Source organism: Lutjanus erythropterus, chromosome 9, assembly GCF_056507025.1.
Source record: "Lutjanus erythropterus isolate fLutEry1 chromosome 9, fLutEry1.hap2, whole genome shotgun sequence".
Classification (NCBI taxonomy): domain Eukaryota; kingdom Metazoa; phylum Chordata; class Actinopteri; order Lutjaniformes; family Lutjanidae; genus Lutjanus; species Lutjanus erythropterus.
Window position 1 is genome coordinate 26,170,827 of NC_139325.1, and position 129,733 is coordinate 26,300,559.

Consider the following 129,733-nt stretch of genomic DNA (forward strand, 5'->3'; position numbering starts at 1 on the left):
TGTCATCATTTCATTATTGTCTCATTATCTCAACATTGAATAGAAAATAATCACAAGCAAATCACATAGTTAATGTGCTATTTTTATTTTTATATGGTCCATTTGGCATATTTCCCACCAGACATTTTGGCTGTTGATATTTTCACCTGCCAGACAGCTACACATGATACCAGCAAAAATACGGCTAACGTAACTCTGATAGGTGGCATAGTTTCTAAAGCTGCTGCTTGTTTCTTAGACTTGACACAGTAATTGACATATCTATCAATGTCTATATGTGTTTCTTCAGGGCTTGGTGGGGCAGTGGGCTACATGCTGGGTGGTCTAGACTGGACAAACACAGCTCTGGGCCGAGCATTTAAATCGCAGGAACAGGTCCTCTTCCTGTTTGCAGCCATCATCTTCATTATCTCCATCATACTGCACATGCTCAGTATCCCCGAGCAACCCTTCACTCCATCCAAACAGCTTAAAGTCACAGGGAGTGATGAGTCTACCAGCCACTTGTCGTTCAGGCCTGTTGGCCACACGCCACCTTTACTTGATGTGATTGCAGAGGAGGATGCCTTACCCCCCCTGTCCCGGGAGGACAACGAATCAGATCCTGAGGAAGGGGAAATGGACTTCCTTGCTGTGGAGCGAGTGCGGAGCAAAAGCGATTCAGTCTTAGCCATGCCAGATGCCACGATTGAGTTGGATCCTGACCTCGACCCAGATGCACAACTGTTCCTGCCAGAGGCGCATCACTTTCTACAGGAGAAGCAGGGAGAGCTAGAAGATGTATTCAAGCCATTGGACCACAGTATCGGGTCCTCGTCTCCCTCTGGTGGACCACCCGACCCTACTGATGGGATGGTAGTCTTGGAACCAAAACATCAAACAAAGGGTTCTCTTTATCTACTGATCAGTTCTGCTTCAAATGACTCACATCTGGAAACACAGGTGAAATCATCTGTTACAATGGCGCATGTTATTTTTATTGGCTTAAAATTACACACAGAACAGTGTCATTGTCAACAAGTTATTTTATATGTGATTAATGGGAATGTGGAATGGAGAAGCTCTGTACTATGTTTCAGCTATGTTGTCCCCTGTCTTCAGTTTCCCATTTTCATCCCAGCAGGCAAAGGCTGTCAATGGCATCACTTCTGGCCAGTCTTCTTCTGACCACGCCAGTGTAATGAAAGGCCATGCCTCCAATAGGCTGTCAAACCGTGCCTCCAACACCTCAGTTTCATCACGGCCACATCGACACACCTTCTACAGACAAGTACAATTGCAGTTACCATTTTTAAAATATTTTTCTGTAAAAGTCTGTTAAGACCATAGCTAATTTTGCAAAAAGCTGATGTTGATCTTTTTGCCCATCTCCAGCCCTCCTTTACTTTCTCCTACTACGGACGAGTGGGACCACAGCGCTATCGACTTCGACGGGCAACACCTTCGAGCCCTCGGCCAATCACCTCCTCCCGCAGTCTGAATGATCTAAGTGACCTCCAGCGGTGTGCAGACAGGCGGGAGTTACAGCTGTCAGCCAGCAGTCTGTCATCTGAAGGCTCCAGCAGTGAGGGAGGACCAGACAGGGGTACAACTGTTCGACTGCTCTGGTTATCCATGTTGAGGGTGAAGTAAATTAGAAATACCTTTAAAATTGATGTTTTTTTCTCCTGTTGTACTATTGCACTACTATTGAAAGTGTCTGTTGTTACAGATTAACAAACCACGTGTTTTTTTTGTGAAATTCCTTCTTCATGTTCGCCCAGTAGTGACACCTTCATTCTTGTCTGTCCTCAATAGATGCCAAGGCAGCTCTGGAGACTGTGTATCTGTCACCTCCTCACATGGTTCTCTATAATCGCTGAAGCTGTGTTTTATACCGATTTCATGGGGCAAGTCATCTACCACGGAGACCCAACGGTACACACACATGCGCAGTCACTCACACACATCATCTTGCCCTTGTGTGTCTTATTCATTTGTGCTAAGTGACATCGTTTGGCAATTTGTATATGGTGGAGACCACACAATACAGCAGGGTTAACTTCAGTAGCAATGGGAAAATCACTGGGGGTTTGTGGGCTACACAGAATACATTATCAATCAAGTGCTACACATAACTATTGCAGTATAATATTAAACAGTATATTCCTTTCAAGCTCTCAGGGAAACAAGCCATGATTTGACATGTCATATTCACTAATCACAACTATAAATCAGTCTTTTGTATACTACGGTACGGTAACATTAAAATTATTCTAATTTTTTCAGGCACCAGCAAATTCCACAGAGTTACAAAACTACAACAGAGGAGTACAGATGGGTTGCTGGGGACTGGTGGTCTATGCTGCTACTGCTGCTGTCTGCTCTGGTAAAATACAAACACTGTTTACATCTTAAGATTCGAATTTAATTAATTTTTTAATTAATTTAACTTTTCCCTTCCTTCTAACCCGTTTCCCCACTCTGTCTTCAGCTATTGATATCTCTGTGTCTCCCTCTTTCTATTCAGCAATCCTTCAGAAGTACCTGGATAATTTCGATCTGAGCATTAAGGTTGTCTACATTGTTGGGACTCTGGGATTCTCAATAGGTAAGTTACCATGGTAGCATAAACAGCTGGTATTAACAGAGTGAAGTACAGTGGATTTGGGAGCAGTCGCATAATGTCTAAATGGGTGTGCAGAATAAAGGGAAATGTCATGTATTTATCCCTTCTCAACCTTAGGTACCGCTGTCATGGCGATCTTCCCAAATGTATATGTTGCCATGGTGATGATCAGTGGCATGGGCATCATCTCCATGAGTATCTCCTACTGTCCGTATGCATTACTCGGGCAGTACCATGAAATCAAAGAGGTATGTACACAAACATACAAACGACAGTACACATACATATACATGCATACTGTCCTAATAAAACTTGAGATAGGAGATAGATTTTTGTGTGTGTCATTTTGTTTTGATGCTTCAGAAGAGGCTTTGTTACAAAACTATGAAATGTGCAGACATTTCAGGTACTTCAGTCGGTCGTTAAGAGTACACACACACTGTCGCAAACTGTTGTAGTATTTTCTTTGTATCGATCTGCTTCATGAATACCTACACACTGACAATACAAGGGATATGTGATTAAAGTGACACTCTCTCCTCTACTGTTTCTCTCCCATTATAGTATATTCACCACAGTCCAGCAAACACTAGAAGAGGTTTTGGTATTGACTGCGCTATCTTATCCTGCCAGGTGAGCATTCATACTTTTCATATAATGAATAATCAAAATTGGAGTGCGCTTCCCACTCTAAATGTGGTGACAAGAGTCTGTGACAAGCACAAGCGTCATTACAGTGTATACTCCTGTGTTGATTATCATGATGATCATTGTATTTTGTTTGATTTCCAGGTCTATATCAGCCAGATTTTGGTTGCATCAGCCCTTGGAGCTGTGGTGGAGGCAGTTGGCACTGTGCGTGTCATTCCTGCAGTGGCCTCTGGGGGCTCCTTCCTCGGCTTTCTTACTGCATGTTTCCTCGTCATCTATCCTGACATGGAGCCCAGCAGCTCAGAGCAGGACCAGGGCTTGGAGGATTTCCCCGGAGATTCAGAATCAAAAGGAGAAGGGACCAGCGAGCAGAGGTTGGCTCTGCTGAAGCTCGCAAGTGAAGATGGTGTGAAGGAGACAGAGAGTCTCTCTGTTGCCTGAACATTAACGTGTAAAGAGCTGTTCAGGTTTATCCTTGCTGAGCACAAGCCACAGTATGTGAGGATTATACCAAATGATTTACTAATTTGACTGTCTGTGCCTTTCTGAAGGAGGAAAGTTGAAGAAAGAGGGAATACCTGAGAGATAGTTGACGTTCCATCTACAGAAATCTGGGTGGGATAGCTTTGAAAAGATAATCTGCTGCGATGGAGGACTAACAAGAAGAAATGATCTGTCTTGGGCTGTTCTCCTTGTCTTGTTTCTACCTCAAGCCTAAAACAAATACATGTTTGGATGGTAAGATGGAGAGAAGTAAGCCATTGAAACACAAAGAGCCACGTCAAAGTGATTTGGACTATTGAATCTACCTTAGCTCAGACTACTGAAACAAATGTAAGCCTTTATAAAAAAAAAAAATCAGAAGCACACAGAGCACTTTCTGTCTCACTTCTGAACTGTGTTGTCACACAACGATGCTGCAGAATAACAAAATGTGTGACCTTTTACTTCGTAGAAGCTGCTCTGTAACTGAATGGACAATCACAATGTTGTCAAGGTGTTACTTTGTGCATTACTTTGAGACTGAATACAGATGTAAATATTTGTTCCAGTCAGTTAAAACTTGATATTATATTGTTATTTTATAAGTGCCACAAAGTTTCCAAACAACACCTAAAGCCTTCTGCATTTGTTGTAGACATTATAAAACACTTTGTTTAGTTTCATACATTTTTTTTTATTCCCATTGATGTTGGAACCTGTTACATAGCAAGCTAGTGTGCCATTAGAAGTGCCCTTTTATGGTGATTTGTTGCCTGTATAGAAACACTAGGGTTCTGAATGCCATGTTCTCCTTTCATGGCAGAAGTTATACTGTAAATGGTAATGGCCTCACAAATTTGACCTCAGGTGGTTTTGAATTCCAGTGTGATTTGTATAGTAGGGTGGCATTCGTTTAGCTTTCTGTTGAATAAAATTGTACTGAAATATACATTCCAAATACAGTTAGAAAAAATGTTGCAAAACATTTGTCACACCCAGACATAAAAAATGATAGAAATGTTCTGTCATTGGTAAAAGGATGCAGTTTATGTTTGCTTTGTTTTGGAAAGCAAAATTACTCTCGCCGACATCAGTTTACTGTGTCATTCTGATCATTTTAAAGCTGTAAAACTTTGTCCTCCTGTACAAAAGGACACATAAGATGAATAGCTCCAATACTGCCACGTTTGAAGTTTACCTTCAAATAACAAACATGAGAGGTAGCAGAGAGTCTGTGGAGGATTATTGTGACCATTGAGTCTAAAGCTATTACTTTGATGGCCAAAACATAATCTTAGGTGTCAAAATTATCATCTCACATGCCCCCTGGCTACGCAGAGGTGGAGGCGAGGAATCCAAGCTGGAATAGCCTGTAGTAACAACAGATTTTTCAGCAGGAGAGCTTGGCATTCTTATTCAATATAACACACACTTGAACAAGTTATTGTTCAATTTACTTCATTTGCTATCAACACTGATCGAACATCTGCATGTTCGGTTTAATGTGACACGATCTAAAACTGTTCCAGAAATCTGTAATGCTGCATATTGAATGGTAGACAGGACCACTTCTATGCAAGGCTGAGGTCTGAACTATGCAAAGTTCTCTTTCCCCTCAACGGATTGTTCTACTCAGAGGAAACAATGTCACAAGTGCACAGAACAAAAGGTCTACTTTTATGACCTGACTGAGGGCAAGAAATCTATTGTCACTGCCCCCCTGAGAGATTTCTTTACTCTGTTTATGAGTATCTGGGCAATGCCAACAGTATTTGTTTGGACCTTGCACCCTGGTAGCTATGCCTTTGCTTTGCCTGTTGTGACAGAACAGTGTCGTCTAGAGTTTGATGTCATGAGGACTTAGGGCCTCAAGATTTACAGAGCCTGATTTACAAGCACCACAAAGGGAACATCGTGATCGTGTGGATGTTGGCATTAGATATTAAAGGGAAAGTGTTAAAATTCTATGATAACTAATTTCCCTGTAAATAATGCACAGGTTAATATGCTTCTGTGTGAAATAGGGTGTGTGCCATTGTGTTCTTTTGAAATTGTTCTGAGCCTGTTTTTTTAAAAGCACCTTTTGGCAAGAGGTGAAAGTTAATAATTTTGTTAGTTTTAGGAGTTCATTTTTGCTAATATTTTGTTTTCCAAACAATATAAGGCACTTTTGCATTGTAACAAGTTCAGTAAATAGAACAGCAGTGTTCCTTTATGGTATCTGTAGACATATTAAACTTTGTTTTTCAGTTTTTTGTCAGAGGATCAGAAGGCAGGTCGACCAAAGCCTCAGTTTTCTTTACAGCTTCCATTTCTCCTGTATTAATTTAGTTGCTCTAGTTGGGCTCAGTGAGTACTTTAATTTCAGCTGGTATAAATGTTTCAGATATGTTTTCACCTCATATAGCAGCTTTTCTGGGGGAAATGCTCCTTTTTTTAATGCCAATCTACAGTGCTGAATAAGACTTTTTTTTGGAATAGGCACTCGGCTTAAAGATGATTATGTGTTTTGGTTTGGAAGTCAATTACAGGTGTGTTTTTGGTTCTTCTTGCTGCTGTATAGACTTTTATACAATGAAAACAAGGTATTTTTGTACCAATTTTTTTGAAAAAGGGCAATGATTGCACCTTCACTTGTGTCTGTGTCTTTATTGATCATCCCTCTCACATGATATGTCATGCAGTCTTCGTTAACTTGTTCCTTTCCATTCTTATATGAATATTTGTGATTTTGTAATGATTGTAAAAGTAATAATGGAAATGAAAACCCACAACTGAAACAATCAGCCTCTTGAAATTGATTATTGATTTGGACTATGAGGTGAGAATAGTTGTATTTTTCAGTCCATTTGACCCAGGAGTGAATTCCAACTGTAAGAACAAAGCCAGATGTTAGCAAGTGTTAGTGGATTTTTTTTTTGTCCAGGGTGAAAGGGGCTGTAGTTAGAAGTAACATAGCATCATCTCTGACCTTTGACCGACAACTTTGTGTTAAGAAATTCACTGAATTATTCTCAGGTTAATATTTTGACCAGTGTTGATGTGACAAAGAACAAAATATTCATATTTTTAGGTCATCAGATATTTAAGCAGATGTCATTACAGCCTGCTAACGATACAAAATCCAAGATCTGTGGTATCTGCAAATGCTGCAAATCCCCAGAAGCTCCCCAGTGCACAGTGTTACCAATGAGTACTTAATAGCACCGAGTACATGAGATAAAATTGATTCTCAAGCTCATGATACAATTTGACAAACTTGTTTCAATAGACTGTGCAGTTACTTTAACAAAACCTGACAGCATGAAAATAATCCGCCTGCAAAAACTGATGTTGAGAATTACACAATGTAAACTACAATACAATAAAGAAGATGAAATGATAATGTTTTATCCGTTTTCAAAACATCAGTACATGTCAGTATCTTGTTATGGAATTTTATTTATGGTCTGTTTGTCTGGTTAAGATGAGACAATGATACCACAAGATGGTGCTAACCTGTAGACAAGAATGTTTTGTCTTTTTTGTTTTTTGGGGTGTTTTTTTGTATTGCAACATAGCCTTTTCCACAGCCCATATATCCTGTCTGTGGCTGATAATTTTATTCTTTATAATTTCTGAATCTAATCTTACTCATATTTATTTGATAGAAACTGAAAATGCGCAGAAACAAACCCTCTCAATTAAGGTTTAAATACTTCATATAGTTTTTAGAGTGCTGTCTGACTGTATGAACACTCACTCAGTCAACTACCACCACCTTCAGGCCAGTGTGGGTTACTACAGCAGGAGTGAGCCAACACTATAAAGAATTTACTGAAGTTATTTTTTCTTTAAAGTTAGTATCTATTCACTTCTCATACCGGTGTCATCTTAAGCTGGGAATCCAATCAGAGACTTTAGACTTAAATTGATGTTTTATGGAAGACATTGTAGAGCTTAATTATGATAATTACTATCCAATATCCTGGAGGCTGCAGGGTCTTCTATCAGTTATATGCATGATGTGATACTGCAGCGTGCTTCCTCAAGTCACCAGTGCGCATGTTTGTAGTTCCACAGAGAAACAGGAAGCCTGTCAGTCAGTAAACATGGGATGAGCTCAGTCAGTAGAGAGTTTGCTGCAGAGCTGGAGAGACTCGGCTGTCATGAACGAGGAGGAGGATGAATGAGGAGCTGCACGGTCGTCTGTGAGGGGGTTAGTGACCTGAAAGACAAGTCTTAACTTTAAATGACGAGTTATTTATTGACGTTTACGTGTTTGTTGGTCGCACTATAACAGTATAACGGGCATCATCTCACCTGCAGAGCTTGTGACTTGGCATCACGTGTCACAGCTGCAATAAAACTTTTAGCTAATTTTCACACTTGAACTTGCTAAATGCTAACGTCTCTGCTAAAATTTGTCCTGTTCAGACGCTGTTGTTTTGGCAGAAATATGACTACAAAGTGATATTTTGTAACATTAATATGCAAACTTTGTTTGTTTGGTTCATAGCAGTGTGACAGTGACCTTACATTGACACATTAGATCTTAAATGTGTAAAGTAGCTTAAGTCAGTTTACAGGTTAGATTCAGATTAGCTGTATTTTTAGCTACATATAATTGTTGAAAGAAGGGGGAAAGTGAAAGAAAGTATGGTTGCTTTGCTTCATGTTTCATTCTTCATGAAAACTGTTAAAGTACCCTGTTTGATAAAATTATGTGGATTTGATTTGCATGGGAGCAGATCAAAGCAGTGACATGTCAAGCTGGAGACATCAGACAGTATCAGCTGCTCTGAACTTAACTTCAAGGCTGTGATTAAAGCCCACTGTTTATTTCCATCTAATTGATTCTGCAGGAAGGTCAGATACTTTTCTCATCTGCTCATGTTTGTGTAAATGCTTGTCTGTATTAGTTTTCTCCACTCGGCTCTGTCCTGTCACACTACTTTTCTGTGTTTAAAGGCACATTTGATTCAGACTTTGCAGAATTTTGTGTCTCTTAGCAAACTTGACCAGCTCAGGACTGGAAGACATGCATATCAGACTGTTGATTGTTGTTTGGATGTTGCCGACTGTCCTGTGATATTTTCAGAAGATGTAACGCTATTTTGTAAAGACTGTGTTTTTGTTTTCATGTGGAATTTGCCCTATTTTTCAGGGATCATATGATTCCACTGTATAATGTGGCGATCATGTCACAGACTTGATGAAGGGACTGCTGCAGCAGGTCATGTGGTGTGCTCCTTTAATGGGATATCACTTCAGTTATGGTGGACATTCCTGCTGCTGAGGATTTCTACACTGTTGCAGTGGTTGTTGCAATAGTCAAACTTTTTTTTCAGAAGTCTTTAACAGTAAAATATAGAATAGGATTTTAAAAGTTAACATTTAAGCATTCTGTATAACATCGGCAGATTTTTGCATCTCAGCTTCTGCCACAAAAGTGCAATTCTTTCCGTGTTTGTTTGTTTTTTTTGGTTTTGCAGGTTAATATAGTAAAATATCCTTCCATTTTCTTTCAAAAGCAACATAGCTGCATAAAAAAGAACACACAGAATATACGGTATTTGGAGTATTTTATACACATTCAGTGAAGTTACAGCATTGGACTTCCATAATTGTAAAATGGTTTTTTTTAGCCAATTCATTACCCAGATACACTGGCCATTTGTCACTACCAGAGTTCATCTACAGCTGTTTTAAAGTGGATTTGTGTTACCATCTAATCCTTGCATTGATCTTGCATTAATTTAATCCTTCCACGTCCATCCATACAGCCCACTAATTGTGGCCCTGTTACAGGTAATTTTCTCCACATTTTTGTGTGAATGTGTCCACCCTGCACTCTACACACACATGAACCTAATTTTCCAGGAAGAAAGAGACGAGGCTAAGAAGGAGGGAAAATGTGATTTTAAAATCATTTGCCCCTCACTGTGGTGACTCAGATGTACAAGAAATAGAAGCAGACCATTGAAGGAAAATAAACTGTGAGGATGCATAGTAGAAAAAATGTGTCTGTCCTTTATCTCAAAATACTAATGAAATGATGAGTGACATCATGTTTCCTGCCTCACACAGCTTGAATCAGTTTAATTTAATTGTCTCCTTAAGTCATCATATGAATTTCTAAGAACACTTCATGGGTCACTGGAACTAAAACATTACTGATAATCAGCTGGCAAATATATTTCGTTCAACAGACTGAATCACACAGAATACAACAGACTCTTGGATGCATAATTGTAGACATTGCACATTAAAGTCATCAAATACATTAAAGTGTCCTGTCTAGGCTGTCCACACTGATCTTTTTAAGAAATGTTGTTATTGTTCTCCTTCAGATTATAGCAACTGTATTTGGACAGCACATGTTGCAAAAACTGATGGAATAATTAAGTGATTAATAAACATAATACCTCTAAATCATCAATTATGACCCGCTAAAAGTGTATCTGCACGGACCCTGCCTGTATTTTCTTATTTTCTCATGTTTTGCTTTACTCTGGAGGCTAGCCTGTTTGACAGTGGTGTGTAGCCCCCAGCTAATAACAGTGCACAGATTTTGAGGTCAGAACTCTACAAAAACACAGCGACCAACAGTCACATCACATTCAGCTGTCTGTGTGTGAGAGCTGCAGAAAGAATTTTATACACGTACACACACACACACACACACACACGCACACACACACACACATAGGCAGAGCAAACGGAGTCCAGTGTATGTGGTCATGCTTGTTTGTGCTTTAGATTATAACCACTGTGAAAAAAATATATTTTATTACTGTGATTCACTGATTGACAGTAAATATTTCTCTCCTCTCTTTTGTTAAGCCAGGGAGTTTTGGCCAACTTTGAATGGTGAATTTCCAAACACTTCTGCATATTTTACCTACAATGAATTTTATTATAAGCATTGTAGTGAAACATTTGCACTGTCAAAGAGATGTCTTTTGCTTCAGACAATTTTAATTGTCCTCTCTCCATACAGAGGAGATTGTGTGCATTGGGGCTACAGAGATGACAGAGGTCTCTGTTAAATAAACAACTATTGCCGGCCATGCCTGTGGTAGCTGCTTGTGTTTATTTTCACGATTAATTGATTAATTGTTTAGTCTGTATGTCCAAAAAATGTGACACATGCTCATCATAATTTTTCCAGAGCCTTCAGATTGCATCTTTTGTCCATGTTTTGTTTATTTACTGTCATAAATGTCAAAGAAAAGCAGTAAATCCGTACATTTTAGAGCTGGGTACTGTAAGGTGATTTAATTAAATGTGTCTGCCTTGGTTCACATAGAAGAACCACACCAGATTCACACAGGTAATGCTATTTTAGGAATTATTTTGATGATGATTTTCAGGAAGGGAAAGAGCTAGATATTTAATGGTGATTTTGACACCTCATGACCAAACAACTGCATAACTGAATAATTCTGTGGTGGAAAAATGTCTGACTGGGTGTTTAGTAGAAGTTGTTGTTGATGAGAACAGCAGCAGTGATAATGAGCTGGAACAACCACTCTGTCATGTGGTGACTTTATTTAGCTGTTAGATGTTGTTTTCATGCAGAAAGACGATGATGAGAGAATCTCTTCATGTTTACCATTGTCTTTCTCTGGCTTCTTTTCCCTCCTCTCTCTCACTGACCTCTCTGTTTCCTCTCTGCTGCTTTTAGTGGTTTTGATCCAGCAGGTCGGAGTTGGATCTTGGCCCAGTTCTGCTGGTCCAACTGGGTCCCTGGGCTGGCGTCAGTGATGGCGGACCATCTGCCTCCTGTTCTGCTGGAAGCCTGTGTGGTGGTGGGAGCATCTAACGACAAACTCCGGGAAGTCTACCAGGTATACATGGTGAATGCCATGTTTTATTACCTTTATCTTTTTATTAGGCTGGTTCCGCTGAGATTAAGGATTTTTCAAGGAAGATGTAGCCAAGAAAGCAGCATTAATACAAACTTGCATGCAGATGGCATATCAAAACAGCCAAGTTAATGCTTGAATTAAGAAAACTAAAATATATGGCCATCCTGGTGGCTTAGTAGTTTAAGAGGCAGACCATATGGTTGCAACAGCACAGGTTCAGTTCTGGCTAGGCAAGTGAAACGTCTCTCTACCACATTTCCTATCTGCGTCTCAACTTTCTGTGCCCAAACAAATCTTTAAAAAGAAATTCAAAATATTCTTCTTCTTATTCTTCTTCCAAGCAAGCAGTATTTTTTTTTTTTTTTTTAACTCTTTCAGTCCTTGTGCATTACAATAACAGGATAAAACAGATAAATGCACAGGGATAACATTTCAGTGCAGAATTATAAATACGCTGAATTAAATATATTTTTATGTTAGTTGTCACACTTGTTAAAATAAGTGTGCACTGGTGGTTAACTGATGACAGAGGGTTGGTAAACAAGTTTTTTTAGTTGTGTCCATTGTATTAGGAGCAATGCAACAACAAATCATTGCAACCTAATTCACAAGAGGCCTTATTTATAAATCTTGGGAAGAGTTAATGTGTGCATAAATGAATGTTCCTGACCATTTTCAGTGCCATTTCTGCATCGCCTAATATGATCTTGATGTGTTATTGCAAACATATACACATTTAGTACTTTATGTATGAGAAATAACTGCATTTAGGCTGAGTTAACAGGCCATCCCATTGTGTTTATATCCTCTCATCAGGAACAATATAGGACATTATAGCCTAAATCATGAATGAGACAAAATAAGGCAGAATTAAGAGGCTCTTGTCATTTTTCCTTCCGTCACTCAAACAGTATACACATTTTAAATGCGTTATAAAATGTGTACTGCAGCTATAAATCTACGGTTTGCAGTATTTCTTCCAAAGTCTTTTCTTTTTATTGGGCTACCCAAATAAAATCTCCTGTGACCCATAAGCAGGGCCCGTAACCAGTGACCCTAACTTGTTTGCTTGTTTTTGCCACCGACAGGCTCACATTCTTATTAAAAGTGTCTGATGTTGTTATGGAAGGGATCGCTACAGTGAGAGACCTTTTTTAAAGAGTAAGATGCATTTTGTTTTGCCAGAAACTGCTGTTTTATTGCTCTCGCCATTTGTGAAACTGTAATTTTAACATTGTCAACATTGTCATTTGTTTTTCCACTGTTTCAACAATCACCAACTCTGGTTTGGTCGAAATAAACTCTTTAGTCAAGGCGTGAAGGAGCGTGGAGCATGCAGGGCAAGTAACACGCTGTAGAGGATGACAGCGTTGTGTCAGTCCGGCCTGAAACTGTGAAAAATGCTATTACATTACTACTGTACAACTGCAGTTTATTGTAGTAGTAGCAGTATGGTAGTGAGCCACAGAAATTCATGTGGAACATACAGAATGTGTAATGTAGATAATATCACATGTATCAAGACTAATTATGATAAGAATAGAGATGTCTTTAATCTCCCACTCAGTCCATTAACAATAATGGAACTCCAGAGCACCTCCTGTTGGAGCCTGAGGTACTGCATGTCCTGGCGCCTCCCTTCGTTAGCAGACAGCAAGCTGAGAGCGAAACAGTGAGGTCACATGGGAAGAGGCGGCGCTCCTTTCTCAGGAAGAAGAGGGAAAAACCTCCCTCAGCAGCAGCAACTCCCAGCCAAGGTCTGGTACTACTGTCCACATGACATGTCCACCTCTGTGGAGCCACAGACATAATGTTTCCCTCAAGGTTCCTGATTTGTCTCTAATTCTACCCATGTTTTCATTATTGATTTTATATTGTTCTACATTATTTTGGCCTGTCATATTTTTGCAGGTGGAGGGGCAGACGGAAGAGGAAATGAAGATGTCATTGTTCCTAAAGACATTGACCTCATGGCTTTACCTCAGCTCTGCTTCCCGGGTATTTGATATTCCCTGGCACACACACACACACACACACACACACACACACACACGATGCAAGCTAAACATCGCAATATGACAAGTCTCCATTGAGACATGGATTCAGTCTTGGCAAAACACTATTATGTACAGCAGGTACATTATGGAGCTGAAATATAAAGCATTGTAATATTGATATTGTGACATGAAACTTTATATTGTCTGTGATTTTTGTTATTGTGATAAATCTCACGTTGTCTTTTCTTCTTGTCTTAAATGTTGGGGTATAGTGAAGCGTTAAGTTTTTTTTGTTTTTTTTTTCACAGTATAAGGTGATGTTGTCATTCAAAGATGTTAATGTAATGCATTTATTCAGATGTCATAGACCTTACATTAACCCTCTATGGGAAACATTATGATCCCAGTTGATCAAAAATATTTTAACTTTTTTGTTATAAAATAGACCAAATAAACATAGTTTAAAGCATATTTTTTTAGGGTAAACCTCAGGATGTGCTACCTTAAAGCTACACTGTAGCATAATGGTTTACCTCACCAGTTTAAAATTAATGCCATCTGAATTAAAAAAACACTGAAAATGAGTGTGTTGCAACCATATGTTGTGTTGCTGCCATCTTTGGCTCACTGCTTATGGTTTAAAATAAAATAAAATACAGTATTAATTAATGCATTTTAAACCCTGTTTTATAATGGTTGAATAGTATGTAAACCAAAATACTCAATACCCAAAATGTCATGGTTTTAATTCATAATGGCCTGGTGATACTTAAAGGCAACATCTACAATTAAACAGCTTTCTACCACTTAATTATCAGATACAGTACAATTAAAATTAAACTTTACTCATCTATTAATGTGAATCCATTTTTTTCCAGATTATAAAATGAAAGAAAAAGAGATTTTCAGATCATTTTTGTGGCAAGAGAGGATGGAGCTGAACCATGAGAGGAAGTTCGCAAAAAAGGGATCCATGAACTCCAGAGAGTCATGTGACAAATGAAAACACTACTGGTAGTTACTTTTTTAAAGTATTACACCATAATAGAGGATGTATTGTGTGAGTATAAAAGACCAAAAATAGATATGTTACCTAGAGGCAGCACTGTACCACAGAGAGTGAATGTAATGTGTACTAAATTACACCTTTTTGTTAATGTGTCTTTTACCAGGTGGGCTCCAAGTAACCAAGGAACAGAAAGATGAACAGTTCCACTTCCTGGTTTTCACCGATGTCTTCGGCAACAAGACCCATGGAGTTGTAATGCAGTGTTACCGTCCGATACTGGTACACAGTACTACGCTGCACTCTTCACACTCTTTACTGCTACAACCAGATCCCTAACCCTAATGCACATCCAAGCTTATTCAAAAAACAGTGGCCTTAATGGTCTGCAACTTAACCATTTAGCATGTTTTAGTAAATATCTCGTCCACACTTAAAACTTACCTTAGTGCTCCACCATCTTTCCTGTTTCTACAGGAAGGGACGTCTTTCTTCCAGATCGGAGCTGGATGCTATAAGTTTTCGAAACTTTTCTCTGCCTACGGTTTCTGTGTCATATCCAAGTATCCTTACTTCACTGCACTCAAAGACTGTCTGTCATGGTGAGAAACACTGTACGAAACCAATTAAATCGCTTTTCCATTATCATATAAAATGATGTATGTGTATGTCTGATTACCTTTTTTACTCACAACATTGCTTAATCTTTATTTCAAGTCTTGCAGAAAAAAAAAAGTTTATCTGGTAACTTAATCACAAGTTTTGCAGGCATTGTTGCAACTGTGTGCAATTGTTTGCACTAATGAATGAGAAAATTCTCTTCATCTCTCGCTCAGTCTCTCTGTGTCTTTCTGTTTCTTTGTCAGTCTGTTAATCCAGCTGAGAACTTGTTGTTTATCAGACATGGAGGACAGGGTGAAGGAGTTTGCAGCTAAACTGGCACTGGTGCCTATCCCCCCTCCTGGACAGCTACATTTGGTGTGTGCGTGTTTGTTTGTGTATGTGTTTCTTTTTAAAATCACACTGTACTTGTGCAGCCAAACTGCAATTATATGAGGTTACATACACTCTGTTGGTACTGCTCCTAAAATGTTTACATTCATAATATGAAGCAGGAGTTATCGGATTCCTATTGCTGATGTAACAAATTACTATAGATAATGGTAACATACTTGTGTATGCATGTACATTTGTTCATTTTCACCGCATCTCTTGACCGTGATGACAGAAGATGGAACAACACAACCTATAACACTGTACTGTGTGTTTTGCAGATGTTCATCTTGCATCCTCTGATCATTGTATTACCATCCAAAGAAGACAAAGACCAACCAGCTGTAGATTTAGACCTCCATCTGCCTTTCTTCTGCTTCAGGCCGCAGCAACTACTGCAGGTATTACAAACACTTGCTGTGTTAGTGTTACTGGATCAGGCGGAGGCTCGGATTAACATTTGTCCTTTTTCCTGTCCGTGTCTCCGTAGGTGCTCTCTTGCCTCCTGCAGGAACAGCGGGTGGTCTTATTTTCTGCTGATTGGGCCAGACTCACGCTGGTGGCAGAGAGCTTGTTGCTGTTTCTGCAGGTCAGCTGAAAATATTTGCAAAATACTTGATTAAAAAAAAAAAGAAAGAAATTAACTGTGATATCAGGAGTGCTTTTATGTAATAAAGTTAAAATTTCCCTGCTGTTTTATTTAAATAAGGGCAGGGCTACAGTCAAAAGCTTTGGAATTGAGACCTCCTGTGATATTCATGAAAATTAAAGCTCCTTTTGCATAAATGTGTATTATGTAAGGATGCTGAAATCGGATGCAAATTGTGAAAAAACAGTACAGCACAATGCAGAAAATGTTATAATGATGCTATAATGAAAATATAATGAAAATTTAAGCCATTGCATTCACTTTGAAATATTACCTCTTGCGTGGAAAACCTAATTTAAACAGTTAAACCATCCACCTTTTAATCTTGTGATCTACTAATTCGGGGGTCAGCAACCTGTGGCTCTGGAGCCTCATGCAGTTCTTTTGTCTGGCTCCAGTGGTTCCCTGTGGCTTTGACAAAAAAATCAGTGTAATGAATAACAGACAATAACAGTCGACAAAGGATGTCAAATCTAAAAAAAAAAAAAAAAGAATTTTTTAAGGTTGTGGGTCTGTCGATGGTAATGGCTGCTGAATGCTGTGCTAATTTGTCCATCCATGACTCTCTGATCTTGTTTCCAGCCTCTGTCATGGCAGCATCCTTATGTTCCTGTCCTGGCCAGAGGCATGCTGGACTTTCTCATGGCTCCTACTGCGTTCCTCATGGGCTGCCATCTCAGCCATTACGAAGAGGTTGCTGCTGTAAGTATACAACCTTCCAACTTTGTTAAAATGTCCAACACAGGTTAATTTTTTTGCATTATACAGAGTGAATACTTTGCAATATGTTGTTCATGTCCACCAGTGTTCACTAAAATCTTAGATTGTCGTAGATCTGTTTACATTTGGAACTTATCAGTTGGCGCACATACACAGAGGACCGATTTATTTTCTTCTTGATCTTCCTCCATTCAGGAGACGGATGATCTGATCCTCATCAACATTGATAACGGAAGTGTCTCTACTTCTTGTTCTGACACCGTTGACCTGCCAGAGATCCCCACTACTGCTGCAGACTGCTTCACACAGAGGTACTCACTATAATACCAAGAATAATTTCTAATAGCACCATACAGAAATACAAATGAACTAAAAATAGGATGTGGATTCCCATATTTTAACTGATCTAGAACCTTGATATGAATAAGTTTTTGTTTGTTTATAAAGCATTAATATGTTTTTGCAGGTGTCAGTCCCTGAAGATACATTTTGACCTGTATCAGTGCCAACATTCAAGCAGCACTGACATCAATGAGCAGCGGGCACGGAGAAGAACGTGGCAACACAATCTCAACCACGACATCCAGAGGATCACACTGGAGCTGATTGTCAACATATTCAGGTTGTGTGTATGTTCTTTGTGTATGGAAATCTAATAATATAATTCTCCTGAAGTATATATTTTCTTAATATATACATATATGCATGTAACAGGGATGTTGGCAGTCATCTGAACTACGAACATCGAGTGTTTAACAGTGAAGAGTTCCTGAAAACCAGAGAGCCAGCTGAGCAGCTTTTTTATAAGAAGGTAAATATTAACCTGATAAAATGTGATATTTTTCAATTTTGTCACTTTGACACAAATTATCTGACATCTCTCAGCAGACGTGAGATTCTGGTCCAGTTGCTCATCTTCAGATTAACGTGTCTGTGTTTCAGGTGTTGGAGACACACATTTTCCATTCCTTTCTAAAGGATCGTCTTAACAGGAAAATGGACAACTTTGCTCGAATGGAACTCGGGACTCGTTCTGAGATGCACAAGTGAGTTATTAAACCTATTTAAAAAGCCTCAAACCAAATGATAATATTCAAAAAGTTCACCTCTTGTTCTGTGTTTTCTGTCATTGATCTAAATGGTGTCAAAAAAAAAAAACTTGTGGTGGTATGGTATAGCACTACAAAGTTTAATCAACATCTCCTGAAAACAGTTACAACAACACAACCTGAACATTATAAATATGGCTGCAAAAAGCGATTCGTTTCATTATTGATTTATCTGTTGATGATGTCCTCAAATGTCTTTATTTGTCCACAACCCAAAAACTTTGAGTTTATTGTCATGCAGGACTAAAGAAACAAGAAAATATTCATATTTTCCATATTTTTGGAGCTAAAATCAGGGAATTTGGATACTCTTTTCTAGAAAAATGACTGAAAACAAGTATTGAATTATGTAAATAGTTGGCAATTAATTTAATATCTGACAACTAATCGACTAATTGTTGCAGCTCTAATTATAAGCCGAATAAAAGCTGGATTTATTGCAGGGCTGTTGTATTAGCTTGCATTATTTTTAGCTAGGCCACGTTCAGAAGTAGTCAGGGACGTGTGAATATAAATACCTGATCACATTGCAGGTTCGGCCACTAACTGAGTTTACTGGGCCAGTCAAACATTTTATATGTTAATCCCAAACAACTGACAACATTTGTAAGTCTGCAGCTGAGGCAAACTATCAGATACCCTCTCTAATCTCTTTCTAACTGTATGGCAAAATGCAAATGTGTATTTGTTTTTCATCTCCTTTGTGTGTGTTTAAAGTGCCAGGAATGAATTGTTTCTATAATGTGTCCTTTAGGATGAAGGCTATGGTGGAAGTCCCACGCAGACCCACCATGCAGGAGATTCAAGCCCGGAGAAAGAGCTCATATACAGAGAACAAGCTGAGTAAGAGGCTGGGGATGAGTCTCCCAAACCTCGACCAAACCATCAACTTCCAAAGAAACACGCTGCTCACCAGGATCATCGTGTCCGACACCGGTGAGATTTAAGAAGAAGTTTAAGCACCACAGAGGCACAAACTGTCAGGATAGAGACAAACATAAAAAAAAACTGTTTCCTGTTTCTTTCCCCTTCTTTCTGCTTCCTATCTCATTGTCTTCTAGCTCTGAGAACTACTCCTAAGCCGGTGAAGGTGTTTAAGCTCCCAGATTTCCCATTCTCTCTGTCCATCCACTCTGTACAAAATTATTACAGTGAGCTGATCCAGCAGCTCGGAAAGGCCATCTTCTCTGTCCAAAATGAGAACCCTACTCTGCTGGCCAGGTATTCTGATTTTATCACTCCTTTTCCAAACACCTCATCCCATCCTTTGACAGTCACATCCCTATATTTGTTAGTGCTGGTGTTGACTCAATACTAACTCTTTGGGCTTGAGTATAACAGTTTTCCCTTTGCAGATTCTACTTTTTGCGTGGTTTCATCAACACGCTGTGTTCGCGGCGGCTGGACGCCCTGGGTGATTTCCAGAACCTCTACAAGACAGACACTGCCATCTTCCCCGCACAGCTGGTCACATGGCTCGTGGATTCGCTGCACAGAGACGAGAGACAGCAAGCTGACAGACGACCTGAACTCAAGAGACTCATCCTGAAGGTAAATCAGAAGTGGCGGTTGGAGGGCGAAGTCAGTTTTGATGGGGATTATGTCTGGTGATGAGGCATGTCTAAATTGTGATGCAGGACTTTTTTTTAATCCATTAGGTGAAGACCGAGCTCGAGAAGCCGCTGGTGCGGCCTGATGACCACGTCAAGAAGTTTCAACTTCCCCGAAAGCATCTGCATCAGGAAGAGTTTGTGCGTTGTGTCCAGGAGTGCGGGATTGTTAAGGATATAGCAACCATACACCGTTTATTTGACGCTCTCACTGACGGTAAGTGAGGATAGGAAGGCTGATGTGTGCAGTCGAGAGATCACTTTTTATTTTAACGAATTATATAGAACTTCGCAATGTCGAACCTCAAACATACAAAATGTTTTGTAGATAAGATGTGCTCTGAGCTGATGTTGTGGTTAAAGAATTGAGTATACAGTGATTATTTTCTCCAGTAGCAATACATGAAAGAAATTTGAATCGATTTCATCACTTGTTGTTGACATGGTGGAATCAACCATCAGAGAATTTGTTACACTCTTTTCACACTCTGTAAGCATGAAGTACAGTCTGTACAGCACACTCCCTCCCTCACACACATTAATGAACACACACACATCAATGCAAAAGCAGTGACCAACTGTTGTTATGCATAAATTATATAGAAAAATACAGTGTATTACATTTTTACCCACTGATCAGACAAACACTATAAAATCTAAGCTCAATTACTGCTTTGGTTGGAATCTGTGTTGGAAAAACTAATAATTTCTTTAAGTAAATAACAAAATCTTTGCCTCAGAATGGCCGTGTTAACTGTGTGTCACTGACAGACACAGTTAGCTACTAGCTGGAGAACAGTGGAGCATTTAGAAAAGGTCAGATATTTCCCTCAGGAGGTCTTGGAGACCAAAAACGTGCAGAAAAGTAAATGAATATTGGACTTGCGTTTATTAGGTGGCCAGAAATCCAAATCCAAATGATTACTAAGGTGGTTCCTTATCTGCTGGATGTGTAAATAAGTTACACTGATTATGATCAACTTTCAGATGTGTGTGTGTGTGGGGGGGGGGGGTCACAGCGCAGTCGCCCGGGGAGGGCTGCAGCTCTTACACAGAGTGCTGCCCTCAACCTTCGCCTACTATGCCGCATGGGGGAGGGAGGGGGTGAAGGGCCAAGGAAGGCATTGAGTTAAGGGTAAGGGTGAATGTCCCAGAAGGAGGTGGGGGTCGGAGCATCTTGTCTGCAGAAACATCCAGGAGAGTGGAGAGATAAGCGTCCTTGAGAAGGCCGTTATGTCTGGGAGCCAATGGAGATGACAGTTTGTTTTGGGACGGGCCGACACTGGAATTTTCCTGTCTGCCCTTGAGTCTCTCTGAGTCTCCCGGTGGCTTGCTTCAATATGTCTGAATTGGTGGCCAGATTCAGCCGAGCCGAGCTGACAACTTCTCCAAGTTGGTACCCATCTGGCGAAGGAGCTCAGGAAACGCATCCAGTTTGCGATTGAGCTCACAAATCGCTTGAGTCTGAGTGCTGGCAGCCCTGCACATTCCCTCGTTCAAGTCGAGCAGCTTGTCAATTGCCGCCTGCGTCTTCCTATATTTGCAATAAGTCAGGAAGCTAAAAACAGATTTGTGGGAACATTTCCTTCAGAAAAGCAACAAAGTCAAACATAAATTCTGTGAATCTACTCTTCAGATTGGTAGTAGTGCTAGCACTATGCTAAGAACAAGCACTTGGCTGCCATGTCCGAGGATGGCTTGCAGCAAAAGGCCATGTTGCTGCGTTGTGGTAGAGGATGAGGGATTCAAAGAGCTAGTTTGTGACCTTGAGACTGTGTATGTTGCGCCATTGAGAGCTGATGGATGAGCTAAAAGTCAAGCCAGCCAGAGCAGACAAGCTAATTCTGACCCCCAACAGCTGGGCAGCTCTCACAGACAAAAGCTTGCACTATTCTGAGATATCTGAGGCTAAATGTGGAACTGATTTAATCTTATTTGTGTCACTGAGTTTATGCACACATTCTCAGCTTGTATTTGCACATTTTTTGTCTGTGTGCACTTGGCTGTATATCTCTCAGTCTCTGTTCCCGGCGAGACGAAGCAGGTGGACCCTGACCTCTTCAGAGTCTTCTACACCTTCTGGAAGGAGACGGAGGCCGAGGCACAAGACGTCAACTTGCCCACTGAGGTCATAGACCATCTTGACAATAATGAGTGTGTCTACAAGTTGTCGTCATGTGTCAAGACCTCCCACGGTGTTGGTAAAATCGCCATGACGCAGAAACGTCTGTTCTTGCTGACGGAGGGACGACCGGGCTTTGTGGAAATCACAAAGTTCAGAGACATACAGGTCAAGTTTTTTTTTTAAATCCCTTTTGTCTGAATCATGTTTTATTTGAAATATTCACTCATAACCCTGCACTTTAATTAAATAACTCCCACATCTCTGTGCAGGAGGTGAAGATTGCCTCAGCTCCCTTCCTACTTGTTCGTATTCCTTCCCTTCGTATCCAGACCTCCAGCAGGCCTGAGGTCTTTGAGGCCAACCTGAAGACAGAGACTGAACTCTGGAACCTTGTGGTGAAAGAGATGTGGGCGGGACGCAAGATGGCTGACCAACACAAGGTACAACGTAGGCTCAGACCCAGTACAGCCGCTACACACTCCCCCTACCCACTCTCACTTCATTTGCTCATTCATATGGAGGGTCCACCACATATGTTGTCCCAAACTGTTCAGCCTGAAGGGCAAGTGGGTTATAAAGCCCTCCAACAGCAAGTCTGCATCAAAACAGGCTCACAAAACACACTCCTCTGAGGTGCAGCACATCTTTTGTGTCCGAGATGGAAGAAATGCCACAAAAGTTCATTCCATGTGAGGTGCGGTTATTTCCAAGGATCAGTGATAAGTTGATTTAATTTGCTCAAACAGATATTTGATATTTGACATTCTTTGTGCACACATGATGGAATGACATGATGAAAAAATGTTCAACCAAACAAGTGTGGCCAAAGAAGCATGGGACTGAGTTTTTATTTAATTAATTAATTAATTAATTATTTTTCCTTTCACAAGCTTAATATGCCATGAGCCTGTAATGAATGGTGATAGACAGATGGCTCATCCAAACAACTGCCAAGTCTTTTTTTTTTTATATCTGGCCTTTACCAAATGTTTTCCAAGGATGATTTACTTTCAGTCCATCTCCAAAATATTGAGCATCACAATAGTAAACTGTACATTGTCTTGGACAATGAAGCTGCAGTTTGTAATGCGTACACGTAAAATGACACAGAACGTGTTGATGGAACACCACTAGAATAAAATCACTGTTTCGATTGGCTTACTGTGCAGATTCATATTAGAACAGTGTTGAAGTATGTCGGTTACATGGGTTCCAGTTACGGTGAATGACCGACTGAGAGATTATTTGCAGACTGGTTTAAGTGTGGCCTGTGGTGCAAATTGGCAGAAATTTTTGACGACATAAATCAGTTTTCAATGTGTTTGTTATTTTGCATATCCCCTTGTGTAAGTGATAGTGTACTATAGTACCATTTCCTTCATATATGGTTTATTTATTTGTCTCTTTAGGATCCTCAGTACATGACTCAGGCTCTGACCAACGTCCTGTTGATGGATGCTGTCATGGGCTGCCTGCAGACCCAGAGGTCCATCAGTGCTGCCTCAAGGCTGGCCTACATTGACAAGATCAAACATGAAGGTCTGGGGTCACTCTTATGCTGCTTTTTCTGCTTCCTGTTCTTGTTTTCCTTTCCCACAAATGAAATTTGCTTGTAGCCATTCTGATTCAATATCTGAGTCACCGTTACTCATTATAGACCTGCAACTAATCTAACTAATGACTAATGATTTTTTTAATCATGAATCAGAATATTATCTAAAGAGCACTTGATTAATCATTAGGTCTACAAACTGGCAGAAAATAGTGCAGAAAATTACATCTACAAGCTCAAGGTTTATTCCCTTCTCCATTCACTTGTCTTTCATGTTCATTCACTGTCTTTGTCTGTCATCAGTTCCCATGATGGTGCCTAAAACTACCTCAGAGACTTTAAAACACAAGATCAACCCATCAGTGGACTTGGCTGAACCTCTGACTGTACATGTGCTGCTATACACACCAGGTACTGTGTGAAGGAATTTAAAGAGTGTGTGAGTATTTGTTCATGATTGTTCATGATTTTTAATGCCCTAGTTTCACACAGTACACAGTACACACAGTCTCTCTGTTGTCCTCCTGATGAAATTAACTGTCCTTTGCAGTTCAGAGCATGAAAGAAGTTATTGTGGGTCTGTGTAATCAGTTTATACATTTATTGGCAATCAGTGTTCTAACACTGAAGCCCTGTCTGAATAGAGAGGTTGTCATGTGTCTCAAATTTTCTCTCAGCGTTATTCTCTCTGTTTAAATGACTGTCCATAGCTGTAAGTGTGCTTTACAATGGTTTAAGTCATAGGACACCCAGCGTCAAATGGTGCTGAAGGTGTAATATGCAGGATATGCCTGTTGCCATTTGTAAACACACCAGTCAAATTTGGCCCCTCCTCTCCAGTTCAACAAACGAAACAGGGAAGGAGATGGTGGTAGTGGTCAAGTGTGCTGGAAACTGCATGTTAGTGAGAACAAAGCAGTGAATCACAGAAATAAAATGTTATTTTCTGATTGTTTACATTCTAAAGCACAAATAAATATGCCCACACCTCCAAACACCCCACAGATTCAAAGGGATTAAATCTGTATGAATCTAAAGATTGTTTTTTTTTTGTTTTGTTTTTTAGGAAAATCTTGCATATTATACCTTTCATTCATCTGTAATGGGTACTCTGCTCAGACAGGACAAGAAGGAAAGATATTTTCACAGACATTTTTATCATCTGTTCCTGCAGCCATGAATATACAACTAGGAGCTGCTTCCATGATCCAATCACCCAATAAGAGGACAACCAAGATTGGTTTGACTGATGATCATGTGAAACTGATAAATAGATGAGAGCAGCCCATCTAAGTACTTTGCTCCTGCATCATGCTCCCGACCCTTTGAGGATGAAAACAACCGCTCTAATTTGACTGGTTGTCAATACAAATTCCAAAGTCTTTGCCAGTTTAAATGTATGTAATAAGAGCTATTAGGAGCCCAAATCCTCTGGCCAGTCAAGTGAACAATCATGCTATGTCTTTGCCAATCACCGATTGTTTGATGCTGGCACTTTAACAGCGCTTGTTCTCACCCAAAATGCGGCATGGTCAAGGGAGGTGACATGGCTTCTCATCCTTTCGTTATCTGTCAGATATTCAAAAGATACAAAATAGTTTACACTGGTTTAGGTTTGCGTGTGTCAGCATGAGGACCGAATATTTAAATGCTTCTATGCACCAGAATATTGGAAATGTCTGGTAATGAATGTTTCAGTGAAAACTGTCCACATAACCTGATTAGTCTTGTGCTGTGTGTTAGCAGGCAGGAAAATAGTTATCCTGTTTGTCACAGTGTAGACTAATAAGAGACAGACAGCAGGCTGCTGATCTGGTTTGAAGAAATTATTGAGTTCAAAGAACTAAATACAGAAGACTAACAAGATTTTAAAAGTGATGGAGGTTACAGGCAGCATGTTGTGATACAGAGTTTGTATTTATTCGTCCCTGCCTATAACCATTGTATTTTATTCTTTAGATTAGATTTTACATATTCATTACCATCGCCACCGAAGACATACGAATTCTGGCGTCCTGTCTGTGGGGTGGCTCTCATTTCCATCCTAAACCACCCTGCTGTGTATTATGTTTCTTACTACTACAGTCAGCACTCACAGTTCACTGGTTCACTGCTCTACTGCTCTCTCAGCATTTGTCTCTTTCTCGCCGTCTCCAGGTCAGTTGAGTTGCAAAGACTCAGAGGGTGAGATGAACCCGAAGCTCTGGGTGGCTCTCAGTGGGGGCAAAGTGGTCGTGTTTGATGCAGCTAGCTGGTCCATGCTGCAGGACTGCATCCAGGTCGGAGAGTCACAGCTGGTGAGGAGGAACACACATTATTTACAGAGGCACTCCACCAATTTTATACATCAAAGTTTGTTTAAATGTCTTGGCGAGGACTAGTGCACATGTGGGGGAAAAAAGTAGTATTTTATGGCTCCAGAAGGAGTAAAATGCAAAGTTTGCCTCAAGTGATGTCACTTATGACTAAAGACAAGTCTGAAATATGAAGAAAAGCTGGGGGTGTGGAGAGAAGCGAGTTTACCAGATATTTGAAGCCCGCTCCTTATCTCTGGTTGAAGGTAGCAGCTTGTGGCTACATTAGCTGCCATTAGTATAAAAAGTCGAATCTCCGACTGAACTGTCAGCAGTCAAGTAGTATTGTGGGTAATGTAGGCACCAGGTTTTTTTTTTTTGACAAGAAAAAAAGACTGCATTTGATAAGAAAGATGATATCTCTGATTCTGCTGCATTGTTTTTAATACTTTTTGTTTTAAAATGTCGGTGAAAAGTCTGGTTTACTCTTTTAAACATAGTCTTCAAAATTGAACAAGTTTTTGATTGTAGAAGAAAAGAGACAAATCTTTAATCTTCTTGGATCAAATCTACCATATTGTCTTTTTAAAATGAAATCAAAAATCTGCACAGTAGCTGTAATAAAGTTTCATTACATTTCATTAACATCCATAGATAGTGTATTTACATAAGTATATATATGTACATAATACTATAATTATACTTTTTTTGGCGTCTGTTAGCCTACCATTATGTAAAGGAAGTGAAACTGGGATCCACTGTCACATCTTCTCCTCTGTAGAACTGCATGGTGGGATTGATCCAGGAGCAGGTGTGGATTGGCTCTCAGGACTCTGTAATCTACATCATTGACACTCACAGCATGTCCTGCAACAAACAGCTGACTGAACACCGACATGAAGTGACTGGACTCACAGTGGACACCAGAGATCAGCACAGCAGGTAGAGACGTGACTATATCTGGTTTAAGTGTCAGTCTTATCAGGTAAAACATTAAAGGCAGTCATATAAAGGTGAGTCTAAATGCTGCAGCACTGTAAAAATGTGCACTTAATCAGTCTCTTCAAACTGTCTGTCCCAGTCAGCAGACATATTCCTGCAGCTGTGATGGGACGATTCTGCAGTGGGACTCAGCCGGTCTCAAGGTGAAGCGGCAGTTCTACCTCAGCTGTGACCGTCTCTGCTCCATACAGATCCATGATGGTACACTGTGGTGCTGTAAGTGCACACAAATCCCTTCACTTTCTACTCTTAAACCAGGAGTGTCAAACTTAATTTCATCTCGGGCCACGTACCTCACCACAAATCTATCACAGTTATACTCATTTTAATTGTAGGACCTACAGTATATTCCTCTCTGAACATGCCTGAACTCGACCTATAGAGTCTGCGCATTAAATGAACCTGATAATGATTTGTTGAACAGAACTGTGTGTGTGTGTGTGTGTGTGCGAGCAGGTTGTGGTGACAGCATTGTGGAACTGAAGAAGAGTGGGACACCACAGAGGCGGATGGTACTTCCTGATGACTTACGGAGCATGCCCAGTAGCTTCAGCAGCTTCATTGTCATTCCAGAGGTGACTTTGCCATCCACAGATAATGTCTGTCAATGAAGCAAGTTAGCAGCAATTTCATGATTTAGCGACACAACATCAGAGAAAATACTCTGATGAGTTCTGCATCTAGACAGTTATAATATTAATGGAACAAGTGATGAAACTGAGAGATTCAGTTATTAACTGACAGCTTTTTCCTACACTTGGATATGTAGATATATTCACATTATACTTTCTGTGGCTTAGCCCAGTTTTGTGTGTGTTTGTTCCAGCGAGGTCAGTTGTGGACGGGCTGTGCAGACTCAGGGGAGCTGTGTCTCTGGCACACTAACAACCACAGACGTCCATCCAAGAGAATCCCTCTGCCGAGCAGTTCAGGAGTCACCTGTATGATTCGAGTCAAGGACCAGGTGAGCTATGACACATGAGTGCATGTGGTTCAAGTGAACACAAAGGAGCACATGTAGGATCAAGTCATTGTTTTGCAAGTCACAAGTAAGTCTCAAGTCTTTACACTCAAGACCCAAGTCAACACTGACAAGTCTGTGTCTTACACTTATAATGCATTCTTCACCAAGCGGAATGGCACTTGACTTACTGTTCTTTTTGCAACTTAAACAAATTTGAAAGTGTTTTCAACCTGCAAGTTCTCAGACTGCAATTTACGTCTTGTTGACCACCGCATAGTTTTTGTATGCAAACTAAGTTAACTTTGGCATCATTTTTCAATTCATTCTTTTCTTTAATGGCCTCTCCTCCCCTCAGATCTGGGTGGGCTGTCGTGGATGGAGCGGAATCGGAGGTCTTTGTGACGGTCAGCTGAGAAGTCAGGTGTTGGTGATGGACCCAGAGAGTCACACTGTGTTAAAGGAGCTGCAGGCCCATTCAGACAGCATCCAGACACTCTGCTCTACTGAGGATCGCTACGTCCTGAGTGGCTCTGCGCGGCGTGATGGCAAGATCGCCATATGGAAAGTTGAGTAGTTGAGTAGTGCAAGTGAAGTAAAAGAGGAGCATTTGGAGAGAAGTTTGCCTTTTGGGTATTTCACTGTGACTAAAAGATCATCTTGTGGGAGGTGAAGCAGAGCAGGGTGGGGACAGGTGGACAAAATGGTGAAGTGTGTGAAAAATTTGGACTATGAAGAGCAGCTCTTCTTGGAAACAAACCTACGCACATGAGATGTGAAAAAGTCTGTGCCTTCTGTATGTTATGTTTTAAAAACTTAAATAAGTCTGGATGTCAGCAGCAATTAGTTTGGAATACCACAATATAATTTCCATTCATGTTTTGTTATCAAGCATTTACAATAAATTAAATTTTCAGGTATTATCTTGTAATGTTTGTTTATTGTTTATGTACTGTCTTGTTCTAGGCTGTTTACTTTTTGTCACCTCTAGACAGATGCAGCCACCTTGTTTTCAAAAACGATGAACTAACTATTGCTGAACGATCATCATATAATTAAAATAAGATTTAAAAAGTTAGGTTCAGTTAAAAACATTCAATTTACACGTTTGTTTGAAATATTAGTACAGTCGACTGTCCATCTGCTGCATAATGTTGCTGTATTTGGCTTGAAATTATGATTCTTCGAGCAATGCCCTGGTTATTATTGTCAAATTGCTCTTTTTGCCTACACTGTACCAGATCAATTAAGAAACTTCTAGCCTTAACCATTAAACTAGATAACCCATTTTTCATGAGTAAATCACAGCACAGCACAAAACAATTCAGAGTATAGATACAACCTTCAACAAAACACACAAGGAGCAATACAGAATGCAAAAAGTGCAACTTTTGTTATTATTTTGTTATTGTTTTCTTTATTAGTACAAATACAATGCAGCCACAGTCAAAGAGCAGGAACTCAAATCTTTGTGAATTATTCATTGATGACTTTGAGTAATGGCCTTTTCTAGTTTGTTAAAAGGATTTCTAGGCAACCTCTTGACATTAAAAGACAGTTTAAGCTATAAATACATAGATCACAAAGTAATATAGATGAATGATAACTGAATAAGGTCCTCTGGGTTTGCAGCATTCTGAGTAATGCTTTCATGCATATGCATGCATGAATGGACGGATGGATGAACAGATGGATGGGTGGATGAATGAAAGAGCCTCTCTGAGCTCAGTAGTATAATTCCTGATCCCACCAACCTGAGATTACAAACCATAGATTAATGAATACTGAAATTATATAGAGATGTTAAAGATGGTTGAGCAATGAACGTTTAATGGTTGGAAGGAATGATTTAAAAAAAACTTACTTCCTGGATATCTTCTGACTCCTAACTTCCTGATCTCATCATAGACAAAGATTAAAATACCATATGGAAGAGGAACAAACCACCACTGGACCCTGGAGAGAAAACACAACATGTAACATTAGACCTCCGGCTACAGCTCTTTTTAAGTCTCATGCATGTAAAAAGCTATTTTTGTGGTGGAAAAACTTTCTACCTGCGGGTTCCACAACGTAAGTATGTTTTAATTACATCATCAAGATCACTTTTTCCTTTTAATCCAGTCCAGTGAATGAGGCTCTGTGTGTTTTTACCTGATAGGCATGAAATTGAAGATATTGGGCATTCCAGGACAGTAGCAAAGCAGATTACCCAGGCAGAGCTGGAAGACGATGGCAGTAACCAGGACACGGTTCCTGCACACAAAAATAACAAAATACTCACCTGAAATCATGTTACAATGGAAAGCAGACAACCTGCTCATGAAAAGGGATTATGCCAGTTTGTATCTGGCTCTGCTTATTCAGTAGCAGCAGTAGCAACAGACGTAACCTTGGTGGAATAATAGGAATTTTTCCTGTTCTTCAGATTCTGCTGATAACTGAATGCCAGATAAGCCCTTGAGGTGTAAAGGGACACGTTTCCTCTTACCTATGGTGCTATTTATGCAATTTATCCACCACACAGAAAAAAGAATGCATCTCCTCATGGGGGCTCATGCTTATGACAGTGACAACACTGAAGGTGTCCTCCTCGGCCAAGCTGTAACCTCGTGTCCATGAGTAGATGCACGCTTCCTTCTATGCAGTGATATGGTTTGTAGGTGTAGCTCAGTAAAAAGAAGCTACATGAAACTGCTCACAACAAGGTCTGTGGATTATCTTGAATAACCAGGTCATGAGAGACATTACTACTGAGTTTTTCAAATGTATATTTTTAGCACTTTGAATGCCACAAGCTATAAAATTCAGCAAATCACACTAAAATAATCCAGATGCAGAGACAGCACTACAGGTAAAATGATACATATATATAGTTTGAGTGAATTTTCCCATTAATGTTAACATGGTACATAAAATCAACCCTGCAAATGTTGATAAAATGCTGAAAAAAAAAAGGGTGATTCATTATAGTGTTGGGTCTTTACTGACCTGAAGAAGCCTTGCTGGAACACAGAGAGACGTCGAGTTTTCCTGATCAGCACATCAGAGATCTGACAGATCTCAATACTGACGAAAAATACAGTGTAGCATGTGTACTCCTGGTACAACCTCTGACTGAAGGTCTGCAAGCGGAGGAGAGGACGTAAGGAAGGAGCTGATACAGACAATAAATACAACTATTCCCTTCAGCCTGGAGACAAAAACGACCCATTTGTTTCCACAGTTTGGAAAAAGGCCCAAAAAGTAGGATCTCAAGTCTACACTAACCCATTCTTGTCCATAGCTGTCCTGTAAGTCTTGGAGATGAACATCCTCCCACTGAGAGCGCAGGCCAACACACAAGAGTGGAAACCAGCCCTCCTGAGCCATGGCTGTGAAATAATCAGTAAAACCTGCAAAAGACTGGATGGCTCCTAAAACACAGAAAGAAGACATGAAGATACTGTTACAGAGCCCAGGTCATACAACTGGATATTTATTCTGGTAACTTTAATGTTTGTTTATTTTGTGCCCGTGTGAAGTATTCAGTCTAATTTAACTGAGTAGTAATATACAGTCTGCATGTTTTGTCTCACCGATCTGGAAGTATGAGTACACAGCCAGGGCTTCGTTTACCAGACGATCACGACGAGGGTTTCTGGGCTTCAGGTGCATGATGTCACTCTCTGCTTTCTCATAAGCCAGAGACACAGAGGGGAACTACAGCAGATACAAGAATAAACAAACAACATATCACGGGAGGCAAGAAGATAACAATGAAGCTAATTTACTATTAATGTCACCAAATCACCCTCCTGTACTGTAGAAGATGAGGCTGGTGTGTAGTGATTCAAAATTAAAGCATACGTGCCACGAAGTGCAAGAAAAATCATCATAATTCTCTTTCTCGCTGAACTGGTACTGATGATGTAATAACTCACAATGTCAGTGGCCAGTTCGATGAAGAGGATGGTGATGCAGCCGAGAGGAAGAGGCACGCTGACGGTGATGTAGATCAGATATGGGGTCAGCTCAGGAATGTTCTTGGTTAACGTGTAAGCAATAGACTTCTTCAGGTTGTCAAAGATAAGACGGCCTTCGCAAACACACACACACACACACACAAATACACACGTTACTTGTGTTATTTCGGAAACATTACGTAGCCTTACATTTTCTGGAGACTATTCGTAACCCCTACTTGTCTAATGCAAAACCTCAACATACACTGACCCAAATCTTGACCAGGGACCCAAAAATCTGCGCTTTTCCAACTGGGGACATGGTTTTGTCCCCATGATGGGGGCGAAACTTTTTAAAAATGACAGGAGGTGAGGGGCCAGTTAATAAACAAACATGAATGCTATTTATAAGTCAAAATAAATCTTTGAAATTCAAACTAACTGACAATTAATTTAAGTTATTAACTAAATTAACATTGACATTGGGCCTATATGAATGACAGATAAATCAGATATTTTACTACTTTTAATAGCTGCGTCTACATTTTAGTTGTAAATGTTTAGATTTAATTTGAAAGAGTTAAACAAAATTTAGAGCCCCAGTGATACTGGATTTTTTAGGTTGATGCCGATGGTAAGCAGTAAAAAATTCCACTATCTATATATTGCCTGATATTCTTTATTTATATAAAACAGAAACAGCAAACCTTCACTGGAACTTCTAATAATTCTAAATACAAACATAAACATAACTTTAATACAGAAAAAAGATCAAATGCTGCCTATAAAAATAAAAGGAATCTGCATTATTTTCAGAGACATCTTGAACAGAGAGGGAGATAATGATCCCCCCCCCCAGTACGACTAGCTGTATCCTCCTAACTCTCACCCTGCTCCACTCCAGTGACAATCGAAGCAAAGTTGTCATCCAGCAGGATCATGTCTGCAGCGTTCTTGGCAGCATCTGATCCTGCGATCCCCATGGCGACACCAATATCAGCCTTCTTCAGAGCTGGAGAGTCGTTCACACCGTCACCTGTTACAGCGACGATAGAGCCCTGTGGAGGTGGGAGGGGGGTGAAAGATGAAAACGTGACAGCAGCCTGAAAATGTAGTCTGATCATACCCACTATATATGAATACATGCAAATCAGTCTCTTCCACCACTGCTTTAAATAAGATACTAGCTTGGTTCTATCTTAGATACTTTTTAAATTATGTTATCAGGAAACTTCCTCTTTTTTTTTAATTAAATCACTCAATCATCACAGGATTAAGAGAGCACAGGTATTAAAGTATGTGTGTATGTTTGTTTGTGTATTTACCAGACGCTGACAGCTCTCCACGATGATCAGTTTCTGCTGAGGGGATGTTCTTGCAAACACCATCTCAGGATGGTTCCGTAGTGCTTCGTCTAACTCGTCGTTGCTCATCTCTTTCAGCTGACCACCGCTGATCACACAGGCACGGGCGTCCCTGCACACAGACAACGCAGACCGAGTTACAGTAATAAGTAGACAAACAGCAGTCCGGTGAATAAACATTATACTGCGGCGGACAGACAGTCAGGTCCTTGATGTATCACAGAGGTAAGGAGGAGTAATGTGATAACCTCTTGTTGACTTGTTCAACAGGTATGCGTTTCCTCTGGGCGATATCCTCCACTGTTTCGCTGCCCTCTGAGATGATGCCGACGTTTGCTGCAATCGCCCTTGCTGTGATTGGATGGTCTCCTGTCACCATGACAACCTGAAGTTCGAAGATACAAAATAGTTATGAGACCAATTACATGTAACAGGATTACATAATTTGGATAAAATTATTATTATTATTATTCTAAACAATTTCTTCATATTTTATATTGATTTAATCCAAAAGTAACTCACTACTGCTTACATTTCTTTAATTTTGTGATATTTGAATTAGGTTATTGACGACATTTTTTTAACAGGCAATTATCAGAATCGGAATAAATTTTTAAAGTAACTCTCCCGACCCTGTTGGTAGGCTGTAAACTAACCCTATAAACACTATAAAACAACAGCCGTACTATATATATGTATATAACGTTGAATGTGAACACACCCTGATACCAGCAGTACGACATTTCATCACTGCGTCTGGTACAGTGGCTCTTGGGGGGTCAATCATTGAAATGAGGCCAGCGAAGCACAATCCTGACGTGGTGAAATTCATCTCATCAGGGTCAAACTGATATCCACGAGGAAACTCTTTCTCATTCAGGTAGATGTGGCAGAAACCTGGGAGGGGAAGTTGCAATATACTGTAAGCAAAAGGGAAGTGACAGTTTTGGGGAAATGATTTTTTGTATAATGAGCTGCTCAGGTCACTTAAGATCACTAACCCAGTACTCTCTCTCCCAGTCCTCCCAGGTCCATATAGGCTGTCTGAAAGGCTTCCCTCCACTGCTCGTCCAGAGGCAACTCCTGGCCTTTGATCAGAATGGTGGAGCAGCGCTCTAAGATACGCTCTGGCGCCCCCTTCATCACCAACAGGTAGCGCAGGTCCAGAGGATCTTCCAGTTCATGGATAGACAGCTGGAGAAAGAGAGAGGGATGGTTGACAGAAGAAGAGAAAAAAACCACTCTTTTGTCCTCCATGATACAAAGCTTTCTGCTCTCACCTGGAACTTGTTGGTGGAGTTAAAGGGCACCTCCACCACTTTCTTGAAGCGGTTACGGTAGTCCATGATGTTCCCTATGGTAAGCTCAGTGAACTTCAGCAGAGCTGTCTCTGATGCATCTCCCACCACAATCCTCTGTGAGAGAGAGTTAAAGAGAAGATACAAAAAGACAAAATGAATGATGAACAACTATTTTTATCATAATCATTTGACAAAGGGGAAAACTGGCATCTTTTAATCACAAATAATATAATGTAGGTAAAGAAAATTAAGAGTAAGGTGCAACACTTTGTCATCTCAGTGTGTGACATCACATGGATATCAACTACAAATGTCTTAAACTTGCACCTTAGGAATGGGCACGCCCTCCTGGCCAGGTTTGAATGTAGCTCTGTTACACAGGGAGGCCACTCTTGCCAGTGAACGCCATGTTTCTGATGACTGGTCAAAACTCTGGCCTGGAAAACCACACAATCACAAGATAACTAAAAGATTACTGGAATGTAAAAAACATTAATCCACTGCTCACAACACCAGTATGGACTGACTGCAAAAAGGAAGAGCTTTAAACAGGCTTTTATTCCTGTATTTACCTGACTGATCTTCAGTGGTATCAGCAGCGTGGATCTGGTTGTCGAACCAAAGGTGAGCTACAGTCATCCTGTTCTGGGTCAGTGTTCCCGTCTTATCAGAACAGATGACTGATGTAGAGCCTAAACACACACAGTGGACACCAAACCTCTCAAATCAAAGCTTTATAAGAAATACTTTCATATTAAATGAGTGTCATTATGCTGCATGAGGCGTGGAGTTAGGAGTGTAAGAAGAAAACAAAGATGGTGTCACTTCTCTCTGGATTGCAACTAAAAATAATGTTAACAGAAATAAAAAGATCACCTTCAGCTTTTCCAGGTCATATAAAAGACTGTCCCTGAACTCAACAAACTGTCAGGGCCACTTCTGTTTGACAAAAGCCTCGAACACATGGGAGAATTTAGCCTTCAGGCAGAAATCTTCCTGTCAGAAAGCCCAGAGAGCTTTCTGCCAGAAGGGCTTTAGGAAGTCAGTTGACATAGAGTGACAAAGTCCTCGACAGGATGATGCTGTGATAGCTCAGTAGGTTAAACACAGAACTTCCACTCAGGATACTGGGGTGGGCTCTTTTGTGAAGACTATAGTGAACTTATTTTTAAACTTAGCTGATGCAGTTTGGTTGGGTTTTCTGGCAAGACCGTCAATGGCTGGGTGGGTGGCTGGGCGGGTGTGGTTTCATCGAAAGTACGTTGGGAAAATGTCAGATGTTATGAACAGGATGTATCTGGTGTTCTGGGATATTAACCTAATGTCTCCACGGCCTCCAAGTTCTTCACGACACAGTTCTTCCTGGCAAGTCGTTTAGCAGTCAGAGACAGACAGACCTGTTAACAGAGACAGGTTATTATAGTGCAGTGTTTTTTCCAAGCCTTTTCCCAAGATTTTTATCAAGCCAGCTGCCTAAAGATCGTATGATGATTTACTAATACACGGGACAAGATTTTGCATTCCTTCAATTTGGTTCAAATAATAAAAGACATAATGAAAACTAGACACCATAAACAACGGTATCATAGAAATTCGCGTTTGATGCAGCCACTTACAGTAACAGTAGCAAGCAGCCCCTCTGGCACATAAGCCACCACGATAGCCATGAAGAAGATCATGGCTTCCAGGAAGGCATATCCGATGAACATGGCAACCACGAAGAAGGTGAACCCAAAAAAGATCGCAAGACCAGCAATGATGTCGACAAAATGCTCGATTTCGATGGCGATGGGCGTCTTTTCGTTGCCGACGCCACTGGCCAAGCTAGCAATCCGACCAATGATGGTGCGGTCGCCTGTGTTGATGATCACGCCGGTAGCAACACCTGGAGAGGAGAGGAGAGTTACTGTCAGGGGGGCCCATGAGTAAGTCCATCCATGTAAAGCTACAGTAGAGGAATTTAAACATATAAATACTTAAATACATGATTTAGTAAATAATATCTAGGTCAGGATATGTACTGTATGTACAGTATGTACTGTACACTGTACCTTCCAGACAGGTTGTAGAGAAGAAAGCAATGTTTCTGGTCTCCAGTGGATTCTCATGAGTACATTCTGGGCTCCTGGTTTGCGGTTCAGACTCCCCTGTCAAGGATGAGTTGTCCACCTGGCACAAAAAAAAAGGATATTCAGGTCCATATGATAAAATGTGGTAGGGAGGGACATCTGCCCCTCAAATATGACACAATTTGACACAACAAAAAGGTATGATGAGGTAAAAGGTCACAGCTTTTTAAATTGAAAACGATATTTCAGTAAATTGCAGACACTGTGATGGGGAAACACACTGATTTTTTGTGGACCTAATGATAGAACTTTTTTAAAAAATCTAGTCTTGCATAGCCAGACCGCTCTCCACAGCACTCAGTGCTGCAGAAAGGTCTGGCTCCATGAATACAGATTCTGCCCTGCCTTGTTTGCATTTCGTTAAACCAATCACAAACGTCTTGGAGCTAAGCCCAGGATGCAGCAATGGTGCTGCTGCAAAACAGTGTCAAACAAGAATTTGTTCTGGTGGAATATTTGCATATTATGACATGGCTGATCATCAACAGACTATGTACTGTATCTGTTTTTGCTTTTCTGTGTGTATCGATACAGCGTATATATGTGTGATGTACCTTGCAGCCCTGACCAGTGATGACACGAATGTCAGCGGGGACTCTGTCTCCTCCTTTGATCTCAACCAAGTCCCCCACCACCAGTTCGTTGGCGTTGATCTGGTTTTTCTGGCCATCACGGATCACGACGGCTTGCTGTTTTGGGAGATTGGGAGTAATATGAGAAAAGATGAAAGGAAATGAACAGACAAAGAGACACAGAGTGAGAGAGGGAAACAAAAAGATAGATGTTTCATTTCTAATGTGCAACTCACCTGTGGCACCAGATTCTTGAAGCTGGCAATGATGTTGGTACTCTTGAATTCTTGGTAGTAACCAAAGCAACCAGTTACCACGACGACAGCAATTAGGGTGATAGCCAAGTACAGCTGGAGAGAGAAAGAAGATGTAACCATTAAAACACAGTCCACAGTGAAATAAAGGAGAAACACTGTACATGGAAATGTAACTCACATCATCAAAGCTGGTGAGGTTTCCTCTAGCAAGTTCAATTCCAAAGGCGATGAAGCAGATGACAGCCGCGACCCACATCAGACACTGCAGCCCTCCTGCAAGCTGCCTGGCAAACTTCACGTACTCTGGAGTTCCCTTAGGGGGCTTCAATTCGTTGGGGCCATCTCTTTCCAAGATCTGACCGGCAAAGGTGGTGGTCAAACCCTGTGGACGAAGACGAGATTAAATAAGTGAGAGAGGTTGGAAAAATATGCAGGAAAAGCAAGTGGGTCAAGGATGTGGGTCAAGAGAGAAGTAAATACATGAATAAAATTAATCTATAAGATGAATGAAGTGAAAAAAAAACAGTACACTAACAAAATAAAGGGATTGAATAAAGAAAGTCATTATGGAATAAATGTCTTACCTTAGTGACACTGGTGTTGTACCTCATTTCTAGTTCTTCAAGTGTAATCTCATGGTCGTCCTGCAGGAGGAGACAGATCACCACATTGATTTAGAGCAAGTGAATCAAGGTCATTTATTCATAGCTGCTTGGTTTTAACTCAGCTCTTTGCTCCTTCTCACTAACTAAAGTTACATATTCTCACTATTGTGCAGCCCTGAGGCTTCTGTAGTATCACCTGTAAATGACAGGTACATCTTTCCAGCACAAAACTCCATGAATGATCCATGAATTTAAAGAAATGTCAAACATTACTTGTCTCATAACCCACCAAAACTATCTCTACCTATGCTAGTATTAGTTGCCAAATATGTCTTTACTTACGATGTCCATTTCTTTCTTCATGCCCTCCAGTTTCTCCTTCTTCTTCATCTTCTTCTTCTTCTTCTTGTCCATGTCGCCGTCCATCTCAAACATGTCGTATGACTCCTAAATCCAAACAGCAGCTGGTAAAATACTCATGCATAGATTTATGGAAGAAATCTATTCAGCCAGTGGCTTGACATTCTTGATTTGTTTTATTTTATTGTTTATTTAGCAGAGACAATGCATGATACATGTATTGAACCAGATAACTGAAAGCTAATTTTCATCTGTAGTCCCAGCGCAGAGGCCACCTGAGTAAATTAAAACCTTACGCTTTGTAAAACAGACAAAAAAATTACAGGACCTACTAAACATCTGTAATAAAAACAAAATAACTGAACTATTTAATCATTTAAAAGAATGTAGAGGACTAATTTTAACATATAGGGCAGACTTTATGGCAATGGAGTGCATTTTTCACTGAAAGGGCACCCTAGAGGGCACGTTATCATGTTTTATTACAGTGATGATATGGATATCATTTTTTTTTCCAACCTGCTGCATGCTCTTGAAAGGCACTGTGCATTATATGACCACTCAAACAGCTAATGAAATACAATACATTTGCACACCAGTTTGGTTTGAAGTAAATAAATCTTAAAAAAATTTAAAGTACTTTATGTCCATGCTGGTCAAAGAAAACAAATGCATTCTGAAAAAACTTGATCAGATGGCAAAACTTAAAAACTCAAGGCACATGACCATTATTTTGTTTGACTTTACTTGTATGTATTGACACCTTGACAAAGTGGAAGTCTGTTCCCTAAAGTGGATATTTATGCCATTCCAACTAGATATTAGTTGAAATACATTTAAGACACTTGTGACATATCGATTAATATGAGCTCATTTAATGGAAAAACTATATTTACTGAGTGAGTCACTGACATTTACTGATTGACCTTCAGTGACTGACTGAAAGTATGATCATTTCTGTTACAAAAATAAAGACAAACAAGTAGGTTTTTAAAAAATTACAGTAATGCAAAGTCGAGGGTTGTGTAAAAATGAAAAAGGTACTACCTGAAAGGACTTTAAGGGGCTTTAACGTTCAGTGATATTTCCTGAGCCTAAAACAGTTTCATCTTTTAAATCATTCAGAACTTCACAGACCAAAAACAAGGGTAAGATTTTTTTGTTGAGTAATTTTTATAGTCGTGTATCTGTGCAGTGCAGAACAGCTTGAAGCCTGATTTATCTGGCCTGATTTAATCTTTCTTTTTGTTCCTGTTCCCAAATTTTCTTATGCAACACTCATAAAAGTGCATGTTCTTCAGTGTTCGTCAGCTGATCTGCTGGGTCTCCTACCTGTTTACTCATGGTTGCAGGTGTAATGGGGGACTGCTCTCCCAAATCAATGGAGGTCCAGACCACTCGGTCCTTCTTCGCCCCCGAAATCTTGGCTGTCGGTTAGGGTCCAGTCCCAAACACACACCCTGTTTGTCCCACACTCACTCGCACACACACAATGGTCAGAAACAGGACAAACTTTCTGGAAAAGCCTTTTATACATGACAACTCCCCTTTTTATATGCACATGCGCACAAACGCAAATTTAAACACGCACTTTAATACGACTGCTTACGTAAAATGGTACCTCAAGCAGCAACAATGTCACCCCTAGCCAGGACACACACATACATACAAATACAGTCATATCATAAGCTTCTGTATGCGTAGGCCGGTGTTTCTCTCGTATCACTTATCTCCCCTCAGCACGTTTCTTATCCTGATAAACTGATTGGCGTAAAGAGCAGAGGAACAGTGAAGGTTATAACACATCAATGTCATTCCTGCCAACCTGCCTGACATTGCACTGCATCAACTTACACCAAATGCTTCACTACACAACTACAGCAGCCATCGAGTCATTCTCGAGGGTGAAATGGGATCGATTGTCTTGATAGAGTGAGCATTAACTGAGAATCACAAGAAGAGAAAGAACTCAAACACGAGCGTCCACAGGCTGGCGGCAGTGCCACCAGGCCAGAAAGAGAGCGAGGCCCTGCAGCTCCACACAAAGACAAACACAAAGGGAGAGGGCATGAGGGAGAAAATTGCCTGCAGCTGGAGTTAATCAGCAATCACACCTGATGCCAATCCCAACTCATCAGCAGGGCTGTAACAGGTAGCATCAACCACAGAGCAAAGTTAATGGTGTCAGCATGTCTACTGTGGATGTTTTTCCTTCTGCAGGCTAAATGAAACACTGACTGGTTCTGGCAACTGCACACTCCTTTTGTCTACACCCGTCCCCTCCTCTGTCTGCTGTTTCTATTCCACACAACCACAATATCTGATTAATACACTCCTCAGGTGTACGCACCTCATTTGTCATTTTATCTGGTTGTGATGCCAAGCTTGTATTTCCACCATCACAACTCTAAAAACAAAATTCACATTTTTCTCCTATGAACTTGAACCATACCCAGAAGCCATTTTATTATGTGGTTACAGTATAAATTCATTTTGAACTTGATGTGTTGAAACAAACTGTAATAGCAGTAGCAACACAGATTATAACCTTGGGAAGGGTTTATGGGTTGTGGCTGTGGCTTGGGGAGTAACGGATTACATGTAACGAAAGTACGTAGTTAGGATGATAAAAAATGGCAAATGTATTCCATTTCAGTTACAAAAACATAAGACGTAATTAGATTACAGTTACATGTTGTAAAAATGTAATTAATCTGTTAGCTAATGCTAGGAAACACTAGCTAGCTAGTCTATATCAATCATGAGCTTGCCAGTTAGCTAGCATATTGCTAATATTAACTAACTTAAAATGTGTCTATATATGTCATTTTTATAGGTCCCCTAACAACATATTTTAACCACCGTCAAAATTTTCTTTTCATCAAAGACAAGTGCAGCACGTAGCAAGTACAGGAATCAGGAAAGGATAAAACTGACCGAGGACCGCCGGGTACCAAGCTGACTCAACTGTTATTGGAGCACAGAGCAAAAAGGGCGGGCTTAGCTTAGCTTATAAACAAAGAACTAAATTCAACTGCATCTTATCTTATTAGGGCCCATATTACATTGAGTACACAGCCCCTTTAAAGAACTAAACTGGGGGGGCAAAACACTAATTTCAAATGAATTATTATGGTGTCTTTCTTGTGGCATTTTCAAAGTGAACAACTATTCCTGCAGCTTTTCAGTGGGAAATTTGAGGCTCTGTTATTGACATGAACCATTAAGCTCTATGTGACAAAAAATGATAATTAAATAACAGCAACTTCACACAGAGGCTTTGGTTTGGGGGACCAGGGGCCTGGACCCAGCTGGCCTGTTGGTAATCCACCCATGAACACTGGTCTATTATCTACTTATTTTAACTTCCTTATTGAAATAAGTATGCAACCCTAGTAACCATTTAATAAATTGTCTGAGCACCTTCTACTCTCTTCTGATCAGTTAAAAATAGTGAAACTGGGACACTGTTTTTATTGATTTGCTTTTTATCTGCAAAAAATACTGATGATGAGCAATTTGAAGACTGAAAACACAAATGACTTATATTTGGTTTAGTTTATTATTTGTGTATTAACAGACCGTATTACAGACTATACTGAATTTGAACGTTAGTTTTGCTAACGTTGTTTTCATATTACAGATAGTGCTTTTAATGGAACAAAATTCATAAACCACATAGTGCTTTATTGAGACTAATAATTAAAAAGCTTTATCTCAAATAGCAAGAACTCAACTGCTGAGTGACATTCAAGTCTGGCACTAACCTGTGCTAAGCTGTTGAGGGTCATTATATCAGATATGCGTCAGCAGCCCTCTCTACCACGCTCTACATATCAAGAACTTATGGAAAAACACCATTACACTTGTAGAGGTTAAAAAAGTTACACTATTATAAATACAACTGCAGGCAGTGTTTATATCATAAAATATAGTTAATCAGTAATATTTTCTATGAGAAAAATCCCATCCAATCACAAATATACAGACCTCTACTTTGACTACTAGGCAAAAGGAGGAATTATTCCACAATATAAACATAACATCCCATGACATAACATATTTTCAATTTTAAAAAGCATTATTTTGAATCCTATAATATCTCATTATGCTGTATTGATGTGAAGTAAGTAAAAATGGAGCTAAGGTCACATTGTCCCTTCAGTGTTCCTGCCCAGAACATGTTGAATGCTGGGTAAAAGGTAAGATAAGTTGTGTTTGAGAGAGTCAATATTTTACTGTAGAGTGACAGTGGCTTTGTAATCAAAGTAATGTTATCAAGCCGATTTTATCAGCTCTAATTACATGTTACTGGGGGGACAGGTGAGGAAGGAGAGAATAGAGGGGTGATGGGGTAACAACAGAGTGAGAGACAGAGGCAGATAGAGGAACCAGCAAAGATGTCTAAACACATACTGCCTGCCCTTTGTAGCTAAATTAAAGAGTCAGTTCACCCAAATTACAAAAGAATAAAAAGCCAAGTGTGTGTTATCACGGGTAAAATGGGCAGTCTATAGAAAGCAGTTGTTGAATTATTGGTCAGTGCTATAATCACCACAAAATAAATCTTAAGAAAGTTCTGAGGGAAGACCTTAAGAAGCTGCATCATGGGAAATGTATAATCCAGATTTTCTGGAGTTTGACCCATAAAAGGGAGAAAAAGTCAGGATACCTCTGCTGAGACCTTTTTTTAAAATAAATTTTATATTACCTTGTGGTCATGCGATCTTAAATAAATCTGTTTCATCAAATTTAAGACAAATAGTAAATTTATTCTTGAGGCAACAATTGGACGTTAAAGATATTTTAGCTACCAAAATGAAACAAAATTATCTGGTTGAAGCAAGAATTTGTTCTTTTTTGCCAACCTGAAGCTAGCTACCTGCATTACCTCCCAGCGCTGAAGCTAACTCTTGCAAACACTGCAGCACTGCAGTGTAGCTAGCTAATGTCAGGTTGGCCATTTACAGTCATTTCTCTTAGAAGCTGCAGTTTGTGGTCTTCTTGAATTATTTTTAGAGGTGTTTCTATTATTGCTATACTGCTCACCACATCTATACCAGTTGAGGCTGATGTAGTATTGGAAACAGCATTACTGTTATTAATCATTAGACATAAGTTTGAGCAATATTTGTTTGACCCCGACACTTCAAGATTAGTTATCACTGTAGACTGAGCTATAGCTATACTTGCCCAACCTGAGCATCTATCGCAAAATAACATTTTACTACCATCTTTTCTTAGCTGTAGTCAATTGTGGAATGTACCTAAGTACATTTACTCATTGGAGGTAGCTGTACTTTACTTGAGTATTCTCATTTTATGCAATTTTATACTTCAGATATTGTACTTTTTACTCCAGCACATTTGTTTGACAACTTAAGTTACTGGTCACTTTTCAGTTTCCCCAGGAAACCATGTAGTTAAAATATGTAAAATGCAACATACACATGGATGCAGCGGTAGGCTAATATTCATCCAAAACCATCATATCGTAAAAGACATATCTTTTGCTAAAATACTTACATGCACACATGATTTCTAATGGAGTATTTTTACAGTGTGGCATTGGTACTTTAAGTAAGGGATCTGAGTACTTCTTCTACGTTTCCTTTTTCCTCCTCCATTGGTTGAGCATTTCTAGCCAATTACAGCTGCGTCCGCGGGTCACATGATACCGTTCTTCGACGTCATTTTCCAGCGACTCTGCCTGACAGCTCCCTCCATGTGAACCGTTTTCACCAAACTTATCGTTAATAATTGGTAAGTTTTATTTAAACATAATAGCTGGTGGTGTTGTGAGTTCTGTCTGCGTTCTGCTGTTGCAAATAAAACTTAAGACAGGAGAAACTCTTCCGGTCAGCGGCGTTTAAGAGCGTCTCTTTCTTTACGCGACAAGGTCAGGATTTAACGTTACATGACAGGAGAAAAATTCACTCTCTGGCTGGCAGATCTGTTCACATAACCTTTACAGTACGAGAGGTGTCGTTTCAACCAAAGTTACAACAACATTTATATCGCTCATCGTAGCCTAGCATCATTAGTGTCATTGTGTAGCTCACAGAAGTGTCTGCGTTTTGTGTTACACAAGTATTCAATCGTTGGTTGGCATGACGGTGAATATTTGATAGTATAGAGTATTTTAGTATCTTCCCTACATTCAGAGCACAAGTCGATATAAAGCATAGAACAAAGTCAATACAAAATACAATTTAGTGATGCCTCTAACTAAATATAGATCTACCATTGTGAAGTATCCTGTTTTGAGGTTGTTTTTCCTCACACATTTCATTTTCTCTTCACACGTTGTGGCAAAATGTGTGAAGAGAAAATGTCCAAGTACCAGTTGTAGGTACTGCAGATTTCTTTCAGTTAAAAGCAAGCATTCATTTTAGTATGCAGTATAGTGATCAAGAAATGCTTATTCTTTGGTTGTCAAATTGAGAACTGTTGGATACAGGTCTAGCAGTATCATTTTGGAGTCTAATGGGATATTCACAGACAAAATGATCATATTTCTTTGAAAGCCTTCATCTAGAATGTCTTCATTTTTATGACATTCCCAGATACAATGTATAAGTCAGGTATATTGCTGTTATAATTCAATTTGACAGGGGTTACGTAGGGCTGCAGCAATTCAGCTCATTATTGAGATGTTTCTTTAACCTGTTCACCTTTATTTTTAACCTCACTCCTCACTGAATTCTCCGCTGCCTTCTTAGGTTGGCTGCGGGATGGTTACACCGGCTGCTGAATTGTGAGAAACTTTTTCTCTCCTTGTCTACCTGTGGTGACTGTCTTGTCTTTGAGACTCAATGGCCTGCCGTCTGTTGGGCAGATATGGCCGTCTGCTCTGCAGGGCCTCCTCCCAGACTCCAGCTGCTGCTGCTGTTGCCCGCCTGCCTCCACCTGTGGTTAGGCCTGCAGAGGGGATGAGGGCTCAGGGATGGCCATGGTCCACAGAGAGGTTAATGTGTGAGTGGAGGACAATTGCCAAGCAGGAAGACCCCTATTCAAGCATGCCCACACGCACCCAGCTGGATGAGTGTTTGGATAAGGCAGCAGTGCCAGAGGACATCCTGCTGGCCTGGGCAGAGCATGGAGGAAGTGGTAATCAAGCAGCTAATGCCTTGATTAAGTGGACTCTGTTGGTGCAAAAGATGAAGGGCACATTTAAGCAACAACAACCCACACCGCTGAGGGATTCGAGGCTACAGGATGTAATGGATACCGTATCTCGGGAGGTAAGGAATTCAGACACAGAGATGGAGTGGCACTGTCATCTTAACCAAGCCCTAGAGCTTACCTTTTAAGATTAATTACTCATTTTTTGTTTGGGGTTTTTTATTCACCCAGGTGTCTTTAGTGTGGAACAGCTCTCTAGTGACCGTCTTGCGAGCTCTCTGGATTATGGGCGTGCCCTCAACCGATTCAGTACTCAGTTCAGTCCAGACTGAGGTCCTTTGGCGAGTCCGCAGGCTGAGCTACAAGCAGCTGGGATACCTGGTGGATTGGGGAGCAGGCAGGAAAAGACAGCAGGACGTGGCAATAGTGAATGCTGCATTGAAACAGCTGGAACTGCGCTGGACTGAGATTGCTGATGCTAAAACTGTCAGTACACTGATATCCAGAGGAAAAAGCATGTCGCCTTCCTTGATGGACAGACTTGAAGACAAGGTATCAGAGTGAAAAACATCCATTAAATACATAGGTAGTGTCTCAGATAAACATGTTGCCATAACTTCATTGTATAGGCAGGTAATAAGATTTTAATGTCATAAGATTATTGAAAGGAGAAATCTCATATGTGTTTATTGGTGTAAAATCTTAGTATGTAGTTAAACACAATGATGACAATGACTAATGAGTATGCAGGCTAGAATATATCTTAAGTCTGTCTTGAACATGAACAAGTTAAAACATTGCACATTTAGGAACAATGTATCATAAATTCGAACCATAGTGTAATATCCTTCTATCTTTCTTTATTGCAGGCTTTGGAGCTTGCAGAGGGCTTTACAGCAGAAGAGATCCGCAGAGTCTGTAAATCTTTGGCAGCTCAGAGCCGCAGATCTGTCCCGCTGCTCAGAGCTTTGTCCTACCACCTTCTCCAGAAGCCGTCGTCCGACTTCACCACTCCACTGATACTGGACATGGCTTTTGCATATGGTAAAAATAACACTGATCCTCCTAAGATACTCCACAGGTGCGCTTAAACCAAATTAATATAGTGTATATCCATGGCTTAATTGCTCCATGTATCATATTGTTTTTTGCTTCTATCTTGCCTTGGTTTAAAAATATTTTAAAGCTTTAAAGAGATGGTTCAGATTCTTTAAATGGGGTTGTATCAGGCACTTAGCCACAGTCAGTTTGTTATCTACAGGAGATGGCAGTTGGCATGCCTCCAGTTAGAAGAAGCAGCAGGAGTAGCTGTGTAAGACAGTAGACAATGGACCATGGTAGACAGAGTCAGCAGTTAAATGTATTTTAGCCACTAGACAGCCTTTTCAGACAGGGAAACCACCATTATATCAGCCGAATATTGCTCTCTCCAGACTCCACTGGTGCGTGGGTGGGGGGCTTGCCTCCCGCAATCTGCTGTAGGTAATACACTGACTATGGATATGTACCTAATACAACCCCACTTTAAATAGTCTGTCTAAACTAAACTATCCCTTTAATGTAACTACAACAGTTTTTTCTTCTTTTTCTATCAGTAATCTTTTCATTTATACATTTTTAAGCAGGATTTGCTAAACTTGAATATTACATTTTGAGTTCTCATGGGTGAACTTAATCTCTACTGAGTCAGAACAGATTACAGTTTTTCACAGTTGCTAAGATACATTTCTTGAAACCTTCCACCCTTTCCTCAAAACTGTAAACACAAAACCAAGTATTCAGACTACATTCACAAAACCTCTGGCTTTTCAGACACTGCATTGAAAAATGGAAAAGTCTTCAGAGCATGTAGCTAGAGAATCTTTTTTGTGTGTTAAGACACATATGGAATTTTCAGAAATATATATGAAAATGTATATTCATAGCTGAGCACAGAAAATATTGTATAATGGAAGTACTAGAAGTAATACAGTAATACTGATGACAGATTCATTCTGCCTCAGCATTGTATCTCTGTACTGGGTTAGGCCATTGTCTGCATCACAAGCAATATTCTCCCTTGCCAGGCGATGGGGAGTGTGCCGCTCTAGTCTTGACACAACGCCAAGCCTATCACTGTAGGCCAAGTCACCTGAAACCTTTTGTCTGGTACAGAGGTTTGAGTCGTAGACCATGCAGGCATTTATGTGTGGATTGCTGGTTGATGTTGAACCACTCACTTATCTGGGTTTTACTCTAGTTGATTGGTTATTGTGAGCTACTAGTGTTATCCCTGTGGTATTACCTCTGTGAGGAGTGGGTGTTGCCAATTAGTAAATTACAATAAGCTTGGCATTATGATTGGCATCACTTTAATGAACATGAAATTTTACTGTTATTTTTAATGTTGTGCCTATGTAGAGAACTGTGTGTAGTATTTTGCAAAAAAGAAAACAATGTGCTTGCATTGTTGCAGGCTTGGTTTAGGGATTCGGACTTTCAGGTTTCAGTGATTGCATTTCAAGTTCCAATTTTAGAGTGTAACAAGAATACAGTTATTCACATCATTAGAAACAAGTGTGAACCATTTGGAGTCATTTACAATTTTGTGACAGAAGTGCATCACAGTGCAAAATGATTCTGGAGAGAAAGAATGTGTTCAGAGTTTTGCAGAGTGAGTGAATGATTTGATGATTGGGTTTAGGGCACTGATCATTTGTCTCGCTGGCTGCTCAGTAACATCCTGTATGATGCTAACAGTAACAACTTTGTTCTTTGTCTTTGTCCTTCTACAGGGAAGTTGAATTTCCACCATTCTCAGGTATTTCAGCGAATGGCCTCAGAGTTGTTACCCAGAGTTCCTGAGCTCATCTCTGCAGACGTCACACGCTGCGCTAAATCACTGGGCTTCCTCAAATGGCTCCACATCCCCCTCTTTGAGGCCTTTGCTGAGGTCAGTCACACCTAAGACTAATTCAATTAATTTTGAAAGGTGCTTAATCACTAATCTCAAATTAAGTAATAACTTGAATTTCTTCACTGACTGTCTAACTCTCTCTTTACATTTTTTCACCAGCACTACGCAGCAAACAGTCAGGACTACAGTACTCCTCAGCTCTGTAATCTGCTCATGACTTTTGCCAGAGTGAACTTCCATCCCAGCAAAGGAGAAGACTTCTATAGCAAGGTACTGATGACATTAAAAGCTGTCTGTTGACTGGACGTGTCTGCTTCTACTTCCTGCTGTAAATGTCTTCTCTACACGTGTCATGTTGTGTGAAGGTTCACCCTGTGCTGGAGGCTGCTCTCTCAGGCCTGGAGCCCATCCTGCAGACCGACGTGGTTTGGTCTCTGTGTGTGCTACAGCAGGCCAAGCCCCACTACCTTATCCCCCTCATACAACAGAGTCACGTTACCAAACTGTCAGGTAAGACACATCGCTGTGGCCGTTCATTCTTGTTTTGTAGTGCTTTTGATAAATGGTGAATTTATAAATATGCGGCTACACACTTTCTTTTAGTTAAGTTAAGCTCACACGCACATATTGCTGCATACATCACTGTCAGCTGCTCGGGGAGGCTTGGAGTAAAGCACCTGCTCCTCTAAACTAGGAGAAACTGGTGAAAGTGGTTCAGGCACCTGGTAAAAATGCCGCCCTCCCGGAGCAACTCGAACTTTTCTTGGGACAGAAATAACAGAGAACAACAGCAGAGCACTTAATCAGGTTATGGCAACATTGTCCACAGGAAAATTTAACATTAATCAATATGTTACCAAGCACTTGAAAGAATAACATGGTTCATATGGGTGCTGGAAATATTTGAAAACACCTTAAAAATTATATATATTTTTTACAAATTTTAATGTTAAAGGTTTGAAATGTGCTTGGATTTTGGATAAACTCTGATCTTTCTATAGAATGCTCTCACAAAACATAATTTTGGTTTATAGAACAATAACATCTGATTTAATGCGATTAAGTGAAATAATCATTTTGAGTATGTATAAAGTATGTCCATTTATAAATATGTAATTTACCACAAGCTATAAGCCTATATGCACCTTGAAAATGCTTGAATTTGATTTTGGAAAAGGGGTACAAACCCCTAATAATTTATTAATCAGTTAATAAATCAACTGTCATCATTTATTGTCATTTATTAAGCAAAAATGTCAAATAATTACTGGTTCCACCATCACAAATTTAGGGATTTGCAGCTTTTGTCTGTCTGTGATTTGACTAAAAATAATGACCATATTAATGCAAAATGAAAATATTCTTAAGTTGTTGCTCAAGAATATGTAACATATTCTATACATGCGCCTCCTGAAATAATTTACAGACAACAAATGACAGATTATAATTAAATAAAATACATGAGGAATAATAAGACTGTCCACATTTGAAGTTGTTTTAACTTGACATTTTCATTGCTGTAACATATGCCACTTTTCTCACCAAGCCCACAGTGACATTAGAGTTTAAATCAGCTTGGTTGAATTAGCCAATACTTCTGTCCCCCATTCTGATGCTATTGTGAGCCCAAAGAATGTGTAATATTTTGTTTAAGACTGAACAAATGAAAGAACTTCTTCAGAGATTTTTTTAACATCCTGCTTCTGGCTCTGGGAGCTCACTGCCAAGATACCATTCTGGTTCAGCAGATGGCAGTGCAGCACCAACAGATTTCTGGTTATACATGCACATTAATCCCATTTTCCCACAGATACGATGCATAACATAGATCACTAAAACATTCTTGAGGTGTTTTTGAAAATCACTAATACCAGTGGCTTGTTAGCACTCCTTCTTTATGTTATCTTTGTTTGTCTGTAGAGTGCAGTCCAGTTCGAGCGGAGAGCTATCAGCTGAAGCTCCTCCACATTGCTGCTACTCTGCAGTTGGAGCATCCAGGCTCCTCAGATATTCAACCCTCCCAGAGTGCCCTGACTGTCCCGGCCAGCAGCTCCACAGTCACCCCCCTGCAGAGCAGTCTCAGGGAGACTTTACACAGTTTGGTGGGTGGGAAGACAGAGGCCCTTCACACTGGGGTTGACACCATGTATGGATGGACTATTGGTAAGAGGGCCAAGATCACCCATACATATACTATGAGATCACACACATCATGCTGTCCGTTTCTTTTATTTCTGGAGTTGTAGAACATTTGTCTCATCTCTGTGTAAACTTAAAGGTGAGTTTCTGTTGAGTCAGAGAGCTTGTTTTCAGCTGACATGCCCTTCTCTTAATCAGACGGTGAGCTGGTAGTGGATTGTGACAACAAACCAATTGACATGTCAGTGTTGAGAGCCCCTCATCTACCCAGCGGAGGAGGAGATCAGGCTTTACCTGCAGGGGCACACCGGTGAGTCATGCAGGAGAATCATGTGGGCTTGGGTTGTTTAAAGATTTATCTTTGCTTTGAATGTTGCATCTGTTTCTCTTTTCCTCTAGCTGTCTGAAGTTATTTTGTTTTCTGTTTAACTCACCTCCATCTGTTTTTAGGCTTGCTTTTGTGGCCTGGGAATTTCCAAACTTTGGCTCAAAGAGTAAAGACCTTCTGGGACGGTTTGCCATGATGAAGCGGCATCTCCAGTTGGCTGGCTTAATCATAGTGGAGGTACAGGCAGGCAGGAGTTGGGATAACCCATCTTTGTAGCAGTGTTTGTGACTGTGGTTTAGTTACTTCAAAGTAAAAGTGTTTTTTAACAGTGATCAAGTCCTTTTCTTTATCCCTGCACATACAGTGAACTGAGCTATTCTTTAGATCAGTTTTTCATTACACACTCACTAAAGCCAATTGCAAAGGGAATTTTCTGGTGTGTTTTGTTTGCTATGATAGTGAGTCATATTTCAGTGAACAGAAGCAGAGAAGCAGCACTGCTGCTGCTGTATCTGACAGCCTATGCAAACAATGGACCTAATACTTTGGTAGAGCTGAGAGTCAGGTGGGTCCCGCTGCAGTCTGTGGTATAAATAGAGCTTGAGCTGCAGCTCTGCCTCATCTAGGCCGATCCAAGCTCGCTCTCTCCCTCTCATCTAGGACAATGCCCTCAGCCAATTGTAGCATCAGTTTGCAGTGTTGCAAGATGTGTTAGTCATCATTGTGTTCTTTTACAATGTGCCTGTAAATATAAGACAATAAAATTAGTTGTACATTAACACTATTTTAAGCACTTGCTGTTAATGACTTCGTGTTTTCAAATCCTGTCTTTATTGTTCCTTTTCAGGTGCCATATTATGAGTGGCTGGAGCTGAAGACAGACTGGCAGAAACTGGCATACTTGAAGGATAAAATAGGAAAGGCGGTGGCCGAGGACATGGCCAAATGAACCCATCAGTCTTGAGAGCAAATTTGCAGACTCAGCTAAATCAGAGCTTTCCCAACCAAATGGGACCACAGGGAATTTACACACGTACGCCCACGTTCACACTCGGAGCAGAGCGGCATTGCAGAAAAGCTCTCTCATACTTTGTCAGAAAAAAATTTTTAAAAAATCACTCTGGTTCCCTTGGCAACGTGTGGGGCTTTCCCTGTTTCCATGGTGATGACGAGCTTTGAGTTTCGGAGCCAGAGAGGGACAGAAATAAACACAACAGCGAGTCCTTCTGCAGAAATGATATGATCGGCGGTTAAGACTTTGCATCTGCGAGTGACATGTGAAAACAGAACCACACAGGCCATGTGTAGAATTTTGGCCAAAACATTGTGCTTAATATCAGCATATGAATAGATTGAAATAATTTAATTATCTCTGGAATGTGTGTCATCTTGTGATGGAATAAAGTGTTTTAATGTCATTTTTTTGACTTTTTGATTGACTTTATGCCTTTAAAGATTCAGATTTAAGATGTGGGTGCATGTGTGTGATGTGCATACACTCAGGCCAGTTGCATTAGATTGCGTGTGATATGCAGACAGAATGTGTTTCATTTCACATCTAACAGCTAGTGGCGCACCCCTCTGACATACTGATGCGAGTGCATCAGTGTTGGCAAACAATTACCAGCATAGAGCAGGAGTCAGTCTTCTCACAGCTTATTGTGTGAAGTCATTTATTCAATTTTATCAGCTCATTTTTGGTTTGCAGTATGAAGTAAGTGGCATTAGAACCATTAAATAGAACAGTCTGGGTAATGGATAACTTTGTGCATTTCCTTTATTTCTTCAAGTACTCTGTTAAATTTGAATGAGTTTTTTAAATTTCACATTGAACCTTTGTGTTTCTGTGTGTTTTTGAAGAGTACCAGCATTTTTATGAAGAGACAGTGAGATTCTCAAACACTTTGCTGACCTGAAACTGCTTACACAACATCATGAGGAGCAGCAGCACTGACATCAGAGGCTGCTGTTGAGTGGCAGAGGGAAGAAAAGTCGCAAGAACGAGAAGAGAAAATGAGTCAAACTGAGAGGGAGCCAAAGGAGTGACAATTAGCTAACAGGATATGTTAAAACATGAAAATACGATATCTGAAAAACCATCATCATTGTGATCCAGAGTCATGGTGCCTACCTCATTCTTCCCGATAGCCAGGGATTAATGGATCGATTGATGGACTGTTGACAAAGAGCCCAGCTAGCACTTCCAGTATTGAAGTCCTTGGTCATAGTTTCACTTGTCTCATGGGTTAGCAGTGTGCAGGTGCAACGAAAGTGTTCAGGCAAAGTTAATGAACAAATGATGTGGAAACAACTGCACAGTAACAAGTTTACTTCTTAGTGAGATAAACAAGGAAGCTTTATTGTTACCCAATCATATTTAGTAAAACCTTCTATGAAGATGAAGACATCTACTGTGCATTATGGGGTGTTCATGGTGGATTATAATGCATTCATTCAGTGTTTTATTAACTAACCACTAAAAAAGCTTAGCGTCTTTTGATGCATGAAAATGTAGTACACTTTCCTCTGGAGGAGATCATGCCATTGGTCGTGAGTGTGTGACCTGGAGCTTGTCCACAGCTAACCCTGCAGACTAATGGACCCATCAGCCTAAACTTTTTGTGCATATTTATGCCTTTATGCTCAAGGACCCGTCATGGTAGCTCACATTTTTTGGAAAACCTTGAAAAACCTTTATAAAACCTTATATAACCTATATCAACTGCTGACTCCTCACTCTAATGAATAAGGTTGGTAGAAGCTGCAAGTCATCAACAACTGCTAGGCTAAAACAAGGCTCACCTATTAGCAATATTGGGGAGTAACTAGTTACATGTAATTAAATTAAATTATATTTTCTATATATGTTATATATGTTCTATTTATCTATCTAGATTTATGGAAAGAGAAGCTTATTTTAAATTCTTCAAATGTATTTTTTGGTGTTTTGAGTGCCATTGGCCAATAGCCAAGTGCCATCTATGCCTTTCTTTCACCAAAAAAATCAAGATGAATAAATAGCACTACAGGTAAAAGGAAAACTATGTATCTGCTAATATGGGGTAGAATGCCCCCTTTAAATTGCAGTTACTAATTAAAAAGTGATTACAAAGTGGTTATTATATCTGAATGATGTTTTTGGGTTGCTTGACTTTAATACCATACCATGAGTCCTTCCTACATTTGATTGTTGAGGTGTGTGTGTATATAGGTGAGTATATCACTGTAAGTACTAACATTAAGTTTAATTATGAATACTGAGTTCATCTAACTCAGTTTTTATCAACTTGTTAACACTCATTTTAAATAAGTTAATTGTACTTTGAGGTCAAAAAAGCTGCCAAACTCAGTGTACTTGAGTTGGGTTTACTTAAACAAACCAAGTACTTAGATTTTATGCTTTTTTCAGTGGTGAAATATAACTAGGTATATTAGTCTTGTACTTAAATATCCCACAAATTAGAGGCACTTTACATAACTGAGAATGAAAATTGCCTCTAAAACAAATTGTCCCAAACCATCCAGTTATAGAAAATAAATAACAGTATGATAAGATTTACAAGTGAAAAAGAATCATAAAGAATAAAATAATACAACAGAATGCTAAAGAAATAAAGTAAAGCATTAAAGGAGAATAAAATATAAATATAAATAAAAAAAATATATCTATAAAGAAAGTCAGATATGTGATATCTGATGTTTGCTTTATTTAAATTCTTTATGAAGAAATGTACTGACGTTTTATTCATTTTCAGTGAATGAATGAATGAAATTTCTATGGATTATAAACATTTTCTTATCCAGTTTTCTTTTCTTTTCATTTCTTCATAATGCCTCTGTAAAGTTGATGATATTGAGTTTGTCATGTGACGCAAAGGCATTTTTAAACAGCGTCCACATTTCAAAGTGACCTGTCCCAGATTATCGAGCAGATTTCTTCAATTAATTTACTTCTTTCTTAATTTTCTTAATTTTTTATTTTTAATAGTCTTTTGGCTAATTCAGGTATATTTATAGTAATGTTTAAGAATATGTATTGTCCCCGGAAAACTAATTAATTTCAATTAATGAAGCCCACACCCCTGTCACCTGTCCATCCTGACAACCAATCACTGACCGTTTTTCGAGTATTCGGTCCACGTCTCTTCCTTTACAATGGAGGTAAAAGGGAAGTGATGGTGTCTGAAAGACGGCGTGGGAAAAACTCCACGTGAGTCTCTGAAAAGACCAAATATCTCTGGAACCAGCCGATAAATAATCTCCCTTCAGGACAGGTGAGTTGGTGAACTCCAGGTCTTCATTTCCCCTTTTTGCCGTTTATTTTCTTCTTTCACAAACTTTTGGTGTTTGATTTTCTGTTTGAGCATGAACCAAACAACTGACACCTGTCCACAGATCTCTAATTAACTTTGTTGGCGAGTTGATTTACTCTTGATTTTTTTTTTTACTAAACTGAACCACTAAAACTTTCTCACAGATCCTAATTGGATTTGTTTTAGTGAAGAGGGTTTACTCAGGCCAAATTCTGAGATACAGAACTGAACAAACTGAGTTCTTTTGGCTGTTTATTCCTGAAGACCTGAAAAGTTGTGTTTTTGTGTTGAACTCTGAAGAGTTTCAGGGAATATTTATTTTGGACTTGATTGAAAATGACTTTCTTTGTCTTTTCTCTTCTGTCTCTCTGGTTAAATGTGTTTTTTCATCATCCCATCAATACACTGATCTATACTGAACTGACTTGTGCTGCATTGTCACCCTGATTATTTGTGTGCTAAGTGGGTTTATGACAGTGTATTCATGTATCCATATCAGGGAATGACCTTTTAAAATTTCACACAGGGATGAACTCTGGCTGACACCGTAAAAATAATGATGAAACATTTTGCTGACAATCAGTGCATCATAGTGCATAGTGAATCAGAAAGCATTATGTGTTTATGAGTATAGTCTGAAGCCTTATGAATGCATTATAATATGCTATGAATGAACCCATAATACACTATAGAGGTGGTCGTCTTAGTAAGTGTTACCCAGCATTTTATTATGAAATGGATAGCTCTGGTGAAATATATTGTTTCTGCTCTGGATGATACCTGAGAAGTGCTGCTGTACACAACGTACCAGCTGTCAAGAGGATAAAGTGAGTTGAAAACTCAAAAACCTCTTTCCATTTTTTAAGCTGTGATTTTATCTGCGGCTATATCTGTTGAGGTCACCTGAACTGCACAGAGGCTATTAGACATTATCCAGTATAAAGCGGCACTCACTTCTGCTGAGCTGGCACTCTATCATGTGAAGTTTTTGGGTTGCCATGGAAACTACCCTCGCTGATGGTTTGGCTCAGTGCTGCCGCCCCCTCCGTCTTTCTATTTCTATCTACTTTTCCCTCATCTTTAAAAGCAGAGGAGAACAAGCAAAGAGTGCTGGAGAGGCGGCTGTAAGATGGAGGGCAGGCAGAGACAGATGCTGTTGCTGCCCCCGGGAGAAATGTCTCCCTGTTGACTCCTCGGGGATGCAGTCAGAGCAGGAGGCAGAAGGGATAATTAGCCGTACACTTTTTAGGTTTCGTGTCTGCCCTTGGTTGCCTGAATTTTCAGTTTCCCTTTCCCCGTCATTGTTTTGTTTTCCTTGAATCCCCCTCCTTTTTTTTTTTTTTGATTCCTCTATCGTCCTCTTGTTTTTGCAGTACTGGTCCTTTCCTTCAAGGTTGAGGGCAGCACTGAGAGACCTGTGGAAATCTGCTGACATCATCTCCCAAGATCCAGTCATTGCTTGGCTGAGAGAGGAGGAGGGGAGGGGGGGGACAGAAAAGAAGGGGGGACGGAGAGATACAGGGAGGAAGGATGGGAGGGAGGGAAGCAGGAATTGGGCATCAAGAGAGAATACTGCAGCTCCCTCTTAGATTCTACACAAACCCTCACACACACACACACACACACACACACACACACACACACACACACACATATTCAGATGAACTGGATCATGAGGCTCTGAAACACACGCCCACAACAGCAGCATCACTGTGCTGCACCATCTCTCACTCTCCTTCTCTCTCTGTCTGTCTCATACGCAAACACATACACACACACAGACAGACACGTGCTGCAGGGAAGATCTGAGTGTTGGGTCGCTGAGCATCCAGGTCCCCCTCCTCCTCCTCCCTTTTTTCTTCTTCTTCTTCTTCTTCTTCTCTCTCCCTCTCTCACACTCACTCCCTCTCCCTGTTCACCTTGTCTGTTCCGGCTGTATGGTTTATTGTTGCGTCAGAGCCAAGCGAGAAGCATGCCGGGGGAGAGCACTCACAGATCTGTCCCCACCGACAAGCATCCAGAGCAGGGAGCTGAGGAGACAGGGCTCCCTGGACCAGGTAGGACCTCTGGGGTTGGGGATGGAGAAGGGAGAATGAGAGAATTAAGCATGTAGATATGATCGAGGACATAATTGAGAAGAGTGGATGAGGATGGTGTAAAATAGAGTGGGACAGGAGGGGAGAGTTCTCTGGATAGAAAGCATGGCAGACATATTCTGGGCTAGTGAAAGTGTAAGCGACTGTTAAACATGATCTTAATGTGGAGAATAGTCAGTTTAGAGTTCATTTCTGTCTGTTGACATGCAATCTGAGTGATTCAGCTGCATGTTAGCCTCCTCACTAAACCGCATGTTGTCTCCCCATCCAGCCTCCCCACAACTGTTAACTCCCAGCCCACCTCTAAGCACTCTGCGTCCTTAAATCCAGATTAACAAACAATCTCTCCTCTAAACGCAGCATCTCACTTCCAAAACCTTTTGTGTAATTGCCCTCCCTCCATGCGCCCAGCATCCCAGCTCCATCTTAACCCCCTCCCTAACCCTGGCCTGCTTCCTCACCCCTATCCCTCCTCCCGCTGCCCCGTCCTCAGCCCTGGTGCCACCCCATCTGCAGCCACATCCCCCCAGCAAATTTGGTGAGCTGTGAGGGCAGCGTAGAATGGCTCCTCCCTTCCCCCAGCCTCAGCAGGAACATGACACAGCAGCATGGCAGGCAGCGCTCTGTACTGTAGGAACACACAAACACAAACACACAAGCACAAGAGCTGTTGTTATTGTTGTTTTAAAACCTTGTCAGTTTTTGCGTGTGTTGCTCCTGTATATTTAAAGTTGTGAAATCACGAAATAATGATAGTAGGGAGAGATAAACAGGAGTAAGTAAGGCTGGGCCAGTGCAGATCAGAGATTGGGAGGGTCAAGATTTTATTTATGTTCCCTTGATCACAATCAATAATGGGCAGAGTGTCGTCACTGGAGTCTTGACACTACTGTGTCAAAGTTATAGGACACAGTATAGCTCACAGCTTACAGTATATCTTGTTATAAACACCCGACAGTTATGATGGATAACCTTAAGCAAACTCCCTGCCTCCTCTCTGCTGGATGTAGCTTACAGTGGTTTGCTAATTTGGAAATTTTCCTGCTATAACTCCATCACTGCCCTGATCTGTTAGGCTTGAAATTATTTTAAGCTTTCTTGGCCTGAATCTTGACAGAGGAGGGAGGAGAGAGAATTGTCGGATGCTCTGGTTACAACTTGTATTCTGGCACATACTTGATGAAAAAGGAGAGGTTACAAGATTGATTATATGACTGAAGAGGGAGAGAGACAGATGGGGAAAGGCAGAGCATATGAGACTGTCGGGATGTCTCTTTGTTCTGGCTTCAATCTGAGCCATAGCTGAAACAGAGGCTCCCTTTGGGGCTGACAGGCCAGCGCTGCAGCCTCTGTGACGCAGCTCCAGTATGCTCAGCTTGCTGCGGCCTGCTCCTCGTACTGTACGGCAAGCCGCGTGCTTGATTTTACTGCGTTTCCCCAGAGGAGACTACTAGGCCTTGATTACTTGATTACTAGGCCAGGGAGCGGAGGAGAGGCAGACATCCACAGACTATTTGCAAAGAGGCAGAGACTGACAGTTATGCTAGCAGACATTACTGACTTATTTAGTAGTCTAGCAAAACAGTAGCCTGAACTGCTTGCAGTTTTTCCATGTGATTTCAATGCCTAGAATAGCCTGTAAGGGAGAAACATTTCCTAATGTGTTCACTGTAGTTGTAGTTTTGATTTTGTATAAGTCAGATAAAGCTTTATAGCTTTTTGCTTGTCTGAAGCTAGGTGCCTTTTCATAAGGCCATGCATCACATGTTCTAGACTGTGCCGTACATGTAACTATAGGACAGGAGTTGGCTTTTGTCCACGCTTAACTGTGCATCTCTCTGATTAGTGGCAGGTTTTAGTCTATGAGGCATGACTCAGCACGCACACAAACACACCGCTTATTATTGGGGCAGTGATCACGCAGGGATGCTAAGTGCTGATGATTGCAGCTGCCACCACCACAGGCAGGGCAGGAGGAGAACAGCAAGGGAGGAAATGCAAAGGCACACGGAGGGGAGAGATGGGAGCAAGGAGTCGCAGCTAAAAGCGAAACAAGGAGAGGCAGCTATTTATATGTATTCATGTATAAAACAGGACTGACGAGAGGATTAGAGAGGAAGAAATTTCAAGGGAGGAGACAAAGAAGGGGATACAGAACAGAGATTGAATTAGTAAGAGATATCTGGGTTCCTGGCAGAGTGAGTGTGTGCATATGTGTGTGAGGGTGTGTGTGTGTGTTTGTGGCTGGCACCGAACTGAGCCACTTGTGTGTTATAATGGCCAATCAGCATGTGGATTGAGGTCACCGTGGCAATGGCCCAGTTAAGGGAGCAAATGATGGTTCTGTTCCCTCCCTGTGTGGTGGAGAGAGGAGAGGAAGAGGCTTACATCACATCCTTTAGGGATTTTTCAGTGAATGTATGGTTTTGTGCTATAGCCATGATCGATCCGACATAAGAAAATCATTAAAGATAAGCAGTGGAACTGAAACAAATGAATAAAACAGTCTTTTATTCCTTCCTTCCCCTTTTCTTGCGCATACACACTCACCCCTGACCCCATTTCTTTCATTCACCCTGTCATTTCATCTCAGTGATTTCCCCTTTCCAGATGACCGTTATGAAGATGATAGCGTGGTCTAGAAGGACAATTCAATAACAGTTCCTTTTGCCTCTGGCTAATTGTGCAATTGTGCACACTGATACAGAAAGAGAAAGCGAGACAGAGGAACTCAGAGAGGTACGATAGGATACTGTAGTGCACGCAGAGAAGCATTGTTTTTTGCTTCCATCCTTATGGTGGACCATTACAGGCAGGATTATTCAGTTTCATACATTTAAAAAAACATTCCAAAACAGCCTGCAAATACTCTGTGTTTTCAGTCTTGCTGATTTCTTTGCTTTCCAAAGCCATTTGTCAAAGTAACATTCAGAGATGAGAGAGATTTATTCTACTGACTGGCATTCTGGTGACATTTTTTGTTGCTCTCTCTGAGTTAGTGTGTGGGAGAAGAAAAGTAAAGTTCAACCAAAGCGATAACAAGTCTATTATTGTACACTAAAGGAGGCGTAGCCTTCCACATCGTGTCTAATGTCATGGTACTGAGATAATTCAGTCAGCTCAACTGATCTCACTTCTCTTCACTTTATTTATTCCTTACCTCAAGACTGTGATGCAAAAGCTCCCTCTCCTTATGTCATCTGTTGTTTTATGTTTCTTTTTCTGCTTTTACAGACATAACCAGACACCCGTCAACTGACTCCTCTCCTAGTGACAGTGGATCCTCCCCTAGTGACAGTGGTTCTAGCCCTTCTCCCAGTACCCCTCAGAAGTTACTCCCAGCATGCACTTCTCCATTTGGACCACGAATATTTCATGCAACACCTAGCTCCTCTGGTACTCCAAGACCTCAACCTGAAGGCTCCGACCATCGCAACAACACTCCCAGATTATCTGGAAAATTAGGTGGTCATGGACCATGTGGCCGCCATGTCCCTGTTAAAATGGAGAGAATCAAGGTGTGTGTTATGTGATGATGAACATGTTTGAAATTTAAAAGCAGATATGCTACTTGTCACATTTTAGTGGTATATTTATATGGACTTTGTGTAAGTCTAACTTAACTCCCATGTGTCAGCGCACTCACTGCATAATTTTGAAAAATGCTAAAAAAGTGAGCAAAGGCACTAAGTGGGGTGGCACAGTGGGGATGCACCAAACAATCATTGCAAGGGTGTGGCTATGAAAGCGACCACACAGACTGATCATCGCTTGGTGTAGCAGTAACAGGTAGTAGTCAGAGCTAACCAACCATGGGCAGCCATCTCTGTCAGGCCCTCTGTTTACAGAGGAACACTGGAAACACAGAGAGTCCACTTGAGCTTTGACAGTCAGTAGAGGCACATTCCTGGCCCTTTTTGAAAAAGTTTCTATGTTGTACTTCTATCATAGTTAGCTGAGCTAATATTAGTGGTTTAGAGAGGCTGAGAGGCTCCCTGGTGTGTGAGTCTGCTGGGGAGTGTCAGTACATAGCCATAGCCCTGTTGTTTATTATGGGATCATCAATCATGTTTTTTAAAAATATAAATCCCATGACTTAGAGCTGTCCCCTGGTCAATTCTGTCTCATCATTGAAATAATAGGTGGCATTTTGAGCCATTTTCAAATCATGAAATGCAGATTTTATTAAATTATTAAGAACTGTATATATAATCAATATTAATGCCAGCACTTATGTGTTTCATCACAGTACAGAAATCAAATTTATTTTACTGCATAAAAATCATGTTTAAGTGTGCAGGACCTGTTTAATATGTATGTATAATGTGTTATTTCCAGGTCCTGACTGGCTCTGAGGTGGAGAGTGACTATCAAGAGCCACAGACCATTGATACCAGAGTGGTGATGGGTCAGGAGACACTGCTCAAAACAACAGAGATCCAGAAAGGGAAACCCTTGGTTGAGCCAAGTAGTCAGGCTATCCCATTGCCAGCTATCCCAAGCTTTTCAGATTCTAAGTCACAGGCAAAAGAGACCCGGCTGGAAACCAACCGAGAAGAAAGCCAAGTCCAAACCCCTCAAAAACAGCAAGATCTGCAAAAAGAACCTGTGCAGCCCCCAACCGTACTCCCTCTTCCTTTTCACAACCCCTTATGCCCTTCCTCCTCCTCCCCAGAGCCAGTCACAACAGATGACAATTTGAGAGACAACAAGGAAGAGGGACAAACCCTTTCTCAAGACGAAGTGCCTTCCCTCTCTTTTTCTGAGCTGGCCTGTCCAGTTGCTTTGTCCTTCTCTGAGCCAGCCTATGCTGTTGACCCACTACGAGTGGGTGTGCCCTCATCTCTTGACCCTGACTTGTACTATACCGCCCCTTCCACCCCAATCAAGATGGCCTCTCGCTCTTCGCACCTTAAACATCATTCATATCCTGGCTCTCCAGCCTGCCCTCTCTCTCCTGGCTCTCCCTCAGACAGCGAGGACCTCTGCTCCCCTCTCACCTCTCCCTCTGGATCTTATATCACAGCAGAGGGAGGCAGCTGGACCTCCTCTTACACGTCTTCCACTTCCCCCTCAACTTCTCCCAACTTGCTCCTCACGGAAGAAGCACAGGAGGCCCCTGCTTGCTTTGTGGGCTCCTTATCAGAAATTGGAGACGAAGTTGGGGAGGAAAAAGGACGCACAGGTCCAGAACGGGAGGAGGAAAGAGCAGGGGACTTCTGCTTGTACCGTCCTGAGGATTTTGTCATGAATTCACGAATAGGTATATCAGGGACAGTGATCCTTGAGGAGGATGAGGCTCTAAAAGGGGAAGAGATCAAGATTTCCAGAGAAAGTTGTCGCCCTTGCTGGGTTACAGAGGATACATCCCCTCTAAGGAGCAGTAGCAGCCGTAGCAGTGACTCCCAGGAGGATGGGGGAGAGTCTGAGAGCTCGCTCTGCCCGCTGGAAGAGGCCAGTGCAGGGAGAGCAGAGTACTCTAGACCCATGCAAACAGGCCTGAAACTGCAACTGGAGGCATGTATATCACAGGAACATTATGGACAGATGGATGACCATTCAGACCTACCCTCCACTGCCTTGACTCCTGACACAGAGAACATGACCATGCCCTCATCAAGTCTTAGCCCTGACTCGCCTGTCATCCCTCTGGATGCCTTCTGTCCTGGAGCCTTTGGTAGGCTCGGCCCCAGTTCTTTCATGCTTTCCCAGGCAGCCTGTGCCGATGATATACCAGATGAGGAAAGGATGATCCCTGCCTCCCTCATCTCCTTTCCCCTCCACACCAGCCTTATCTTTAAGGCTGATTCAATGGAAATCACCCTCTTCCCCACAGAGGATGAGAATGAAATAGGAGAAGTTAATGACAGAAATGAAGGAAAGGACGTTAATGCATATGCAAGAGGAGAGGAGGAGGCAGATGTTGAAGATGACGATGATGACGATGATGATGATGATGATGATGATGATTATGATTATGATGATGGCAATGCGAATGGTGCTCCTGATGATGATGATGATGATGAAAATAATGAAGATGATGACAGTGATGACCACGATGAGGCAGGTGAGGAAGCAAAGGTAGAGGTGAAAGTGGTAGAAGAGGAGGAAGAGGAGGAAGAAGAAGAGCAGGATGAGGATGAGGACTGTGATAGCAAAGCAGTGGAGGATCCTACAGATGAGGACAGTTCAGCATCCTTCCTTCATTCACTTTCAGAGACATCTATCAATGAGGGGTTGGACGAATCCTTCTGTTTCCAAGACGATACAGATGACTCATTAGATTCTGCCTCTTATAATGGGGAGGAAGATGAACGTCTGTACAGCACTGAGAGGCATGCACAATCACCAGAACCCACATCCTTGGATGGAGTTGATCCCCCTGAAATGCAACCAGAACCTGAACAGGGGTCTACCATTGAAACAGGTCAAACTGAACCTTTGCACACACAACTGAGCACAGACAAACAAGTAGATCAACCCGAAACCACCTGTCTTTCCGAAGCCATTGTTGCCCACCCCACAGGAAATGATGCAGGACCTCAACCTGTGGATGAACCTATACCCCCTGAACCACAGTTAGATTCTGAACTGGAATCTACCAGTGAAACGGGTCAAACAAAACCTTTGCAGATGCAACTGAGCACAGACAAACCAATGGATGACCAGAAACTGCCCAGTTGTTCAGAAGCAATTTCTTGTCAACCAGAATCCTCCAGCAACCTGGATGGGAGTGGAAGTGAGAGTGAGATGATGGATATATCTGGCTCTTCCAACCCCAGTGAACAGCTGAAAGACAGCCTCCATTTTAACCCTCCCACCACTCCTGTTGTTATTCACACTCCACCTGAACTTGCTGCTCCTCCTTCTGCCACTTCCACACAGGAGGTGACAGACCCGAACAGTGCAGCTCTTCCAGAAGGAGTGGCTGAAGAAAACCCAGAGGTAACAGATACTGATTCAAAACAGAGCAATGATTGTTCAGGGGACGAACCCATAGAAGAACAAGAAAAAGACTCTTTCAAATTGCTCATTAAGCCTCGTCATTATCAGCCAGAAAGCTACAAGACCATAGGAGCAAGCAGGCGCTTATTATCAAAGTCATTTGCCAATAAATCTGATGTGTCTGGAGGGGCAGAGGTCATGTGTAGGTCCAGTATTCACAGGGAGTCTGACATTGAGCTTGACCAGAAGAATGGGAATGCCTCAGCTGAGTCTATAAGCATGGAAATTAGAAGCATTGATTCTGGTCCCTCTGTGAATATGGCCACTGCCACTAATGACTTGAATAAAGGTGTTCCTCTTCTCTCCTGCCCTAAAGACCCTAGTCCCAATCCAAGTAATATCCCTGTTACTGCCTCTCCAGAGATCATCTCAGAACTTGCTGACAATCTGGCCCTGACCCCTGAACACGGTCCTGGTGACTCTGCCCAGGAGAACCTGAGGGAAAACACCCTGAGTACTGATGATGGGGTGTTGGGAGCTGTTGGATCCCCACACTCCCCCCTTGCCATCTCACCCAAAAGGGAAAACTCAGAAACAGACATGAGCAAGGAGATGGGCTCTGGTGCTGCGGCATGGTGTGATGACAGGATGGGGCTGGGGTTCGGTCTGGGATTAGGATCAGGGGCTGGGCTTGGTGTCTGGGGAGCAGGGGAGTCTCTCTCCCTGTCTCTAGGGAAGAAATATGAGATAGAGGCTGAGAGTCTGCTCATGTGTGACACAGAAGGCCAAAGCACACAGACAGCCGTGGTTCCCAACATGAGCAATGAAGTGTGCAGAAATTATGACAATGTTCTGGGTTCTGTCCTGGATGAGGAAGATAACAACAGTCTGTGTGGTAAGAGAGACCGGATGGCGGATGAAGAATTGGTAGGAGAAGGAGCTTCTGAGTCCAACTTGGCCCATTGGAGGTCCATTGAGGAGATCTCAGAAGCAGGGGGAGGAGAGGATGGGAGCTCCAGATTCCCAGAGGATGATGTCAGTAATCTTAATGCAGACAATGATGTAGACAACACAGACACACAAATGCAAGATACTTGGAGGAACTCTGATAATAACAATGACTCTGCCTTTGACTCCTTGGAAGTAGCCATGTGTGGAAGTCTGAATGCTCTATCGGAGGAAGTGAGACCCCAGAGTGTGAGTGTCAGTGTTAGAGACTCTGTGTCTAACATTCCACTCGAGGAGTTGACACCTCTGGTTTCTGACACAATTCCCAATGAAGACAGAGAACCAACAGACAGTTCCATCAACAAGACATCAGACACAACGCAGGCACCATCCTCCAAAGAAGATATCTGTAGCGTCTCAGAGCCATTAACTGATACTCACATGGACATAGCTGTTACACAGAAGTCAAGATGTCATAACAGTCCGGAGTGTCAGACAATCACTCCAGAGAGTAACACAGCATTTTCTTTGCTACACGGATCCTTTGGGTCCTTTACTCCTAAATGTAAATCTATTGATTCCAGACTGAGTAGAGCTTGTCAGGACAAGATGGAAAATATTGGTTCTCCTACAGAACCAGAGATAGTGGAGCCTCAGATTGAAGGCCAAAGAAAAGGTGATGTCAGTCCTGTGATTGACAGACTTGTTGATGAACCAAAGACTACAGATGCCTTTAGAGGAGAGCAGTGTGTTGTTTGTAACTCAGGGGAAGAAGATGAGGATGAGAAAGCAAAAAAGAGAGGTGAAAAGAAAGATAAGAAGAACAAAAAGGAAAGAAAAACCTCTCCTGCACAGAGTGGCCCAGAGCACTCTCCGTGTCACACCCCTAAAGGGGAACTTTGCACAGATAAACCAATTGCTGCTAAGAAGGGGAGGAGAGGGAAACAAAACAAACATGGGGCATCCCAGACAGGCAGTCGTGCTGACTCCAGCCCTGAGTCTGTTGATGAGCCAAAGAAACCTTCTGGTCCATTAAATACCACAGCAGATGGATGGTCAAAGGGGATTGCAGACAGTTGTAAAACTGAGACAGGCCGAAAGGCAAACAACAAAGCTTCATCGTCAGACTGTCAACAGAGGACATCTGGGACAGACAAAGCTGAATCTGGATCACAGATGCAAGGGGATAACAGTCCCAGTCCTGATACAAAAAGTCCGAGCCATGGACACTGCAAATCTGCACTGCATACTACAGACAACCTCAATATTGTGATGTCAATGACCCAAGAATTACATCAGAAACAGGAAGAAGTGCTTGATAACAGACCACTATCTGAGAGTCAGAGAGGAGTCACAGTGGACATTAATGACAACAACATAGATACTGACCACAGCCCACCTATCCAGAATACCGTATCATACCCTTCGATTCCACTTTCTTCCTCAGCATCTCCAGTTTCCCCCCATCTACCTGCCCCTACAGAGCCAGAAGATGATCTTTCCACACCTGTTCAGGAATCCCAACCTGACCTCTCAGCTGAGCAACAGTCTTCACTGTCCATATGCCGCACCACCCCTACACTTTGCACTACCTCCCCCACAGCACAACAAGCCCCTGATTCCCCATTGCTTCCAAACAACAACCCCCAAGAGGTTACTGTTGCCCTTTCTACATCAACTACATCTGCCACAAGTGTCTCTTCACCCTCATCCTCCACCGCCTTGCCATTAGGCCTCTCCCAGCCTACCCAGGAGTCATCTTCACCTGGGTCTGGGCCTCTAGATTCAGCATGTGTTTCAGACGCTTTCTCCCATCCAGAGTCTCAGTCCTATTCACAGCCTAATCTCAACATCCAGCCTCATAAACAAATCAAGCAAGGTCGCGCATGGAGCACACAAGACAGGTGCAGAGGTGAGTATAGAAATTATGGCTTGTCAGATTTCTATCAAAGTGTAATCCACACTGAGGAATTCCTTATCCTTTTTGTTCTAAGTCAGTTCTGGCAGTAGTGACAGAGTGCTTTGCAAATTGGGATTGTTATCAAAAAGAAAAATGGCCATTATGCTCTGCTGATCCATCATTTTTAAGCAACAAAAAAGAAGCAGAACGTTTGTTTAAACAAAGTCAAATGTGAGGTTCTTAATCAAATATGATGAATTAATGTGTTTTCTGTAAGGTCCCCTTTTGGCAGAGGAGGAGACAGACAGTGATGAAGATAGTGGACTGCCTCGACGCGGTCACAGATCCCAGCCTAGAGGAGTCGCTGGAAACAGAAATGGATCCATGCCGAAAGAGTCTGGTCCGTCCAGTCAACGGGAAATACAGCCTTTCTCTGCCCACCAAATATCCGATAGACAGTCAGGCTGTCCAATCAACCACAGCCACAGGATTTCTGAAGAGATCGACCTCTCCTTCAAGAACAATTGTGAGTTTTTCCTGGTCTCCTATGGGACGTAAAAAATCATCATTAGAAATCCCCTAAATTTCTTCCTCTCTGTTACTCACTCCACCCTCTTTCTCTTTCTATCTCTCTTTCTGTTTCTGCATGAGTGAACTCACAGTTACTGTTACTCTTGTTATATTACTGTATGCCTGGATAGAAATTCATGATATAAAACTAGGATTACAAATGTTGTGCATTTTCCTTAACTGATAGTTGAAAATCAGTCAACAGGCTAATTATCAAGGTAACAACTGATTAACTGATTGATCATTAATAATTATTAAGATATATAAAATCTATGTTTTAATTTTCCATTTTCATTTTTTATCATTTTAAGTTTAAGGTCCCTTATTCAACAAATACTTCTGTCAGTCAAATAAAGCAAAATTACTACCATTTCTATCGATTAAATACAAATTCATACATTTTTGTTTAGGATAATACAGTTATAGAATTTATTGATGATTAATCATTAACATCCTTATATAGGCCAGAAGTAGGGTTGCAACTAACATTTTTTCATTACTGATTAATCTGCCAATAATTTTCATGATTAACTGATTAACTGTTTAGTCCATTAAATGTCAGTATATTATTTAAAAAAATGCTTATCACAATTTCCCAAAACCCAAAGTAAAACTCTTCAAACCTGTTATAGGTCTTTTTCTGTCCAACCAACAGTCCAAATCCAACCCAAAGACTCTTCATTTTCTGACAAAGAAATGCAGGAAATCATTACATTTAAGAAGCTGGAACCAGCAAATGTTTAAAATTTGGGCTTGAAAAATAACTGAAACAAATCAAAATAGTTGGCGACTATTTTTTTTTATCAATCAACTAATCAATTAATCGACTAGTCACCGCAGCTCTAGACAGAATAGCTTATGGTGGCAGTGCTTTTATGAAAGATGACATTACAAGAGATGTAAATTCTCCACATTTTATAATTCACTGTTAGACTTGTGGATGAAGAGTGCCCTGCTGGCAGTAGTGCTTTACATATAATGTTAAAATCACACACTGTGGAAATAATTAATAATAATAATAATTAAATAATTTTCCATAGTCTAATTAAATTTCCTAGAGTTTATTAGATGAGCTTTTGGATTTGTTTAATGAACACTCTTCATCAGCATAGTACTAATGAGATAGAGTCACTAATGTACTCATTACCTCTGCTATGGAGATTAGTTTCTAGGGCAATAAGTATATGATACACTTCACTTTAATATGCACTTGAATGTGTGTACGCATTGTGTAGGTTCCATACTGGCTTCCTGTAATGAGTCTGAGAGTGAGGGTTCAGTGCCTGAGCTGGAGGAACCGGAGCCACTGAGACCATCAGAGCCTCAGGTGAGTCTGTTCATGCTGCTCTACTGGAAACCATCTTTTCCTGTACTGAGTTACCCTTATGCTTTTAACACAATTTGTAACATGTATTGCAGGCCAGAGAGGATAATATATTTTCTAATATACTTGATAGTGTATTTTGGGGGGATTACATTGAGATTATGTTGAGAAACAATTTATTGGTATTTATTCAGCCTTAGTTGCCAATTTCATGTTATTTTGTTAGTATGTTTTTTTGTACTTAAATCAAGCTGATGTTTCTGCTGTTGCTATAAACATAAAATGCATCGCTTCCTGTTTGTGCAAGAGAAAATAAAGCTGCCTGGCAACAGCAAAACAGCAGTGAAAACCTAGCTGGGTATAAGATGAGTCACTTTTGGTGATATGAGCAAAACTGACATGTGAAAATGTCATAGATTGTCACACTCAAGTAATTGATATTTGGTTTTTTTTTCCAGTCTATCTCCTCTGCAGATGAAGGGCTAAACAGACCGAAACAGAGCCGCAGTGAGAAGAAGGCCCGCAAGGTCAGACCACTGTATTGTGCTGTATAAAAATAAATTAATAAAGTCTTCAAAGATAATATCTGATCTGGGATATCAGTTTTGACGTTTATGGAAGCCCATTTCTGCCAAAACTATCTCAAAATAATGAGAACATATCACGCTAAGATACTAAGTCATAATTTGAAGACACTAATTCATTATTTTAAGAAAGTTTCTCATTATTTTGTGATGCTTATTCATTATTTTCAGATACAAAGTCATTATTTTGAGATATAAGGGCACTATTTTGACATGGGCTTCCATAAATAGCAAAATTGGTTATGAAAGCCATTATTTTGAGGATATTGTTTCGTTTGTCTAATTCTGTCTTTCTTTCTCACTCTCTCTGCTGCTGTATGTATACATGTAGGCTATGTCTAAACTGGGTCTGAAGCCGGTCCATGGCGTGACCAGAATCACCATCAGGAAGTCCAAGAGCATCTTGTTTGTCATCAGCAGACCAGATGTGTTCAAAAGCCCCGCGTCAGACATTTACATTGTTTTTGGAGAGGCAAAGGTAAATCTTTCTTTCTTTCTCTGTCTTTATTTCTTTCTTTAAACGTATTGTATTGACTCTCTCCTCTCTCTGCTCTCAGATCGAGGACCTGTCTCAGCAAGCTCACAAAGCAGCTGCGGAGAAATTCAAGGTGCCTGTGACCTCTTCTCCCTTGGCCCCACCTGTCCCACCCAGCCTCACCATCAAGGAGGAGAGTGAAGAGGAGGAAGAAGAGGTACTTACTGTCTTAACTGCTGTTTCTGAACGCTTAATGTCAGCACAGTGTGTTATAGTGTTCTCTTAAATTGTTTATTCTGTTGTTAACTTCACGTCACTCTCTGTTTTTCTTTCTTTCTTTCTTTCTTTCTTTCTACACGTCAGGTGGACGAGGGAGGTCTTGAGCAGAGGGACATCGAGCTGGTGATGGCTCAGGCCAACGTGTCACGAGCCAAGGCCGTCCGTGCACTGAAACACAACAAGAATGACATTGTGAATGCTATCATGGTGAGGAGGGGGGGGGAGTGATGGAGGAAGAGCGCGACGGTAGAGGGAGGGCAGATGGTGAACAAAATAATGAGTCATAGCCAGCGAGCAGGGTAGTGCATGGAGGAGGGGGGGTGGAGTAAAGGAGAAAGAGCAGAGGACAAATGACAAGTAGAATTTCTCCCCGGTAACTGAGCAACCTCTACAGTTCTGTAGGTCATCACTGCAGTCGGATGTCCACTGGGTGGCAGCAGCAGCGCACACTGAAATAACTGAGCTGATAAAGTGACGCAGATGATTTTTTTTCGAGATGGGGGTGGAAAGCAGGACAAAGTTGCCTTAAGATCACTAACAAAACCTTGCCAAGCAAAAACAGAGCGTCTCATACTGACTATCCCAGAGAATTTTATTTATTTAAGCAGTGTAACATATATCTCATAGGGAAGACAGTGTTTCATTTTCTCATTTAATGAAGGAAAATCAGCCGTTATACTTCTGTTTTCATCAGAATTGTATTTATTACATTTTATTTTTAACCACACCTTTATTCAATTTTAGCATACTTGAGTGTGCCTGCAGTCAGACTTATCACCAGTATACTTCAAGTGTGTTAATGATAAGTTAACTTCAAATTTGCTCTTTTGGAACAACTATTTTTGCACTGAGTGTAATATAGTTGTAATTATATGGTAAAAAAAATCACAATTTTAAATGTATTTTATATAATTTGAGTGTACTTTTATGTGCCTAAGTGGAACAACTTTAATCATACTTTGTACATTTAAAAGTATTAGTACTGATATACTTGGTTGATTAATGAAATTACAGTGTCCTTATTTGTGCCACTGAAACAAAACTTTCAATAAACTTATAGGTAATTGAAGTGCACGTTTTGTAAGCATACCTAAATACACTTCTAATTAAGTGAAATTAAAGTCACAGTTATTTATTGATTAGGATTGCTACTAATAATAAGAAGTAAATTGCAATTTAGTATGGGCTACTAATATACTTAGTACACTAATGTACAATTTATAATACATTTACAAGTATGCTTCTTAAGTCCACTGAAATACCACTTACCACTTAGTATTACAAAATTAGTATATTTATGAAGCAAAAAAGTATAACTGTAATATCTTTGGTATTCTTAGGGTATATTTCTAAGACACTAAAGCAGTGATTCCCAAAGTGTGGGCCATGGCCATAAATACAGTTGTATTTATGAGTTTGAGTTTGGTGACCAGTCACAATAACACTGGAACATATCTTGTATTTTATCACTAGAACAATCAGTCTCATGTTGGTCAGAGTTGAGATTAAAAGTCTGGGTGGGCTGCTGAAGATTTTCAGAATTAACAGTGGACCGTGGCGTTCTTAACTTTGGAAATGGCTGCATTAAAGTATTGTACTTTGTTACCTGGGTACATGAATTCTTTTCTTAATGTCTCCTCCGTCTTTCTGTCCCTCGTCCATACAGGAGCTGACCATGTGAGTGGTGAGGAAGATCGACTCCTGACCCCCTCCTCCAGCCTATAAAGCCTAAATGCCACTGACTCTTCTGTATCGCTGCTACTGTATGTTGCATCCCCAATATCTGCTAAATAAAGTCTGTTCCAACGTGGGCTGTCACTGTAAGTCTGATTTCACTGAAGTGACCGCAGATGTAACTTCTTTTAACACAAGGAGCACCACAGTTCGTAATATCTTGTAAACCCACAACTTGTCTATCTAACAACCAACCCCCTCGCTTTTTTCTTTGCCAGTCTTTCCAAAATGGTTCAAAATGATCATATCAGCCATAATGTCAAATCTATGAATTGTTTCACATGTTTCGATCTGTGGCAAATGTGATCGAAACGTAATCAAAAACAACTTTCAGCACAGAATTGGAAGCTGCTGTAAGAGTGACAACAACATAGTCAGGAGTCATTTCTTTGATGCTGATGTTAAAGATTATTATGTGAGATTTGGTGTGTTTCTCTGCGTGGTGCTCCCACAGTTTCAGAGTGCAATTCACTTATACTCTGCTGCTGTAAATATGGACAGCTGTGCACATGCATTTGTTATGATTACATTACTTAAAATCAAAAACTAGCAAGCCAACCATTTTGCTAACTCAGCCAAACCTCAAGCAAGTGCAACAACACGAAACAAACTAGTCCAACAGCAAGAAGGCCGGCTTAGTGTCAGTCTTTCAGCCTTTTATGTCACAAAGTTCTTGCCAACAACTAATAGCCATTCTGACATTTGCTCTTGACTCTTGTTGGTCAGACTCTTGCTCTTTTTCTCTTCTTAGCTTCCTCCTTTAATGTCTTCTGATATGATGTCTGTAAGTGCTGCTGAGCTCGGTTAGGTTGGCCGCTCGCTTTCTGGCACAACACTGGCGCCATTCCCCCACCGGCAACCACACCCCTCTCACACCCCAGGGCCTGAAAACCTTCTCCTGGTGGTTCAAAGCTCCTGTGCTCGCAGCAGAAATGCCAACAGTCCAGCTCCAAGTCTGGGCAGCTGACTAGCTAATTGCAGCTACATTTAGCAGCAGCAGTTTAAGGTAGAATAGTTACATAATGTTGCTTCAAGGGTTAACAGGCCTATATTTTTAAGTAGTTTAAAAATGACTCATTGGGCATTTGCTGTGAATGGTGTACTATATCATCACACACAGGATTGGGTGAAATGGGCAATGCAAAAACATAATTTCTGTTAATGGCATTTTAAGAGAAAACAATTCAAGTATGCTGCATTGTAATATTACCAAAGGCAGAAACAGAGGCGGATATTACAGAAATACTGTGCACTGCTTAATCGTTTTTTGGACCCAGAAGATTTATGCAAGTCTTACAATAGTTCAGACCTTTAATACCAGCTTTGGGGGTGAAAAAGCTCATAAGTTTTTACATATACAACTTTCTTATATAATTCATACTCCAGACAGTTACACTTTAGCAGCACTGTGCCAGATTCAGATGTCACATTTTTCTAAAAAAGCGGATGTGTCATTATGAAGTCAGGCTCTCATTTTCTTCTGTTTCTCATTCTGTTATAATGCCACATAATACAGATGACATAAGCGCACACAGACAGATGTACACTACAGATCTATCAAGTTTATTGTACAAAAGTGATTAGAGTACAAAACACACACCCGGGACTGCAGACTTCTGCTTTGACAAGTGGTGGCAATAATAACACAAACTCATACCAGGCATGTTGAGTCATCTACTCTGACTGACTTCCCATTCTTACACAAATACACATGTGAGATGATTAAATTATAATAAAGTACTGACATTAATGAATGAAATACTGTCACAGGCAATGTAAAGCAAGATAATACAACTACTAAATGGTCACTTGAAATGATTTGTTAGCAAACAGTAGTGCTACTTTCATTCTTAACACTGCATCATACACACGCTGTAAAAAAAAAAGGTGGAGAAAACTCAATTTCAAAGCTTCTGACTTCACTGAATTTTTGAGTTTAAGTAATTTGCTTTTCTTCTTTAGATAAACTTGAATCTTGATATCTCATTATTTGGGTGTTTCAAAATTAAACAGTTGCAGTTGAAAATATTAAACTATTAACCATTATTCACTTTGTTTTAATGAATTTACTCAACTCTTTTTGACATTTTTTGTTTCAAAAGGTTTAAGTTTCTTATATAAGAAAAATAAATCAACTCAACAAATATTATAAATTATAATTATACATTTTACATATTAAACAGGATTATTATTAGAAATATTATAGGCCGAGGAGGTTTTTTTTTATGTTAATTTCAAAAATTCAATTCAATTCGAAACTCAAAACCTTCGTGAAGACAGTTCCCTTGATATTATGAGCTTTTTCTACTTTTTTCCCATGCAGATCAACTTTCATATTATAAACATTGGACTTTAAGCCTCAGTCCATCTTATAGAATCCATTCGAGATAGTAGTATGGTTCTTTATTAGGTAAAAAGTGGTGCTGTCCTGAGTAGAAGTGCAGGCAGATAACTTCAGAGTCTCCCGGAAAGTGAAATAAATGCCTCAGGGCTGCAGTCAAGTGTTGCCGATCTTGACATCTTTAGGTGGTTTTAGCTGGGAGTACGTTGTTCTCAAAGTGTCCCTGGTTCGTGACATTCCCAGCTGGGAAGTATCTGGCCACCACAAAAGAGGAACCGTCTGAAGCAGTGGCCTTGCCGACACCCAGCTTTTTAGTGCTCTTCCACACCATTGCTGTGAAATGGCCTGGGTGGAGGGTGAAATGAGAAAGAAATTAAAGGCAGAAAATAGAGTGAGGAAAAAAAACAGCATGTTAGGACATAGGTGAAGCTGAGTTCACACACACACTTCCTCTAAATATTTACAAATCTTAATTCCTCTCTCTCTCATCAGTGGCAGTCCTCTGCTTGCACCCTGCACACTTTCTTCCTCTCTTTCTCTTTAACTTTACATGAATCAGTGTGAATCACTGTAATGAGCTTCTAGGAGTGATCTGCTTCGTGTGTGAATAAATGAAACAGAGTCTGAGGCAATAAGAAACCATCTGGAGGAATTAGGGCAGACTGGAAATGACATGTGGGCTGAGGAGTGATACAGAGGACTGTGATTTCCCCTCAGTTTCCCCATGGCTGGTCACTGAGTCAGACAGTCACACACTGACTGAGGTGTGACATCAGCACAGGAATAACAACAACCATGCCCATGCCTGGGTAAATGTGACACCGAGACAGACGAACTGACAATGAGTAAACAGAAAATGACAAAGAGAAACAGAGCAAGAAATAGATACAGTGAGATAAATGCACTGAAAAAAAAAGATGAGGAGACGAGAAAAGACAGGAAGACTTGAAAACATACGAGTATGAGACAGGAAATGTTTCAGATAATGTGCCGGTGCAAGCTTGATACTTTTTAATTATTACATATAGTGATACACAATACTTTAGTTATAAACTTGACACGACAGAAGAAACTTTCCAGAGGAAACAGAATTAAATAATCGTTAATAATGTGTAAAGTCATGCATAAAGGTGCACACAGCCTCTCTCTCTCTCTCTCTGAGGAGATGTACTCCTTCCTGCCCCCTACTTTAACCACAGTGTCTACAGGTGTAAATGCAGTCGACTCATCATTTAACAACAAAAGCTTTCTGGGTGTTCAAGGCTGCCAACAAGGTACAAAAGTAATATAGTAATATAACGTGTGATGTAACTAATCACTTTTGATACCAAGTAATGAGTAGAGTACAATTTAAGTAATAAATAAAACCTTACGTAACTTGCCCAACACTAATGGACACTACAAGAATATTAAAGTGCTATTTTTGGTAAAGTATTGGAATTCAGCCATATTAGCAGCCAGAAGCAGCTAAAATGTAGGACTTAGTCACTACAGTTTGCAAAAAAAAAAAAAAGATTTTCCTGTTATGTTTAATTTAATGAGCAGACTTTTTACTATTTCAGGGACTTCTATGAATGATTATTTTCAGTATCAATTAATCTATTGATTGTTCCCTTGGTTAACAGATTACTCTCTGGGATATTAAATGTCAGAAAATAGTTAAATTTGCAAAATTTCCCGGAGCAGAATATTTAAAATGCAGCCAACAGTCCACGACTCCAAAAATATTCACTATCATATTTATTATAACTTTTGATTTCTGGCATTTTTCTTAAGAATGACATGACCTTTGAATTAATTAGCAAAAACAAAAGCTCATTATTTTCAACTAATTAATTAAATTAACAAATTGCTTCAACATTATTCTTTTAAATGACCAGTATGTAGAATTTAGCACATTTTGTAGATATAAATGGCTCATTCTAATGTTATGAAAACACAGCAATTCTTATTTTTGTTTTTATACACTGAGGAAAACATACTAATTAATATTACATACCATTCCTCACATTTTGTGCTGATATAGATATATGCTCTGTACTTTATGTTAAAATCACAAAAGTTCTAATGATTTCTTGGTGATGATTATAAAAAGATGCAATTTAGTCATTTCAATTTGCAGACAAGCACGTGTGAATCTCACCAGTGCCAGAGGAAAATCCAGGACGGTTGAAGTTGTACTGTTTCACTTCATCATACCAGCGGTCCGCCACATCCTTTCCTGCGCATGCACAGGACAAAGAGTAACCTCAATTTAAAGGACAATCAAGTCAGTCTTGTGTGATACATATTGATCAGAATGACAGCAGCAGTGGAAACAGACTGCGCCCTGGAGCTATAAATTCTCTTTTGGGCACATGTTGTTTACAGTGCTGCACTTTTTGTCACCCAGTGCTGCACTGTGGGAGATGTTTTATGAATCACACCGTCCCGCACTGACATATTTCTGCAGTGAGTCATGGTGTCTGAGCTCTCAAACACAGTGCGAAGTGGAGGGGAAATAGATCCCAGCTGTTCCCTGGGACCGCCTGCTTTAAGCTTCATAGTCTAAACTATTTTATCTATGGAGGGATGTGTCTCATTAAATCTGTCCCATCCAATTACAAGTTATGTACACAAAATAATTTTGATGATTTATAAATAGTATATTGAGTTTGTGTGTGCATAAATGATGTACCTGATTGGTCATAGGAGGCCCATGCCAGGTTCTCTCCACAGCTCCCTCTACTGGACTCCACACTGTGTTTCAGGATCCGTGTGCTGGCCAGACTTTCAGCGTAACTGCGGACAGAGACAAATAAAAGTTGTGGACAGCACTGCTGAAATTGTCTTCTCCACTATCCTGCTACAAAACACACTCCTGCACTGGAGAGATTGCCACTTTTGAGTGTTGTGTACTTTAAAGCTCACCCCTCTTAAAATTTAGCCTCTCCAGAGTCTCAGTTTTTAGGTAAGACTGCTATCCTCGATCCTCCAAGATAAACAGTCTTACTTCAAAGGTTTAAGCTAGTGTAAATCTGCAGCATAAACACCAGTTCACCTAAATATCTGCTTTTGGTGATTGCGTTGATATTTCTACTGGTTAAAGGACCACCAGGGATGATATTTCAGTGCATGTTAGACAACATAAATGCTGTAAAGTCCAACTTCTATAATGACAGAGGAGCATGTCTACCCAAATCTAAGGTACTTGTACTTTATTTGAGTATTCCAATTTTATGCAGCTTTATGCTTCTACTCCACTACAGCAAAGAGGCAAACACTTAACTCCACTTCGTTTGTCTGACAGCTTTTTAGATAACAATTTTCCATACCCTCCTTTTCAGTGTAAACCATCCAAATGCAATGATTAAATGTTGAAAAAATGGTTCTACTTCTTAAGCAAGATAAATTATTTAAAATCCCAATTAAATTAACAGGAAAATGCAGCGTTACAAAGATGAATGGGCCGTTTTTATGAGCTACCAACATATGATGCTCTTATAGAATATTATGCATTGTTGGAGATTAAATTACTCAACCATATATAAAGTAGTTAAAATTAGTCCAATCATAAATATCTGCAACATGCACATTAATGCAGCAGTTATATTAATAATCAATACCTTTACTTTTGATACTTGAAGTAAATTATGCTGATAACATTTACATATATTTACTGAGGTACTGAGGTTTTGAATGTGGAGCATTGCTACATTTACTTAGGTGGAGGATGTTTATACTTCCTCCATTATTGGCTAACTGGGTTAAACAGGTTTTTATCAACACTGTGTTGATGTAGTGAGAGTATTTACTACTGGAACAGGTTCAGAACCTTGTAGTAATGCCTCATGTCTGTTTAGAAGATTATGACTCTCACGACACAGTGAGACTAAACAAAAGCCTTTAAAAGAAAGAGGAGTACTTCATCACAAGCGTTAATGGCACTTGTTGGATGACAAGGCAAACTCTAACTCCTCAGTTGCAAGTCCAGTGAATTATCAGTCACATATTGTGTTGGCTTATGTTCTAGATCTAAACTTTATCCACAAATTATTCCCAAAGACATGCAGCTATAAATGAGTGAAAGATACGTTCTATGTAAGTAGAATATGCAGCATTGTTTGCAAGAGAACCGTTCAACTTTGGCCTCTTCTCCCCAGCTCAATGAATGAATTAGAGAGCGAGAGAGAAATTAAGTAAATTAAGAGAGAGAACACCATCAGTGAGAAAAAGAAGTGAATCAGAGAAATAAAACAGTATTTTCTGATTGTTTTACAGCAGTCACGTTGTAAAACACAAATAAACATGCACAACGCAGCTGAAGCGATCCTCACTCTGCTCTTCGTGTGTGTACATATGTGTGTGTATCTCTTTCAGCAGCTCCCACAGACAGAGAGCAGAGGAAAGAGACAGAGAATGTGATATAACCATTGGTCACCACATTTTCAAAGTCCCAACATTAAACCTGGGCGCAGTATTGGTTGGATACACACACACACGTGTCATAAGTGATGATTTCAAGAGTATATTTGTATAAGTGTATACATTTTTTTTTAGGAAAATTCTGCATAGTATGCCTTTAACCTTACTCCTGAACTGTGGTGAAAATAGTTGTGATTGCACACATCATGTTCAAATGGATTTGCTGTGCTTTATATAGTATATTTTATCTCCAAACTCAAATATTTTCCATCATAGATGTTAACAGTAAATACAGTATTTAAAAGACACCCACATTAACAGATGTATAGGCCATTTATCATTTTAGTTAAGCCATAGTATAGCTTAAGGTATCTTTTTTTAAAAAAATATTTAATACATTAAAATAAAATGAGGAGTAAATGTTCTCCCCGGCCCCCGACAGAGATTTCATTGTTCCTGGAATGATAGTGTACAATATATCAGGTATCTTACAATTGAAGTTTGTGTAGCAGCTCACTGTCTCTGTTGTCATTGCACCATCAAACATGCTTGAGGAAATGAAGTAAAAGTCTATTATTAAAGGCCTCTGTCCTTCCTGACAGCACTGATCAAGTTTATATTTACTCAACAGACTAATAATGATAGCAAAATTTAATATAGCTGCAATTAGTGGCAACAAATTGTCAACACAACTTGGAATCACAATGGAAACAAACCCAGACCCTCAATATCATATTATATTTTATGCCATGTGACAGGCTAGTCTGGAACTGTCACTGCTATCCAGAGCAGTTTGACAATGACTGGTGTGCGTAGTCCTTGCTAATTAGGTTTCTAATTTGATTTAGTGTGTGCATTAACCCACCGGGCAGCCTCTTTGCTCAACTTGCTGCTCATCTTCAGCGGAGGAGCCTGGTGCCTCCTCCTGAACTCATTATGGTACTGAAGCACCTCCTCAGCAAACTGCTTCGAGGCTGAGAGACAAAGAGGACAGAGACAGGAGGGGTTAGGCAGCCAAGACAGAGAAATCTGAGATGGGAGATGTGATGATGAAACATGAAGATTCATGAATGACTGCAGAATACACACTGTAAAAACTGTTGATTTAATTTGAAGTTAGTCTCCAGGCTGCCTGAATTTGAATTTTGAAATAATAAAAACAAACAAAATGTTTTTTATTAAGATAAATAAATAAATAAATGAACAAATCCATTTGTACTTCAGAAAACATGTTCAATAAGCTTAACATATTAAGTTGAACCAACAACTCTACAGTCACACTGACAAACATTGCAAAGAAATTTGATTTCCTTTTACACTCTCTCAGTTTGAAGAGTTGATTCTTCTTTTCACACACAAACTTACAGCTGCAGCTGCTCCTGTTGGAGCTACTTTGTTCCAATATTGGCACAAAGACGATATGTGAAACTTCTCCAAGAAAAGGTATTCAATTTCAACATAATCTTACAGTGTATTAGAGACATACAGCAAGTTTTCATCAGATATGTTTCCTTCAAACTATTAAAAAAGAAGGGTTGCAGGAAAGTTTTCACTGACTTGAGTCACTAACTTGAATAAATGCAACTTGTATATTTTTAAGTTACTGAAAAAAGAAAAGTGGATTCCTCTAAATTCCTTTATGAGTTTTTTTTTACAGTGCAGAGTTGAGGTGAAACATGAGTTAGAGCAGTGGTTGAACGTTTTCAAATCATCACCCCCCATATAAATCAGGCTGGTGTTCGGGCCTGTCCCCGTCTGCTCAAGACTGTTCAGGAATTACTGAATAACACATGAAAACAACCAAACTCACTCATCTTACTACAAGCTAGTAGAGGCGATGCAATGTAAAAAAGTTGCTTTTTGGCTTTCATTTCATGCTGCTTACCACAACATTTTATTCTATTTTGTTCTCCACAGACATCTGGTGACCCCAAGAATGTATCTTACAACCCCCTCTTTGGGGTCCCGGCCCCCAGGTTGAGAACCACTGAGTCAGAGAGTCTCACCACCTGAAAACCGACTGACTCTGACCTCAGACAGTGAGTGCAACTCGATGACAGATGATGGAGTAGAAAACGTCATCCACATCACCCCCATCTGCCCGGTGCCTATCACTCACTGGCCTTTTCATAAGTCCCACAACCTCTCGAGTGCCAACACAATAGGCACATTGAAACAGCCACACAAACAATACAATACCAATGCTGCCTAACAACCAGCATTTACCCTGCAGACTGCAAGATGAATCTCAACCAAGGGTCAGTAAAATCTCACCATTAAAGAGGTTAAAGAGTCATTTCTTTTGCAGTTATGTTTGTCTTCTATCCTGTCCTTCATAGTAAACCTCACAAACACACACAGTAAACAAGCAAACACACACATGCATACCTTTGATGGGGGCAAAGTTCTAGCTCAAGCCAAATTGATACGATCAAAGCTAAAATCCTTAGGGTGCAGTTTTCACTTACCTGACTTTCCCATGGTGCTGACACAGGAAGCCTTCAGTGAGATCACTAACACACTGAGCTCTGAACGAGAGCAGCCTCTCCTCTGTCTTGTTTTTGTTCCTGCTCTCTTTCTCTGCTGCTCGCTCCCTCTCCCTCACTTCCTTTAGTGCTGTCTATCTAACGCTGATGCTTTGAAACAGCTGCTAATGCCTTTATTTCCTCCAGTTCCTCTCATTCCACACTGAACCTTTCACAGCCGTTGTGCAAAGTTCCCCTTTAGCTGTGTATCTGGGTGTACTGATCATTACATAATACTCTTCCTTCTTAAGTTTTGTTTCACTTCAACTGACTTAACCTGTCTGTCTCCCTTGAGGCCACACACCCTACTATCTGCATGCCCTGCTGTGTCTATCTTTATTGCTCAGAGGAACACACGCCCACTCACTGCCTTTACATTCCTACAAATGAGAGGGGAGCCCCAGCAGTCATTGGTGACATCATCTCTGTGAGACAAATGCCCATATATGGCTCTGAGATTCACATATTCTGTAATTTGTGTGCCAGTGTTACTCCTAGCAACTGTAACCAAGACAGTGCCTTTTCTCACAGTCCACTCTGACATGATGCAGCAGTTTGCTGCAGATACTGTGACACTGAAGACAACAGTGGACTCTGCATACATCAGGAATAATCAACTGGTGAGCCTTAGGGCTGAAGTCAGTCCTGATTATTTAAAAATATGAGGGAAAAAAAACATTGTGACCGGATTTAAGTGTACAATATCTAAGTTCTGCCACTAGGGGTCTCTCCATATATCTATCTCTCTCAATAACAGAAGACTGATCATATCTGAAGCATTCTCTGACGTATCCAATGTATCCTGTGTTTGTTTTTTTTTGCCTTTATTCAGATAGGACAGCTGAAGATATGACAGGAAAGGGGGAGACAGAGTGGGGATAGGATGCAAGTGTGCTGCAGGTGGGAATTGAACAGGCAGCCTCTGCAGAGGACTGAAAGCCTGAACATATGCACACATCCTACCAGCTGAGCTATAGGGACACCCTGTAATCCTGTGTTTTAACATTAGTTATAGTGATCAGTCGCTTGCTAGTGACAGCTTGTAAGAAATGCCCTGTTAACTTTAATAAATGATGGATTTCTCTGAGTTTGACCATTGTTGGAATTATTTAGGAAAATATAAGTACACAACTCAACAAAATATTTAACATATGTCCAACATTTTAATGCAGAAATGCAACATATTATAGTCTTAAATACCCCGCTAACATTCTAAGTTCATGAGTGTTTGTATTGTTTATTAGATCATCATTTCATCAGCAACCTAATTAGCCCATTCATTGGTTATGTCTATTGTTAAGCACAGAGATACTAAGTATTTTGAAAAGTTTGTGTAAAGTGAATTTAAAAAGGATGTTAAATGCAAAACTGTGTTTATTAAAACAACAAGCTAATCTAGGATTACAAAGGTTCATTGTTTTTTCTTGTACTTTTGTACAAATGATGTTTCTTGTGAACACTAATAAAATGGAGAAACAAATAAAAATGTGCAATGTTTTCTACATTTAAAATTTTAACTTTGCAGGTCTGATACAGGAAATGTAAACCCCTGCCCAATTGGTACTTTACTTTAAATCTGGCTCTTCTAAGAAAGTAATTGAATAGGCCTGGTGGGCATGAAGCCCACTGCTATTTCTGTATGGACAGCTCACAAACATACTTTCACTTTCACTAATACTGATAGTTCCAGTGTCCTCTGGTTATACAAAACTTCAGGGGACTTTCTATGTCCCTCTTTCGGTTTCTTCAGTAACTTCTGGATCAATAAGTTACCTCCAAAACACCCAGTTGTAAATGAGTGATTCCTTTACCTCCGTCCTGGATGAAAAACCTATGATTGAACCATTTGCCTAGTGCAGTTGACACACAGGGAGAAGCAGAATCACCATTCATCATGCTGCAGAACAGGTCTCTACTATTTGTTTTGTCTGTATGAGGTATGCTACCCCCTGTGCTTTAATGGTATTTCCGAACTGGCATATTTATCATTTCCCAAAAAATAAATGACACCTGCTTTAACAAAGGCAGGAACAGCGTGCAACAGAACCTCAAAATGGATTACTTCATATTTTACTGTGCATCTCATAACTCAGCTTTTGAAATTGTCTCTCCACTTTTTGTACAGGCCACAGCTTCTATAAAGAATGAATACTTTATAGAAGTAAATGCCCTTTCTTACACCTTCTAAATCAATAACACTCTGATGAAGCTGCTTAATGTGTACCAGCAGAATGCTGAGACTTGATTGCTAATTTCCCAGCTGTGAATGGAACCTTATCCACGCTTTAGTAGGCTTGAACAAATCCATAAACACACACTACAGTTACTGTGCTAAAGGAAAAAGTTCATCCCAAAATCAAAAATACATGATGGCACTCGGCTTGGGGAGCTCAAAGTGCCAAAAAATACATTTGGGCAACTCAACAGCAATATCTCTTCCCTGAAATCATGACCCAGATACTCAAGATAACCCGCATAATCCATATTTTCTTAGCAACATGAGTTTGAGTTTCAACCTGAGACTGACCCACAAGTCAGTGACTATTCATATTGATATTAACAGCTACATAATCATTATCACTACACAATACATAAAGCTACTCTTTGAAACATTTTCTCTTTCATATGTCCATTTGATTTACAAGCATCATCTGCTCTTTGGCACTGAAAGTCAGAAACTGGATAAGTAATAGAAAGATGAAAAAATTAAGAAGTTGGAAGTTGGAGATAAAGAAGTTGGAGAAGTATAAATTAAAACAGCAGAAGGTAATGTTTTAGACTTTAATGTTTTTTTTTGTTTTTTGTCTTTGCAGCTTGTACAAAGTGATTGAATGAAAAAATAACTTCAAGAAAGCTTTGGCACTGTTTTTTTTAAACTGAACGCTAAGCTTTTAAGTAAAAGGGTGTTGTTGGCTGTTGAATACAGTAAAAGTTCCCGGAAATAATTTTCTTAAATCTTTTTTAATTAATATGTTCTTTGGAACTAAAGTAAACATGGATATTCATGGATGTCACATAGTAAAAGGTCTGAAATAGTGTTTCTGACATAAAAAGACACTTGAGGGAGCTGTCTTTTGGGATTCTGCTTCCACCCATTCTTCAACATACAGCTAAAATGACATTGACAGTTAACTTGCTATGGAGCCGGCTAGCTCAGTGGTATCAGTTACAATGGTTACTGAGCAGGGATTCCTATAAGCCACAGTCCTGGAATGGATCTGCCACTTAAATTAGCCAGACTTATCCAAATTAGCCAGGTTTATAACCCCTTGGGATTTGTCAGTTGATGTTTGTCAATGCACCAATCACAGTCGGCCTCTCCTCCCTGGCTCAACAGACAAGAGTGGGAGAGAGACAGTCGCAGCGGTCGAGCAACTTTAGTGAGTGAATTAAGAGAGGGGCCGGCGCTAACAAAACAGTGAATCAGAGAAATAAAATGTTATTTTCTGATTGTTTCACAGCGGTTACATTCTGAAGCATGAATAAACACCCACACTTCTGCACTTCTCCACAGAGGTTTGTTTGCTGGATTTTGCATGAATGCAGCTGAAGCGAACACTCCTCAGTCTCTCTCTGTGTGCGTGTGTGTGTGTGTGTGTGTGTGTGTGTGTGTGTGTGTGTGTGTGTGTGTGTGTGTGTGTGGCTCAGCTCTGCCTAAGCTGAGGGGAGAGATGGAGACAGCAAAGTACCATCCTTAGGGCATAAATATAGACCAGTGGTTTTCAAACATTTTCACTTCAAGGATCCTCAAACTGACATAAATTAGCCCACAAACCCCCATTATGGTACTGAAGCAACATCTAAAAGCAAAGATTTGTGCTTTTAAACATTTTATTGCAGACAGTGTACAGTATTTCTCCTGCAATTTTAATTCACTCAGCAGAGATTCATTCTGAGTGTACAAAATATATTTCTTTGACATGTGCACAACTAAGATGAAAAATGTGAAAAGTCTTTGGCAGTTTAGACTCCATCGTGACGTCATCATGTATAAAGGTGGCAGTGAAGGCGTGATTAGTGAAGGAAACCCCCCACGGAGTCTGGACACTGATGGCGGTGGTTAAGAGATGGCTGAAGATGTGGATGTGATGAAGACTGGACATCTCATTCAGCTGAAAGCAGCAGAGAGCAGAACAGATTTAAAGTTCTGACACAATGACATGATTGAACACCCATGGACAGCTGATTGAGAAGAAGAAGTGGGTAAAGAGAGAGGGGGAGAGAAAGATAGTTAGAGTTGAATGGGGTATGATTGAACATAAACTGAGCTTCATTACAGCTGTGGTGCTTTTCTGGTAATAATTCTAGTTTTGTCTCATATCTGTTGTTGTTTGGATCTTAGTTATGCTTAAAGTTCATGTTCTAATGTTCAAAATCTTTTAAAATTATTAGATAATCATTACTTCTAAACCACCTGGACTACACATTAAGGCTAAATTACAGTGTTTATACACACTGCAGTCGCCGTATTGTCATTGCTGTGGTGGTGCGCCACTGTTAAATGAATACAGAAAAAACACTGGTGTTTGAAATCCATGACCAAATAGGCATATATTCTGTCATTGTGTCACTTATTGATTGCATCTCTTTTGCTGGTAATCCCATGGAACCCCTTCAAGGATCCCTGGTGGTCCCTGGACCCCTATTTGAGAACCACTGATGAAGACAGTGCAGACAGTGCTTTTCCACTAGGATCCATGGGGTGGGGGTTTCCATAGAGAGACTGGGCAGAGACTGTGTTCAAGGAACTCACATTAAATCACATTAAATGAAAGACAAAAATGGTGCAATTTGCTATATATGCCTTTGAAAAGGCATAAACTATAAAAAACTAAAATTAAATGAATAATGTCTTATTTTCTTTGGGTACTTTTGGTCATAAATGGATATGCAATGATGATTTCTGAGTGATATGTATATTGATGTTGTCCAGTGGCAAACCTCTACTTGATCATTTGGAGAGACATAAACAACAGGTACAAAATCTGTCAAGACTGATGAGCTGAGCACATGGTTGATCCTCCTCCTAGTAGCAATGCAGCAGTTTAGCATCTGCATCAGCATCGACGCTGCCATGACCATGTGTGCTGTTATTAGCTGGGGGCTACACACTGCTGCCCAAAGGCTGATGCCCAGAAGCATCCCAAACACAGCAAAATATGGAGAGAAAAAAAAACACAGGCAGAGGGCAAGATCTATGCTGATACTGAAACCAGTGCACACTTTCATAAGTGATGATTGAGAGGGATTGTTTTCATATGTCTCTACATTGTGTGTGTGCATTTTTTTTGGTAAAATCTTGCATAGTATGCTTTTAACATTTAGCTAGAAGCACTGGTGTGTAGCCTCATGCATGACTGTAAACTCTTTGTCTTGTTGAGTCTTTTTCCCTTGCCACATTTTGTAATTTTGCTGTCTTGGCAACTGATGCAGCGATCCATGCTGTGAATACAATAAATCATAATTCTGACGACAGCTTCATAAATGAGTCACATTAAGCTGAATGCCAGTTTGCAGTATATGTGTCAGCTTTAAAAGAGGCCTCACAATCAGCATTTTCATTTGACTTCTTAAGCCATCATAAGGCAACTTAAAACCTCCTCAAAGAAACCAGATAATCACTCTCTGAATTGCTGATGCATCATCAAACACCACTGTGTAGCAAGATGGAAAACTAAAAAAATATAACCCATGAGGATCGCTCCATGGTCACAAGTAGACATTCATCAACACTTGCTGAAAGACTGTTTTTGCGCACGCGTGTGTGTGTGTGTGTGTGTGTGTGTGTGTGTGTGTGTGTGTGTGTGATAAAGCTTTGTGATCAAAATTTTAAATATCTCGTTACTGGTAGACAAACCAAATGTACCCTGGCTCCATGAGACATCATGTCAATCATCAGCCCATGTGTGCATACATTTCCTGAACATAAAGTATTCATACATACTGAAAATATATTCGTACCATTTTCTGTATTAACAGCTAAAAAAAGGAGCTCTTCCTTCCATCCATCTTCTCTTTTTTGGCAGCTGTCAGACCTAGAGGGAGAAGTCTTTTCTGAGTTTCAGTAAGACTAATTCATGAATCATCATTTAAAGGTAGAAAATTAGGCACAATGGGAATACGGCTTCCAATTATTACAAATAACACATGTTCCCCTCTGGATCAGAAATCTGGGTAATTCAGCATTGTATGTACAAGTTCCAACGTCATGGTTATTACACAACTAGCAAATGGGTGTGAGACAAAGCTGGAGCCGAATATTTCCTTTGGGGTTTAACCACTGAGTTTAACCCAGTCCATTTAATAAAAAAAAACTAAAATTATGAGTTGAAATTAAATTTTAAAGTAGGACTACTGTTGTTGAATTGTGGGGTGTTTCGATCACTTTGCCCCTTGTCTGTCATCTTTTACTATTTATAGTTTTCACCCCAAGCTTAATAAACTTGGTTAGAAAAAGAGATGGCATAGAAATGAAATACACTGAATAAAATACAATATTTAAAGAAAGACATTTATATTAAGAATATGACATAATTATGCAATGGTATTGACTGAGGAACATGAGTTATTTCTTATAAGGGATTTAAACTTTCAGCGTATTCTATGAATGATGACAATTAACCCAGCTATATCTCAGTTTTTCTAACAGCAGCATTGATAATCTTTTCTAATCAATGTTTAAGCAACCTATTGCCTTTGCCTGAGATACAGAAACCATGATCTCTGGAAAGGGAACCTCAAAGATGGGAACGTGTGGGATGGGTGTTATTGTTTCCTAGACATATGTTCAAAGGCTTCAAAAAGCTGTTTCCAGAAACTGTTCAAAGATTGACATAATCAAAATATGTGTCCAACAGTAGTTGGGCTACTGCATCTTAAACACTCTGAGCTAACATTGCACATGCTGAAAATCCTAATGCATTGAAACAGTTTCAGTCCTTGATTTAGATTAAAATAGTTGCATTATGTTAATTAAAGTACAACAACTGTGACACCTCTGTAATGAAAATACACAGGGAAATATTAACTGTTTAACCATTTAAAGGCATGGAGAGGCCAACTCATTTTCTAATGTGTAATGCAGCCGATAGGTCACTGCAAATATTTTAGCTACTGGAGGAGCACATTAGAAGATATTTTACCACATTTTGTCCAGTGGAAAGGCACCATATAGGGCATTTTATATCATTTTTCAGGCACACTGGAGGGCACTTTATCATGTTTATACCTTAGGGGCAACCAAGAGGACACTTGCTGTTTTTTTTGCCCACCTAGGGGGACTATCCCCTCCTTGAACTGAAGGAATCTGAAAAAATAAAAAAATAAATAAAAATTGTGGAATATTGTACTTTTTTGGGTGGTGGCTGTGGTTCAGTGGTAAAGCGGAGTCGTCCACTAATTGGCAGATCAGTGGTGCGATCCCTGGCTCCCATTATCTTTGCCATGATAACGAATCCCAAATTGCCCCAGAAGGCATAGCCATCCATGTGTTAGTGTTTTCTAAGGAGCAGAGGCACGATTAGTGTGTGAGAAGGTGAATGTGACGTGTTGTAAAGAGCTCTGACTGGCTGGAGGACTAGAAAAGTGCTGTATAAATGCAGTCCTTTTACTTTTGCAGTGTTTCAAATGACATGAATGTACCTTTAAAGATATTATCTTAAAAAAAAACTGGCCATTCTTCTGTCAAATTTGGAACGCAGAATCAGTTTGGGATTGCAGGAACAGCTGGTTGTTCAGCAGAGGGGGTCTGTGATCCTTTAAGTGTAATGATCTAATTTGCCACAAGGTGGGACTGTTAGCAAAGACACTGAGCAAGGACATGGCTGGACTATTAGTCACACTAAGTGCAACTAATGACATCTTAGTTTCATAATATGAGTGGACATGATGGGATTCATGTGAAAAGTCAAGCCACTTGATTTCTCATTAGCTGGATAGTGCTATCTTAACAAATTGATTTCCTCCTTGCCTCCTCCTACCATCTGCGTTGTGATGGGACCGGACAGCTGGAAGAAGACATTTACATAGTGGTCTCGAGACACTGAGACTTTACAGCCATACATCTTAATTCATACTAATTGAGATAGCTGTGGAGTGTGTGTATTTGTGTGTGTCGTTGGTGTGAATGTGTGTATTTGAGCGCGTGTGCGTGCACACATAGTAGGAGGGCTGGTGTTGTAATTTATAAAGAGAGCCCCTTTTAGAGGGACAGTACAGACATCGATCCATGCAGATATTACATCATTTATCTCTGCACATTGGCTATATCTGCTGTACTTATTGCTTGGCTCCCCTCCCTGTCAGCTGCGACATCGCTCCTTCGTTTCTCCTCTCCACCCCATCACTTCTCTCTCATCCCCTCCCTCGTTCCCTCCAATCTGTAATTTTCATTTTTTCCTCACCTGAAGCCCCTTAATAAAAATCTTCCAGCAGATTCCTGATAAAAAAAAGGAAAAAAAAGAAAAAGAAAGGAACCCCAAATTCTTTCTGGGCCAGAAATAATTTCCCACTCCTGTCATGACTGAGGTGAATATGGATTTATGGCAGCAGAAATGTGAAATAATTCTTACTGGGGCTGTAAGTGCACTTAGTTGCATATAATTCCTCTTTAGCGGTCCCAGGAGGAAGGTGAGGACTTTTTAATAACTCCTTCCATTCACCTCCATCCTCATTAAGAGGTCTAGTTGACTGAAAATGGAGAGATCTACTGAGGGGGTGTTGAGAGGATTGATCTCAGCTGAGAGGAGAGATGTGAGGGGGCTGTACTTTTTCGAAGGAGTTGTTGGAAGCTCTCCCTCTCCAGAGCGCCGCTCCAGAATTTGACACATCAAGAAGCCTTTTATGGTGTCATTAGTGTAACTGTTCCACCGAGGACAAATGATTCTGCGGGTTAAGAGGAGTTAATCACCTGCCAATCAAACCTCATCAAGCCGCCTCTACGGATGAGGCGCTATACAAATCTCATCATATTTATAGAGCCTTCAATTAAGAAGATACAGGCAAGGAGACACATGCAGCGAGGAGAGAGTGACAGGGGCGAGCAGAGGGCAAGCTGGGAGGGTAGGAAAGGAAGAAAGACAGAGATAGAGGGAGACAGAGACAGTAAGCAGAGCTGGACGACTCCTGTCTGACACTAAGCAGCAGAAATGTACTGTCTTAAAAGGCCATCGCAGTCAATAAAGTTCCTAATGTGCTTAAAGCAATTACTGTGTCCGGAGAGGAGCAGAGTGCATGCAGGATATTAACCTCAGTAACCCACTCTATCTGCTCCATAATTAAATTATCCTCACATCCTCATTCTAATATGGACACACATACACACACCCAAACCCACACACTCTCACGCAAGCATGCATTTACGCATGTTCACATAAAGTATACACTGAACCGTATCCTGACCTGACAAGAGAAGAGGAGAAAAGGCGAAACGAGATTAAAAGTGAAAGTAAAAGATTGACGGTGTGGGATCTCAGCGCTCCTAACAGCATGAGAATAGTTTGACCTTGAATTTGATTGACGTGTTATGTTTGGATGGCTGTTATAGTCTCGTAAAATACTGTTGGTTTCCATGCATCCATCTGAGGACAAACGAGCAACTCTGACAGTGTCATAGGTCTCTCTTTCTCTCTAGTATTTTCAGTAACAGTTTAGTTTTCAGTTTCCTGTAAAAAGATGTTGGACACAGGAGAGGCTGGGGAGCGGTGTAACACTGGGTTAGTTGTAACACTGTAAGTTTTACCAACTAGCAGAGTATTTTATCAGATTTATTTTTTTGCCTAGCGTTCATTGTATTGCACATACCATGGTTAGACATACATAACATAAATTAGCAGTTTCTCTACTTTAATTTGATGCTTTACATTCATGCTACCTTGAAGCCCATGTGCTACAACAGACAGCTAAGTAATTCATCATATTCATACAGCAGACATTTTCCTCTGATGACACGCTCAGGGTGGGAACCTCAAATGCTGTTAATAAAAGGACAGTGTTGTTCTGCTGTGTTCCACGTTATAAGTTGTATAAACGAATGAAATTGATCTGCCAGAAAAAGTTTGGGAACCACTGGTACATGACTTTAACTCACGTCATCTGTGATTGTGCAGTAGATGTCCAAATAACTTTTATTTATAATCATAATTGTGGGTACTGTGTATCAAAGTTTGAAAGTATCTAGTATGAACAACCACTGAGTGGTATTACCATCCCCAGTCTCCCCTAATGTAAAGGTTCCCGGAAAGGAAAATGTAGTTTGGACTAATTCTAAGGAAAATGGAGGCAGCGTCAATTGGTGTCTAGAGTCAAGCAATTCAACCAATCAGTTCAACATAGACTGGTATAATTACATTTCCAGTACAATCAATGTATAACTTTCTTTGGTTTAAAATGAACATTTCTTGAAATCCCTCTTGAAATGAGCAAGACACACAACTAACTCTATTAGGTAGTTTTCTTTAAACGTTCTGTGTATTTTCCTACAATTTGCATCAAATTGCATAATTCTTTCCAGGAAACTTACAGAAAAGTTCTAGGTTAATTAAAGCACTTAAGAATGTCCTTGCACTCTTCCTCCTATTTGTATACAAAGTCAATTTTCGTCTTTGCTCTTTCTGTGTATAGATACCCTGTAATCATGGCTTACATTTGGCTCTGCTGCCTGTTTGTACTTCTTTCTCACTCTGCATTATGTATATTCAAATTTAAATAGCTACGTCCAAGTAGTATAACTAATAAGCTTCTCAAGCTGATTTAATGCCTTTTAATAGTTGTCATACAAATAGTTTGCTGGGCCGAGGAAAAATCTTGACACTATGGGTGCTAATTATTGCTTCTGAAAATAACTACCTACCCTTGAGCACTTTGCATGGGCCCCCGATGGCAGTTCTCTCATGCATCTAGGACAGCTTTTTTGGTTGGACAGGGCAGCAAGCTAATTTAGTATTTCTAGATGGATGGTGCGTCTTCAGCTTATTTTGCTGTTGCGATTGTATTGATAATATTTCCTGACCTTGACTTGCTAAACTGCTGCTTCAGGTCAACATATAATAAAGCGATTTGTCAGATATGAATTGTAAGCATGATTGTATTTGTGAATAGATATGTGTGTGTGTGTGCGTGTGTGTGAGTGTCTTTGTCTGGCTGTGCATTGTTTACCATGCTGAGGAGGACTCCATTGCTCTGGCGAGACGATACAGGAGGATGGGCTGTCTGGGAAAAACGTGTTAGCCCATCAGCAGACTGTCAACCACACACACACACACACACACACACACACACACACACACACACACACACACACACACACACACACACACACACACACACAGAATAAAATATAACCATCAACTGACTAACACAGACATGGGGATAGGAAAGGAATTTGTTGATAGTGGTCCCTGGCAGTGTGTCGCATCCACCATTTTACATCAGGGCTGGGCAATATATTGATATTACTGAGGCTATCAGTCCTCTGTAGCGACTGTCGGTTCGATTCCCGCCTGCATCACATTTACTGCATGTCATCCCCTCTCTCTCTCCCCCTTTCCTGTCATATCTTCAGCTGTTCTATCTTAGCAAAGGCAAAAAGCCCAAAAAAGTCATCTTAAAAAAAAAAAAAATCAGTCTCTAATCATGATAATGCATGTAAAATGTAGACTGACAATGAATTATTCTAAAAACTGCAATCTGGAACTCTTACAAAGAGAAGTCCACGTCAACAGCCGTGTTGAAAATGAAGAGGACGACAGTGAACCGAGCTTTTGTGGTTACTTAAGAAGTGCCAGTGAAGTGTTCACAGACCCTGCGAGCACCAAACTGCAAAACAGTAAGAAGATGTGATTTGAGTTACCTCAAATTTGGATTTAATTGGAGGGGGACTTAAGCCTGCCACCTGAGTGAGCTGTCTGTAGCTGAAAGGAGTAGGTCTATGCCACTGTGTTTTAATGTCGCTCATAATGACGATACTTGGACAGCTCAAAATTTTCCACATTAGTCTGTGGCGTAAAATGTTTGAGAAACACTGTACTAGGCTGGTCTAGCTGTTGGCTTTTACCCACTTAGTCATTATATCCACATTACTAATGATTATTGCTTAAAAAAAGAAAGAAAACCCACATTGTGTTAATATTATGTGGAAGCATCAGTAGTCATCCCTACAATATTGTTGCAATATCAGTGTTGAGATATTTAGAGGTGTGAAGTATTAAGTAGAGTTTTCAGGGATGTGTACTTTACTTGTTACTTTTTTCTGACAACTTTTAACTTTTACCCCTACATTTTAACACAAAAAACCCCCCTTCACTCTTTGAATTTTCAAAAAACAGGCTTTTTACTTAAGTTTTAATACATTTGAAGGGTATTATTGATTATTTTCTGTCAACAGTACTTTTACTTGAGTAAAGAATGTGTGTTTCTGTGTCCCCTCTGGAGATATTTGGTCAAACATATTGTGATATTTTGTCTATATTGCCATGTATATCTGCATAAATATTGTATATCACAGCATAATATCAAGATAAATATAGATAGATATCAAGTATGCATGTATATTCAAGAACACACTAATGCACATCGATATACCCTCACATAAGCTTTGCCGTATAAACAACCAATCAGGAGAAAGGAGTGAATGAAGCAAAGATAATTTGTCATTATACAGATGAAATGTGATAATTAGTCTTGACAGAAAGTCTTTGGTGCTCAGACTCTACAGGGAGATTTTGTAATCGAGGGGCGTCCGCCTTGAGCAGCAGCAAGATAAATCCCCCCATGGAGTCCAGACACTGTGGTAGTGGTGGCAGCTGATGACTCTGTTGGGACTGATGAAATGATGAAGATGATGAATCTGTAAAGACTGGGGATGGGGGGGAGGAGGGGCGTCCATTATAGCAACATGAGCAACAAAACACAGTAAGAGAAACATGAAAAAATGTTTGGGTGGGAGTGCCTTCTGGACCCAGAATGAGTTTGGGTAAGGCGCTCTCTTATAAAAACAAGTAAAAGGCCTTCATTGTCACAACGTGATCATGTCGGACCTTAATAACCTTCGTTAGAGAGTCAAGCAGCTCAAATGGACATTTCTATTTGATCTGTTTGACGTGATGAACGCTTGATTCTGCAACGTGTTGGCGTTTGTTTAAGGTCCAACATGGTCATGCTGTGACAATAAAGGAATCTTAATTGTTTTTTTAAAAAAAGAGTGCCTTTGAGTTGTTTGTGAATAGAGAGAGAAACATATTAAAAAACACAGTAATAAGATGACAGCCTAACAATGAAGGAGTGTTCTCATGCTATTGGAGAGATGTGAACAGCTGATATCCCATTTGACAGCCCCAGACAATGACAGCAAGGAAATTATGAGTGAGCATGTATGAGAAGAGCGAAGGCAGGATGGTAAAAGAAATAAACTACAGGCCTAAACATGCAAAATAATAGTCTTCCTGACTGAACTTTCATAATAGCTTTATTTGTCACCCTGTAGTGTTTAAGCTGTCATGATGAACAGAGTGTGAATATGATGAACTGGGCTTGTTCACTGAATTTAATCAAATCAACTGCTGCAAACCCGGCAGCTTCAACCACATTACAGCAACTAAGCACTTTTGAAGATTCATACATGTGTCCTTGAGGTATTTGAATATCATGTGTTAATGAATATTTAATGATGAAAATAGTAACCTCTGAGCAGACTGGATTTTCAACCATGCATCACTGCACATTTAAGGAAATATCTCAGTATGTTAACTGGAGGAAAACAATGATTTTTTATCAGGAAATGTCATCTATGTTTCACTCTGCTGCTGAAGTCTTTGAAGTAGGGTCGGGTGATGTTTACCAAATTAGTGTAGGACAATGTCCACAATGGACAGTAATATCGTTGATGGGTATAAAAGGGTTTCATTTCTATAACTGTTGTGAAACGCCGTTTGTATCATACTTGATTTTTCTGAGACCTCCTCAACATCGATATGATCATTACATCCCTAAAAAACCTGTTGTGTGCAATCTGAGACATGGCTTCTGCCCTCTGGCTTTACAGAGGCTTTAGAGGAGGAAAAAGAAGATAACAAACAGCTTCTTTTTTATTTTCTCAAAAAGAGAACTTAAGAAACAACCTATGGCAACTCTGAGGGGACACAACCTCAAATACAGAAGGCTTTTAAACCATGATGCTATGATGGTAAAGGGCTTAATGGTTGATGAAAGTCCTTTGTGACAGACAGTACTGAAGTAACCTGAAGTGAACTGCTCAGCTGATTTTGGTCTGAGGTATGTTTGTAACTGACTGTTAGAGGGGGTGCAGGGACAGAAATTGGTGCCATTCGTGTGTCTTTTTGTGAGGTTTATGTAGCGTTGGGGGACCACGGCTCTGGCACGTCATTGAGCCATGTTTCAGGTCCGCCCAAAAAGTCCTGAACGTGGAATTCATGAACAACAGTTTAATAGTCTAACAGAATTCAGTACTACATAGTTGTCAGCCTTTTCAGCAACTGTGTTCTAACATGTATTATGTGTTCTGAGAAACAAAAAGATCCCCTTTTCCTTTACAGGAATTTTAAGTAGTTTAAGAAAGTGAATGAATAAAGATGCTGCATTAACAGCTTACTGATGTCACTTATGTAATTATATTGGGTGGGATGTGATGTTTGGCACTGTCATGCCACCTCTCAACAAATATAAAGTCTTGTCTATCACGCGGCTCTAACTGAAAATTGGGGTTAGTGATATTAGACTACTGCAGCTTCATTTCTTTACACCTTAGTAAAGCCATTTTCTATAGAGGTGTGTTGCATATATATCAGAATCTGAAAGTTATTCATCCTTTGGTATGCCGATTGCTGAATATGGAGTTGACATGTTTTTAATGACAATATTACGCTGTCTTAATAGAGGACATGGACAAGATTCAAATGAAAATCAAAATCATGTGGCTCACAATACGTCATTCAGTTAAAGTGTGTAATTATAAAGATGATTAAGTCACAATGCAAGCATGTCTACAAAGATGGATAGCACAAAAGAGCAGTTTTTTTTTTTTGTTTGCCTTGGGAAGTGCTTGCTAGTATTTCAGTGCAGGATAAAGCTGGTAGACAGCTCAATACTGCATGTCTGTACTGCTAATATCCATTTTATTTGCTCTCACTGTGTGTTCTCTCTCTTTTTTGTGGTCATGGATCATAGAAGGCCAGAGAGAACAAACAAAAAAATTTAATATAAGCGAAAATGCATGACCATAGCCTTGGGGAGTAGAAGGACAGCACGGTAGGGACTATTTGTGTGTGTGTGTGTGTGTGTGTGTGTGTACATGTGTGAGAGACATAAAGAAAGGGACCATTTCTCTCAGAGCCAAAATGAGGTTGGGGAATTGGATAGAACACTTTCGTTCCCCCCACTGAAAGTGGCTCTCTCATATTCGCAGGAGGAGGACATATGGGGTGTGAAGCAAAGCCATCGGGTGACGACAGGGGGAGAGGAATGCTTGCGAGTCCAAAGAGATGACAAGGAAAATAAAATTGAAACTGAGTTAAGGGGGAATCAGTCGCAGAGATTGCTCGGGAAACCTCAGGACTGGCACCACGGCAAACTTTAATGAAGAAACTTCCCGAGTCTCTCCTACGGGAGTGAGTGCCAGTGTTTCAACCATCTAAACACAACGCAGGGATCCTGTCAAATGCTGATGGGCTGCACAGCGTGTTCGAACACCGTGGAGCACAATATACGATGTCCGGCTCACCTCACTCCATCACTGCGAATGTGCTGATACACTTAGGCTCGCACATGTGCAGACATACCTGCGCACGCGCCTTTATGCATGCACACACACAATAACAGATACACACACAGGCGAGACAAGGTGGCAGACAGTCAGTGTGGAGATAGATGGGGGAGGTAAATAGGGGTGTCATGGCGGTGTGATGGAATGAGGCAGAGGAGAATTCATCCTGTGTTTCCTCTAGCCTCTGTCCCCCTGCTGACAGCATCCTGAAATAGGGCCCACTGTGTCTGTATATATATACCTCTGTGTGAGTGTGTGTGTGTGCATTTCTTTTTGGTATGTGCCTCCTCCTCTTCTCTCTGTGTGTTTTTTTAACTTCTGTGTGTCTATGTGTGTTTCTACCTCTGTGTTGTGTATCTCCTCAGCTCTGGGAGCGGGATGAAAGCGGCCAATGTGGAGAGCGATAGAGATAACACAAGGGAATGAGCGAAAGAGACAGTGTGTGTGTGTGTGTGTGTGTGTGTGTGTGTGTGTGTGAGAGAGAGAGAGAGAGAGAGAGAGAGGGCCCTCTGGGGAAAATGAAACATCCTTCCTGTTTCGTTTTAATGTTCAGATCTGGTTTGAACTGGAATCCCACTGGGCTAGTGGTCAGTAAAGTGTGATTAGATCCCGCTGAGCATCTGTCTGTGTTCTGTGCAGGTTGACGATACCTGTGGGGTAATCATTTAAATGTTGCTGCTGCTAAAGGTAGCAGAGACGCAGCTGCGAATGTATGAGGTATTTAGCGTGTGCTTTTTGCCATTTCGTTGCACCAGTGGGACAGGTTTGGGTCATTCAAATGGTGTCTTTGTGAAGGGAAGAAATGTGAAGAAAAGAAAACATTATTTTTGGTGTGGGTGAATGTTGAAACTGTGGTGACTACACATGAAAATCTACCTTCTGCTGGTTTAAAAAAATCCCTATTAAATATAGATTTAACTGCTCAGTTTTATGTTTCAGTAATATGGAAGGTTGGGGAGAAATGTAACACCAGGTTATTTGTAACATTGGCAGTTTAACCAATTATAAAAGAGCAGTGTTGATGTCATCAAATTATTTTCAGGTGAGAAAGTAATATTTTTTTTATCTAGATTATTGTTCATTGTGTTGCACATACAATGGTTTGACTTACATAACCTAAAGTAGCAGATTCTCTTGTTTAATTTGATGCTTTCATTAAAATGATGAGAATTTCTGCATTGTGTGCATGGAACACATTGCAAACTCAAAGCAAAACAGAAGTGTGGGTCAAGTGTGTTTGCTGTCAGTTTCGGGCCCACAAAGCTTGCAGCTCAGGGGCATCCATCTTCATTTTCTACAGGTGTGAAAGTGACTGAACTCTTATGTGACTCATGGTTCAGTAATAAAATCTACACACATATTTAAATTTAAAGATTTAATAGCAGTGAGTATTTTTTGTCACTTTAAATTGTTCACTTCATTAAAAACTGTTAATTCTTCATTTGTAAATAAAGTTCCTAAAAAGTTGCATAAATTGAAGTAAATTACCCCTCACTGCTCCATCTATCCCCAGTGTTCACCCCCATAGTGGGGCAGGTTGTAACAACAGAACTTAATGTATCTGACATTAACTTTACATAATGTGTTGTGTGATTGTGAAGTAGATGTAGAGCTTTAATCATGACTGAAAAGTTGAAGATGTCGAGGCCCGATGGCAACAAAGTTTTGTCCGAAACTGACCTGAACCTGACCCACACTGGCATGTTTCCGTTCAAATCTGATTACAGTCCAACATTTTTCTCAACAAGTCCCCCCCCGCACCAAACAGGAGTTTTCAGTGACAAGGCGACTTAATTGGGGAGAAAAATTAAAATGAATAAATAAATATAGTTCAGCCCTTGAAATATGTGAGAAATAAGGCCTGACCTGACCCAAACCCGTTGGGTCTCATCAGGTCCCATTGGGTCTTGTTGGGTTTGGGCACAGATCTCAAGTTCTAAGTAGGTGTCTAACTGAGTTTGATTTGTAGCTGACAGATAATGGTATCATGCATTACTGATGATTAAACAAAAAGTTTTACTACCATTCCTGGTCTCCATTACATGTTAAAAATAAAATTTAATGATCAGGCAGTGGACAAAAATCCGCTGTTTTCTTGCTGCCTCCCACCTTTTTGGACCAAGACTAACTGTTGTGTTAAACTATTTGGTTTGGCAGACATGACTATGCCCTCTTAGGATACACGTGCCAAAAATGCCATCAATATGGCAGAAAAAGTGTTTAACAGAGGAGCAAAAAATGAAAAAATCACAAAACCCTTCAGAAATTGTAGCAATATTTGGCTTTGGGGAATTAATCAGAGACCTTTTGTTCAGCAGATTTTAATACATATATATGCACATATATGTATAGCCAGGGTGTTTTTAAACTATTTTAATCGTGCTATATGATCCCCCCTGTGAAATTATTATAGAAAAGGTGTTTGCTTCTGTGAAATAACACTGTCAAATTAAGAGTAGCACATTCCTCTTGCTCGAAGACACTGTCAGTTTAAGAGCAGTGCAGGTTCAGATTGCGCAAGACTGCTGAGAGCTCGTTAAGATGCTAGGAGAAACTGCTGAGGTAAACATTGATAAAACACAGAAATAGTTACCAGCACCAGTAGATGAGGGTGTAATGAAGTTCAGACTAAGGACGATGAGTGATGATTTTGTATTCTTGCCGATTGCAAAAGATTTGTAAAACATCTTGGCTGTGTTATCTCCACCACACTGAGGCAAAATTCATTTGGCAGTTCATGTAAAAATGTTTGTAAAAATATATTTTGTTCATGAATGCACTGTAAAATTTCCTTGAAGCTAAAGCACTTTACTGTAAGATATTTTGTAAGTTGTGTGACATAATAAAATTATTTATTTGTGTTTTTTGGCCATTTTTTTTAATTTATAAAAGCCCCTACTGTTGTCTTGTTGTCTAGTATTGTTATCTTAAGGGTTGAGTCATCTCACTTTTATGTTTCACCAGTACACATTGAAAATAAAACTTCAGGCAGTAGACAAACATCCACATTTTTCCTTCTGCCGCCCACCTTTTTGGACTAAGACTAACTGTTGTGTTAAACTATTTAGTTTGGCAGACACGACTATGGCCTCTTGAGACATATTATGCCAGAAATGACATGCAGAAAAAAGGCTTTAACTGAGCAGCTAAAAACTGGGAAAAAACCTGCAGAAGTAGTAGCAAAAACCATCTTTAGTCAGTGCTTTGGGAATGAATACCAGACCATTTAGTTTCACAAATTTTAATATATATAAATCCAAATTTTGGTCTGTCAACAGGTAAGATTCATGTTTCACCAGTACACATTAAAAATCAAATTTGGCAATTCTGAGAGACAACTATACCCTTTTTGGATATACATGCCACAAAATGCCATTAATATGGCAGAAAGAAGGCTTTAACAGAGCAGATAAAAAAAAAAAAAAAACTGAATAAATGAATAAATGAACAAATCACAAAACCTGCAGAAGTAGTGGTGAAAACTGGCTTTAGACAGTGTTTTGTGAGTGAATGAGAGACCTTTTTGTTTTGTGGATTTTAATACATATAAATGCAGATTTTGGGTGCTTTGTCAAGAGGTAACATCACTGAAACATGGTAGTTATGTGTCTCAGTGGTGCAGAGCTGTGTTATTTAGCAGGAAAGCTTTTGTTCGGCGGCTGGCCTCTCCATCCCAACTTGACCTGCTGGTTTTTAAGTGACATGTTTGTAATTTTTCTGCCATGTACCTTGTGAAATAAAATGTGCCTTTAACTCTGTGTGCTGCTCTGCACCTGTCATTTAGACAGCTAACCAGTTTAAAGCTAGCTGTGAGTGAAATAATGTTGAGCAGGGCAGTACTGTTACTTTTTTAGTATTCCTTTTCACTTTCAACTCTGTTTCTTACGTTCTGTCTTTCTTTTCCTCTCTTTCTGGCTCTGTCTGTCTGCCTTTGTCTCCGTCTGTCTCCCTGTTTCTCTCCCAAGGGATAAAGACCCTCCAAGTCTTCAGCTCACTGAAGCCTGTGTGGAGTAATTAGAATTAAAGTATTAGAGTTAAAAAGGAGGATTTGAGTCTGATTATGATGAAGGCAAAACTATAATCCAAACACTCCCTCATGGGTTTTATAAAAATTTCAGTACAACCCACTCAAATACACAAAGTTAAGCAGACCAAACATTATTTGCTATTAACTGTTTGTAGCTGTGAATGTGTGTGTGTTTCTTTGCTTAAGGTGTGTGTCGTGTTCATTGGTGTGTCTGTCAGAGGAACACAAACAGACACGCTGTTTAAGTAGAAGTTCGGATACTTCGGATTAATACTGGTACTTAAGATACTGGTAAAAGTAGAAGTACTGATTTAACCTCTTTAGTCAAGTGAAAGTGAAAAAGTACAGGCTCTGAAAGGTACTCAGAGTATAAACGTATCACTGTGAAGGACGTTTCTACCAGCCGCTTCTGTGCAAAACTAACTGAACCTCACCTTTGTGGCTTCTCGTTTTTGTCTTGTAGCACTGTTTTCGTCTTGTTATGTCTTTTACATCATATTTGCCTTGTTACATCTTTTACTTTTGTCTTGCTCCGTCTTTTGTGCTGTTTTCTTATTGTTCCATCATGTAACGCTACATCATTTTTGTCTAGTAACGTCTTTAAGTTGTTTTTGTCTTATGTCTCTTAGATCCTTTTTTACTTGTTACATTGTGCATCTGACATCTTAAACATAATTTTTGTATTGTTATGTCTTTTATGTAATTTTTGCATTGTTACATATTTTGTCATTTTTATCTTATTATGTCCTTTGAGTTGTTTTTTCTTGCCATGTTTCTCACATCTTTTTTGTCTTGTTACACCTTCTACGTCGTTTTTGTCTTAAGTCTGTTACTTCATTTTGTCAAGTTTGTTCATACTTGTTTTGTCTTTTACGTCACTGTCATATTGTTGTCTTTTTATGTAATTTTTGTCTTTTTACGTCATTTCTGTCTTGTTAGATCTTTTATGTCATTTCATCTGGGATGTTTGTCATGCATGGTAAATGCTGATGGATACACCAAGGAATCGTCTTTTCTATGTGTTATTGTACCATCTGTTTAAGTTGAAATCAATCTTGATTTTGGGAAGGTGGTGCACAATAATTCTAATAAAAATAAACAGTAACAAAGCTCAATTGCATTTGCTGAAAACTAAACTAACAAAGCTTTTTGTTTATGTTAAGATTATTTACATTAACATCGTCATTAACATTGATAAAACACAGAAACAGTTACCAGCACCAGTAGATGAGGGTGTAATGAAGTTGTCAGACTAAAGATGATGAGTGATGATTTTGTATTCTTGCCGATTGCAAAAGATTTGTAAAACATCTTGGCTGTGAAATCTCCACCACACTGAGGCAAAATTCATTTGGCAGTTCATGTAATAATGTTTGTAAAAATATATTTTGTTCATGAATGCACTGTAAAATTTCCTTGAAGCTCAAGCACTTTACTGTAAGATATTTTTGTAAGTTGTGTGACATAATAAATTTATTTATTTGTGTTTTTTGGCCATTTTTTTAATTTATAAAAGCCCCTACTGTTGTCTTGTTGTCTAGTATTGTTATGTTAAGGGTTGAGTCATCTCACTTTTATGTTTCACCAGTACACATTGAAAATAAAACTTCAGGCAGTAGACAAACATCCACATTTTTCCTTCTGCCGCCCACCTTTTTGGACTAAGACTAACTGTTGTGTTAAACTATTTAGTTTGGCAGACACGACTATGGCCTCTTGAGACATATTATGCCAGAAAAGACATGCAGAAAAAAGGCTTTAACTGAGCAGCTAAAAACTGGGGGGAAAAAAACCCTGCAGAGGTAGTAGCAAAAACTGGTTTTAGGCAATGCTTTGGGAATGAATACCAGACCATTTTGTTACACATATTTTAATATATATAAATCCAAATTTCGGTTTGTCAACAGGTAAGATTCATGTTTCACCAGTACACATAAAAAATGCCAATTAATATGGTAGAAAACATGCTTTAACAGAGCAGATAAAAAACTCAAAAAATAAATAAACCACATCACAACCAAATCACAAAATCTGCAGAAGTAGTGGTGAAAATTGGCTTTAGACAGTGTTTTGTGAGTGAATGAGAGACCTTTTGGTCACAGTAATGAAGCTCAATTGCATTCGCCGAAAACAAGTAACAAGCTGTTTGGAAATTGTAAGGAGAGTAAAGTAGAGATAATTGTGTTAAAATGTAGGGAGCAAAAGTAAAAAGCTGTCAGAAAAATAAATAGTCAGGTTAAGTACAGATACCTGAACACTCTTAAGTGCAGCAATGAAGCATTTGTACTTCCCACCTCTGGTGTCTGTGGTGTGTGCATGGGTGAATGTAAGTGAATGGGCCTCATCCATCTGCCTTTCTCTTTGCGGTGAAGCCGATTTTTCCTCTCGATTAAAAATGGATGTCTCCCCTTCTGCTCTCTGTCACTTTTCCTCACTTCTGTCGCTTTTTCCTGCTCCTGCCCCCTCTCCTTTTCACCGTTGTCCCCTCTATATCCTCTCTATTTTCTTCAAGCCATCTCTATATATCACCCCCCCTCCCTCCCCCACACACACACACACACACACACACACACACACACAAGCACACAGCCTGACACTTTCTTCCCTCCCTGCTCCTCCCGGCTCTCCCCTCCCATCTCATTCTCCACGACCCCCCTCTCTTTCTGAACATATTTCATCAAAGGTCTCCTCGCAGGTAACACTCACCCTGATCTCATTAACTGCTGCTAAGCACAGAAGACTTGAAAGAACACACTGTCTCAAACACACACATGTACACATACACACTGACAGACACAGACACACACTGCTTGTATAACCCTAACAGCAGCATAGGACAAGAGAATCAAAGACAGGAACCTTCCAGAAGGCTCATGTATAATTCTTAAACTGGAGATAGTTATAACGATCTAATGATTTCAGGCTGCTGCATGAGCACCGACATAGGCCTTCACATTGCCTATGCATGCGTGCGTGTATATACCCCTCACTCAGTCTCTGTCCTGTTAGTAGCTGTATTAACCTGGGGTCTCTCTGCACTCCTGATCACTGTAACCCCATTAACTCCCATTAAGTCTCATTACCACCCTCGTGAGGATCGTTATAGCTTGCTTTATCTCATTTCCTAAACACCACACTATGCATTCTGTGGATGTCTGCCTGGTGCAACACAATTTCTGTCTGTAATTGCGAGTCGTTAAGCGTTTCATTGGAGGCGGGGCCAGGTGTGAATGGTGGTTTGCCAGTCAACGATTGACAGTAATTGAGCAATCCACTGCCAACGAAAGACGAAAAGGCAGCCCACACTGCCATGGAAAGAGATTTTGAGGCCTGAAGGGTTGTGTGGAAAAACTACCAGAAACGGGGCACTGGAGTGACAGTTTGACACAGAGTCAACTATAATTATACATGACTGTCAGACTGAAATATTCAGCAATGTGTGGTCATGGGGATGAATTATATATTCACTACCGTCAGGACTTCTGTTCCAGAGTGGGATTTGATGTTGTAGGTGCTGAGGGGGAGAGGGATCTGGAGTAAAATGGAGTGAAAACACGGAAAAAGGAGTGAATGGAGTGATTAAAGATGAGAGGGGAGGGCAGATTAGATTAGACATGGAGGAAGTGAAGTTCTACTTTCACTACAGCTCACTGAGGTCTGTAATGTCTCTAGGTGCATGCAAGATGTATACCAGGCACTGCTATAGCCAGGGGATGGGGAAATATTCTATTTTAAACTGAAACTATTCAGTGCAGTCTGGAAGTATGACCATGACCCATCAGAAGAGTTTGAGAAAAAAAAGTGCAAAAGATTATTCTAGATACAGTTGGCAAAACGGTTCGATGGCTGTCAGCACGGATGGAGAAACCGTGATGTCTTGATATGTACCCAGAAATTTGCTGCGATTTCTCATAAATTGTTAAATTGGGCCTGAGAAACACCTGTGTGTGGCCCCTGCATCTGAGGAGAGCAGTCTGGAGAGTGTGGGGGTTGGCAGCATGTATGAGAAGAAACCAGTGGTTGGTGACCACTGGTTTTTGGAGAGTCTGTACTCATTTAGAAGTACCTGTCTTAGTTAGAATATTTGGTTTGTCTGCCTTCTTTGCAGCATCTTTAAACATGTAAGTAGGCAAGTCCACTTGGAGCTACGACACTTTCAAAGAAGATCACTGTTTTTCTGTTTTGTACCACTTGTTCCGACATATATTATTTTGTGTTTCAAGATGCATGGGTCAAACATAGCCATCAAACAGCCCAGGATGGTCTGGCACTGTAAAGTTCCTAGATAAAAGCATGCTTTAGTTTTACTTCATATCTTCTATCTCTCTGGTCATTAGGCAGCAGCAGATGATTTAGCGCAAAAGAACATTTCACACATCTACACTGGTGGACTCACAGGGGGGCAGGGTGTTTGAAAAAATACCAAAAAGTGTCCGCTTGATTGCCCCGATGGTACATAAAATATGATTCTGTTCCAGAGTGGGATTTGATGTTGTAGTTGCTGAGGGGGGAGAGGGATCTGGAGTAAAATGAAGTGAAAACACGGAAAATAGAATGAATGGAGTGATTAACGATGAGAAGGGAGGGCAGATTAGGTTAGACATGGAGGAAGTGAAGTTTTACTTTTACTACAGCTCACTGAGGTCTGTAATGTCTCTAGGTGCATGCAAGATGTATATCAGGTACTGCTATTCATAGTTTTCAGTCACGTGACGTGCACGGTGACCTGGAGGGCAAAAACAATGGGCCAGCATGGCGGCTCACACTAGACTCTCTGTAGAGACAAAGCACAAGCCACTAAAATTTCCCTCTGTTTCAAGCCACAAATATTTGGTTCACCTCTCAACTAAAGAAAAACAAAGATGTGAAAACAAACTACAAGTTTTGGACACTTGCGGTTCATATACAGCACCCACATCTGTATTTGAGTCACTTAAGTCCCTGCCAGAGCTTCACTTTAGCGATGTTTACATCTATATTGTGGAAATTCCCTCACTTAACACTCTGTATGAAAGTGTACAAAAGTACTGACAGTTATATGTATTTTTGATCTGAATGGATCAATAATGCTGCAATTTTGAAGCCAGAGGATAAGAAATTCTTCATTGTCAAAGGAAAGGTGAGTACTGATTAACTAATGTTAGCTATCTAACATTAATCCATGGGTTTTAGTTAGTTTCAGGGTCATTGTAGTCAGCGTTGCAGGACAGTAATGACAAGGCAGTATCATTTTGTTAGGTTAAACTAATATCTCATGACATAAATCGTATTAAAACCTTGTGTGTGTGTACTCTGATGGCTGCCATTGTTTGCCCTCTCTGGGTACAGAGGCACATTTAATGTACCCAAATCCACAGTCTCCTCTTTTCTAGGTTTTCTTTGTCATTCTGTGCCCAGGCTTGTCTCCTTGTCGGTTAGTGCTAAAACTATGAATAGCCAAAAGATGGACATTATTCTAGAGTGCTCTTTTAGTAAGGAAAATCTGATGCACTGCCATAGGCTGCCTTACATGCTAGAAAAGTTGTTAGTTGGCCCCTCCATGCCTTTAAATGATTAAATAGTTAGTTCTCTGTGTGTTTTATTATCAGTAGTAGTTGTTATACTTTAGATCACTTAATAAAACAGTTTTGATCCTAAGCAGGGATTAGAATGCCCGTCAGAAAGCCTGACTCTGCCTCTGCACATCGATTTGATTAGAAAGATGCAAGTAAACTCCCACACACAGTTTAACTTGCAATGTTACATTTTTGTGTGATCTTTCTGTACTAGGTTTTTGCCCAATCAAGGTCTATTACTGAAATATCACAAATAAATATTGCAATCGAGGCAGTGTGCAGGTGTCTGCTGGCAGCAAATGACTCAGTGAAATGTGATGATTCACAAACATCCTCTGCGCAGAAGTGCTGAACAGAGTGTGCTGCTTCCAGTTTATTTAGTTTCAGTTCTTGTTTTAGTGTGTTTGGCAAGATCTGGTGTTTTGTGAAATATAAAGATAATTACAAAAGCTTGTGAAATTTCAGAGTAGGTCTGTTGTAACTTTTCAGCAGGTATTGTGTAACAAAGTGTAAATCATAAATGGCATATACGAAGCAAAGCCTGCAAAGCTAATTGAAGCAGACAATTTGAGTTGAGCTGCATCATGCACACACACACACACACACACACACACACACACACACACACACACACACACACACACACACACACTAATCGCTGCAATATCCAACAGATTCTTTGTAGTAAGTCGGCATATTTAAGCTGTCAAAAGCCTTGGTTATACTCCTGGTCTGCCAGTGCTGCTGCTTTATGGCTCAGTTTGCAGCTATTTCTGCCACAGTTACTGCTGCTGCTGCTGCACTCCTGCATTTCATCAACAGCTAGTGCCAGCCTGACCCACACATAGAAGGTTTCACAAGACAGATATTCCTCCCAGGGACTCTGAGGTGTCTCATTGTTCAGTGATCATATGGTAGCTGACACATACTGTATCCCACATAATATAATGCAGCTGAGATCCGCCTCTGTATCCATTGTGGCTTTTGGATTTGGAAAACTGTAAGCTTTGACTTTGCTTTAACTTAACTTAACTTAACTTAACTTAACTTAACTTAACTTAACTTCTTAAAATCATAGTATTTCAACATGGCATTAAATAGTTTAAAAAAATCTATTATTTATTTTTATTTTGAGTTAAACACTCAAAAACTAATCTGGTTCATCAGGACTTCATGGTTTGATCTGATTTGATTGACAATGACCAAACTGCCATCAGATTCTGTTGCTAAAGAATGTTAAATGTTAAAAATCCTGATTGTCCACCTCAGGTCCACCCACCTCAAATCAAGAGAAAAAAAAAAACAAGAAAAACAGAAATGGGAACACTGGATTGCATAAGAGGAACATACATTAAACACATGAACATAAGACTACAAAAGTGGATAGAAACTGATTTTTACACACCATTAGATCAAAGACAATAAGTTAAAACATTTGATAACACTTTGAGGGGGCATTACACTGTAATAACCATGTAATAACCATGTCATGACACCTGTCATGGACATTAAGCGATCTTTATGTTTATGACTGTTTAGTAATTAAAAGTCATTTGGTCAATTATGCCATTGTTCTCGCAAAGTTGACACTGTTTGAGATGTCTTTGTCAAGACAACTTGGCGTTAATCAAGTCAATAATGTCTTTTGTAACGACTACTTGAACCTGTTAATATTACATTTTAATGTTTTAACATCACATTAAACTGCCTTATGTGGTTGGTTGTCCTCAAATTAAGTGGTAACATTTGGACTTGTCATAAAAATGTTTATGTTAAGATTTGATGGCAGTACCAAAGTGATTTAGCTTACAGGGTTACCTGATCGATAGATAGCAGTTAGCTAGCTTGCTTGCGGCTTAAGTAGGCTAACAGCTGTCTGCTGTTATCTGTAGCTGGTGTTAGCTAGTTAGCTCACTTAGCTGTGGAGTTAGCTGCTTAAATAGCTCACTCTGGGGTGCCAGGAGCCAAACCCAGCAAGAAAATCACCACAGTAGTACTCCCTGTCAAACTGTCCACCGTCAGTCTCCGAGGCTGTTTTTGGTCACCGTCTGGTCAAACTTCTTAGTATGGCCAGACGCAGCTTGACACTGAAATGTTAGCATGGCAGGGAAAGTGCCGACCAGTGCAACTCTCAACAGAGACGAGAAGGAAGTGAGATGTGTCACATGTAACTACTTCCATAGGAAAAAACAATGCGTTTAATTCAGAATGTTATGGGTGAAGACTTTTTTAAAACAAATTTTAACATCTTCTCTATCTCTACAACATAACATGACATTCATTAAGATTCCTTCATGACAAGTGTCATGACACTTATGACAGTGTAATGACAGTCTTGTGAACACCCCTGCAAATGAAATGTTATCAAATATTTGATGTATATTGTTAATTTTGAGTTAATTATGCTGTAGTTAGTGTACTGAGTGTTTTTCCCCAGTTTATTGTGAAGAGGCCCTGCACATCCACACAGATGCTTTACTCAGGCTCAACTGAGACTGGGTGGTGCTGTACAGCTGCAAACTGGGAGGGGCTGGTTGATCAAGTGTATTGATGTTTTAAACTTTTGTTAACAGATGTCCTCAATGTTACTTTATCTTGATCTCTCTTGTGTAGCAATTTATGACCACTAGTTTTAATTATTTCAGCTTCAGTTTCTGAAAAATCATGTTTTCTCTGGCAGACTGGTCTTAATTGAGTACTGGGCTTCCATGAAAAAGAAACCAGTCAGAGGCATCAACCAGTGCAGCAGCAATTTCAAAATGCTTCATTGTTAATTTTGGAAACAAAACACAGTTAATAAATTAATCCAAAATTAACACAAAAGTCCAAAAGCAAAAATTGATTTGTTTTGCAGATCGAATTTTAAACACCACAATTTTTAGCTTTCATCCTCTTGTCACACTATTTCAACCTCAGTTTTTAACCTGAACTTCTTCTACCTCAAGATCTGGTTCTTTATTAAGAACCAGATCTTGGAACACAATCATTCATCTTTTGTACTGATGATTCAGTCAGTAGTATTTTGTCACCCAAAATAGCACCGTTCACTTCACAATGCAGGGAATTACATGATGTCACCAAACTTTATGTGCAAACAAGAATTACTGCAGTTTAGATAGACCTTTGTCACAACAGTCATTTTGGCACGACATAGTTGGGTAAACACCGGGGTTGCTCAATAATGGAAACATTCTGTTTCATTCAGGTTGACTACTGTGCATGCTGGCCCACTGGAAAGGCTCTGCTACACTAAATGGAACAGGACTTTATTTAGTATCATTGGTAATTCATGTCAATAGGGCTTCTGTGAAAAAGGTCTATTGTCCTAAACTAATAGAAGACTGAGGGAGACATCACTCATAGTCTGCACACACTCACTCAGTCCTGAGAAGAGGCCAAGCAACATAAGTGAAAACACCTATGTGGGTGGACTTTACCACACTAGAAAGACAGAGAGCAGTGACTCCTGAAAGCTGTAAAGTTTTAAAGCTTGGGAAAAACTGTAACATGTAGTTGGTGATTCCTTCATGTTATGTCATTTGTACTTGAAATAACTGACATAAACCTTTGGAAACATTTATGGGAAAACTTCAGGAAATATTAATGAGGGCAAAGTATCAACAAACAAAAATGTTCTTTGACCTTTCCATATACCCCCCCTGTTTTTTTTTTTAAATAACAACACTTGAGCTACCCTGGTATTAACATGATAAATGATTTGGTTTTTAACAGTATTTTGTTTGAACTAAATATGTGGTAGCATTTTGACTTTGTAGGGTAGCAGGTTCTGGTAGGTTCTGTTTGATTTTAATGCTTCCTCATCATTTTAGTTTTAGTCTTTTTGGGATGGAATGGACAGTGTCAACTGTGTACACAGGAGGAGAACCAATGTCCAGAGTCTCAGTTCTTCAGGGTCCCTGTAATATTGCATACATCAGTGTTTACCACAGAACTGCTGCTCACTCATTCAGTCAGGTTTTATAACCACTATGATTAGAGTCCCCATAAAGCTGAGACCATGTCCTGATGCTGCTCTGAATTGTAAGAGACAGAAAGAGAGACAGGAAGATGTGTGTGTGTGTGTGTGTGTGTGTGTGTGTGTGTGTGTGTGTGCGCACGCGTGCGTCTGACGAAGAGAGGAAGTGAGGCAGTACATGAGAGTGTGTGTGTGTGTGCGTTTCTGTGTGAGTGTGTGTGGAGTGAAGTGTGTTACAAGGAAAGATTGGATCTGACCCATTAACTTTACAGGCCACTCATTGAGCACTGGTGCAGCAGGGGTCAGTAGGGAGATTTCACTGTAAATCTCCACAACGATCACAATGATAGAGAGGGAGAAAGAGAGAAAGAGAAGGAGGGACAAGCACAGCTTGTGACACTGTTCCTGACTCTGTCCAAAGCCAAGATAAGTTTCACTAACTAAGGATATCATCTGCTGCCAACCAGCCAGCTGGACTTTATTTTCTTCTGTTACTCATTTAAAAGCTCTACAAAAAAGGGCCTTTGACAACGCGGCCATTTTGTGAGCAGATCATGAAAGTCTATGTGGGTTGTTTTTCAGCCGGACTCTCATATTTCCGCCTTAAGAAGAGCTGTTTTTAGATGTGGCCTTTTTTGCTGTGTCAGGTCGTGGCCCGTGAACCCAAAAAAATAACCTCAAAAAGATAGCTGAGGGGGCTCATATGAGGACACTTTGAGCCTCGAGGAAAACACGAACATCAGATGTGTCGTGTGGAGGAGGTGAAGCGAGAAGAGGGAAAAGGCACTGTACCAAACATCGGCCTCAGACCAGGATGTTTCTTGCTCTTCTCTTTTTGCCCTGCGGCGCAGCAGCTTCTTGGCTTGGTCACACCTCAGATCTAACTACCTCTCCCTAGCAAGCCCCTGCAGTCCTGTGCAACCATTATCTAGAAGGACTTCTAACGCATACACCCCCTCCTCTATCTCCCTCTTTCTTTTTGACATCAAATCACACTCCGCAACAAATCTTTCCACTGTAGTTTATTAATAATTTAATCCCCCTGACCATGCTTACCACTGAATAATTGCTACAGTTATTCATGTATCTGATAATCCATCACCTGGGGAGCGTCTGCCCTGATAACCCCGTCAGTAGAAAACCTACACCGCTTCTTCTCTCCTCAGCTCTCTAAAATTCCACCACAATCTAAGAAATAAAAGTGCTAACTAGAACCATATAGCGTTCTTTGGCATGCCACCATAGGAAACCCCTTTTTGGTTCCTTGTAGAGCCTTTTATAAAGGTTCCACTTTCACCCAGAACCCACTATGAGAGGTTGTACAGAGAAACCCTCAGTGGTGCAATGGTTCTGCCCACAGCCCTCTGTGCCCTTTTCCACCAACATGGAACCAGCCCCATTCTGGTTCAAGGACCTAATTTTGAACCGCTGTGACAATTTCTACCAAAAGGAAACTGGTTTGGGACCTGAAAAGGAACCAAAAATAGGTTTTCCACAGGAACCAAAAGTGGGTGTGTCACAGGCTACTGGTTTTTCTTATTATTGACACATCAGTGAACACTGGTGGAAATGCAGGCTGGTTCACTAGATAGCAATAAGGTTCAAGAATTTTTAAATGGAACCAGTTCAAGAGCCAGAGTTAATTTGGTGGAAAAGGACCTGTAGGCCTTTTTATATGCATCTTACTTTGATTTTAACCCACCTGGAAAGCTCTGCCAAGAACCCTTTTATATCCCAAGGGTTTCATCTACAACTCACCCAGGTGGACCTAATATATATATTTCATGAGGGTTTCACCATAACCCTCTTGTCTTGAGGGTTCTACAAAGAACCATATTTTATTCTACAGATGAGACAAAAAATATTTAAAACAATAGATTGTATATTGTTGTCATATATCATGTTTTAGAAGCCCCTCAGAAAGAACCTTTTTGGAACCCTTATCTCTGATAGTACATGGTCACAATATATATTTATTAGGGCTGCTATATAGCGTAGAACTCTACACATCACCAAACACATTTTTGCATTCAAAAATCAATCATTCTGATTATATAGTACAATGATCTAGAAAGCAGGATGTTACTATATCAGTAAGCCTCGTTTCATGCACCAGGATTCATTAGCATAGACTTGTGGCTCTAATGCACCCTGGGTTTTTGCTTAGACAATCAGATATTGCACAGTGTAAAGCCAATCATGGTAATGGATGTAGCCTGGGAATACTGGACGGTCCAATCATCACCATCGCCCGAGAGTGCCTTTTTTCAGACTTGACATTTGATATGTGATTGCAGCTTCCTTCCAGTTTTGTTTTGATCATCGGAAAAGCACCCACGCTCTTTGAGGCTTGATTGTTTAGTGTGTAGTTCACAAGTGCTTGACTCCGGCTCTTGTGCTTGCTGAGGTCAAGCTCTGCTCTTCAGCGCCTGTGTTGTTACTGGTTGATCTTTGAGTTTGGCTTCAGGGAGCAAGGAACTCTGGATCGGTTATGACTGACCACTCAACGTGGGAAAAAATAAAAGCCCACGCCACAGTGCATAAATAACACTGCAAGAATTACTTTAAAATAAAACACCTTTTCTATCAGCCATTCTTTTGTTTGCTTTTGTTCTTATATTATAACTTCATTAAAAAATGGTGAATATAAAGTTAATTAAACTTTAGTAAAGAGCTATTTTATTGTTTATAAACATATGCATGAGGTCAATATATGCTGTATTTATTAAGAATTGTTAAAATTGTTAGATAGATAGTGTAAAATCATCTTGGGCACATTATCTTGAAATAAATTCTGTTATCGAAAATATATATTTAATAGAAACCAACTCCACCTTTGAAATACTTCACACATAAACATTATTTGAAGGTTTTGTCTGTGTCCTCCCCCTGTTTATCCTGCTCAGTGGTATGAACCACATCCGTAACCTTCCTGTTGGGTGAACACGAGCCCTGTAGCGCTGGACCAGTCAATCTGAGTAGTGTCTGTAATGATTTCACCACCGTTTCCCCCTAAACTGTAATGAGATCTGCGCCCTTGCAAATCATCTGGTCATCGTTATCAAATATTTAATGTAGTACATAATATGTTGGGATGTGTGCAACAATAAACTGTTAGTTTAGTCATTTAAAATGTATCAGCTATGATACAGTATGTAATTTATAAACAAATGATTTTATTTTACACAAACTCATGATAAATAAGATAAATAATAGAATTACTAATAATTAACAAATATAATTAATTATCATTTCATTGTTTAACAGTGAAATAACTGTTAAATAAAGTTTAATTAACCATTTCTAAATTTATTATAAAGGGTTACACATGATTATTCAGTTTTTTATTTTATTTTATTTTATTTTATTTTATTTCATTTTTTTGTTTATCAGGCCTGACCGTCCATCTCATGAACATCACTTTACTTTAGGCTTGAGGAACTTGTGGGAGGAAGAGTAAACAATAACTGTTTACCAAACAGGAGATTAATTGCTGTTAAGGTCTCAGACTAATTACAGCCCAAGAAACCAGATCAGCGACAAATTTCATTACATTATCTTGTGTGTGTGTGTGTGTGTGTGTGTGTGTGTGTTAGTAAAATACCATTATATTTGTGTCACATGAAGACACACACACCATCACACAAACACATAGTGGCCAGTTAGTGAAGCAGCAGAGCAGAGGGAGTAATTATAGTGTGGGACAGGTCACTGGGCCTGTGGTTCACCTCAACCCCGAACAGTGGAGCTATTCTGGACCTCTGGGAAAATAAGAGGGGCTGCACTCAGAGGCCAACTTCAGTTAGGAGGCTAAGAACATTAATTACTCATAGGGACAACACAAGAGTGCAGATTAGACTGTAATTGGTGGGTTTGCCTGCTTGCATGAATCAGCGAGTCCGTTTTTCTGACCACCGTATCAGTGACTGATTATAAGGATTGGGTTCTTTCACTCTAAGTGCACGGCAAATGACCTGCTGCTAATAGAAATGTGTGTTATTTGTTTCGCACACATGTCACACTAATTATATACTTGGTAGGGGATGTGAATGTTATGGTCATATAATGGAGATTATGCAGGGGAAGAGAAGAGGGGGTTGGGAGCATTCCAGCACATTGTGTTTGTGTACCATGACCCCAAACTTGGTCCAGATAGTGTGTTTGCAAAGAGCCTGCTTCTCAGTTGTTTAACATTTCAGACAGAGTGTAGAATATAAACTTTATACATCAATAAAACAAAGACCAGAATCTTAACAACAAAACAAAATAAGACTTAAGACAAACAACACATGTGCGCCACATAAACACACAGGCTTAACATCTGCAGCATCATATCTAATCAATTTAAACAAAATAGGTTAAATGTAAATACAGATACATCATGAATAACAAACAAATATCAATACCCTTTATCAAGTGCCCCCATCTTTTGTCTCTCCTCAACTCAAATCCTCAACAATTAAACAATCTTTTAGATTGTGATGACTCCACTCAACAGTCCTTGGTGGCATCATTCAGTCCCTCCAGGGTTTCGCAGACTTTTCTTTGATTTTTGTGGCATGATTTCTTGATTTCACGGCTGCTTTTCTAAAAAATTTTGATTCATGTTGCAACGTTTTTAGGTGTTTTTTGCAATGAAATTGCAGGAGAAAGTGGAAATTAAAATTCATTAAAAATCAAAGGCAACTTGCTCCAGGGAGAATTAAACCACGCAAAACAAAACTTCAAATCATGTCCAAGGCCATGTTATTTTAAATGCACTCAATGCTTGTAATACTATTTATACTAATATAATGATTTCAAATTGAGTTAATTTGTTCTTTTCAATGGCTATTGTTTTCTCCATCTTCTCTCTCCAACACATTTCTTTGTGGGTAGGAGGGTATGTGGATTTCCAGGGTTTAAGTATCAGATCTTTTTAATGCAATTGAATCACAGTTGTAGTGAGTAAATTGTCAACTAATCCCCGCTCTCTGTCTGAACTGTCAAACCTTTACCCTGCACTTAATCTAGGACACTGGTTTAAACTTTAGTTTTGTTTTCACTGTCTTATGGTCTCATTTTGTGTAAATGCCTAAACCTGCTATAATGAGCAGCTGACATTAAAAAAGGTACGATTACAAATTCTGTGTCACACTGTGCCAGTCAGTGTGTTTTTTTGTTTTTTTTGATGTGCATTTCCTTTATGTCATCAAATTAACTGGGGCTGTCTCTTCCTCTCTTCCTCTGTTTCATAATATGTTCAGTTGTAGCAGTGATTTGGTAAAACCAGAAAAACCTGTGTATTTTTGGCAGCCTGCAATGAATTAAATATTGTTTTCCAGTGTTACATAATCTTGTTTCCCAGAAGAAGTCCATATTTGAAATCTTGCCCCGGTATTTCCAGCCAAACTCGAACACACCCAGACATAGACACAACCAGAGTTTGCACAAAGAAAACATAGCTGCTCACTCACACCCGTGCCTCCCACCTTTTGCCACGGAGTTTCCCAGTTTGGATGGACTGAACCATGGGAGGGGATGGGCCACTACAAAAACTGACTCAAGACTGAAAAATCTGTCAGTCTGGAGAGCAAATTAGCAACTAGGACAGAAGCTTGGGCTTGAGGGGCAGACAGTTCAGTTGCTGACACATTTTCCAGAGGAGCTGCAACTTTGAAGACTATTATTATATTACATCTGCCTTGAATCCGGACACATTAGTCAGTCATATTTTGGTAAAGCTGTCTAGCTTTGACAGAAACCCTGGTGGAGTGTTTTGTTCACAGGAGATATCTTCACTGTTTGTGTCAGACTGAAGCCATGTCGGCTGACAGACTGAGCAGCATGTCAAAGGAGGTGAAGCCAGAGAGCGTGTCGCTGTGTCCTCTGGGCACAGCAGCTGCCCCTGAGAAGGAGCTGCTGTGTATCTTTGGGACGGGGGACTTTGGGCGGTCTCTTGGCCAGCGTCTGCTCCAGTCTGGCTACAGGGTGGTGTACGGCAGCCGCAGACCTCACAGCTGTGGCCCCTTGCCTGAGGGAGCTCAGGTACAACACATTGCATGATGTCTTCTCAAACTCTGGACTTCAGCTCTTTTCCCCAGCATTTCTTTTTTATGGCTGTCGCTGTTGTGATTGACACCTTGATACTTCAGAGCGTCTGTTGCATGATGGTCCTGAACCAGCTCAGATAAGTGTGTTGATAAAAGTCAAGTGCAAAGTTAGTGCTGAGGGAAAAGAAACAGTTCTTATCAGGCTTTGAATGTTGACTGAGCCAGACAAGGTCACTGATAATGTCTGTGCGCATGTTGCTGTGTTTGGTTTGTGTGCTTCATTCAGCTTTTTGTTTAATCTTTCAGGCAATATGTGCTTAAAGGGATAGTTTTGTATTATTTAATGCAGGGTTGCAGTCGGCATGACCCCAGTTTGGAGAAGCAGAGTGGAGTACCAGCATGGAAGCTAAGCAATGAATGTCTGTGGACAGGGTCAGCAGTGAAAGGTATTGTAGCTGTAACTGTAACTGTAATTGTAACCGTGGACCTTTTTTAAGTGGCTTAAGTACCTTTCGTTGCTGACCCTGTCCACCGCAATTCATTGCTTAGCTCTAATGCTGGGGCCCTTCTCTGCTTCTCCAAACTGGGGGCGAGCCAGTTGGCATCTACTATATAATAATACACTGAATATTGTTATGTACCTCCTACAATCCCACTTCAATCCAAATTATCCCTTTAACTAGAGAACTATAACTGCGCACGCTGAGCCAGTTAGTTATAAGTGAGTGTGTTGGCACATTTAATGGCCATACATGACAAAAAGTGCCGTGTTTGTGTGTGTTGCGCAGGTGATGAGCCATGCGGCATCGGCCCAGGAAGCCGGTCTGGTCTTTCTTTGTGTTCACAGAGAAAATTATGAATTCCTGGAAGCTCTTGCACCTCAACTCAAGGGGAAGGTACCATGTTGCACAGTCAGATGCCTTTGTGTAACACAGCCGTTGTTTAATTTCTAACTTTTCATCCACTCCACTGATTTCATTGATTGGAAGGTGCTGGTAGACGTCAGCAACAACCTCAAGAAGAATCTATATCCAGAGTCCAATGCTGAGTATCTGCAGAGGTAAGTGAGAATTTGGCAGTAATGCAATTAACTAAAATATTGGGAGATCTCATGGACCATGTGGTTTAAGTCACCAACAACTGGCATAACATGAAGCAAAACAGAGTCTGTTGTTTGTTGTCCAGGCTGATCCCTGGAGCTCATGTGGTGAAAGCTTTGAACACCTTGTCTGCCTGGGCCCTGCAGAACGGACCCTCAGATGCCAGTAGACAGGTACTGAATGTGTGTGTTTATGATAATCTTTTTGTTGGCAAAGTGTATTTGAAACTTGCTAAAATTTAAAAAGTAACAAATTGGGCTTTCCTCCTTTGTAATGTAGGAATGCATCTTTTTTTTTCTCATGTTGACATTTTCAAATTAAACTTTTCTGGACTGCTTGTCAAATTTGTCTGCATAACTACAAGCATACAATTCTCTGATGTGTGCACCTAGTGGGGTGTTGACCAACAAGTTAAAAGATTTTTGAGAAAGGAAAGCATTCTGCTCCAAATTATATTATTAACTCATTTGAAGTTTTGATCAAACCAAATCCACGTAAAGGAAGCCAAATCTAAGGAGTCAGCCTTATGTCTTTGCTGTGAATGCCATCTCTGATGTATCCTTGAATCAATTAACTCCACAGTCTCTCTTAGATCTAAGCCTCCCATCACATGCTTTGCTCTCTCGCTCTGTACTGCAAAGCTGCAGCATATGTGGGTTTTTCTGTTTCGTTTTGATCTGGTTGTGCAATCCCAGAGGACAGTAAAAACCACACAGGAGAGTGTGTGTGTGTGTTTGTGTGTGTGAGTTTGGGTGTGTGTTTGGTGAATGTTTATGTATTGGGGGGTGTTGGCGTATTTGGAGCACAATCAGCAACATCACATAGGTGTTGACTTAGCGTTGTAGTTAGTTTTTACCTGCTTTCTTCACATAAATTTAGTATTTAATACAGGCAGCCACAGCATCTCCAGGTACTTTAATGTTCAGTCCTCTGGAGTCAAAATCATCCTTTCATCACTGTGCGTGCAATTCCATAAATATACCTGCATAAATATAAAATAATGAAGATATGTACTCAACATGTGGGGGATTTCAAATGCTTTAAAGACTTAAAGATGTTTTCATGCTCCAGGTGTACCTGTGTGGAAACAGTGCCGATGCAAAGCAGGCAGTAGCAGAGGTGATGACCAAACTTGGCTTCACTGTTGTGGACAGGGGGTCCCTGACTGCATCCAGAGAGCTGGAAGACTTGCCCCTGCAGCTGTTCCCAGAGTGGAGGCTGCCACTGCGCCTGGCCGTCGGCCTCACCGCCAGCTTCTTCGTTTATGTGGTCATTAGAGATGTCGTCTACACTTATGTTACACAGGGGAAAGACATCTCCTTCAGAATCATGGTGTCCATGGCCAACAAGGTAAAGACTGTTATTTGTCTTTTTACACACCAAATTTATTATTTACAAATCATCTGGGCCCCAAAAGAATAATTAAATAACTGAAACTTCCATTCAGCGAATGTACCCACAGTGTTGCATGACATGGGAGAATACAGTTTTACCCATTTTCTCTGAATATCTCTTCATTTTGAATTTGTTTTCCAGTCCAAGAAAGCATACATGCCCCCAGATCATTATTGAACCATAACAATGCTTGTAATTGGGCTCTGCCGTCTCATTAGTTAGGTTAAATTGGTTTTAACTGTGATTTCTCAGTCCACAGTATGTTCAGCTGATGTTCTGTGATCCAGTTCCAGTAGTGCTAGACTAACTTTCTATTTCTATTTTTAAATTTTAATAGCAGCCAACTGTTAATTCCAGCTTATTGGAGGCGTTACTGTGCACTTGATACCCGGCCTGTCTCCTGATGGTCAGCTTTTCAAATCTTTAGTGGAGACCCCTCAGTCCAGTTGAGCAGTCGTTTTCTTTCCTTTGTCAGTCAGTCAGTGTGCATTACAGTTACAGGATAAACTTACAAAATGCACAGGGATATCATTTCAGTAAGGAACTATAAATAAGAGGTATCAAATATATTTTATTGTCTGGTGCACTTATTTAAAAAAATCATTGTGATCTCATGGGCTGGTGGTTAATTAACTGAAAAGAAAAGGTGAAAAGAGTTGCTGGTAAACAAGTTTCAGCTTTTTTAGTTGTACACACTGTACACAGAGTAATGTGCTTGCTTGTTTGTTTCCTTATTATGGAAAAGATCACTGCAGCTACAGGCTTTTTTTTTTTTTACAGAGTAAGATAAGTTTGATTTCATCAGAAACATCTGACTTATTGCTCTCATCAAGCTTAATCAGGCTCTCTTTGAAAAACATCATCATTGTCAGCTTCATTCATACTTCACAGAAACAAAATGAAAACTCACCAAAAATGTCTTGGTTTGTCCTTCCACTGTTCTAACAATCACTGACTCTGCTCTTGTCAGAAGAGATCCTTCTTGTACACTTTTATTTTCTCCGACTGTGTGAAAATCTGATGTTTTCATCAGGCTCATCTGACTGTACCGAATCGAGCTTTTGTAGCGGGCAAACCCAAACTTTTGAATGGTTGTGTAACTTATCATTGTTATTATCCAGGCGTGGTATATAGAAATCCTTAACTTGAATCTGGTGCATGTTATCCTCACAGTAACTATTTCTGTGTTTATTCCTCATTCTTCAGGTGTTTCCCATTGTGTCTCTCATCATGTTGACTCTGTGTTACCTGCCTGGTATCATAGCTGCCTTCCTTCAGCTCTACAGAGGGACCAAATACAAGTCAGTAATCAAAACAGGATGAGCTGACATTTAGTGCCTGCATGGTGTAGAAATTTCCCATATATATTTTAAATATCGTATCATCCAAGTCAAAATATGTTTGTGTCAGGCGTTTCCCTGACTGGTTGGACCGCTGGATGCTGTGCAGGAAACAGCTGGGACTGGTTGCACTTGGCTTTGCTTCTCTACATGTGCTCTACACTCTCATCATTCCCATAAGGTATGTAACAAGTGCACACATCCTCCTCTTCCATCTATCTGAAAAGAAGTAATCAAAACTGTAACTACACTCAGTTGGGAGTTTATAAGCAGCATATATCTACAACTAATGAAGTGTAAACAGCTCCAAAATAAACCCCACCTTCATGAATATTTCAATATTTAGTTTGTGTTTTAACAGTTTTAAAGAGGTGTTGTTTCAACTTCATGTTCAGTTCGGACACTGTGGTTTGTGCTGCCAATGAACTGTGTAATGCTAGGAAGTATTTTTGAAAATTAAGTCTACCGTCATTGATATAAATTGGGTTGAAGGGCAGGAATTGACTGAATGTGAATTCTCGACCGTGGAAACAATACTTTGACGAAACAAAGTCTTAGCCAAAGTGACATCTCACAGTCTTCCTCAGTGATGTAAGCTGTTGCCATGGAGATAACTCTGCTCCTTCACCCCACGACCTGAGCATGGCCACGGAACAACAATCACATGATAACAGGATGTTCATGGTTTTTGATAGCATAGTGTCGAAGGGTGTAATATGTGGCAGTATAGAGAGCGACAAAGTATAAAGAGCAACAAAGTCCTCAGCAGGAATAGTTTGTAGTGAATGGATGGGTGAAACACAGGACTTACACCCAAGAGACTGGAGTTTACATTACAGTTACTAATCAAAATGTTGGTGATTACAAGAGCTTACATCCAAATATTCTTTTTGGGTTGTCGGGCAGAGATCTGTGTGCTACTGAGTACATGCTTCTGGCTGTATTTCTTATTTATTCTTTTAAATTATTATTATTTTCAGTTTTTGATCGCAGTTTGGTTAGAAATCCCTGAAGGCTAACTTGTCCTGCGTGCAGAGAAGAGGTACTTAGCCTTTTAGAAGTACTTAAAACTGAGATGTAAAATGAATGGATTGTAGTTTGTGTTTGTTGTGTGAAAAAAACAAAAGAAATAATAAATAAAAAGGCATAGTGGGAAAAGATGGGAGAAGGAAAAAGCTGTGTGACACATTAATTGTAGAGATTTGTAGAACACAGAAAGACAATTTAAACCTTAAGTGCATACAAGATCCTTGAGTTGAAGGACACTAAAGAAGATGACTGAAGAAAGTGCAGCTAAATTACCAAACACTGGGAGTTATAAAGTGTTGTGGTAACTGCTATTTTAGTTATTTAGAAGGCTCATCTCTATTTTCTTTATGATTTTCTCTAAACAGTTTTGTCATTTTCATCCCCAGATATTATGTGAGATTCAAGATTGCTGCAAATACCGTTGCAATGGTAAGACAGCTCGAAAATAAGCTTTGTGTTTACACAAAAATCTCAATTATTCATATGCAACCATGAATTCAGATGATTTTTTGAAACCTTAATAAAAATCTTACTGTCTTGTTTACTGTCATTTTAAGATTAGAGAAAACAAAACTTCAGAGTTTGACACCACTGTAGCCTGGCGTGCCGACTCTTACTACTCCATGGGGATTCTGGGATTTGGTCTGTATCTCGTGTTGGGAATAACCTCTCTCCCCTCCGTCAGCAATGCTCTCAACTGGAGAGAGTTCAGCTTCATACAGGTAAAATACTGACATGTATGTGTGTCTGAGTCATATGATACTGTATGTGGGTATCAGGGGCTGTATTACTGAAACTTGCTATCATAATTCTTAAGATAGGAACAGTCTTAAGATAGGATTTTTCCCAATTTGGTATTACAGATCAAATCTGAACAAAGTTTAGAACTCCTTTTCTGTCTTGCGTCATCCTACCTTATCTCAGATTAGGAAATCCTAAATACTCAATCCCACACTGCTTATAAACTTTTTTGTCTGTTACGTAGGAACCAACACTAGACCTAGTTGCTCCACTTGAGACAGTCTACCATAGGCGACAGAAAATACTGTATGGCAAACTGCACAGTTTGCTTTGTGCTCACTCCCACTGTCTGATCTGCTCGTGGTCTGTCTGCCTTTTAGATCTGTATTTGAACAGCTTCTCTCTTTTCACAGGTGTACTTGAGCTAAAGGTATTTGTTGACATTGGAGCGAAAAAAAAAAAAGAACAAGTGAGTGACAGATAACTGTCATTCATTCTGATTTAATACTGCCATTATGTCTCATGAAACTGTTTTGATTTCCTTTCTCATGTCATTCCAAGTATGTGAAAACATAGTGGCGTGCATGAAAATAAGGGTCAAACTACATCCTGTATTGATTTATTTTCCAATACAGGACAATCAGTATTATGCAAGACAGGTGGCAACCCTATCTGACATCCATTTTGTAAAAGGAATAAAAGAGCAGCCATACAAATTAAGCAAGTTAGCAAATACTACTGTTAGTTAATACTACCATTACCTACCATTATTAAAACAGCTACATGACCGTTCACTAGCGGGCCTGGTCCTTTAGCTGAATGATCCTGCAGCTGCGCGTGTTGCCAGAAATCCCTGTTTCAATTCCAAGTCTAGACGACCCTTGGCTTGGATTATTCAGTGCCATTCGCTAACACTATTCTAGCTCTACAGTTAGCGAATGCTACTATTAGCTACTATTAGCAAACACTCCCATGAGCTACTGTTAGTAGACACTACAGTTAGATAATATTAGCAAACACCGGCTTTAGCTACTAACTTCAAGTTTGCCAGGTTACTACTACAGGTGGAAGAGTGAATGTTAGGTCAGCTTAACCGTTATCCTAAAGTTAGGGAGTCTTAAGAATTTAGGAAGTTCTCGTGTAATACAATAATTACCATGGTTACCAAAAAGTGTCTTATCATCTGCAAGTTAGGAAGTTTCTGTGATGCAGCCCCTGGATGTGTTGAGCGTTTGAGTGTCGGTGTCCCCAGTCACAGTTACACACAGGATACAGGATATAGAAGTCTTTTTTAGCTGTGCAGGATTCTTTGCAACCTATGAAAATTTGGCTGAAATCCTGCTTCCTGTTTGGTGTTTACTGGCAGCCACAACTGGGGGAGTGAGACTGGAATGTTTTCTAACAGTTTCCAGTGGTGCTGGTCCTGCAGTCTCCAAAGCAATCTGTTCAGCAGCTTTCCCCTTATGCACATGTTGGTGTTTGCGCTTGTGTGTGTTTTTACAGGAATTATTAAATAACAGATTGTCCAGTTATTAGGTTTCAACTGAATATTAATTATAATTTTGAAACCTTGTCCTATTAAAAAGGTACATATGTGTTTGCTCTCTACTTAGATGTTGTACTCACATTAACAAAATGATAGGTAGCAAGGCTTCACACATTTTGTAGCCAACAGATTTGGCACTCTTATCCCACAAAAAAAGGAAACTGAGTGGCAGACAAGCACATTGCTGGTCATTTTAGAGCCATTTCTGTTATATTTTTTAATGAGCCAGCATCTAATAAAATGAATACAAACAAGCTCATTGGGAAATTTAATTTGGGACAACTGATTATCTCACCTCTAGACTGTGGCCTTGAAAAGCTGCAAATGACACCCAGATTGATGATTCAGTTAACACAGAGATACATGCTCACAATATTAAAGAGGCTCAGTTGGTATCCACTTACAATGTGCCCGCTGGAGGTATTTTAAAGTGCGTTATGAGATTTTCTGTGCACTGCCACCACTGTATTGCACCTGTTTATGCTCCAGGCTGCTGGAGTTCAGTCAGTGTGGAATTTTACCGAACCTACTGGACCTTTAAGGATTGTGGATACTGGCAGAAAAACTATTTGCCATGATCTCCACATCATGTCCAAGATTCAAGCTATGACTGATGAGGATGATTCTGTGCTTTGGCCCACATGGAAAATAGCTGCGTGGGCCAGATAGCCGTTTCCAACTTCCTTTTTGGAAGTAATCAGTTGAAAGTGTGTTCGTGATGTTTTCTGTGCTCCCCTTAGTAAATCTTCTGCTGTGATTGTTTTTACTTGGGCAGGCACAAATGTTTACCTTTTTTCCCCACTTTGACCAATTGAAACTGAAATCTCAAATCACCACAGGGAACAAACTCATTCATAAATGTAACTGGGTCATGTCATGCTCATTTTCTCATTCTGCACCCCTCCCCTTTACTCCAGCCCAAATTAGAGCAGTGCTTTAAATGTTAAGTTATTCATCAAATGTAATTTGGGGGGCATATATTATCCACAGTCTTTAGGCTGTGTTCATGTGTATAGCATGGATCTACATGCATGTAAATTTGTACATGTGTATGTGTATGCATGTTCCCGAGCTACATGAGCTGAATTATCTCTGTGTAGGCTGCATCTGTACACACAAAGTAGATGTGTGTGAGAACATGAGCAGGTCAAAAGCTTGTCTCTGTAAAGGTCACATTCCAGCTCACTGAACCTATTACACAGTGATTATGCTGCATTCACAAGGATCTGGGTAAACGGTAGACGGCAAACCGGTTATTGAGAGCAGGTCTGTAAAATTAGGTGAGGTCTGCCAAGAGTACTGTAAATAGTGACCATAGATCACCTCGTCATTTAAAGTTAAAATATTGCTGTTCTCAGTGACAGAATTTACAAGTTGATGTTATGTAAGATAACTTCCTGAATTAATGTACTTATTTGAATGCAAACTATGATGTTTTCCTAAACCTTACCAAGTAGCTTTGGTGGCTATCTAGTGCATTTTATTGTGGACTTTCTAAAAAATATGATGTTACAGAATATTGTAATTTTTCCTGTGCAGTCCATAAGGTGTTGTCCGTCTGCAGTCTGCCTGAATTCATCACACATTAACTCTGTGTTTATCGCTGCAAGGCTAACTAAGTGAATCAGTGAATGTTGTTCACAGTTGAACTGTTACGGTACCTAAACCTGTACCTGGAATTCAGTAACCTATACAGTGGTATTTTTTTCAGCTATTTCAGCTGTAATAAAAACAATGTAATTTCAGTAGTTAAAAAAATAAGTCCAGACTTCTCAATTTCAATTTTCTTATTTATTTCAAACATTTTGTTAATTATTGAGAGCATTTTACACAGCAAACAAAAATCCCCCACTACCTCCCTCTCCTGTCCTAAAGCTGTCCCTACAACCTGCAGCCTGTCAGTCTATCAGGGCACTTAACAAAATCTTAAATCTTGCTGGATTTTGTTGTTGTTGTTATTATTGCTGCAGTGCTTGCATACAGCATTTTCCCATAATAGTATGCAATTAAGGAATATTGATTTCATACCAAGGTTTTAGACATTGTTGTAGCATACTACATGGCATGTTTTTAAGGAATTTCAGATGCAGTCGATGGCTGAGTGTTTGCTAACAGTAGAAAAAATGCAAAGCCACTGTCAACAAAGACAGCCAAAACAGCCCAGTGTTCTCCAGCAACAAGGTGTTTACCTGAAGATGTCTATTAAGCTGTCAAGGCCTCACTGTTTTGTTGTTCAAGGAGAGTAAAGTTGACTGCAGGTGTGCTAGCATTAGCTTCAGCTGCTGCGGGGGACTTGGCTTCCAGGCTATGAAAACTGTGCATTCTTTAGCTTTTAAATATACTGTATTTTGTGTTTGGTCAGACCTGTTGCCCAGGTCAGGTTCGCATTTCACATTACAAATATTGCATTGATTGAAGTTAAGAAAAGTTTAATCTGACTTGAGACCACTTTCAGATTGCTGTTGCCCTGACTCACTGTGACTTAACATAACATTGCTCTCTCTTTTTCTTTTTATCGATACTCTATATTACTCTCTCACACAGATGTGCACCCAGGTAAAAATTGATTTAACATAAAGTGGTACTCGGTGATACCACCGTGATTTGGTTGGAGCCCTTAAAAGTTTGGTACACAACCCTAGTGAATGTGCTCTTGAGTGTAAAGGTGTGTCTTTTTCTCTCTTCCAGTCAAAGCTGGGGTACCTGACATTGTTCTTCTGCACATTTCACACCTACCTGTATGGCTGGTCAAATTTCCTTCGACCCTCGTACTACAAATGGTACACTCCCCCAGCGTACATGCTCTCTCTGGTGCTGCCTTCAGTAGTGCTGGTGCTGAAACTGCTGCTCCTCCTGCCCTGCGTAGACCGCAGCATCACCCGCATTCGACGGGGGTGGGAGAGGACTGATCCAGAGGATGACAGCAAGAAATCACTGCTTACATAGGACTGTTACAATTACAGACACAAAAACAATGGTATGCACAGAAAACACAGACAAAAAGACCCCACAGTGACTTGCCATCCCAGGTAACTCCAGCTCATTGTTCTGGTCATAGATCCAAGATTATACAATTAGACCTTTTGTTCTGCTCTCCATTGTCAGCAAAGTCTTTCTTTATTCTGTACATAACATTATATGTGATACACTGTAGGTTTTCATCAGTTATATAAATATATTTGACTTACAAAGAGCAAGAGAGAGTTTCTCAAAGTTAGATTCTGGGTTCAAAAAGTGTTGTAGACCTGTTTTTATTGGGTCACCTATAGACAGCATAAAATACATACTGTATTTAAAATAGTGACAGGCTGCACTGAATGAGAGACAGAAAGTAACTCTGAGCGAAGTTAACCCTGTAATGACATTCAACACGAGGAACTGAAACTGTACGACACAGTTGTAAATGCAGCTGGTGTCGAAAATGTAACAGCCACCATGCTAAAAGTTAAAACTATTAACCAGCACAATATGGCCGCCAACAGCAGCCACCATGTGCACATTACAGATACTAACAAAGACTAATATTTGTATTTTACAAAATAAAATTACTTATTTATCAGACTCAGTCCAGAAGTATGCATGATGTGAAATGTGGACCATCACAGAGTGCTGCAGGAATAAGTCCTAAAACTAGCAATGAGTTAGCATGTTAGCACTTCTGGTTCCCTCGTCTTCAAGTCAATAGGCTTTTTTTGTTTGATGCCTGAAATAAAGTCTGTGGAAATCCCACTGGCTTTTGTAGAGGGAATGAGAGTAACGTAAACTTCCAGGCTGGCCTACAGCAATATGTCATCCCTGCAGCACTCTATTACAATACTTAGTATGAATTCTCATTTTGATTCGCACCAGTTAGTCCTGTTAAACTGACTGCATTACACTGTTAATACAAGCACAACACTTCCTGTTTCAAATTAAAAGTTCTTTAGCCTTTTGAAAGACAGCGCAAGATCGTTATGAGGCAGTAAGAAATCTAACACTAAACTATGCAAATCAGTACTGCTGTGCTGTAGTTTTACCATTAAAGTTAAAGTACATTTCAGATGGAGTTTAAATATATGTTTTTTGTGATCGGTTTATAAATGTAGATATTGTATTTTTAAGGTCTGGGTCCCAGAAGATTTTCCAAAGATGACCAAATTTCTCTTTTGTATCTCGAGCTGAAAAACTTGCCATAGACATTTATATACATGTGTATATACATATACATTTAAATAGCCATACTGCATTTTACCTCTACTTTGCCTTTTTATGCTCATTTCTTAATAACAACACTATAAACATGTACTTTACACCCAGTATTGTTGCAGCTAGAGATGGGTGACCTTGTTGTGTTTCATTTATTTATACCAGCAGCACCACAGTTTGACCAAGTCTGATTTTTGTAACTTTGAGTTTCTCAACAACCTTCATCCACAGTAAATGGCGGCTCCTGTTTATTTGATTTATTTTGGATCTTTTCCTTGTAAATTATGATTTTTGGATTTAGGTCTCACTGCTTCTTACCTCCTTATTGATGTTCCTATATGTGTAGTAACCACTGTAAAATGTTCTTCAAAATAAACGTAAAAGCGTCTGAACAGCATTGTCTTGTCTCTCTTCTCCCTCCCATATATGTCTCATCCTGTCTGATAGTTCAGTCGAACTCAGAGAGTTTTTCCCTGCTGAGTTGAGAGTGCTCTGTCTAGTCGTCTCGGTCTGATCCCTCTCCAGGGTTCATCCCTGCGGCTGATCTGATGCTGTTCTCCAGGAAACATTCGCTCTGAGCTGCAGGCTTCTCCCCAGTCACTTCTGGATCTCATCACATCAGTGGAGGGAGGAGTGTGCAGACTCTGCCACTGAAGTCCTCTGCAGAGAGGATGTAATATTTGGTTGTGACAGAACAGATAGGCCCTTGATGTTGTGCTGCAAGTCATTTTAGTTGATCGAGAAGGGAGTGAAGAAAGCATAGAGCTCAGATAACTGATAGTTGTTAGTGACACATGATCAAGCGTTTATCTATAAACATTGGCAAGCAGGCATGCACAAATCCAGTATGTTGTCACATGCACGGATGCATTCAAAAACACAACACACACACACACACACACACACACACACACACACACACACGCACGCACTTCTGTAGTGTAGTTTATGTAGTGTGACAGATTCAAACGAAAATATTCATCATGTGTTTTTAATAACTTTGGAAAAACAGAAACAAACATTTGATATAATAATGCCTTGACAGAGAACCAGCTGTTATAATTTGTGAGATTTTAAACACACTACAAAGAAGTTTTAATGGATTATGAATTTAATACTGACGTCTCTGGACTTACATAAGCAAACAAGGCCATCAGTGAGATGATTGATCTTTTCTATATAGTTATTCTTGATACGAGCCACTGTGTCATATTCTTGTTGAAATCAGATGAAATGATTTATGCATGCAGAGCAGAAGAGCCTGTGTAAGTTAGCCAGTTAAAATTGGCAGAAGGAAAGTTTTCTTTGGATAATTTTATATTTGATGTTATAATTTGTCAATTTGACAGTGGAAAATCACTTTTGTCCACAGAGGCCTCCAAATTCAACACAATATGCGTTGCATGTGAAAGTTCCTTGAACTGGAAAGGTATATGAAAAAGTAAATACTCTCTACTCACAGCACTGTACAGTGTGATGACGTGTCTTTTAGTTTGGCAGGTGTGTAGGAGGTGATTGAAGGGTCATAAATGATGTCACACATGGGGGGGCACGGGTTTGACTTAATGGACTGGTTGCACAGCAGACATTGTAACTTGTCACAGCAGGAAAAACACAGGTGGACTTAATATCAGTAATTACAACTCAGTTCCAGTAAGTGTCCCAGCAACAGTGACAGCGAGTCAGCATGCACAATAGGGAGACCTCCCCAACGTGGAATGCAGCAATCATTAATCCATCAGTGAGTTTACCTGTATGACATGTCAAAATGTCTGCTGTGCAACCAGTCCATTATAATTATGGACTGAAATGATGGACTGGAACAGGAGCGGGAAGATCTGATTGGCCATCCCATGTGCCTAGAGTTTGATTGGCTATTTGCCCAGTGAGAGGTTGTTTTTCAATGTGCCTTGTTTTCTTTTGTTTAATTCTTTGCAAAGTAAATTTAATTTTTTGATCAT

The 129,733-nt window shown here is 40.1% G+C and overlaps 7 protein-coding genes across 8 annotated transcripts in view; 5 read left to right on the forward strand and 2 right to left on the reverse strand.

Annotated features, from left to right (window-relative positions):
• LOC146321651 (polyamine-transporter SLC45A4-like) overlaps window positions 1-5,235 on the forward strand; it is a 10,904-nt gene extending 5,669 nt beyond the window's left edge. Inside the window, exons 4-12 of one of the 2 annotated variants that reach the window (XM_084726907.1) lie at window positions 290-942; window positions 1,121-1,270; window positions 1,375-1,623; window positions 1,798-1,917; window positions 2,269-2,368; window positions 2,510-2,590; window positions 2,726-2,856; window positions 3,173-3,241; window positions 3,401-5,235. In XM_084726907.1, the coding sequence (XP_084583033.1) occupies window positions 290-942; window positions 1,121-1,270; window positions 1,375-1,623; window positions 1,798-1,917; window positions 2,269-2,368; window positions 2,510-2,590; window positions 2,726-2,856; window positions 3,173-3,241; window positions 3,401-3,700 (1,853 nt within the window). In that variant the 3' untranslated portion in view covers window positions 3,701-5,235. The remainder of the gene's footprint in view (window positions 1-289; window positions 943-1,120; window positions 1,271-1,374; window positions 1,624-1,797; window positions 1,918-2,268; window positions 2,369-2,509; window positions 2,591-2,725; window positions 2,857-3,172; window positions 3,242-3,400) is intronic. The other variant, XM_084726908.1, reaches the window with a different exon arrangement.
• Window positions 5,236-7,789: 2,554 nt separating this feature from the next.
• On the forward strand, window positions 7,790-28,533 carry LOC146321652 (DENN domain-containing protein 3-like). The gene is made up of 28 exons (XM_084726910.1): window positions 7,790-7,940; window positions 11,412-11,574; window positions 13,163-13,352; window positions 13,507-13,593; window positions 14,765-14,880; window positions 15,076-15,200; window positions 15,465-15,576; window positions 15,873-15,992; window positions 16,082-16,180; window positions 16,823-16,942; window positions 17,156-17,271; window positions 17,427-17,582; window positions 17,675-17,771; window positions 17,903-18,006; window positions 18,824-19,005; window positions 19,131-19,290; window positions 19,425-19,620; window positions 19,728-19,896; window positions 21,698-21,969; window positions 22,074-22,244; window positions 23,214-23,343; window positions 23,660-23,767; window positions 25,514-25,653; window positions 26,432-26,592; window positions 26,732-26,868; window positions 27,109-27,227; window positions 27,479-27,616; window positions 27,972-28,533. The coding sequence occupies exons 2-28, from the start codon at window positions 11,491-11,493 to the stop codon at window positions 28,188-28,190; spliced, it is 3,828 nt and encodes a 1,275-aa protein (XP_084583036.1). The 5' UTR covers window positions 7,790-7,940; window positions 11,412-11,490; the 3' UTR covers window positions 28,191-28,533.
• A 141-nt stretch (window positions 28,534-28,674) lies between these two features.
• LOC146321653 (potassium-transporting ATPase alpha chain 1) lies at window positions 28,675-40,891 on the reverse strand. The gene is made up of 24 exons (XM_084726909.1): window positions 39,478-40,891; window positions 38,128-38,232; window positions 37,765-37,824; window positions 37,359-37,562; window positions 37,160-37,273; window positions 36,906-37,040; window positions 36,274-36,391; window positions 35,839-36,107; window positions 35,541-35,619; window positions 34,795-34,914; window positions 34,550-34,659; window positions 34,202-34,336; window positions 33,923-34,115; window positions 33,643-33,818; window positions 33,170-33,306; window positions 32,883-33,033; window positions 32,447-32,615; window positions 31,537-31,691; window positions 31,192-31,315; window positions 30,884-31,029; window positions 30,605-30,738; window positions 29,768-29,869; window positions 29,478-29,569; window positions 28,675-29,367 (listed from the first exon to the last, which is right to left on the reverse strand). The coding sequence occupies exons 1-24, from the start codon at window positions 39,487-39,489 to the stop codon at window positions 29,339-29,341; spliced, it is 3,069 nt and encodes a 1,022-aa protein (XP_084583035.1). The 5' UTR covers window positions 39,490-40,891; the 3' UTR covers window positions 28,675-29,338.
• A 2,887-nt stretch (window positions 40,892-43,778) lies between these two features.
• On the forward strand, window positions 43,779-52,051 carry tbrg4 (transforming growth factor beta regulator 4). The gene is made up of 11 exons (XM_084726912.1): window positions 43,779-43,908; window positions 44,868-45,389; window positions 45,502-45,822; window positions 46,140-46,314; window positions 48,045-48,202; window positions 48,326-48,436; window positions 48,532-48,676; window positions 50,087-50,329; window positions 50,504-50,615; window positions 50,756-50,870; window positions 51,481-52,051. Exons 2-11 carry the CDS (start codon window positions 44,961-44,963, stop codon window positions 51,580-51,582), a joined length of 1,911 nt encoding a protein of 636 aa, XP_084583038.1. The 5' UTR covers window positions 43,779-43,908; window positions 44,868-44,960; the 3' UTR covers window positions 51,583-52,051.
• Window positions 52,052-56,630: 4,579 nt separating this feature from the next.
• nacad (NAC alpha domain containing) lies at window positions 56,631-71,878 on the forward strand. The gene is made up of 10 exons (XM_084726913.1): window positions 56,631-57,003; window positions 60,277-60,560; window positions 61,381-66,847; window positions 67,113-67,361; window positions 68,641-68,732; window positions 69,188-69,256; window positions 69,645-69,791; window positions 69,871-70,005; window positions 70,152-70,274; window positions 71,734-71,878. The coding sequence occupies exons 1-10, from the start codon at window positions 56,919-56,921 to the stop codon at window positions 71,746-71,748; spliced, it is 6,666 nt and encodes a 2,221-aa protein (XP_084583039.1). The 5' UTR covers window positions 56,631-56,918; the 3' UTR covers window positions 71,749-71,878.
• A 2,311-nt stretch (window positions 71,879-74,189) lies between these two features.
• glipr2l (GLI pathogenesis-related 2, like) lies at window positions 74,190-81,407 on the reverse strand. The gene is made up of 5 exons (XM_084726914.1): window positions 81,015-81,407; window positions 79,412-79,520; window positions 76,820-76,923; window positions 76,286-76,363; window positions 74,190-74,487 (listed from the first exon to the last, which is right to left on the reverse strand). Exons 1-5 carry the CDS (start codon window positions 81,025-81,027, stop codon window positions 74,324-74,326), a joined length of 468 nt encoding a protein of 155 aa, XP_084583040.1. The 5' UTR covers window positions 81,028-81,407; the 3' UTR covers window positions 74,190-74,323.
• Window positions 81,408-115,867: 34,460 nt separating this feature from the next.
• On the forward strand, window positions 115,868-126,702 carry LOC146321657 (metalloreductase STEAP4-like). The gene is made up of 10 exons (XM_084726915.1): window positions 115,868-116,431; window positions 117,225-117,332; window positions 117,426-117,496; window positions 117,622-117,709; window positions 118,608-118,886; window positions 120,138-120,232; window positions 120,342-120,452; window positions 121,687-121,729; window positions 121,858-122,022; window positions 126,276-126,702. Exons 1-10 carry the CDS (start codon window positions 116,207-116,209, stop codon window positions 126,531-126,533), a joined length of 1,443 nt encoding a protein of 480 aa, XP_084583041.1. The 5' UTR covers window positions 115,868-116,206; the 3' UTR covers window positions 126,534-126,702.
• The last annotated feature ends 3,031 nt before the right edge of the window (window positions 126,703-129,733 follow it).

Excerpts from the sequence above, each read along its gene's own strand:
- nacad (XM_084726913.1), top strand. The coding sequence starts at position 56,919 with ATGCCGGGGGAGAGCACTCACAGATCTGTCCCCACCGACAAGCATCCA. Across the intron at positions 66,848-67,112 it reads CACACAAGACAGGTGCAGAG|GTCCCCTTTTGGCAGAGGAG; the intron begins GTGAGTATAGAA and ends GTTTTCTGTAAG. Across the intron at positions 69,792-69,870 it reads TTGTTTTTGGAGAGGCAAAG|ATCGAGGACCTGTCTCAGCA; the intron begins GTAAATCTTTCT and ends CTCTGCTCTCAG.
- LOC146321652 (XM_084726910.1), top strand. The coding sequence starts at position 11,491 with ATGGCGGACCATCTGCCTCCTGTTCTGCTGGAAGCCTGTGTGGTGGTG. Across the intron at positions 22,245-23,213 it reads AGATGGCTGACCAACACAAG|GATCCTCAGTACATGACTCA; the intron begins GTACAACGTAGG and ends TTGTCTCTTTAG. Across the intron at positions 26,593-26,731 it reads ACCAGAGATCAGCACAGCAG|TCAGCAGACATATTCCTGCA; the intron begins GTAGAGACGTGA and ends TGTCTGTCCCAG.
- LOC146321653 (XM_084726909.1), bottom strand. Across the intron at positions 34,116-34,201 it reads ACTCCACCAACAAGTTCCAG|CTGTCTATCCATGAACTGGA; the intron begins GTGAGAGCAGAA and ends CTCTTTCTCCAG. Across the intron at positions 29,870-30,604 it reads TTCCAGCAAGGCTTCTTCAG|GAACCGTGTCCTGGTTACTG; the intron begins GTCAGTAAAGAC and ends TTTTGTGTGCAG.
- glipr2l (XM_084726914.1), bottom strand. Across the intron at positions 76,364-76,819 it reads GGCCTCCTATGACCAATCAG|GAAAGGATGTGGCGGACCGC; the intron begins GTACATCATTTA and ends GTGCATGCGCAG. Across the intron at positions 74,488-76,285 it reads TGGATTTTCCTCTGGCACTG|GCCATTTCACAGCAATGGTG; the intron begins GTGAGATTCACA and ends CCCTCCACCCAG.
- LOC146321657 (XM_084726915.1), top strand. The coding sequence starts at position 116,207 with ATGTCGGCTGACAGACTGAGCAGCATGTCAAAGGAGGTGAAGCCAGAG. Across the intron at positions 120,453-121,686 it reads ACTCTCATCATTCCCATAAG|ATATTATGTGAGATTCAAGA; the intron begins GTATGTAACAAG and ends TTTCATCCCCAG. Across the intron at positions 121,730-121,857 it reads CTGCAAATACCGTTGCAATG|ATTAGAGAAAACAAAACTTC; the intron begins GTAAGACAGCTC and ends TGTCATTTTAAG.
- tbrg4 (XM_084726912.1), top strand. The coding sequence starts at position 44,961 with ATGGCCTGCCGTCTGTTGGGCAGATATGGCCGTCTGCTCTGCAGGGCC. Across the intron at positions 45,823-46,139 it reads TGGACAGACTTGAAGACAAG|GCTTTGGAGCTTGCAGAGGG; the intron begins GTATCAGAGTGA and ends TCTTTATTGCAG. Across the intron at positions 48,437-48,531 it reads GAGAAGACTTCTATAGCAAG|GTTCACCCTGTGCTGGAGGC; the intron begins GTACTGATGACA and ends TGTTGTGTGAAG.